The 144,179-nt window shown below is 42.7% G+C and overlaps 3 protein-coding genes, 2 non-coding genes and 1 pseudogene across 10 annotated transcripts; 2 read left to right on the forward strand and 4 right to left on the reverse strand.

Annotated features, from left to right (window-relative positions):
- Window positions 1-1,376: 1,376 nt before the first annotated feature.
- Calcoco2 (calcium binding and coiled-coil domain 2) lies at window positions 1,377-38,340 on the reverse strand. 6 transcript variants are annotated; one of them, XM_077801162.1, is made up of 13 exons: window positions 38,128-38,225; window positions 35,512-35,590; window positions 23,352-23,454; window positions 22,886-23,019; window positions 20,719-20,844; window positions 18,417-18,505; window positions 18,122-18,191; window positions 16,322-16,444; window positions 15,956-16,042; window positions 12,350-12,445; window positions 10,351-10,486; window positions 8,427-8,455; window positions 1,377-7,537 (listed from the first exon to the last, which is right to left on the reverse strand). In XM_077801162.1, the coding sequence occupies exons 3-13, from the start codon at window positions 23,416-23,418 to the stop codon at window positions 7,361-7,363; spliced, it is 1,134 nt and encodes a 377-aa protein (XP_077657288.1). In that variant the 5' UTR covers window positions 23,419-23,454; window positions 35,512-35,590; window positions 38,128-38,225; the 3' UTR covers window positions 1,377-7,360. The 6 variants fall into 6 exon arrangements, with proteins under 6 accessions (XP_077657288.1, XP_026242716.2, XP_026242717.2 ...); XM_026386930.2 differs by lacking the exons at window positions 35,512-35,590; window positions 38,128-38,225 and adding exons at window positions 28,511-28,700; window positions 38,258-38,340 and having other exon boundaries at window positions 1,378-7,537; XM_026386929.2 differs by lacking the exon at window positions 35,512-35,590 and adding an exon at window positions 28,511-28,700 and having other exon boundaries at window positions 1,378-7,537; window positions 38,128-38,311.
- A 15,813-nt stretch (window positions 38,341-54,153) lies between these two features.
- On the forward strand, window positions 54,154-86,308 carry Ttll6 (tubulin tyrosine ligase like 6). Its single transcript, XM_026387121.2, is given in 14 exon segments — window positions 54,154-54,356; window positions 55,262-55,302; window positions 56,539-56,657; window positions 56,887-57,017; window positions 58,521-58,677; window positions 59,469-59,612; window positions 60,232-60,317; window positions 64,667-64,892; window positions 66,192-66,367; window positions 68,454-68,642; window positions 69,544-69,721; window positions 70,661-70,939; window positions 84,889-85,258; window positions 86,040-86,308. Coding segments are annotated over 14 exon segments (2,538 nt in total). The 5' UTR covers window positions 54,154-54,183.
- A 4,144-nt stretch (window positions 86,309-90,452) lies between these two features.
- LOC144255872 (dolichyl-diphosphooligosaccharide--protein glycosyltransferase subunit STT3A pseudogene) lies at window positions 90,453-92,639 on the reverse strand (annotated as a pseudogene).
- A 1,765-nt stretch (window positions 92,640-94,404) lies between these two features.
- Window positions 94,405-94,477, reverse strand: Trnav-cac (transfer RNA valine (anticodon CAC)). The gene has a single exon. It is a non-coding gene; the product is annotated as a tRNA-Val (tRNA).
- A 24,592-nt stretch (window positions 94,478-119,069) lies between these two features.
- On the reverse strand, window positions 119,070-119,172 carry LOC113181559 (U6 spliceosomal RNA). Its single transcript, XR_003300600.2, has one exon. It is a non-coding gene; the product is annotated as a U6 spliceosomal RNA (small nuclear RNA).
- Window positions 119,173-121,206: 2,034 nt separating this feature from the next.
- Hoxb13 (homeobox B13) lies at window positions 121,207-123,005 on the forward strand. Its single transcript, XM_026387094.2, has 2 exons — window positions 121,207-121,807; window positions 122,752-123,005. The coding sequence occupies exons 1-2, from the start codon at window positions 121,207-121,209 to the stop codon at window positions 123,003-123,005; spliced, it is 855 nt and encodes a 284-aa protein (XP_026242879.1).
- The last annotated feature ends 21,174 nt before the right edge of the window (window positions 123,006-144,179 follow it).

Genomic DNA, 144,179 nt, shown 5'->3' on the forward strand with positions numbered 1-144,179 from the left:
GTAACAGATGTGATACAGCAATCTTTATACGGGGTAAAATTGGGAGTTCATAACCCACTTGAATCAAACTGTGAAATATGATGTATTAAGAACTATGTAATGTTTTGAACGACCAACAATAAAAAAAAAAAAAGTGGTATCCCAGTCTTAATCTTCAGAACCTGTAATCATTACCTTATGTGGCTAAAGGGTATTATCTAAGAGTACATGTCAAGCCAGGCATGGTGGTACAAGCCTGTAATCTCAGCAACTGGAAAGGCTGAGACAGGAGGATCACAAATTAGAAGACATCCTGGGCAACCTAGTGAGACTCCGTCTCAAAAAATAAAAAGGGCTGGGGATATACTTCAGTGGTAGAGTGCTTCTGGGTTCAATCCCCACTACTGGGGGTGACAGGGAAGAGTATACATCAAAAGATGTGATGAGGTTAAGGATCCCCCCCCCCCCCGCCCCACCATTCCCATACTGGAATTGAGCCCAAGGGGCACTCTACCACTGAGCTACATCCCTAACCCTTTTTATTTTTTATTTTGAAACTGGTTCTTGCTAAAGCTGGTCTCAAACTTGCCATCCTTCTTCCTCAGGTTTCCAAGTAGCTGGGTTTACAGGCATGCACCACCACACTCAGGATCTTGAAGAAAAGCACTAATCCTGGATTACCCACATGATTATTACAGTCAGTGACAAGTGTCCTTTTAAGAGAGACCCAAGTAGGTATCTTTGGTTGTAGCTCAGTGGCAGAGTGCTTGCCTGCCATGTGTGAGGCACTGGGTTTGATCCTCAGCACCATATAAAAATAAAGGTTTTAAAAAAACCACAAAACAATTTCTTAAAAGAGACACACACAAAAAGAAAGCACACACCAAGAGGAGGTGGTGACATTCTGACCACAGAAGTAAATTTTGTAGTGATGTCACAAATTAGGGAATACCAAAGCCACCAAAAGAACAGGTTGTCCTGAATAGGAAGCCTTTCTTTCACTGTCCCCCACTAGGAATACCATACTCTGATCTCACAGTCACAACTCCCTCATCTCAATATGCTCTTTGAAGCAGTTTGAAGAGCATGCTTTTTTTTTAAAGATTTTTTTAAAGATGGACATAATATCTTTATTTATTTTACTTATTTATATGTGGTGCTAAGGATCGCACCCAATGTCTCACATGTGAGGCAAGTGCTCTACCACTGAGCTATAACCCCAGTCCCTGAATAGCATATTTTTAAATTAAATTTTTAAAATTTCAATTTTGAGATAATAGTAGATTCACATGAAATTGTAAAAAATAGTATACAGATCTCATGTACCCTTTACAGTTTTCCCCAATGGTAACATCTTCAAAAACTTGCCTATGATATCAAAACCAAGAGGTCAACATGGATACAATTAATAACTCTTACTCAGATTTCTCCAGTTTTACTTGTTCTTATTCATGTGTTTAGTTCTGTGCAATTTAATCACACACATAGGTTTGTGTAATGCAGATACAGAACAGTGACACTTCCACAAGGATCCCTTGCACAGGCCTCCTATAACCTCTCTTCTTGGCTCATACTTACTGTTGGAAATAAAAAATGCTTACTTTATTTCTAGAGTCCTGAAATTTCAAAAGTATTACATAAATGGAATATGTGGTATGCAATTCTTAATGCTTGTTAAAGCATAATTCTCTGGAAATTTCAACCAAGCTCTAGCATGTATCAATAGTTCCTTTTTTTTTTTTTTCCTGGTACTGGGGATTGAATCCAGGGCACTTAACCACAAAGCTACATCCCAGCCTCTTTTTATTTTGATACAGGGTCTCCCTAAATTGCTTAGGGCCTCACTAAGTTGCTGAGTCTGGCTTTGAGCTCCTGATTCTCCTGCTTCAACCTCCGAAGTCACTGGAATTACAGGTGTGCACCACCATGCCTGGCTCGGTTTCTTTTTATTGCTGAGTAGTATTCCATCCTGTACCTTTTTACACTGTTCTCTTCAATTTTCTTGACCTAAGAGGGGGCCAGTGTATACCTTCTGGCCACAGCTGACTGAATCACTGAGCATTGGTCCACTCTAGTTGGGCCAATGAGTCCCTTCCTCAGGGAATCTGGAATTGGATTGAGAGATTATCATTCTTTCAAAATCTGGCAGTTTGGACAACACATAGGGTTAACTTAAAAATCCAGAAACTGGCAGCAATCATTTTACTTTATGTGGTCCAGGAGAAAGAGAAAGTTGGCCTACAGTAAAACAAAAGGAATCAAGAGGCCGAGGGGCAGGATAAGAGATGAAAAGGTGTGTTACCTAGTGCTCCAGCCCCCTAAAGCTGGGAATCTTGCAGGCTGGGATTCTGTACATTCCTTTATATCACCACCACCACCCTCCCCCAATCTGTCCCTTGTTCACCTGAGCTTCTTAGATATGACTCACTTAGACAAAGAGTCTCATTTAGGACAGAAATGGAGTATTTAAAATATTTTAGCCGTTAAAAGTCCTTTGTATTCTGGGTCTGCTTCCTTTTTTCCCCTCTCCCTTTGCAGAGACCATCAGAGTATTCTTACCCTGTCTGCCACCTCTGTCCCTGCACTTCTTCCAAAGCATACTTCCAAAAGAAGGTATTATTAACTTAGGGTAAACCTATATAAAATTGAGGTCCCACAGCCTTTGTGTCCCCAGTTGGAGAATGACTTCCCTTATTTTTAGATTCTTAAATTACTTCAATGGTGATTATCTCCTTTTCCCATTAGATTAGGAGACCCCTGAAACCTCAGATTCCCTCAGCAGTTTCAGAGTTCCCTAAGGGCAGAAAGAATGTCTTCATTAATCTTATAGATCTCTCAAGCGAAGAACTTTTTTTTTTTTTTAAATCCTGGTCTGATACTAGCTCTGCACACTGTGGTGCTCAATAAATGTTGATTGACTGAGTAAACAATAAACTTAGCCCCATGCATTGTCATATTCTGTCTTTCCACAGGGAGAAAATAATAACATTAGGCAGAGCAGGCTGGATCTCTTAATGTGATTACCTGGGATTTGTGGCTGATGATTCCTTCCCCTAACTTTATTGGGTACATCCATCTCCACAGAACAGATATTCCTAAACAGAAACCACTAATGCTGCTGGCCAAATGGTAGGCTATCACTGATTGCCCTGGTCCTGTTAATCTTGATTCCACTGCAATTGAAACTGCAGCCTGCTGCCAGCCCAAAATAGGGGAGAACCCAAGATGGTTGTGGCAGTGGTTATCCTGGTTATCCAAGTTCAACAGTGTTGCTGTGCATGTATAACCTTAGGTTTTTTTTCAGGGGGGTACCAGGGATTGAACTCAGAACACTCAACCACTGAGCCACATTCCCCAGCCCTATTTTGTATTTTATTTAGAGATAGGGTCTCACTGAATTGTTTAGTGCCTAGATTTTGATGAGGCTGGCTTTGAACTCACAATCCTCTTGCCTCAGGCTTCTGAGCTGCTGGGATTACAGGCGCATGCCAGCTCTTAGTAAATTATTATTTATTTAAAAAAAATTCTTTAGTTGTTGATAGACCTTATTTATACATGGTGCCAAGAATTGAACCCAGTGCCTCACACACGCCAGGCAAATGCGCTACCACTGAGCCCCAGCCCCAGCCAGTTAAGCAGGAAGCATTGTTGTGTATATGTATTTGCAGTGCTAGGGATCGAACCCAGGGCTTCATGCATGCTAGGCAGACACTCTACCACAGAGCCATATCCCCAGCCCAGTAAGTTATTTTTTAAACTTTAGAAATATAACAACTTGATGGGCTGGAGATGTTGCCAGTGGTAAAGTACTTGCCTGGCATGCATGAGGCTCTGGGTTTGACCCCCACCACTCCACACACACACCAACAACTTGAGATATAACCCACATAAAATACATCTATTTAAAATGTACAATTCAATGTTTTTTGGTACTCTCAGAGTTGTCAATTTTACATTTTCTTTATTCCCAAAGAAAACTCCATACTCATTAGTAGTAATCACTCCCCATATTTCCCCCTAACCCCAAGATACCATTAATCTATTTTGTTTCTATAGATTTGCCTATTCTGGACATTTCATATAAATTATACAATATGAAATCTTACATGACTGGCATTTTTTGCTTAGCTTGTTTTCAAGTTTCATTCATGTTGTAGTGTATATCTGTATTTCATTTCTTTTTATTGCTAAAGAATATTTCATTGTTTAAATACACCATATTCTATTCATCATTTTATCTGCCAATGGATATTTGAGTTTATCTTTTGGTACTGGGAACTAAACCTAGGGGTGCTCTACCACTGAAGTACATCCCCGGGCCTTTCTGAGATAGGGTCTTACTAAACTGCTGAGGGCCTTGCTAGGTTCACCTTCAACTTGTTATCCTCTTGCCTCAGCCTCCACTGTCATTGGGATTGTAGGTATGCACCACTACGCCTGGCTTGTTTCCAATTTTGGCAAATTATTTCTCCATATTTCAATTTATTAATCAATAAAAGTGAAAATTAATAGCTGCATGGCTAGGAAGATTATGAGAGGTACACAGGGAATATATGAAATACACTGTCAACTATAAATTATATGAATGTAAAGACATGTGAATAGTTATAAAATCAGCTGAGGAGGGTATGGGGGTCAGCATAACTTTCCTGAGTTTGTGGGATATTATTGGTTTACTTAGGGCAACTAGGTGAGTATCTCTTTGGGTTTCATCTCCAATAGGGTCCACTTTGCTATTTTCCTAGGAAATGAGGTGCACCTCTTTGCCCTGACCTATTTCATCTATACTTGTGGTAGGAGACCAGGTTAGATAATGCTTAGCTTAGTGTAACTCACTGCCATGGCAAAAAAATCATTCAAATCATATTTGAAATGTGACATTGTGGCAGTCACATTTCATCCCAGTTTTAGCAAGACCAGAGAAAAGGGGTTAAATGCTGTAGGTGTTCTTTAGGCCTAGGTCTACTAAATATGTTGCCAACTCTTTCTGATGTAGGCTAGCTTTCTTTTACCACTCTTTCACACTCACATGTGCCAGGGTGACTTTCCACTGTTCATCAAGTAAGTATGATAAGGGAATGCAAAGATACAATAGACTGGGGAACAATGAATTTGGAAGGAAAACCTGTTGCCATAATAACTAGAAAGATTTTTTTTAATCAAGTTTAGGTATAAATACTATTTGCTCCCATACCCTCTTGCTGTTTTTGCAGGTATTCCACAACTATAAAACGTGGGGGGAAGGGAGGACAGCAGAGGAAAGCGGGAAGGCCAGGATGGGCAGTGGATTATGTAAAAATGATTGTTTCCTTTACCACTAGTAGCTGCCTGGAGCATAATTTCCCTTCACAGCCTTAGTAAGAGCAGCTGGGGATAATGAACAGTGGTTAAAGATGCTTTGTTTTACACCCAGCAAAAAGGATCATTATCACCTCAACCGTTTTTTTTTTTTTTTTTTTTTTCACCAAGCCTGTGGAAGGGCTCCTGCTGCTATTGATAATCATGGTAACCCTCGGGGTAGCAGGGGCAAAGGGTGGGTAATTCACCAGAAAATGATAATTCACTGATTTGGATTATGTGCACCACTGCTCCTCTCCATTCATGTGCTTAATTAAGAGCTGACTAGTACAAAATAAATGAAACTGCAATTCTTCACAGAAACTATCTGGGGAGCATCAGAAATTTTGCAGGGAAGAAGGGTATGCTCCAGTAAAACTCCTTAATTTCCATCTCCCCATTATATTTTTATTGTGGACCTGGGGCTGGGTTCATATCACATCTAATTCTTAAGGAGACAAAAGGCTTATGAGTGCAATAGACTTCTTGCTGAAATGATGATACAAGGGAAGTGGCATAGCTTCACTTCCATTTTATCAAGGAGAAATAAAAGCAAGTAGCTGTGATTAGGACAATAGTTTGTCTAGGGCACAACTCCAATCATATCAGGAAAACCCCAGTAGGAATGCAGAGGTAGAGTTGGCTCAACCTTATGCATTACATCATGTTTCACATCATTCAAAAGTTTTTGTAAAAGTCTCTATGGTGACCAGCTGGTTGACTGCCTGGGAGTCATTTCCATTTGTTCAGTTCCCGAGGGGAGAGAAAATGGAATTGCTTTCTTATAGTTCAATTAGGCAAATCTGGATGGAAGGCATTGAGCTTAGTCCACAAAGGGTGCCAAAATCCACAATGCTTTTCAAAAAACACATGGAAAGTTACAGCAAAAAGGCAGAGCCCCAGATTTCTCAAACTGATGCTTATCACATCCCTTCCCACCTCAACATAACTGCCAGGACACTCTCACTGAACAGTTAAAACAGGTGAAGAGAAATCATTTGTGGGGTTTTCCATTATCCTTTTGTTTAACTCAAAAACTTAAAAATAAGACTGTAAACTAAAGGTTTATTTTAAATTACCTAAATCCCTGAAAGAAATTTATTTTTAGTATTGAGGAGATTAACAATAGTAGTCTCATTATGTTGACATTCATATTCAAACTCAACTGTTCAGAAAGTTGTAAACCTACAGTTTCTAACAACTCCTAACTAAAGAAAGACAATAATAAAGCAGGTATGGTGGCGCATGCCTGTAATTCCAGTGACTCAGGAGAATGAGGCAGAAGAATTCAAGTTCAAGGCCAGCCTGGGCAACTCAGCAAGAAACTGTTTCAAAATAAAAAGGGCTGGGGGCTTAGCTCAGTGGTAGAGCACCCCTGCATTCAATTCCAGTACCTAAAAGAAAGAGAAAAAAGGGCAACAATAAAAGTTATGTGCATAGGAAGATTAAAGAGCAGGAATGTCAATCAGTTATATAGATAGAAGTCTTTCTGAGACTGAAGTAGTATTTCCTGTCCATGTTTCAGGAACAAAATGTTTCTTTTGGGAGTTAAAAAATCTCTAGCATTCAATTGGACATCTGAATTTTGGGCTAGTTTAATGCAATCAGTTGGAGAAAGAGGCCTGAGGAGGAAGCCCTCAGAGTTAGAACTAAAGACTGAGTACAAATACACTCGAGGCCTAACCTTGAATGGCAATGGGAAAACTTGGAAGACAATCACTTAGTATCAACTCAGGCAGATCAACTCAGGCAGGTCAACTCTATCCTGGCGCCCTTGTACTGAGGTCCCAAGGAAGAATAGGCACCTAAGTGAGAGGCTGATACAGCTAGAGCTATGTGACTTAGGTAGTCACTCACAAGAATGGAGGCAGAAGCTCTTATCATCTTGTAGATAATGGACATGGCTCCACCTTTACAGGCAGTAGAGCTAAGTAAATCCCTAATGATTTCAGGTTAGGAAGGATCTTGACTCATTTAACTCATAGTAGAAGTTGTATGTTCTACTCTAAACTATGTACAGCATAGCTCCAAAAGGCTTGGATGCTTAAAGAGAGTGGCAGAACACATGATCTTCAAAGATCTGCTTCTCTCTTGCTGGGAAGGTCTTGTCACAAATTGGACAATTCAAACAAGGGGTCTGCATTTGCTGCTGCTCCAAGGTGTGATCACAGATTTCATCAGCAAAGTCTGATTTGCAGGTGAAGCATTTCTTGATGGAGAGCTGGGAGGAAGTACAAAGAGGTTAGCAAAAATGTTGGGTTCTGTGTGGCAGAGACAGTTCCATCTTGTTTTCCATGTATCCTCAGTGCCTTGCATAATGATTAGTAAATGATAGGGGCTCAAGAAATAGTGAATTCGTGAAAAGATTCAAATTTGGAGTTACTCCCTGGGGCTTTCTCTAATCCTAGAATTTAAAAGACCTAATACAGAGCTGGGGCTGGGGCTCAGTGGTAGAGCGCTTGCCTAGCATGTGTGAGGCTCTGGGTTCAATCTTTAGCACCACATAAAAAGATAAAGTAAAATAAAGGTATTGTGTTCATCAAGGAAGGAAGGAAGGAAGGAAGGAAGGAAGGAAGGAAGGAAGGAAGGAAGGAAGGGACATAGCTCCAGACAAGAAGGTGCACTATATGTGCCTTATTTGGCTAGCTGCTAAATTCACATCTTCCTAGTCACACTATCAAATTTAACTCACAGGAAGAGATCATGAACAGAATACTGATGGATGAAATGTGCTTTCTTTTCCCTGCCTCCACAGGCTGCCTTAGAACATACTGATCCTACTGACCTTTGGAGTTTGACCTCTGGAATTATCAAAATGAACCACTCTCCCAGTGGTTCTTCCATGAATTGGAGCAGGAAGGGACATTTTCTTTTCTTTTTTTTTTTTTTGAGAGAGAGAGAAGTTTTTAAAAAATATTTAGCTTTTTTTAGTTTTCGGCGGATACAACATCTTTTGTTTGTATGTGGTGCCTGAGAATCGAACCTGGGCTGCACGCATGCCAGGTGAGTGCGCCACCGCTTGAGCCACATCCCCAGCCCAGGAAGGGACATTTTCTTAAGGATTTGATATGGACATTTCATGTATGCACATGGTCATCTCAAATACTTACCAGGCTAGGGGCAGAACTTTCTTGAATACCTGAGGAGAATAAAAAAATTTCCTTCAATAAAATAAAAATCATCCCTTGATTCTCAGCTGTGTCCTACTAGTCATTTTCTGTAAAAACCCTGTTTCTTTTCTCCTCACTGCCTCTGATTCTTTCTTCCTCATATATACCATTTACTTCTGAAAGAGGGGATCTATATGAGGAAAAATAATAAAAGAATGGCATTTTCAATAACTATTTTTAATAATATGTTCATAAGTTATGTTTATAACTCTGTTATATAACTTATGTTATATAATCAGAAAAACACAAAAATGACAGAGAAAAATGACATCTTTTTTTTTGGTATTGGGGATTCACCTTTCTTTCCTCTATTTGCTAATGTGATCATCCATAGAGCACACAAGAAACTAATTTCATAGGCTATTATCACCTCTTATAAGCAAGTATTCATTAAAAACTTGTTGTGGCAAGATGGAACCATCAATCTCTGTTTTGTCAGAATCCTGATTTCTACCTCAGCCAATAGAATGATGCCCCATCTTTATTCTGTGCTTGACAGCAACACCCACTTGAATTCTCTTGCTTTACCTAGAGACTTTTCATTGAGATTCAAGGCACTGAGCAGAGAATCCAGGGCCTCAAATCCAACATAACCAAAACCTTTAACCTCTCTGGATTGCTGGGTTCATGGAGTAAACAAACTGCATGGATATTTAATCCTCTAAAGCTTCCTTTAAGGGGCAGGACATAGTAGTGCACACTTATAATCCGAGCAACTCAGCAGGCTAAGGTGGGAGGAGCTCAAGTTCCAGGCCAGTCTCTGCAACTTAGTGAAACCCTGTCTCAGAATTAAAAATAAAAAGGGTTGGGGATATAGCTCAGTGGTATACAACCCTTGAGGGTTCAATCCCCAGCACTGAAAAAACAAAAAGATTCCTTGATGGAATCTTCTATCACATCATAGTGTTAGGTGCTGATTTAGGAAGACAGCTCTAGTAGATATTGGATTCCCAAGCAGCCAATGGAACAATGGGAAGGATGGAGCACTCAACTTAAGGGGCCTTATACACATCATCATCACTACTATGCCAACCAGTGGAAACATCTCTTGCCAAGCCATCTGTCTCATTAGCCCAGCTGACTGACTGGTTTGGAGATACAGGTGCTTCCTTTACTAGTCCCCTCATCCCCAGCCATAAAGTCTATTAGGGAAATAGTCTTTCATTTCTTTTTTATTCTTTTTTGCTGAGGTTGCCATATTGGGGGAAGGAGAGATAATGCAAAGATGCTTAAAAATATCTTCAAACAAAAAGTAACCCGTTCTCTGTCTATTGCAAAGATTTGGTTGTGACTCTTAAGATAACATTACTGCTTTAAACTGTACAACAAAGTCTTGCATTGCTTTTGGAAACAAAGAAGAAAAGCTCCCTGTTTGGCAGGAGTATGTTACCCTAAGTTCTTGAATAACTACTGGTTTTCACCCCTATTTCCTGTCCTACCATTCAGGAGTCTCAGTGGAGCATACTCCTGCTTCCCTTGGTTGGAACATCAGTGAGCTGTCATAACTGCCAGTTTCTGGGCAGCATAACCTGCTTTTCCAAACCTTAATTAGCATCCTCTACTTTGTATGTGTATATCTTCTACACAAAGACATTTCTCTGATTTATACATTTGGAATATAGCCGCGGGACTCAATTTGTGTCTGCTGCCTCTAGGCGAATGATCTGATTTGCGTCTTCTCAATTCAGATTTATTTCTCAATTAACACTTCTTGTCTGGCAATCTTTCTATTGGGTTCTCAGTTTCTGCCCAGCAAGTCTTAACAATGAGATTGGTCTTAATTAGCATCTCAGGCGAAAAAAAAAAAATTAGTGATGGGGATGCAGGCAAGGATTTTCCAGTTAGAATGGCAAAACTGTCTTACCAGAATATGGGTTTCCATAGACAAGACCTGGATTTTGTCCAGCACCTCCTTGATCTGAAGTAGGCACTTGACATGGCAAAGAGTCAAAATCCAGACCCATGTAACTCAGCAATCTGCTGTTCTCTTTCTTTAAGAGCTAATAATAGAGGATTTAAAACATATTGAAAGACAACAATAAAGAATGGTTAGCAGGAACCAGCTAGGATACATCCATTAAAGTAGTTCTCAATTAATAATGTGGAATTATGAAGCCAAATAACTAATACTCCAAAATTTTTCAGAAAGGGAACAAATAGCCTCAACAGTCCAAAGATCTAAACTTTTTATATATGAATTTAAATATATTTACTAACTTTCATTTATATTAATACCAAAAGAATTTTAAATCTCTAACGTATCCCAAAACTAAAAGAGAAGGTGCAAAAAAAGTCTTTAGACATATGAGGGTAGCAAGAGCTATATATTAAGATTGAAACTGTTATATTTTATTGGGAGCAGAATGTTTCTTTCAATTTACTTTTTAGAAAAATTTATTTACAAAATGTAAAATTCATCTGATATAATTTTCCCTTCTTCATATTTTATCCCGTCATATGGATGGACCACCAGGGAGAATGAAAGGAAAGAAGGGAAGGTGGGAGAAAGGTAATGAGAAAGACCAAGAATGAGACAGGAGAGAACAAGATACAAGTGGTACAGACAGCATGTAGTTTTTAGAAAAAAGAAAATTAATAAATTTCCCTTAAAATCTTAAGAGGGTTTTACTACAGTTCTGTACAAAGCTTCCAAATACCAGATCTCCCTCTTCTTCTGGATTGAGTATATAATCTGACCCCTAACCATCAGACAAACCACAAAAACAGGATTTCAAATTCAAAGAATAATTATCTAAATCAAGAGAATGAAAATGACAAGACCAAAAATAGACCCCCCAAAGCTCATCTACTATCATTAAACACATTGGCATAAGTCATATAATCAAAAGTTGAAATTATCAAGGGGGAATTAGTGTTTATGGAGTTTCAGCGTTACAAGATGAAAAGTTCTAGAGATCTGTTATACAGTATGAATATACTTAAAATAGTACACCGAAATTATTACAACAGTACATTTTATGTTATATAGTTTTTTAGCCACAATTTTAAAAAGAAAAAAAAAAGTAGAAGTAGTCACTTTGAGGCATAGCTCGAAAGGGTTACAAAAGTATAGAGATGTAGGAGGTAGACTTGGGGGCACATGCCTGTAATCCCAGGGACTCAGAGGATAGCGAGTTCAAGGTTAGCCTCAGCAATCTAGTAAGACCCTCTCTCAAAATAAACCTGGGGGTGTGGCTCAGTGGCACAGGGCTTCTTGGTTCAATCTCCTTCCCCTCAAAAAGATATAGGACTGCTGGAACTGTGGATCTAATAATAACAGTGAGAACACACAGGTCTTTGATATTGGGCATGGGAATGATTTCATGTATCATCACTGTATTTGCTGTCACTGCAATAAGTGAATCAAATCAATCAATAATATTAACAACAGTGTTTAACACACAGAAGATAATCAATATTGGTTGGATCAGTTTATGAACTGATAAGTACATAAATGCACAGCATCTGTAGGGGCCTACCATGGGTCCTGCACTGGCACAGACAACCACTTCTCCTGGTTTGGTAGCAGAGAAAAAGGAAAAAGTCATGCTTAAGGAAAAGGGTCCCCTCACTAACATAAATTTGATGTAGGATATCACACCCTCCCCACCAAAGACAATACTTATAACAGTTATGAAGTTAAAAGCAGTAAGTTAGGTCTTCAACACTGCTGCTTCTTTCAAGATGACTACTGTCATACCAGACAAGTTTCACCTTTAGAACAAAGAGATGTTTTCTGGTAGATAAGAAATCTAGATCTGGGACAGTTTCACCCACTGTTTATTCAACTTTCTGCATCTTTCAGCCACTGTTTTCCTTCCCCTTAAAACTCTGGATTTTCCTACCTTTTTCCAAATACTTACATCATTTTCTCTTTCCATTCTCTCTCTCTCTCTCTGCAGAACATCACATATAATCTTGTTCTCACTCAGTCTTCTTGACAGGTCAAAATTCTCATCCTGCCAATAATTTAAAAATTAGAGTTAGGATCACATATTGCAACCTGGGTCCCTGGTGGGAGACTGTAGAGGATCTGACCTTCCAAAGGGCATGGGACTGAGGTGGAGAAGAAGGGACTGCAGAGAAAGGTGTGGTACTATGGACAGGGTATTGACTTACAGAAGTCACTTAACCAAATGCTGGAAGGCCTAAACTGGCATTAGGATTGCCAGGGTTTATTTGATATAGTTGTAAGTAAGCAACTAAAGAGGAAAAAGTAAGCTTGGGGAAAAACCTCAAGACTGACATATCAGAATTAGGGTTAAAATGGAGCTTGTTTAATCCCACCCAACCATGAAACAATCCTGTTTATTTTGAATAAGTATCTCACTCCATGAAACCTGTAGCACTCAGGTTTAGGTTGGTGTGATTCCCCTCCCAGGGTGAGGAAAGGTATCTGGGCTCAAGTTCCACTGAGAAGGAGGAATACTGGAAGGCACTTGTCCCAGGTTACAAGGAACCCAGACTGGGGTCTTGAGCTTCCCAGAATGACTGGTTGACCTAACTAGGTTCATACTTCAGTATTTTCCATCTCCTACTTGTATATACACACATGCGCGTACCTCACAAACACACTTAAGCTAATCCTACTAGTTGTGGTTTTTGTTCCAAGATTTTTTATTTGAATGCTGGTGCCCAAACTGCTGTGCGCTTCTAGCCGACCCTGAGGTAGTAATGCGAGAGGGGGCTACCCGATGACAGTGCTGACTGCAGGCTCCTTGCTCCCCATCCCCACTGGCTCCTGCTGGCTCTTCTGGTCCTGCTTCACTTCCTCAAAAGGCAGAAATAAGAAAGGACTGAGTCTGCACAAAACCGGCTCAATGGTTAAAAAATTTCCCTGAAACCCATGGCTAAGCTAAGGCCTATATTTCCAGGGATACCCCAGCTGGCTTCTGGTCTCACACTCCATCCCTCCCTATCTAGTAGGAAAATTTTCTCCTTATCAAGGGTGTACATTTTGGGGACTTGGTCTAAGAATCACAAACCTTCAGACCCCTTGCTTTCCTGGGCCCCTTATCTCTGTCACCTACCAGTGCAGCAGCCCTGAGTTGCCTGATCTGTTTGTGGAGTCGTTGGCACTCTTTGTACTTCTCTAAGAAACAGGCTTTCCCGGCCTCTACCTTTGCCTTTAGGCGTTCCACCTCTTGTACTAACTGCTCCTCCACTGTTGTTTTCTTGTTTCTAGGCTCCTGAAGTATAAGACACATAGTCCTCACAGTTAGAGGCCTTTCTGGATGCATAAGAAATAAAGAATTGCAAATGAACAGGTGGAGAATACTTGGGTCTTGAAAAATATTCCATAAAAATCAAGGAAGGGGCTTGGGGTTGTGGCTTGGGGTACAGTGCTTGCTTAGCATGTGTGAGGCACTGGGTTAGATTCTCAGCACTGCATATAAATAAATAAAATAAAGGTCCAGTGACAACCAAAAAATATTAAACAAACAAACAAACACCACAAAGATACCCAGACCTGTCATAGGGAGCTTCTAACTTTTGAATGACTATTGATTAAAACTAATTTCTTTAGAGACTATTAGGAACTGGGGAAGGGGATCTGGAGGAAGTAAGAGAGAGGGAGAATCAGAGGGTAGAAGGTAAGATAAACATAATATATGCATGTGTAGAAACAACACAGTGATACTCATTAATTTGTACAATTAATAAGTACTAACAACATAAAAAAAATAATAACTTCTTTGCCAAATCAGACATCACTAACTCAAATGTGCTTAAGGGACCAGGCAAGTGGGGAAATGAATGAAATAACTGAAAGCAACCTATTAGTGAAGACTGAGCTGGGGTGTATCTCAGTGGTAAAACACATGCTTAGCATACACAAGATACTGGGTTCAATACCCAGCACCAAACAAGCAAACAAATAAAAAACAGTGAAGCTGGGTGTGTTATTCCAGCTACTAGGATGGGTGAAGCAGGACAATCACAAGTTTGAGGCCAGCCTCTCCAACTTACTGAGACCCTGTCTCAAAATTTAAAAAGGGCTGAGCATGTAGCTCAGTGGTGGAACACTTGCTTAGCATGTGCCAGGCCATGGGTTCAATTTCCAGTATTGTAAAAACAAACAAACAACAACAACAACAAAAAACCCAGTGAAGACTATAGTCAAATGGAGTACACACAACCTATCTAAAGTGAGTGTAGCTCCTCAGTACCAGATGTTGCTGCTGTAAAGGAACATGGACTCAGTTTTGATACTCTAAATTTTTCAAAAGAAGCTAGAAACTTTTTTTTTTTTTTTTTTTTGGCGAGGGGATACTGGGGATTGAACTCAGGAGTTTAACCACTGAGCCATATCCTTAGCCCTTTTTAATATTTTTTAGTTATAGGTGGACACAATACCTTTAATATTTTATGTGGTGCTAAGGATCAAACCCAGTGTTTCACGCATGTCAGGCAAGCACTCTACCTCTGAGGCACAACCCCAGCCCCCTGCCAGTCCTTTTTATTTTTATTTTATTTTTTTAAATTTTAAGTTGTTTAGGGCCTTACTAAATTGCTGAGGCTAGCTTTGACTTGCAATCCTCCTGCCTCAGCCTTCCAAGTTGCTGGAATTATAGACATTCACCTGGTAAAATGTAATTTTTTATGAGAAAAATTCTCAGATTATCTTCAAATTCTGGTAACTAATTCAATTTCTAAAAAGGTACCACCTAAGCCAAATAAAACATTTTACTTTCTTTTTACTTTTTCTGTTTTTTAAGATAGGATCTTGCTTGTTGCTGAGGCTGGTCTTGAACTTCTGGGCTCAAGTGATCCTCTCACCTCAGCCTACTGTATCTTATGTATAGTAGGTACTCAGAAACTGACTGAATATACTTGACTTATAAATGATGTATATATGATGTGGGTTACATTGTAATAGTTGTACCCTCAAGTACGACTTCTCACTACCTTATAGCAATTCATAAAATACAGTTTCCAGGTACCTGTCGGCATCATGAGGCTTCTTTTCCAACAATATATTACAGGAAATTATTAGTTAGTTATAAGAAATTATTAATCAGTCAGATTTTCACTATTATATTGCTATAACCCAGAATGACTTATAATTATAATAATTGCTATATATTAATTATAACAAAATTCACTTTTAATTGTTGGAGTTACCTGTTATAGAACTATTTATAACCATTAATTTGTCTGCCCCACAATAACCCTACAGGAGGGAATAGGAGTTATTTTGTATGATTCCTAGCCCCAGGATCTATCTATAGTAGTAACTTGTTAGGATGTCTAATTCTCAATATCCTTTATCATTCATCACATGTTATACATGCCCACCTCTCCTAAACATTTTGTAAATGTCAGATTCTCTATCCTTTTGGTAGCAAGTAACCAAAAGTGAATGCCATTCTAATCTGTCTTATTTATCCTCTTCAATATATGAAAATAGACCCTCATTCTTCTTTCTTCAGACTCCCTCCCACATAGTCATGCAAAGACAGACATGCCATTAACTCCTGTTGTTTCTTCGCTGCAGTAGTTTCTTTCTGCTTCATATCCTCCACTATCTGCTGGAGCTTCTTCTGCTGCTCCCTCTGCACAAAAAAAATAGATTTTGATATCACTGACAGGAAAAAAAACACATACACATACACACACACACTGGGGAAGGGCCTGCTGAACTCATGAACAAGCAGAATACAGAGGGAAAGCTATCTCTTAGTTGTCTAGTAAAGTCATGAGATAAGCTTGCATAAGATGGCTTCCTCTGAGACATTTCTCATAATCAGAGATATTTAGGTATGTGATAAAGAAAGAACAATGTATATTTTCTTATAAATGCCTAAAAATGCTATTTTCTTCCATGATTCTACCTGTTCAGTCAAACTGAGAAAGAGTTGGTCATTTTCATTTTTCAGATGTTCCAACTGTTCTGCTTTATCTTGATCTCCCTGAACAAGCTTTTCCATTTCCTTCTCTTGAGTTGACAGCTGGGCCTAAAGCAAAAACAGTGAATACAACACCAAGATATAAAAGGAAAACTAACCAGGGACAATGCCAAAACTTTAATATGTAAAAACAAAGGAATGTGTTTCCCAAGTAACTCTCAACTGCCAAAAATCCCTTAGAACTCTTATTTTTCAGCTCTATCTTAATTCCTAAGAATCTAAGACTCACCTAAGTGAAATAAAATGAACCACTCTTTACATTAAAGCCCTTCTTTAAGGCACAGATTCCTAAAAATGACAGCAGTTCTGCTATCTGTTTTACATTACAAGCTTTTGAGTAAGATTTTGCCTGAAAAGATTTTATAGCATGGATGGTGGAAAGAGACCCCCATCATTATATAATATACATGTATGAAAATGTGAATTTGGTGTCAACATATCTTATATACAAACAGAGATATGATAAATGGTGGTATAAAGGCGTATTAAGAATTGTATGTATGTATGAGAGAGAATTTTTTTTTTTTTTTAAAGAATTTTTAATATTTATTTTTTAGTTCTCGGTGGACACAACATCTTTGTTGGTATGTGGTGCTGAGGATCGAACCCGGGTCGCACGCATACCAGGCGAGCGCGCTACCGCTTGAGCCACATCCCCAGCCCTGAGAGAGAATTTTTAATATTTATTTTTTAGTTCTCGGCAGACACAACATCTTTATTGGTATGTGGTGCTGAGGATCGAACCAGGGCTGCACGCATGTCAGGCGAGCGTGCTACCGCTTGAGCCACATCCCCAGCCCCTCTCACTCTCTCTTTAAAAAAAAAAAAAAGAATTGTATGCGGGCTGGGGATGTGGTTTCAAGCAGTGACTCACTCGCCTGGCATGCGTGTGGCCCAGGTTCCATCCTAAGCACCCCATACAAAGATGTTGTGTCCACCGAAAACTAAAAAATAGATAATGAAATTCTCTCTCTTTCTCTCTTTAAAAAAAAAAAAAAAGAAGAATTGTATGCAAAAAAATAATAAGAGAGCTCATGTATAATAGCATAATTTAGCGTGAACATACTTTATATACAGAGTTACAAAAATTGTGCTGTGAATGGATAATTATGAATGTAATGCACTCCACTATTGTCATGTATGCAAGAAATAAATTTTAAAAAAGAAAGAAAAAAGATTTTATAGCTAAAATAAAAGGGTTTGAAAACCATGGTATAGATGACCATCATCCATCTTAAGAGTTTATGATACAAAAAATTGAATGAGCTACTCAATTACTTGTGGGCTATAACTATTTTAAAAGTGTGTGTGTGTGTGTGTGTGTGTGTGTGTCACCTGGTTCAAGAATGGAAAATACAGGGACTGGGGATGTGGCTCAAACGGTAGTGCGCTTGCCTGGCATGAGTGCGGCCCGGGTTTGATCCTCAGCACCACATATAAACAAAGATGTTATGTCTGCCGAAAACTAAAAAATAAATATTAAAAAATTCTCTCTCTCTCTTTAAAAAAAAAAAAAAAAGGTATGAAGAGAAGAAAAACGGTCAAAACTAGATTATTTAAAAAAAAAAAAGAATGGAAAATACATAACTTGAAACTTTAGTCTGATGCTTTGAAAGGTACGCCATTTGGCACTTACTATGATGAAATGCATCTTCCCAGGCCTCCAGATTGGGGTGGTGGCAAAGCTAAGGAAACATCCTTTGGCAAAATTGTGACATTACCTACCTGAAGCTGATCCACTCTGATTCCCATCTTCTCATTTTCTGAGGACACCTTCAGGTTATGTTCTTTCAGTCTGTGGAGATGAAGATAAAAAATTAAAATATTCACTGATTCTAGGTTGGCTCCTTCTGGGTTTAAATGATTTAAACCTGACTTGGCTCTAAGCCTGCAGTTGATCACATCTATCATTGTCAATAGACATGTTCTATAATAAATTCTTGAAATCTGATCTGACTCTGCATAAGGGTGCCTATTACACAGTAGTTCCTCCTATCCAAGAATTGTAAGACACACTCACTGAAGCAGCTCAGTTTCCCAACAGGTTTTCTGCTCTTTCACTTTCTGTTCCAATTTCTTATTGATACTCTGTAGAGTCTCCAGCTCCTCCTATAAATTGAAACATCATCAAAGGAACAGATAATTTCTAATACACTTCATTATCTTAGGCAGCCAACAAATATTTATTGAGAACTTACTTATATTAAGCATAGCATGATACAGCAGTAAAGAAATATCCAGTAAAGACATTTCCATATGTGGGGTTGGGGTTGTGGCTCAGTGGTAGAGTGTTCGCCTGGCATACATGAGGCACTGGGATCAATCCTCAGCACCACATTAAAAAAAAAAAAAAACCTAAATAATGTGTCCACCTAAAAAAAACTAAAGATACATAAATATTTTTTTTAAAAAAAAGACATTTCCATATGAAAAAAAAAAATTTTTTTTTTTTTTTTGTTACTGGGATTGAACCCAGGGGCGCTTAACCACTGAGTCACCTCCTCAGCCTTTATTTTTTATTTATTTATTTTTTTTAGAGACAGGCTTTTGTTGAGTTGCTTTTGAATTCATGAACTTCCTACCTCAGCCTCCCAAGCTGCTGGGATTATAGGAGTGTGCTACTGCACCCATGATGAAAATATTTTTAATTATGTTTTTTCTATCTCTCCCTATAATTATGTATGTGTGTGTATATGTAGATTTGTACATCTTAATTTTTTTGTGTGTGTGGTGCTGAAGATCAAACTCAGGGCCTCACACATGTTAAGCAAGTGATCTACCACTGAGCTACATCCCCAGTTCTGTTCTTTCCAGCTTAAAAATGCATCTAGCTGGATGTGATGGCACATGCCTGTAATCCCAGCTACTGAGGAGGCTGAGGCAGGAGGATTATAAATTCTAGGCCTGCTTGGGCAACTTAGCCAGAACTTGCTCTAAAAAATAAAAAGGGTTGTGGGTACAGCTCAGTGATAAAGTGTCCTGGGTTTAATCTAGGTACTAAAACAAAACAAAACAAAAACAAAAACCACCTTAAGGGCTGGGATTGTAGCTCAGTGGTAGAGTGCTCGCCTAGCATGTGTGAGGCCTTGGGTTTGATCCTCAGAACCACATAAAAATAAATAAATAAAATAAAGGTATTGTGTCCCAACTACAACTAAAAAAAAAAAAATTAATTTTACATCCACTGGAGCTTATATTTATCCATTAATTCATTAGACAAATATTTATTAAGTGTCAGTTACACACTATAAACTGTTCTGCAGTGGGCAAAATAGATAAAGTTGCTTTTCTTCTAAAATGGTGCTATCCTATAAATTAATGAGAGCCACATATATAATTAATAAATTTTAATGGTCACTAAAAAAATTAAAAAGAGGGCTGGAGTTGTAGCTCAGCGGTACAGCGCTTGCCTTGTACATCTGAGGCACTGTGTTCGATTCCCAGCACCACATATAAATAAGCAAATAAAATAAAGGTACATCAACAATTTAAAAAATTAAAAAGAAATAGATGAAACTAATTTTAAAAATATATTAAGTCCAACATAATAAAATTTTGTTGACAATAAAAAGGAGATATTTTCTATTTTTTCATACAAAATCTTTTCAATTTGGTGTATATTTTATGATCATAACACTTCTCAATGCAGCTGAATTTCAAGTGTTTAATGGTCAAATGTGGCTAGCTGCCACCATACTGGTCCTAAACATTTGTTTTTTCTTTCCTAGTTTCCTTTTGCACTGAAGTCAATCCCATACATCAACATTAACTTCCTACTTTTAGCTCCAAGCTTCTCAAAGTTATTGCTTATAGCCTTTAGAGAAAATTTTCTTTTGCTTAGCTTCTAGCATTATCAACTGTCATCCCTTGCCTGCTGATTTGGAGGATGATTCAGAGGAGGAGAAATAGCAAAGAGTTTAAACAATCTATAACCTCACCTGTATACTAACTCTTCTCCCTCTTGATTTTTACATTCTAGTCAATCAAAGAAAACATTTCAAATTATAAAAATGCAAAAGGCAGAAAAAGACTGAGTTTGAATCTGGGTTCCATCACTGATTATTTACCCCTCCTAAATCTCAGATTATGCATCTATAAAATTGGGATAATAGTGCCACAATTCCATAATGAGTAATCCTCAGGTTGAGGAAAGTTAATTTTTATTATAAACAAAATAATCCATATAAAGCTTTTAACACTATGCCTATTCCAAGATATTCGAATAAGGGATTCACAAGCAAGACAGAAAACAGTGCTGGGCAAGAGATACTATCCAATTCTGATCTCCATGTTCCAAGTTCACCTTTAACTAGCAGCCACACCTGCTTCCTTTGGAGCTCAGCTTGCATGCTTGAGTTCTGCTTCTGGAGGCTCGCACAGCTGTCCTTCAGTTCCTGGTTTTCTTTGCAAAGCTCCTCGTTGTGCTGCTCAATCTCTTCTACCTTTCCCTACAAAAGAACATTCCACAAACTATATTCTAGTAAAAAAATCCCCATATGTTGGGATGGTGAAGGTATGATTCCCACTCACTAGAATGACATTTATGTGCCCCAATGGCAGCAGCTCCTCAGTATGTATGCAAGCAAAGGTATATGCAAATTCTTCTTGTAGATACATAGTATTATTTGTCTTTCTCAAAGGACTTGAGGCCAGGTACAGTATTTTTTTTTTTGTGTGTGTGTGTGAAGGATTGAACTCAAGGGTGCTTAACCACTGAGCCACATCCTTCCCTACCCCTTTCTATTTTTTATTTTGAAACAAGGTCTCACTAGGTTGCTTAGGATCTTGAGCTGAAGCTGGCTTCAAACCTGCCATCCTCCTGCCTCAGTCTCCTTAACCACTGGGATTACATATGTGAGTCACAATGCCCAGCTGGTATAGTTTTTTTTTTTGGGGGGGAGGCAGGGAGTACCAGATATTGAATTCAGGGGCACGTGGCCACTGAGCCACATGCCCAGCCCTATGTTTTGTATTTTATTTAGAGACAGGGTCTCACTGAGTTGTTTAGGGCCTCACCATTGCTGAGGCTGGCCGAACTATCGATCTTCCTGTCTTAGCCTCCCGAGCTGCTGGGATTACAGGTGTGTGCCACCACGCCCGACCCAGCTAGTCTTTTTTTTTTTTTTGTCCTTTTCTACTAGGTATTGAACTCATGGGCACTTAACCACTGAGCCACATCCCCAGCACTTTTTTATATTTTATTTTGATATAGAATCTCGTTAAGTTGCTTTTGGCTTTGTTAAATTGTTGAGTCTAGTTTTGAACTTGAGATCCTCCAGTTTCAGCCTCCCGAGCCACTGGGATTACAGGTGTGCTCCACAGCACCCAGCACAGTTAGTATTTTAACTGGTTTTTCATAGCCTCCCTACTGTCTACCATAGTGCTAGATGAAAAATAAGTGTCCTGACAGGTGAATAAGTTAATGAATCTAATAATCATGTATGATAGGCACTGGGTCAGAATTGAGAGATACAAAGAAGACTACTTGGTGCTTCTCTCCTCAGTGGAGCTTGTACATTTACAGTTGTCTTAGTACGCTCAGATGGCAAAAATTAAGTACCTAGAAAAGTTAAGGGAATAACTGAATGCCAACTAAGTTACAAAAACTTCTAGAGATGGGAGAATTCACTTATTATTATGATTCTTTTTAATATTCCTTGGTGGGTTAAAGTGGGTACTATATAGGTTTTTCCCAACAGTATCTGTTAAATATCCTATAAAGCCTTTCAGGGTGCAGTGGTGCATGCCTATAATCCCACCAGTGTTGGGAGGCTGAGGCAGGAGGATCACAAATTCAAAGCCAGCCTAGCAACACAGGAAGATCCTGTCTCTAAACAAAATATTAAAAAAGGGCTGATGAGGCCGTAGCTCTGTGGCAAAGCGCTTGCCTAGCATGCATGAGGCAATGGGTTTGATCCTCAGCATCACAGAAAAACTAACAAATAAAGGCACTCAGCCCATCCACAACTACAAAATATAAAAAAAATAAAAAAGGGCTGGGTATGTGGCTTAGTGGTTAAGCTTCCCTGGGTTCAATGCCCCATACCCGCCGCCCCCCATAATTCTATAAAGCCTTATTGATTTGCGGGGTGTAGTGGCATATACCTATACTCCCAGTGGCACAGGAGGCTAAGGCCGGGGGATCACAAATTCAAAGGCAGCCTCAGTAACTTAGCGGAGCTCTAAGCAACTTAGAAAGCTCCTTTCTCAAAATAAAAAAGGGCTGGGTGGTGGCTCAATTGTAGAGGGCTTGCCTCGCACATGTGAGGCACTGGGTTTGATCCTCAGCACCACATAAATATAAGGAAATAAAATAAAGGCATTGTGTCCATCTACAAAAAAAAAAAAAAGGCGGCTAGGGATGTGGTTAAGCACCCTTAGGTTCAATCCCTGGTCTGGATAAAAAAAAAGATAAGGCGTTCCTGACTCAAATTCTACCCTATTTCAACTATTACTCTATATCAGAAAGGGTTTGAGATGATTACAGACCTTAGTAGTAACTACCAGGATGTCCTCCTCACTTTCTGGACGGAACTGGAAAGGGATACTTGCTCCCCGGACCACACCATCCTGATCCACATAGCAGAACTGGTAATACTCATCATCCTTAGGCAGGTAATAAGCTGAAAACATAGCAATCCAAAATAAGGTCTATTCCAAATGTTTAAATCTAGAAATAATTTTATTTGCCCTGCCAAGCTCAATTCAAGGGAATTAATTAGTCTTGGCTCCTGTTTTCAACACTTTGTTTTTTTTTTTAAGAGAGAGTGAGAGAGGAGAGAGAGAGAGAATCTTCAATATCTATTTTTTGGTTCTCGGCAGACACAACATCCTTGCTGGCATGTGGTGCTGGGGATTGAACCCGGGCCGCATGCACGCCAGGCGAGCGCGCTACCGCTCAAGCCACATCCCCAGCCCCCCTGTTTTCAACACTTTGATCTAGTATTTTTCTCACCTTTAAATTGGACTTCCTGCTGTTTGGCTGATTTGTTGTTTATGTCACTAGGCAAAGCAACCCACATGAAGGTATAATATTCACGGGTTGTCTTCCATCCCACCTGCAATGACAAAGAGAGTCTCATTTGACACCTGACAGGGCTTGGAGAAAAAGTCTTACCTGGGCTATGTCATCTTAAAATGCACTTATATTTTACTTGTATATGTTAAAAATAAAATAGAATAAGCTTGTTATGACAAGATTCACTTTTTTTTTGACTATGACAACTTTATATGGAATAATGTTTAATAAAACTAAAAATTGAGATGCATACACAGAGTTCAAAATACCAGTTTAGAAGGATAAAAACTGGCTTGTCAATGAACACCCAGGACATGAGCTCCAAATTCTATCTCCAAGTTAGACACAAAGCTGAGAATGATGGGGTAAAAAGGTTCTGGGTCTATGAACCTAGATCCCACTATCTTCTTGCAAAGGTGCTCTTAGAACTTCTAAATCAGGGGCTGGGGACATAGCTCAGTTGGTAGAGTGCTTGCCTAACATGCACAAGAACCTGGGTTCAATCCCCAGCACCACATAAACAAACACACACAAAACAAACAAACAAACAAACAAGCAACAACAACAACAAAAAAAACACTTCTAAATCAGAAAGCATTTCTAACTTGCTAACTTGCCCTCTCCATTTGTTTGTCCTCTACTGTGTTCAATTCAGCCTCTTCACATACCAACCTGTTATTTTTAAATGCATGCTAAAAAAATATGTGTGTTGGGGTAGAGGGGCAAGAGTAAGAATGTTCTTAGATTATGAGACACCAGATAAGACAGTCTAGATCTATAAAGCTTTGTCTTCAGTGTTTTTCTTAATGCATACTCAGTGAAAGCTTTTTGGTGATAAAGATAATAAAAATTTGGCAGTAATAATGGCTTCTGCTAGGTACTGAATACAATAAATTGTATGACATAAAGATATAGCAAAAGATGGGCTGGGGATGTGGCTCAAGCGGTATCGCGCTCGCCTGGCATGAGTGCGGCCCGGGTTTGATCCTCAGCACCACATACAAATAAAGATGTTGTGTCCACCGAAAAAAGTCCAGTTCTTTCTCTTCCTCTCTAGAGTTTGGAATAAACAACTTGTGACTTGAAAATGATGATTAAAAAAAAAAAAATATAGCAAAAGATGCCTTAGAGCAGAAAGCTGGCTAAATATAAAATACTCTTACTAAATGTGAAGAGGTGTAAAAGATGGCTCAAAACTTATCTGGAAGATAAAAGGACACTAGAGAATAGAAAGAGAGCAATTGTATTTTTAAAGGGAGAACACTTAGCAAATGAGAAGCAAAATCATTTTTATTGTCATATTTTGACCCTGCCGGTGCCCAATGGGAAAAGAAATAACTAAAAATAAACTCCATTTTAATATATCAAGGAACTGGAACAAGGTTGAAAAGGCTATACCCAAAGCTCACCAGAAAATACTAGGGCATATTTTGGAGTCTTGCTAATATACCCCGTTGCTGTAAACATCTCAGAGCCACTACAGCCTGTGGTGGTTCAGGAAGCAGGAATTTTATAGAATCCTCATTCACATCCTGGAGTTTCTTAATGCACTGTGACCGAAATATCATCAGGCAGGCCTAAGAATTATGGCTGCCTTGGAACAAGGAAACAATTTCTATCTACCTACAATTCCTATCTTTGGCTCTGCTACTTGAATAGTCGTAGTCCCAGCCTGCCCCTCATGATATGCTAGTTCCCTTCTCTGGAACCTTGGAAATATTTAAATCTTATGGTCAAGAAGAGTATAAAGCACAGGATGATTATATCCCCTCTGCCATTGTTTCTTAAAGGAAGGAGAGCTAACTCCTACCTCCTTCAGGCTCTATCACTGGTGGTAGCTGTGACTATAATTAGAAGAAGTAACACACTGCATGCATCAAAAAAAAAATTTATTGCGTGCCTACTTGGTGCCAAGAACTACCAATATTAGGGATGACAATCTGATTAAAGCTACAGTGAAGGAACACTAGGGAGAGCTTTAGAAGTGAGATATCAGGGTCAAAAATTAACATGAAACTCTTTGATTCTTTAATTCATCGCCTGTTATTCAAAGGAATTTAGTAGAATAAAGGAGAAAAAGCAGAGGCTTGAGAGTCAAAATACCTTGCTTTACCACTTTGTTACTTTGAGACCTGAGAAAGTCACCATCTCTCAAGGATATTCATTTTACTCATCTGTGCATTAAACACCACTCACCTCAAGAGGCTCCTGTGTTGTAAGGATCAAATTAAAGCATACACAAAGGTCTAGCTCATAAGTGTGTCCCCAGGGTGGTGCTCAAGTCAATAGCTTTATGGACAATAAATATTGAATCCCTTCTTTGGATTAACCATTACTACTGTTTTTCTTTTGGTACTAGGGACTGAATCCAGAGGCACTTTACCACTGTACTAAGTCCCTAGTCCTTTTTATTTATTTTGAGACAGGGTCTTAATAAGCGGCCCAGGTTGGCCTTGAAATTGTGATCCTTCTACCTCAGCCTCCTAGCTGGGATTACAAACCTACACAACCTTGCCTGGCAACCATTACTTCTTTATTGAGGTAGGGTAACACATCTGAAGTGCACAAAGCATCCCAAATATAGATGTGATTTTTAAAAATGCTTTTAAACATCTGGTTTTAAAAAGCATAAGAAGGGCTGGGGAGGTGGCTCAATGATAAAAGTACTTTCCTAGCATGCACAAGGCCCTGGGTTCAATTCAAATCACCAGGAAAAAAAAAAAAAAAAACCCACAACCTGTGAATTATTTAGACCTGGCCTGCCTTAAGGAGAACCAGAGAGCTGGGCATGGTGCACACCTGTATTCCCATTGAGGCTGAGGCAGAAGGACTGCAAGTTTAAAGCCAGCCTCAGGAACTTAGCAAGGCTCTAGGTAACTTAGAGAGATCCTGCTTCAAAATAAAATAAAAAGGGCTAGGGATGTGGCTCAGTAGTAGTGTGCCCTTGGGTTCAATCCCCAACACTGAAAATAAATAATAAATAAACAGCGTAAGATTTTCATTTGGTTTATTATAAAATCCTCATTGGCAGTTGCTGAATGCTTGGGGAATGAAATCAGCCTAAGAAATATAACCATATTGCAACAACAACAACAAAAAAGAACTTGTATGTTACATTATCAAGCCTAATCATTAAATCATTCTTTTTTAAAAATTATCTATACCTGGGTTGGGGATGTGGCTCAAGCAGTAGCGCGCTCGCCTGGCGTGCGTGCGGCCCGGGTTCAATCCTCAGCACCACATACCAACAAAGATGTTGTGTCCGCCGAGAACTAAAAAATAAATATTAAAAATTCTCTCTCTCTCTCTCTCCTCTCTCCTCTCTCACTCTCTCTTTAAAAAAAAAATTATCTATACCTGCACCATCCTATAACAACTACTAATGACAAAAGGATGTTTAAATTTAATTAATTTACATTAATTAAAATTTTAAAAGTTAAAATCCAATTAGTTACACTAGCCACATTTTAAATGCTTAATAGCCACATGTGGCTAGCAGCTACTGTAATGAATAACAAAGATACTACAGAAAGTTCTATTAGATAACACTGCTCTGTATGCTTTGTTATATATGGAAAAGAAAAACAATAGCTACTATCTTCTTTCCAAGACAAAAAACACTATAGAGTGTCCATTTTCTGTGTTGGAATATCTCTTAGTCTGATGACAATGTCCTGTTGGTTGTTTACTATCTCTATCTCCAAACATCAGTCTTGTCTTGGTCTTTCAAACAATTAAGAAAAAGGAACTCACTGAGGGATGTAAATAAGCCGTAGTTCCTTCACACTACAGTAAAAAATGGTGTTTGATTTCAAGATGAACAGCATCGGCAAACAGGCACATGACATAGTAAAACGTCAAATCAAAAGTCACTGATGTTGGGAGTTAGTAATGTAAATTGGAAGGTTTATTATTATGGGGAATATACATATATATGTATGTGTACATGTGTATGAGAGACACACACATACAGACATAAGAGATAAAGAAAGCAGGGGAAGGTGATAAAGACTAAGTTTATTAAAATCTTTAAAATTTCTATACTTGAACTGACAGGATGATTAGACACTGGAAGAGGTCACTGAAGGAGCTCATAAATTTTTGTCCTTGGAAGAAATAAGACACATTAATTCAGAAATAATTTTTTTTAAATATTCATTTTTAGTTTTAGGTGGACACAATATCTTTTTTAATTTTTACATGATGCTGAGAATCAAACCCAGTGCCTTACGCATACTGGGCGAGCATGCTACCATTTGAGCCACATCCCCAGCCCCAGGAACAAACTTTTTGGATGCAGGATTTCAAATCAGGTAATTTCTCAACCTTTTCAGACTTTTAACATTCATATTAAAACAAATTAAACACTGTACCAAATAAGGGATGGATAAAGTAATATTTAAAGTCACAAAAAATTATATAAGGGGTTACCCAAATCAGTCAAATCTAGATGAGTATTTCAAAATTGGATCATCTAAAAAGCATTTATATTTGGTCTTTGAAAGCATAATAAAACTTAAGGATTGTCGGGTTTCCTGTTATTTTTATTTTTTTGGTACCAGGGATTGAACCCAGGGGTGTTTTAACCACTGAGCCACATTCCCAGGTCTTTTTATTTTTTATTTTAAGACAGGTCTCACTGAGTGGCTTAGGGCCTCACTAAGTTGCTGAGGATGGCTTTGAACTTGCAATCCTCTTGCCTTAACCTCCTGAGTTGCTGGGATTACAGGCATGCACCATCACGCCTGACTCCCATGTTATTTTTATTTTATTTATATTTATTTTTTAGTTATAGGTGGACACACAATCTTTATTTAATTTTTATGTAGTACTGAGGATCAAACCCAGTGCCCCATGTGTGCTTAAGCAAGCATGCTACCATTGAGCTACAACCCCAGCCCAGCTCCTATGTTATTTTAATTTGAAATTAAAGTTTGAGTTCCACAGCACACATTGGTATGTGATAAGGGAAATGATAAGGAATTTAATTTAGGATTTTAAAATTAGCCAGACATGATACATACAAGAGTCACACCCTCAGGTAACAAAGATTCACCTCTAGTTCCCAATTACTTGGTACTAAATTAAACACTTACTCTAAAGATGCCAATCCAGTCCTTTCGACGGGGGATGAAATGCTCGGCGAAGGTATAATAGCATGTGATGTCCCCTCCAGGGACATAGAACTTCTCCACACTATTAAAGATGACCTGAGAGAAATGACAACGATCGAGCAAGACAGCTGATGTGGGGGGATCTTCTATTGTTTTTTCCATGATGGGTGTCCTGTTATGAGATACGGAATAGAGTAAGGCTCAGAAAGGTTTTCTGAAATGCCAGAGATCTCTGGGCTCTCATCCAAGAACATTCTGTTCAAGGCAATCAGAAAAAGCAAAATTCTGACAAGTAGTGAGATCACACAATTCGCTTTCTGTTTCACTTTGTACCATTGCTCATCCATAACTTCCCATACTTTTAAGAATTTTCAGGGCTGGGGATGTGGCTCAAGCGGTAGCGCTCGCCTGGTATGCATGCGGCCCGGGTTCGATCCTCCAGCACCACATACAAACAAGGATGTTGTGTCCACCAATAACTAATAAATAAATAAATATTAAAAAAAAAAAAAAGAATTTTCAGAGAATACATCTTTGACCTCTTCACCATAAGCATCACCACACTCACATTCTCTCTCTTTTGATGTCTGGGATAGATCCCAGAGACACATTTTACAACCAAGCTACACCTCCAGCCCTTTTTATGATTTGATGCCGGGTCTTGCTTAAAGTGGCCTTCAACTTCTGATCTTCCTGCCTCAGCTTCTAGAGTAGCTGAGATTTCAGGTATACACAACCCAAGCCCTCGCATACTTTTTTTTTTTAATTTTGAAAAAGGGTCTCATAAAGTTGCTTAGGCCCTCACTAAACTGCTGAGGCTGGCCTCAAACATGGGATCCTCTTGTCTCAGCCTTCCAAGTCACTGAGATTACAGGTGTATTCTACTTCTCTGCTTACAGGTAGTTGTTGGTAGTTGTTTCCTTTCCTCTTCCTTTTTTTTTTTGGTACTGGGGATTCAACTCAGGGGTACTCTACCACTGAGCTACATCCCTCTCTCCTTTCATTTTTTTATTCTGAGACAGGGTTTCGCTAAGTTGCTTAGGACCTCACTAAATTACTGAGGCTGAATTGGAATTTATGATCCTCCTGCTTCAGCCTCCTGAGTCACTAGGATTACAGGGTTGTGCCACAGTATCCTGCTGTTTCTATTTCCCTTTAATAAACAAGACAACCTAGAGAAAACAGCCTAGGGAATATGGAAGACCTAGATTTTAGATTTTTCATCCTAATAAGCCCTATGACTTTCCTAAGTTAATCTCTCTAGAGTTCAGTGTCTTCATTAAATTCCATTTATAATTATTGGGCCCTTCCATATAAGACAGTATGTTTTGGGAGGTTAAGGCAGGAGGATCACAAGTTTGAGGTCAGACTGGGCAACTTTGTGAGAATTTGTCACAAAATAAAAAAATAAAAAAAGGGTTGGGGTGTAGCTCAGTTGTATAAGGCCCCTGAGTTCAATTTGCAGTACCACATACACAAAAGACCCTAAGCTAGGCTGAGGATGAGATTAGAACAAAGATAGAAATAAGAGACTATGTGACATGAGGTGGTGGAAAACATGGGTTTTGAAGTCAGAATAGTAATATTCAAATCACACTTTCCCCTTCTTGTAAAGGGATAACATTTGGGCAATTTACTTAATCAGTTAGGCTCTGTTGATTGTTTCTTCATCTGTAAAATGGGGCCTATAACAACATCTACCCCAACTGCTGTTGTTTTGTGAGGCTTAAGTGTAATAATAAAAAGTGTCCAGCCATTAAATCAGCCTGCCACTAAGCAAGACACTTCAAGGTAGACTCATGCTGACTGACAGAATAAAGAATTTGACAGTCTGCAAAAAGAAAGGGTTTAACAGATGCTAGTGATTACTAGTATGTTTGTGGAGGGATTTTTATTTTTTCCTGGCATTAGCCTTGCCCTCAAAAGGGTCCTAGTCCCATAGAGAGGCTAAAAGAGTATATAAGTAACGCCAAATGAATGAAAAAGAAGTGCAAAATACTCTGGTATTCAAAAGAAGGGATGCAATTCCTTACAAAAACAAAGAAAAGTTTCAGGAAGTTACTAGAATCTTACATAACCCCTCAAGGAAGATTTGGATTTGTCAAGTGGGTGTGTCATGAATGGCATTCCAAGGGAAGGAAACAGCAAAGAAATCTTTGTAACAGCAAAGAAGCAGGAAAATGCAGTCCAGGTCTAGAAGAAGCAAGGGACTTTGAACCCTTTTCTATAAAATAGATTTTCACCATTTTAGATGACAGTATACAGATAAAATGTGATCAAAGACTGGAAAATTTTGAAGATAAAAACACTACTAAAAGAAGCCAGTACTCTGAATTGTTGACACCTCATACTTCCTATTCCTCAAACAAGTCATATGCACTGTCTTTTAAATGATTCTAACATTAGTGAGTCTATGATTCTCAACCTACTGTTTTACTAGGAAATGGAAAAAAATATTGCAGCTGTTATATGCAAATACTAAATGATACCTTACAAGCACAGTTGTTGGAACATGTTGGAAAATAATACACACATACAGGCACACACACAATTCAAATAAGTAAGGACAATAACTAAAAACAAATCACTAGGACTGGGGATATAGCTCAGTAGTAGAGTGCTTGCCTGGTATGCACAGGGTTCTCAGTTCCATCCCCAGTACCAAGAAAACAAAAACAAAAAGCCACTATTGGGAGCAGGGGCTGGGGCTAGGGCTAGGGCTAGGGCTCAACGGTAGTGTGCTCACCTAGCACATGCTGGGTTCGATCCTCAGCAACATATAAAAATAAACAAAATAAAGATATTATGCCCAACTACAACTAAAAATATATTAAAACAAAACAAAACACTATTGCTCTTTCAACTCTGCCCTACCTTACCTATTTCCTGGTTTTATTTTGAAATATATGCAACCAGACCTCTTCTTCCAAATTCCCAGAAGTTTTTTTTTTTTTTTGGCAGTGCTAGGGATTGAACCCAGGGCTTTGGGCATGTAAGGCAAGCACTCTGCCAACTGAGCTATATCCCTAGTACTCTAGTTCTCTGCTTTCAGATAGTTGTTGGTAGAATTTAACAGTCTGCAAAAAGAAAGGGTTTAACAGATGCTAGTGATTACTAGTATGTTTGTGGAGGGATTTTTATTTTCTCCTGGCATTAACTTTGCCCTCAAAAGGGTCCTAGTCCCATATAGAGGCTAAATGAGTATATAAGTAACTGCCAAATGAATGAAAAAGAAGTGCAAAATACTCTGGTATTCAAAAGAAGGGATGCAATTCCTTATGAAAACAAAGTCCCCTTGTCTCTCTCTCTTTTTTTTGTTTTTCAGAGAGAAGGCAAGGGGACTGTGGGGGCACTGAACTATTCTTGAGATAAAGCTAAAGAACTTAGAAATCACTGGCTTTCTGGTTTTTGACATAGTCTAGCCACATCCTCAACCTCAAACCTCAGAACATTTTTTCAAAGTGGAGGGGGTGGGGTCCCATTCTGGTCTATTATTTCCCCCATAATAAGCTATTGTCTGTGATGAGGGTTTCTTTTGGATGGTATGGGAAGATAGGCAGGGAGGTTTATCAGCTTGCAGACTCTTTCTCCCTAGGAGTCTCCAATCATTCTGAGGTCAGCAAATTTCCTTCTCTCTGTCCTAAGCCAGAAGCACCAATTTATCTGAGAATACAAAATGACTTAATTTGTCCTTTGCCTATGGATCATGAAAAACATTCAGGTAAGAGTGATTTCCAGGGCCTGCCCCTCAAATAACCTAAGTATCTCACTTCTAGTTCTTTTCCTATGACTAGCATCACTGTATATACAACACAATGCCTAATGCAAAATAATCAATAACTGGGTATTTGTTGAATAAATGAATGAACAAGATATGCATATCAAACAGTAAAAAGAGAAGGAATTTTGCAGGTAAATAATGTTAAGGGTAGACGGGGGATAGACATAGCTCTAGTAGAAAGCATTTGCAAGGTCATGGGTTCCATCCCTAGCATTGCAAAAAACATAATAATTAATTAATAATGATGATGATGATGATGATGATATGGAGGTGATGGTGGGGCTAAGTCTTTTTTTTTTTTAAACTCTTAATTTGTGGAATACCCATGGGGAAGTTGATATTTTTCAGCTTTCTATAATCGGGTGAGGATATAATATCCAGATGCAATGTCAATTCTTGCTGTGGCTGGTTCAGCTGGCACGGCTGGTTCAAGTAGCATGGTGCCAAAAAAGGCACTGATATGATTTCCTTAAGAACCCATTCAAGAGGCTGGGGTTGTTGCTTAATAATAAAGTGCTTGCCTAGCATGCATGAGGCACTTAGTTTGATCCCTGGCATTACATAAATTAAATAAATAAAATAATTAAAGGTATTTACAACTACAACTAAAAAATATTAAAAAAGAAAAGAACCCATCCAATTCACACTCCATTACCCACCTTCCACACACTCAAATTCTTGCAAGCTGTTATACAAATGGATGCTACTCTAAAAAGTAAAACCAGGTTGGGGTGGCTTTTTACAGCCTGTCTTCTTACCAAAAAAACCACCAAAGTAACTCATGAACCAGGCATGGTGGTGCATGTCTGTAATCCCAGTGGCTTAGGAGGCTGAGCAGAGGATCACAAGTTCAAAGCCAGTCTCAGTAACTTAGTGAGGCCTTAAGCAACACAGCAAGACCCTATCTCAAAATAAAAAGGGCTGGCGATGTAGCTCAGTGGTTATGCACCCCTGGGTTCAATCCCTGGGACATCCCCCCTCCCCCCAAAAAAACGTAGCTCATGAGCAGAACTCTGAAGAAAGGACAGGGCATGCACACAGGTATACACACAAAATACCTTACAGAGCTCATGTTTTGAGGTTTGAGTGCACATTTGGAGGAAAAACTGTCTCGTTCATTTTAAAACCTAATCAATCTGTCTGGAAAAGTCTACAGCTTTGGTTCTGTGCTTATCAAAAATGGGGTTGTACAAATGGGCCAAAGACCTGAACAGACACTTCTCAGAAGAGGACATACAATTAATCAACAAGTACATGAAAAAATGCTCACCAGCTCTAGCAGTCAGAGAAATGCAAATCAAAACCACCTTAAGATACCATCTCACTCCAGTAAGATTGGCAGCCATTATGAAGTCAAACAACAACAAGTGCTGGCGAGGATGTGGGGAAAAGGGTACTCTTGTACATTGCTGGTAGGACTGCCAATTGGTACGGCCAATATGGAAAGCAGTATGGAGATTCCTGGGAAAGCTGGGAATGGAACCACCATTTGACCCAGCTATTGCCCTTCTCGGACTATTCCCTGAAGACCTTAAAAGAGCGTACTACAGGGATACTGCCACATTGATGTTCATAGCAGCACAATTCACAATAGCTAGACTGTGGAACCAACCCCGATGCCCCTCAATAGATGAATGGATAAAAAAATGTGGCATTTATACACAATGGAGTACTATGCAGCACTAAAAAATGACAAAATCATAGAATTTGCAGGGAAATGGATGGCATTAGAGCAGATTATGCCAAGTGAAGCTAGCCAATCCCTAAAAAACAAATGCCAAATGTCTTCTTTGATATAATGAGAGCAACCAAGAACAGAGCAGGGAGGAAGAGCAGGAGGAAAAGATTAACATTAAATAGAGTCATGAGGTGGGAGGGAAAGGGAGAGAAAAGGGAAATTGCATGGAAATGGAAGGAGACCCTCATTGTTATACAAAATTACATATAAGAGGATGTGAGGGGAATGGGAAAAAAAATAAGGAGAGAAATGAATTACAGTAGATGGGGTAGAGAGAGAAGATGGGAGGGGAGGGGAGGGGAGATAGTAGAGGATAGGAAAGGTAGCAGAATACAACAGTTACTATTATGGCATTATGTAAAAATGTGGATGTGTAACCGATGCGATTCTGCAATCTTTGTAATGTTTTGAATAACCAATAAAAACAAAAAAAAACCCAAAAAAACAAACAAACAAAAAAATGGGGTTGTGGCTCAACAGTAGAGCACTCGCCTAGCATGTACAAGGCCCTGTGTTCGATCCTCAGCACCACATAAAAAAATAAAGGTATTGTATTCAACTATAACTAAAAAATATTTTTTTAAAAAATGTAAGACTCCATGAAGTTTCTCATTTCAGGATCTCATAATATTCCCAGCAGGACTTGGGGTATTCAGAAGTCAATGATTCTTTTAACATTTTAAATTTTTATTTTGAGAAAGGGTCTTGCTAAGTTGCTCAGGTTGGCCTTTAACTTGTAATGCTCTCCACCTGCCCAGTAGCTGAGATTACAGGCACAAACCACCATACCCAGTTTAGATTTCAACCATTCTTGGAATAAAGATTAAAACTCTCCTCTCCTTTACCAAAGTTTAGGACAGCACCAAGCAAACCTCAAGCATAACTATACCAATCTGAATTATGTCAGTGAGGAAGGACTCCTACTTTTCCTGGAAGGAAGGCATCTGCTGATTTTTAAGATCAGTGATCCGTAAAATCTTTCCTTCCTACCAGTGATAAAATCCCTTGGGACAAATGGGCTCCAACAATGGCTTGGGAAATTACCTTTCTGACAAAGCAGTTTAGAGATGAGTGTTTGTGGAGAAGGTACTAAAGAAAGGATATGGGGGGCTGGGAATGTGGCTCAGGCGGTAGCGCGCTCGTCTGGCATGCCTGCGGCCCGGGTTCGATCCCCAGCACCACATACCAACAAAGATGTTGTGTCCGCCGAGAACTAAGAAATAAATATTAAAAAAAAATTTCTCTCTCTCTCTCCTCTCTCACTCTCTCTTTAGAAAAAAAAAAAAAAAAAGAAAGGATATGGAAGGGAAATTTGAATGATTTACACATTAACTTCCCCTCCTTTAACCATTCTTCTCACTGTAGGACCTTTCTACCATCCATTCTAATTCTGGCAATAAATCATAGAGGCAAAGAAGAAGAAACATAAGAGCAAAAGTTAAATTTAGAAGCCCTGAGAGTTACCGAAACATGAAAAAGCAGTAGAAGAACGTTCGTGTAGAGTGCCGGTGAGAGTTCGGGAATAAAGAGTTGCTGTTTGAATCTAAAAAAAAAAAAAAAGAAAAAGCAGTAGATATTTTAGGCCCCCTAGAAATTGTGGAATGGTATTCTACCTAATTCCTTAATTTCTACCCCCAAATTAGGCTGGCCTCATAAGAAATGACCAAAAAAAAACAAATAAGGATTTTTAAAAAACAAAACCATCAAGCATAATACAGAGATGCCACAAACTACCATAGGCACTTTACTTGACCTTCCTTCCCCACCCCTCCTCTCCAGCTTGGTTTCCAAAAGGATTAGGGCCCTCAGGGGAGCTGGCAATAATAGGAGTGTATTTTAAAACAAATCTCCTGAACTGACTCCTAAGAAAACATGACATATTTTCACCTAATGAGCTTTTTAAGCTTAATATACTACTCCCAGGACTGTTCCATGAAGGGCACAGATCCTTTTATCCTGAAAGGCAACAATAGCCAGTTCTACCTCTGTTTTGAGTGAATCTGCAAACTACATTGATATGCTTTTTAGCAGAAAAATAATTTTAAATGCCCAACACTTTTTTTTTTCTTTTTTGTGTGTTACTGAGATTGAACCCAAGGGCACCATATCTCCAGCCCTTTATATTTTTTGAGACAGGATTTCACTAAATTGCCAAGGGTGGCTTCAAACTTGCCATCCTCCTTCCTCAGCCTCCTGAGTCGATGGGATTACAGGCGTGCACCATGGCACCCAGCCCAACATTAATTATTCTTTTATATGAGTGGGGGCATGTTTCAAGAGACATAGCTACACAGGTAGCTTCTCTGGATTAATTCACAAAAGGATATCAACATTTATATAGCCAACACACGCAAATCTATTCTTCATTTGGGAATAGTAAAAACAAACATTAGTAAAAGTCAAATCTACATTAAATCTAATTGCTTCATACTTATGCTTACTTTCTAAAGCTAATAGCAATTAGCAAAATGAATGAACTGATTTGAATCCCATTTCTCCCTCACCCTGGTAGATGTATACATATAACTAACCTTAGTGAACACTGGTAGTATGTGTCCCTGAGACAGGTAGGAAAATCAAAACCAGAAATCATGGCTGCTCAGATTACTGAGCCACTTGCTCTAGTCCAAATTTCCCAAGTTCATTCAAGTTCTTTCCTAAAATGTTTTAGAGTGCCTTAGAAGACTTTTATAATCCCAAAGGCTTTAAGACTACTCATTGACAACTATTCGAATTGGCTGCTCAGCTTATTCTAAGCAAGCCCTTATTCCATGTATCACATCAACCATAGTGCCAGCAGTACTAGGGAAAGCACAGGAAAACAGTTCTGTGATGCAAGCAACCAGAAAGTCTGTGAAAATCTTGGTCTACCCACACTTTTTTCTTGAAATGGATGCCTTTGCTATGTCATGTCATAGTGATATGCGCAGATGCAGTGTTTGAAGAGTATTGGAAAGGGGAGTAAACACCAGTCAAGGGACATGGGTTTCTGTCTTAGCTCTTATACAAACTAGCCTGAGATCTTGGCCAAGTCACACTACCTACATTTAGGCTTCTGTTACCTCATCAGTAAAATGCATGGATCATGTTAGAAAATCTCTAAGGACATTTACGGCTACAATGATAATCCTAAGTGAAAGAAAGTGAAAGTGTTCATTTTAACTTTCTTTTCTAAGAAAATCAGGAGCATGACACTGTGTCAGCAAGTACAGGCACAGTTTTCAAAGAGCCTAGATGTACAATGTGATTTGAACCATACAACTTGTTAGTTCCAATTAACTCAGGATTACTGACTACCCTTTTAAAGGTTCTTTCCACTCCACAGCTATCAAGTCTGCCAAAGGGTAGAGTTTCAAAAACCCCTGAAATTATCTGGGCAAATGAGCCATCCAGTTATTCCTAAATCATGTGTTCCACACAAGCGACAAAGACCTACTGCATCTCGTTCCATTGTTTCATATGGATTGGGCAAACCCTAAGAGATGAGTTATAATGTATCTTCCATATTATTCTACTCGGCTCCAACCATGGCCACTTGTTGGCCGGCATCTGCAGCAAAGAATCCAAGCGACAGGAAAAAAGTTAACAGGAAAAGTTAACATGTCCGGGTGGGGCTGAAATCAAATGTGAATGGGAACATTAGCCCCCAAACTAAATCGGGCTAATGCCAGTGGGGAGGGGCAAGGGAAAAGCAACGGTGAAGTAGGTCGGCACTAAGCCTTTTTTCTTCTAGGCTGCCCTGAATAAAATGGGAGGGGGCTTCAGGTATGAAGTCTTCTCGCAGAGGGGGAAACTGAGGCCTAAGGAAAAGTAACTTCTCTCGGGTGACGCGGCCCCGCCCGCGCCGGGCAGCAGTCCGCGCGACGTCCAGGCGAGGCGGATTACGAACCCCCAGGTGGCGGTGGGAGGGGGCATGACGCCAAGGACACGTAGGGAGGCTGCTGCGTCACGACCCTCTCTCCGGTCAGCGACCAAAAGCACTGCGCCCCTGCCCTCCTCAGGAGAAAACTGTCCCTGAACCCTCCAAGGCCTCGGAAGGAGCGCCAGGGCCTCCGGGGTCTAACTCCCACTGAAGATCACCTTAGGAGGTGGCGTGAGGTGAAAGCTGAAATCGGCCGCACCTCTACCGTCCAAGTCCTTTCTCGGTGCTGGAAGTCTGAGTCTGGGGAATCCGAGGGCCCAGCGGCCCCCTTTCACTTCAGGGACTCACCAGGGGCAGCAGCCGGCAGCCGCGCAACAGCAACAGGGCAGGGAAAGGGGCAGGGGTGGGACTAAAAGCCCCAGGGATCGCCGATCTAGCCCGGCCCCGCCCGCGGCGTCATAACGGTCAGCAAGCCCCGCCCCGCCGCAGGGCTGGCTGGGAGTTGTAGTTGTTAGGAATGTCCCTCAGGTTTTCCTGGTCCCGAGCAGTGAGAAGGGATCTATTTCATCCCCTCGAACGAACTATTTTACATATATGTTTTTTATATATGTATTTTTTAACTATTTTTTTTCAATTTTGACTGAGAAATCTCCATGCCTTTGGAGGTTCATTGAGAGGTCGTTTTCATTTTCCTTTTTCCTCTTGCCACAGAATACTAAGAGTCCTATAGATGAGACTCTGGCGTTTATCATGCAATATTCCCGAGTCTCTTTGTGTTTTTTTTGTTTTTGTTTTAATTATGTGGTGCTGGGGATTGAACCCAGGGCCTTGTGCATGCAAAGCAAGTACTCTACCAACTGAGTTACAAGCCCAGCCCCTCTTGTGTTTTATCATTCCTTTCTATGAACAAATTATTCTTTAGAGATAATTCTTTAAGGTAGTGCTCTTTCTTTAATTAAGAACAAACTTAGCAGGACTGAGGATGTAGCTCAGTGGTAGCCCCCTTGCTTAGTATGCATGAGGCCCTGTGTTCAGTTCCCCAGTAGCAGCAATAAGCTCCTTATGTGAGCATGAATATCATCCTTTTTTTTTTTTTTTTTTTTTTTTTTAGGGAGGGAGGGAGGGAGGGAGAGAGAGAGAGAGAGAGAGAGAGAAGTTTTTTAATATTTATTTTTTAGCTTTCGGCAGACACAACATCTTTGTATGTGGTGCTGAGGATCGAACCTGGGCCGCAAACATGCCAGGCAAGCGCGCTACTGCTTGAGCCACATCCCCAGCCCTGAATATCATCCTTGACATGTGATCTCCCTGGCCTTTCTTCAACTGGAATCTTATTAACTTGGGTTTAGCAAGAATCTCCCTACCAGGATGTTGCCTCTTAGAAATTTTGCACGCATTGCCCTCTCACTCTGCTTGTTGACTATAAATTCCCACTTATCCTTATTGTATTCAATCCCCAGTTGGGGAAAAAAAAAAAAAAGGAAAACTTTATTTAGGAGTATTGCAATAGGAACAAAGTGATGATAGGAGTCAGTGTACAGAAAAATACTAAAGAGGTTGGGAGTGTAGATCAGTGACCAACACTAGCCTAGAATATGTGGGGCCCTGGGTTCCATCCCAGCACACACACACACACACACACACACACACACACACACACACAAAATTACCAAGGTGAGACATCAAGAGTAGGGAAGCTGTGGTGTGCACTCTGTAATCCCAGCAATTTGAGAAGCTGAAGCAAGAGGATTGCAAGTTCAAGGCCAGCTTTAGCAATTTAGCCAAACCTTGTCTCAAAATAAAAAAATGAAAAGGGCTGGGGATGTAGCTTGGTGGTAAAGCACCCCTGGGTTCAATCCCCAATATCAACAAACAAACAAACAGAAAGAATAGGGAAATTCTTACTAAATTAACAATAGGATTCTTGCTGAAAGGAGGCCAGGCCAGAGAATGATATTGAGAGGAGAAGAGGAAGAATTTGATTACATATTGAGAATAATCAGATATCAAGCGTAAGATATCTTTATATCTTACCTAAGATTAACTACCTTAAGATTCCTGCTAAAACTGAACTCCCAAGAAGACAAGGAGGAGGGGCTGGGATTGTGGCTCAGAGGTAGAGCACTCCCCTAGCATGGGGTTCGATCCTCAGCACCACATAAAAATAAAGGCATTGTGTTGTGTCCATCTAGACCTAAAAAATATTAAAAAAAAAAAAAAGTCAAGGAAAACAGTCAAGGCCCAATTGCGAAGAGGGCTTAGAGGAGCCTAGCTAAAACTTGATGGAAAAGAGAGTCTTCCTTAGAAGATTTGACAATGGATTTACTTGAAGAAGAAGCTTGGCAAGCAGAAAAAGGGATGGATGGGAGAAAATTAAAGACAGAGGGAATGAGTGGTTATGCACAGCAGTGCTGTCTGGGAGAATTCTCTGCTTCAATGGAAATGTTTGATATCTGCACTACCAGATCCAGTAGCCACTATTCATATGTGGCTATTGAGCATTTGAAATGTGGCTAATGAATATTCATAGAACAAATTGCAATAGCTGTGGACGAGTGTCCTCTGCAGTATCTGGTGACAGAGGCATGGATCCTGGGAAGGAGAAAGAGCAGGAAGCAAATGGAGAAGAAAGTGCCCAAGCAGCAACTTCTACTTGCACCTTTACTTGTAGCATGAGCCCTGCCCAGCCCTGTCGAGGGGCAATGACATTGGCATATGAACTTTCAATCGAATGTAAAAAAAGGGTGAAAGGGATTTCCTCCTTGAATCTTGTTGTCTCTGTAACCACCTAATCCTTCCAAAGTGCAGATTGTTTCAGTGCCTAAATTTGAGAAAGAAGAGGACTACTAGGCTGAGATATGACAGAACTTTTACTATATGCAGGTCAAGTATAGTGTTTTATAAACTTCAGGAAAAACAGGGTCCAGGTGTACCTCACATTAACCAAAATGTGTGGGCAACTCAAATCACCTATTAAACATTTCAGAAATTGCTAATATGTACTGACTTTTCCCAGCCCAAAGTGCTAACATTTAAAGGCACTTTGCAATGGTCCCTTTTAAAATTTGGCATTGTTTTGTTTTCTCAAAAATTATACCAAATAATAAACTGATATAAAAATACTCCATAATCCCACCAAAATTTTAAGTCCCTTGACTTTATTAGTCAAGATTCCTGCTAAAACCGAGAAAATTAGTCTATATGACAGCCTTCCTTGAATTAGTTGATTCCAGTTGATTCTATGAGGGTTATTTTATAACTCTGTAAATTGGAGATAATTAATAGAGAAGTAAATTCTGTCTGGTCTGATAGAAACTTAATTGTTTTCTTTCCCTTCTGGGGAAAAAAGAAACAAAAATTTTTGCCTCCATTTGCAATTCCTTTCAATATTCTTTTTCTCAAATTTTGTGCTTCTTGACTTCTTTTTGGAACCATCTGACCATCTGAATGCTTTCCTCATTTGAATGAGTCAGATAAAATATCTAACACACATTCATTTTTAAAAATCTGTATGAGAGAATTGTGGTTCTCGCTTTCTCTCTCTCCCCATCCACCCCCCTTTTTGGAAAATTCTCTCTTAGCATTTCTTCTATTTTTTTCTTTTTTTGCATATAAGTCTGTGTTTGACATAATCGTAACCTTTTTTCACATTATTAGCTAAAAAACTTTTTCACATAAAACCTCATTTTTACTGGTTTCTATTTTGTTACAAGTGACTCTATCATGATTTACTTCACCATTCTCTAACCATTACATATTAAATTGTTCATTAAACAACAATAAAATAATAATAAAATAATAATAGCTATTATTATTATTGATGATGCTGGTGATTAAACCCAGGATCATTAAACAGTAAAGATTCTGAAGGTACTTAACCGCTTTGTAAGTCTGGATTTGACTACATATTACTGGTATTATCAGATGAAATGTTATCAGTGTATAAATAAGAGAACTTCATGCTACATATTACATACCCATGACATGCATGTGCATTGTGTGGCCACCAAAAATAAGTGTTAGTGGGAAATGGGTGTCCCAAGCCCTCTGAAGAAAAATGAAAGGACGGTTTTGCAGAGGGCCCTTTTGTTTTGTTTTTTTTTAAAGAGAGAGAGAAGAGAGAGAATTTTTTAATATTTATTTTTCATTTTTCGGTGGACACAACATCTTTTTTTTAATTTTTAATATTTATTTTTCAGTTTTGGGCGGACACAGCATCTTTGTTTGTATGTGGTACTGAGGATAGAACCTGGCCACACGCATGCCAGGTGAGCAAGCTACCACTTGAGCCACATCCCCAGCCCCTGGACACAACATCTTTATTCCATTTCTATGTGGTGCTGAGGATCAAACCCAGTACCCTGCGCATGCCTGGCGAGCGCATTACCGTTTGAGCCACATCACCAGCCCTGTTTTGCTTATTTTTAAAAATTATTTATTTGGGGATTGTGGCTCAGTGGTAGAGCACTTGCCTAGCATGGGTTCAATTCTAAGCACCACATAAAAATAAAGGTCCACCAACAACTAATAAAATATATTTTTTAATTATTATTTTTGTGGTACTGAGAATTGAACCCAGGAGAATTGTATGCTGAGCTACATCCCCAGTCCTTTTTATTTTTTGAGACCTGGTCTCACTAATTTGCCAAGGTTAACCTTAAACTTTTGATCCTCCTGCCTCAGCCTCCTGAGTCCCTGGGATTACAGGTGTGTGCCACTGCACCACTTCCTTTTCTTCCATGTAGTGTGTTAGTACTGAGTTTGTGTGTCCCCCTTAGCATATAGGACGGTCTTAAGGAATGTGCTTGCTATTTCCCTTGCAGTGGAGGCACTTCTCTGGCATTTGTTCCTAGGTGCCACCATACCAAGAAAAGGGTGCATTAAAATAGCCATAAACAGCTACTCTTGGGAAAAGCTGTTTCCCTGGAAGGTGAAGGAGGAAGAAGAAGACAGGCAAGAGAAAGACCGAAATCTGAAATTTCCATGCTTATGGCTGAACAGCCCTATTTCCAGAGATAGTCCTATTTCTAGCCCTATTTCCTATCAGACACAGCTATGCATCAAAGTGTGGAGAGCTCAAAAGCAGTGTTGGGCACCAATTTCTATTTCTCTTCTTTTTTTCTTTTTCTTCTTTTGGTACTGGGGGTTAACCCCAGGGGCGGGGGCACTACCACTGAGCTACATTACAGCCTTTTTTTTTTTTTTTTTTAAAGAGAGAGAGAATTTTTAATATTTATTTTTTAGTTTTCGGCAGACACAACATCTTTGTTTGTATGGTGCTGAGGATCGAACCCGGGCCGCACGCATGCCAGGTGAGCACGCTATTGCCTGTTCCATGTGCCCATTATATATATATATATACATACTGGGAATTGAATATAGTGATATAGTGGCACTCTAATATTGACCTACATCCCTAGTCCCCTTTTCATTTTTTTTGAAACAGGATCTCACGAAGTTGCCCAAGCTGGTCTTTGTTTGTATGTGGTGCTGAGGATCGAACCCAGGCCGCACGCATGCCAGGTGAGCTTGCTACCGCTTGAGCCACATCCCCAGCCCATCCCAAGCTGGTCTTGAACTTGCAACTCTCCTGCCTTTGTCTCTGGAGTAGCTGGGATTACAGATGTGTCATATGTGACTAGCTTGCAATTTCTATTTCTATTTCAGTAATATCACTAGTAAGAGTGTAGAGAAGGGAACAGTGGGCTCCATGAACCCACTACGAGGCCTTGGACAGGCCATCTCACTTCTCTAGGCCTTGGTTTCCTTATCCTAAAGCAAGAGAAATGCTGGAGGTGAGCAGGGGGTCTGTAAGTGTTGTGTACATATTTCTACCCATTCCCTTATGCACTGCAGGCTTGAAGAAAAAAAAAAAATCTGGGGTATGCAAAAGTTCACCTTACTGACCTTGCTTCATTCCCACTCCCTATCTTTAGCCCATCCCTGGAACATATATCTAGACTTTCCTTCTGCAGGACTGGCACTGGAAGAAAAGGCTTTCAGGAAGGACCTGGGTTCAGGAAGCGGAGGCAGGATCTCTCTGTAATTAATTTCATGAAAGAAGAATCCCATGCTGAGAAAATTCTGTGTGTCAACTATAGAGCAAACAATCTTCTGAGGGTTTCATTATTGTTTTACCCTTTATTTATCAAGTCACTTGGGTGCTTTAGGGACAAAACAATGAAAATAACATCTCAGGCTTGTTTTACTCCCCCTACCCCCCAACCCCACCTTGCTTTTCTGAGTTGGAATTCAGAGAAAGGGATGCAGTCAACACTTTTGTTTAAAAAAAATATATTTTTTAGTTGTAGATGGACACACAATATCTTTGTTTATTATTTTTTATGTGGTGCTGAGGCTCAAGCCCAGTGCCTTACACCTTCGAGGCAAACGCTCTACCACGGAGCCACAACCCTGCAGTCAACACTGTTTGACATCTGGAAAGACCCTCCAACACTCTGCTTCCACCTTTCATGCCCAGTCCAGAAAGTCCCTCAGTGTTTGCCACGTGGGGTTTTCTGATTTGATTCTGCCTGGTACAAATCATTGATGTTCTTTGATTTCCTGGCTTCACTCTGGCCCTGGAGAGTGTGCCTGACCGTGGAAGCTGCTTTGGCCTACATATTGGGGCCGCTCTACCGTTTACCCTGGTGGCTCCTGTCATCACCCCTGAAAGGACAGCGGTGCCAGGATCCGGCCTATTAGCTCCCGCTGCAGCCAACCCTCTCTCATAAATAACCAGTTGTCAGGGATTTTAATGGAAACCCTCTGGAAGCTGTAAATCTTTGCTTTCTCTTCTGCATCCTCTCCCTCATTTCCATCACAATATCACTCCTGAGGGACAAGAAACCGAAGCGTGAGCCTGGTGGAGCAGATTGGTAGGACACTGGGGAGAGAAAAAGGTGGGGTGGGGGAGGGGAACAGAGTTAGGACTGTTTGTCTTAGGGAAGCATCTGCTGGGGGACCAGTTGATGGTGGTCACCTGGGCCCTTAGGGCTCTGGAGAGGGGGAGGGGCAGTACAGCTTGGGCCACCTGCAGGGTAGAGGGAAGAGGACTATGTGGCAGAGAGGTTTCTGGGAGCAGCAGATGGGCTGCTGATTCCACCTTGGGCTTCTCTGTTCACTCCACTTCTCTGTTCACTTTTCTGTTCATTACACTCCATGTAAGCTTCATGTCACAGACTTCTGGTATCCATGGGGCTAAGCTACACCTTTGCCTATAGCCTCCTGCTCTTGCAGATAAGCAGGTAAAGGGGCAGTTTCTTGGGTTCAGAAGAGCTTAGGTTACCAACCTAGGTTCAAATGCTGACAACATCATATGCATATAGATGGTAGTAAGTAACTCCCCAAACAGCTGGAGATAAAGGCTTACATATCAGTTTTATAGGGAAGGGGGTGTTTTAGGGCTTCAAAGGATGGGAGGTTCTTATGAGGCTGTTGACAGAATTTTTAAAGAATGTACAAGGAGAAAAACTCCTTGAGAGAGACCCTCCTTCCATAGAGGGTTAGTGACAGGTGCTTTATTTAGATAAGGGAAATTAACATAGGATTTCTTTCTGCATGTGCTGCAGATCAAATGTTTTCACTTTCAAATAATATTTAGACAACCCTTAATTTTACTAGTTTAATTTTGCAGTACTGGAGATTGAACCTAAGGGTGTTCTAACCCTAGAGCTACACCCCAGCATCCCAGTCCTTTTTTTTTTTTTTTTTTTTTCATTTCCCAGCTTGGTTCAAGCTTTTGATTCTCCTGCCTCAGCCGCGAGTAGCTGGGATTACAGGCATGCATTTCCATGCTATGCAAGTTTTTTGTTTTTGATTTTTGAAGTCCCTTCACTGCCATTTCCTCCATATTTTATCACAGCACAGCATGAAGTGCTGGGCACACCCATGGGCACAATGCTCCCAATGAGTTCGCTCAAATCCTCCAGGAAGCTTCCCTGGATTAATCCCCAAAGGGTCCCCATCAGAAATGTGGCTTCTGCCCCTTCTCTTAGAATTTTGGACTGTAGCTTTCCTGAGAAGGTACAGTTTTTCTTCCTCCTTATGTTGCCCCTCAAGTGACAGCAAAGGCTCTATTCTCAGCAGAGAGGATGATCCTAGAGACTAAACCTTTCCCATAGAAGTGACCACATTTCAGTGGCATTGCATCAAACCCCTGAAAATTTCTCATGACTGAAGAAGTAAGGACATTGACAACAAGAAAGCATTGTCTAAAAACACTATAGTTGCCAGGCGCGGTGTGGCAGGAGGACCGCGAGCTCAAAGCCAGTCTCAACAATGCCAAGGCACTAAGCAACTCAGTGAGACCCTGTCTCTAAATAAAATACAAAATAGGCCTGGAAATGTGGCTCAGTGGTCGAGTGCCCCCGAGTTCAACCCCTAGCCGTCCCCCAATACATAAGAAAGATAAAAACACTACAGTGTATGCACTTAAAATCGACCCTTTGATCTTTCACCAAATCCTGAATTAATCCAGGCAGAAAGACCTCCTCTGTGCCTGCCAGTCCTTTGCAGGCTGCAGTCTGGGCCAGGTATGAGGAACGGCGAGAAAAGTACCAATTTTCGAATCCAGTCACTACCCACTCTGAGGACAGTCAAATGTTGTGGTGAGAAACCGAGACCCCTGACCCCTTAAGCCTCATTGACTTTTCAGTCGGTCTGGGTGGCACTCTTACTAGTCAGGTCGATGTCCTGATTCAGAAAGTCTGAGCGGTACATGACTGATTTGCAACACCCATTTTACTGTGAAAGAAGCTAAGTCTCAGATAGGTAATGTGGACTGTCCAAGGTCACACAGGCAAAATAGGCCTGCGACTGCGATCCTGATTTGAGTCTCAATCCAATGCTCTCCAGCTTCTGGTTTCGGCAATTGACCGTCGTCGGAGGGCTTAAGTTCAAGTCCTTCCCTCCCCGCGGCGGGTGCAGCCGGAGCTCGGGAGCTAGTCGGTGCACTGCGTTCCACAGGCGCCGGCCAGGGTGAACCTCCGCGGGAACTCCGATCGCTGGGTGAGGGCTTGGGGAGGAGCCCCGCGGAGGGCGAGGGGTAGTCGCGCCCCTTAGCTGTAGGGAGCCGGTGCGTCCCCAGCGTCTCCCGGGACAACCTCAGCGCTTCCCTCTACCAGCTCTGGGACGGTTGATTAGATTCAGAGGGAGGGGCCATGGCCCGCTAATGCAGGGGCCAATCGAAGTCCCGAGACGTCCTGTATGTAAATATGAGAGACGGGCGGACGCGGAGTTAGGAGGAGAGCAGGCTGGATTTGGGGTTGTCTGGCAGCCAATGGGAGCGTCTCTCTTTACTCCTCCCGGGGAGCCTGCAGGTGTGGCCGTGAGCGGTGCCGGCCGTAGAGCTCGGGCGAGACCGCGTAGAAGGATTCGCGGGTAAGAGCGCTCCCGAAGTCCGGTGCTGGCCCCAAACCGCGGCCTCTTAATGCCTCTCCCCGCCACCGCAAACCTGACTCGACACATCCCCTTACCCCATCTGAGACCCAGTTCCCAGGGCTGCCCTCTGCCAGCTACTCACTCTCACAGCCCCTCAGCTCCGCAGCTCGTCTCTTCTCACCCCCTCCTGTTAACGCTCGCTTCCAGCTTCCCCCGATTTCCTAAACTCGGTGCCACCAGTGAAATGTCCCTTAGTTACAAGCGATCCCTGGGACTCCAACAGCCCTTCACCGCCTTCTTCACCATCGTGGGTCCTTCTTCCTTGGTTTTCTTCCTTGGCCTTCGCATTTTTCCTGCCTCCTTTCCTCCCTCTTTCCCTTCCACTTGTTATTTCTCACCCCTTCTGAGGGAATATTCTTCCAGGTTTGAGGAAATTTATTTCTGCGATTTAAATTCTAGGGAAAAAAATATCACATTTGGGGTTGAAATGGGAAGGAGGCTAACGTTTATTAAGCACTGATATGCGCCAGGTGCTCCAGAAAGTTATTTAATATTTACACCAATCCTGCCATTACTTTTTTTTTTAAATTTATGATATGGCACATATTTTGAATGAAGCTCTGCTTTAAGAGCAGTAGAAATGTTAACACATTTAGAGTGGCCTCATGATTTGACTGTTATTATCCTCATTTTATTTATGAGGAAACTGAGGTACAGAGCTGGAATCTGTTTTTTGCTAATATTGTCTTGAATATTATGAAGAAAATGACTAGACATGAACCTAATCTGAAAATTACATCTTCCAATCTTGCAGAATTCCTAAATTTCTAGCAGAATAAAAGAGGGCATCTGAGTTTGCAAGATTCTTTTCTTTCCCAGTGAATGTGGCCTGTGGTTTTCAGGACTTCTCATTGGCAGAGCCATTGAGCAATTTGATTCCCCATCCCTTTGTTGTTAGTTTATATTTTGCTAAAATTCCAAAGGTGGCTAAAAGGAAAAGCAAAGAGGCTGCAAAAGGCATCTTCTTTTATCCTGTCTGGATCAAAGCTCAAATACTCTGAATGAGAAGTTTTTAATCTCTTGTGGGTCCTATAAGCACAAAAAAGATAAGGAATGAAGAAAGGAAATAATAACTTGGCTCCCATGCCATATTGAGTCAGAAGGGCTAAGCTGAAAGCTAGATCCAGAGGTATCGCCTCTACATTCTTTTGTCCCCACTCCATTCAGCATTTTCCAAGAGCTGGTCACTGGAGGCTTCAGAGGGACCCTTCTAGTAGGGAAACAAGAGCCAAAACATGAAAGAAGGTGTGTGAAGGAAAACCTATTATTTGGGAAAAGAGGAGGAAGTTTCAGGCAGACAAAAGAGGAAAGTCCTTCAGTGCTATGCATATTCCTACAGACTGGAAGAAAAAGTCCAGACTATAAATGGAAGGAATGAAAGAATTTGGATAACCTTTAAAACAAGTTCCTCTATCATTTTTTCCTACCCCCATCCCTACCCCGTCTCTCTCCCAGGGCTGGGGATTGAACCCAGGGACATCCTACCACTGAGCTACATCTCCAGCTCTTTTTAATTTTTATTTTGAGACAAGGTCTTACTAAGTTGCTTAAGGTCTCCCTAAACTGCTGAGACTGGCCTTGAACTTGTGACCTGTCTTAGCATCCCAAGACACTGGAATTACAGGCATGCACTACTATCATGCTTCCTATCATTCTTATTTTAATCACCCCCAAAATTATTCTTTCCTCCCACTAATGGACATCTGTATTCATTCAATCTTGACAAAAGAAAGCACTAAACATTTTCCCAATGAAAAGAAGAGTAGTCAACATGTATAGTCCTTCAGAAGTGGAAACCAGACCTGGATTCCAAGTTTTTTCCAAATAACCTATAGCGAGTTTGCCTCCAGCCGTCCCAGTGCTCAATTCCTCCCCCTGGTGGCCAATAAAGAGTATTTTCATGCTCCCTAACTAGGAATGAAGTTGACAGCCTCTGGTTTGGAAGATCTCAAGATTAAATCCATACTTAGATGGAAGGAAACAACAGTATTTTTTCACCATCTTAACTATCCTATTTGGAAAGGTGAACTGAATGTCTCTTGCATCATTAAGAAAAATTGGGCCACCCTGGGGAATTTAGCAAGACCCTGCCACAAAATAAAAAATAAGAAGAGATGGTTGATATAGGCTAGGGGTAGAGCACCCCTAGGGTTCAATTCCCAGTACCAAAGGGACACAGTGGGGAAAGAAAGTAAAACAAAAGAGAACAACTGAACATGCTATTTACTGTGTTTTGTTTGTTGCATTGGTAGCAAAGCTCTTAGTCTTCTTTTTCAAACTCTCCAAACTACTTAGTCCACTTTGCCTGCTGTCCTTGCGCAATTTTTTTTTAAACCAGGGATTAAACCCAGGGTTGCTTAACCACTGAGCCACATCCCCAGTCCCTGGCCCTCCTTATTTTTTTTGAGACAGGTTCTGGCTAAATTGCTTAGGATCTCATTAAGTTGCTAAGGCTGGCTTTGCGCTCACAGTCCTCCTGCCTCAGCCTCCTGAACCACTGGAATTACAGGAATGTGCCATCATACCCAGAAGTGTTCTGGCACAATGCAAGATAATTAGGCAGGGCAGGAAGCAGAGGTTTTGGTCTTGGCTCCAATGACTTGCCCTCGAGCTCTATGCACAACCCTTTCCTAGAGTCCAGACCAGTGGCAGTACTGGGGGGGGGTGGTGGTGGGAGAAATTTCAAAACCTCCTCTAAAAAGTAAATAGACATTCTTCAAAGTCCCTCCAAAAGCTAATATTCAGGAATTCCATAATATCTGAAAATTGTTCTAATTACACCTCTAATAAGAGTCCTGGTATAATGTGCATATTGGTGAAAAGAAGGGAAAGAGTGAAAACGAATACAAAGCAGAAACAACAGAGCTATTCCCAGGTTATAAAGAATCCAGGGAGGTATGAACCTCTCATTGGAAATTTAGGAGCAGTTGGCTTTAAGGGATGTGGGGACACTTTATTTATTCATTTATTTTTGGTAATGCTGGGGATTGAACTCAGGCACATTAGATAAGTGTTCTACTGCAAAGCTCTACCACCGGACTGAAATAATTAATTTTTTTAAAAGATAGAGTGAGAGAGGAGAGAGGGAGAGAGAGAGAGAATTTTTTAATATTTATTATTTTTAGTTCTCGGCGGACACAACATCTTTGTTGGTATGTGGTGCTGAGGATCGAACCCGGGCCGCACGCATGCCAGGCAAGCGCGCTACCGCTTGAGCCACATCCCCAGCCCATGAAATAATTAATTTTAAGAAACTAACGTCATCAAGGCTGCATCTGGGTGCAGTTTCTGATTTCCTTTCTGCAGCTAGGAAATCAATTACTTTATAATTACACCATTTATGGGTGATCGGAGGAGAAGAAAAAACAGCAGAGTGTAGAGGAGAGAGAGGCTGTGGGGTCAGACAGACATGTGTTCTAAGTCCCAGATATGCCCCTTACCTTCCTCTGTGTCTCAGTCTGCCATCAGAAGTCCAGGGTCATACAGCTGATAGTGACAGACAGCATTTCATGAGTACCAACTATGAGCCAGGCACTGTTCTAGGAACTTTATATTGTATTAAATCAAATGTGAGTTAACTTGTTTATTTTCCATAGTTGGGGTAAGCCATTTTACAGATGAGGTTAAGTAACTGCAGAAGGAGGATAAGTAAACCGCCTAAAAGTTAGGCAGTTGGGAAATGATAGAGCTAGGATTTATTTAATTTTTAATTTTTATTTTGTGGTGTTGGGGATTGAACCCAGGGGCACTCAGGGACACCCTACCACTGAGCTATATAGCCCAAGCACTTTTTTTTTTTTTTTTTTTGAGACAGGGTCTCACTGAGTTGCTTAGGCTGGCCTCAAACTTGTAACCCTCTGCTTCAGCTTCCAGCATCACTAGGATTGCAGGCACAGCTTGGCAACTACATCTATCAACTATAGCAATAACAACACATTACTGGGCCAAGTGAATGCATCTACAGGCTGAGTTCAGGATGGAAGTCTCCAGCAGGCAACCTTTGAATGAGATATTCTCTTTCAGGAGCCTTTAGAGAGAAGCCAGCAGGTTTCTGCCTTATAAATTAAATAGGGAGGTTGGGAGAGAGGAAGACAAAGCAAAAAATAATCACGTGTGGCAAGGACTATTGTCTGCCATCTCCCACCTGTCTCTGGTGCCACCCAGGTACTTGTGTCATAGGCAGCCTAGAATACAGGGGAATGTAGGCAAGAATGCCATGGTGAACCCATTCCTCCTAAAGTTCATGGGCTTAGCTCCTTGCACTATGGGCCTGAGCCCTTCTCAAGAAAGGACAAGCCATTTGACCTTTTTGTTTGGTTGGTTAGTCTCTTTGAGGCAGACACATATAAGCAGCCATGATTTGTTCTGACCACTTGGGTAAGGATTTGAAAAAGGGCAAAGATAACTTCTGACTCCAGAGGTCAAATTCAGAGTCAGTTTCTCCCCAAGTTAACATTAACCTTTAGGTAAACGAGCCACTCCTCCTTGAGGGCTTGGTAAACAGGAGCCGTTGTGGAAGGCTAGGGGAGTGGAGCTGGCCGTTTACCTGCAAGGAAGGGAGCAGCCCAAGGTCAAGATTCAAGTTCCTTAGTTCTCTTGAACTTTGCCAAGAATATGCCCTGTCAATGAGAAAAACTGACTTACAAAGCTCAGGTTTTATCTGTCAGTTGCATGGACAACTCTTTCTCCTCTTGCTCCGCTGTCACCAAAAAGGGACTTGAGTACAAATGATAATGAGAGACAGAGGATAAGTGGCAATCTTTAGTCCATGTAATAATTCTGCCTGTCTTTCTCCCAGGGGTGATTATAAGCATTCAATGAGAGTGTGCATATGAAAATTGTTTGCAAAGCCCAAAGAACTATCCCACATTAGGGTTTATTGTTAAATTATTCAAGGATAGCCTTCCTAGTGAGAGCTCCCACCCTGACACCAAATTAGCTTTGGGAAAAGGGCAGAGAGAGGTAGAAGGGTATAATGTTAAGACACGGCTGTAGGGTATAAGAGTTGGCTAGAATTAGCAAGTTTAAATGAAGAGGGGAGGTGATTCCTGAGAGATTGTGTACCTCTGGTGAGCCTGCTATAATTGCACGTTGCTAGTAGTAGTTAGTAAAAATTGTTGAAACCCCCCTGGGAAACAACAAGGTAAAAAAGAAAAAAAATATGTATACTAAAAGCTACCCAATTTTCCTATAATTAGGACTATAATCTCCAGTTATTAATTTAAGAAAATAATCCCAAAAAAGTAAAAGACCCTCTCTAAAAGTATGAGGGGGTTGTTGGTATTATTTTTCCTCTGGCATCTTACTATTTTGCCCAGGCTGGTCTTAAACTCCTGAGCTCAAGCAATCCTCCTCCCTTATTATCCCCAATAGTTGGGACTACAGATTCGTACCACCAAGCCCATTTTGAAAATGTGTATTTTAGAGTTATTTTCATAAGATTAAAAATTGGAAGCAACTTAACATTTCCAACAACAAGACAATGGTTAGTTAAATATGGGCACATTCCTTCTGTGGAATATTGCACAGCCATTAAAAACTAGGAACCTGCAAACTTTGCCACCACTTAAAGGATGTTTACAGTATGATTTTATGTGAGCAAAAAGCAGATACAAAATTGACTACAATAATTGTGCTTGAAAATTAAGAATAAAAGAAGGCACAGATGAGTCAAAGCTGCTCTGCCCCATTTCTAAGAAGTTTGTTTGCAGTGAACCCAGGGCCTTCAGCATGCTAAGCAAGCCCTCTACTACTGAACTACATCCCAGCCTACCCTTCCCCATTTTTAAAGTATCCTGAAATGTATTTTCAATAATAATAAGAGTGTGTAAGAGGAAAAGATAGTAAATAGCAAAAAAACTATGGGTATCAAAGGAGAGGAACTAAAATGGTGAGGAGCTTGGTAGGATTTTAGCAGGTAAAGAGAGGAAGGGAGAGCACTAGAAAAGGAGGCTTATGGCCACAGGAGCCTTGGATGTAAGAGAATTTGCATTAATTGGGCCTGGCATATCTGGGTTACCCAAAAGTGAACTAAGCACATTCCTAAAGAGTATTGAAGCAGGAACATTAAAGTTCACTTTTAAATTTTTGATATTTAAAAATTCAAGCAAACATCGAAGATGTCTCATGGGGATCAAGAGGATGAGAACTTTGCTGTACTTCCTTGTATGTGTTTTTTGATTTGGTGTTATTTTTAATTTGGAGTGGATTGTAAGGCAGATGTTATAGACTTTTCTGTGGTGGGCATACTTGAAGGTCTGCATTTGACCCTGGACTTGAATCTTACAGTCTGCTACAAATCAGCACTGTACTCCATGAATGATCACTGCATTTATTTTCAGGCCTGAAGATTACTATGTGGGGAGTTGGATGTAATACTGAAAGAGTTAAAAGGCTTAAATGCACCTCCACTGCACCCTAGGGGACAAGCTCCCTCAGCTAGGAAGGCTTCAGGCTTGGTTCTGAAGCTGTCTCCAGACACTTACTCACCTTAATAATAAGATTGTTTACCAAGTAGTGTCATGCACAGCATCTCAGCCTGCTCTGGAAATCCCTAGGAGGCAAAAACCAAGGCCAGGGTTGGCTGGGTTAAGTCCGCAAGGACATAGTCAATGGCAAAAGGTGAAATCGGCTCCTTCCCAGAGCTTGCACTAACTGGGGAGGTGGGTTGGCATTTTATACAACCTGTTGCCTTGTCTTGGAACTCCAGTTCACTACCCACATGCGCAGGTGAGGGGGTCCCCCTGCAGGTGGGTCTGTGTAAGTACCATTCCTTCTGCTCTTTCTCCAGGGGTAGCTGGTATTTCCCCAGAGCCTCCTTCCAAGTCAGGAAGATGCCACAGTGCCTGACTTCTGAAGGTAAAAAAAGAGCAGACTCCAAAGAGAGGGAGAATTGTTCCATAGAAGATCTAAAAGAAATCATCACCCTGGCTTTTGTGAGAGAGAACACACAAAAGGGGTTTCAGGAGGCCTGTCAGCAAAGCAAGAAGAAGAGGAAGAAAAAGAGGTTAGGATTGGAAATTGGGAATGGGGCTCCATGTTGGTAAGAACAGGAAGGACCTGGAGGGAAGGAGGCTTGATAGAGTAAAGGAAAATTGTGGGCTAAAGCTGTCAAACCCACTCTGCTTTTCAGTTCGCATAAAAAGAAGGCTCTTTTGATGGTCTGTTTTATAGAATCAAATAATCATGTGTAAAACTGCACCTTGTCCTAATTTTCATTCTATTTAAGTTTAGAGTGCCTTTCAAAAAATGAGTGAAGAGAGAGAATTTCCTTGCATAAGAAAGGGCTTAGTTAGGGCTGGGGTTGTGGCTCAGTGGTAGAATGCTTGCCTTGCACATGTGAGCTTTGATCCTCAGCCCCACATAAAATAAAAATTAAAAAAAGGTATTTTTTAAAAGTGTGTATTTGTTCTGAGGATTTAATACACTTTAAATATAGAACCATACTATTGTATTAGGATCTGACTTTACCTTGTGGGTTCCAGTTCTTGTTTAATATTTTGCCAGGTCTTGCTCCATTCAGACTGATTAGTGTCTGAAAGCTTGTCTGCTTTCTCACTGACAGCTTCCCTTACTGTGCAGAAGAAGAGAGAAGCAAGTATTTTGGCCAAAAATATTTTAAATTCCTGTTCCCGATGGACTACTGGAGTAAAAGGACTAAGAAAATGATGTTAATATGAAGCTGTATGCTAAATTAGCTATAATTGCAATATAGACTCTATACCCCATGGACAGGGTAACAGTACTGATTCCATGCTTTCTGCCAGTCTGTACCCATTCATGTCCTCAGTGATGGGAATGGTTGAATCAGGCTTAGTGTGATAGCTTAGGCTTCATGCAGCTCCACCTGGGACAGGATGTTTCTGGGTGCAGTCTGTCTCTGTCTTGTGCTTTCCTTTTTCTTTTTTCCAGATGATTGGTGATTAATCTATCCAGCTGCCGGTATGAGAGCGGTGAGCATTTCAATGCAACGGATCGGGGACAAGGACCTACCACTTCCCCCTGTGTCATTGGGAAGAGTCACTCTTGATGTTGAGAGAATTCTTGAGGAGAAAAAGGGGTGTCTTCAAACCTCTTCCTTGGTTCCTCTGGCTCCACCGACTATTTGAGAGAGTTGGGAATCTCATTCCAAGAATCATGGGTTTTGATCCCAGTGGCATGTCCTTCAGCTATCTGTAATGCTTACAGTGACTGGGGCTGGATGCTGTGGTGCACGCCTGTATTCCCATTGGCTCAGGAGGCTGAGGCAGGAGGATCACAAGTTCAAAGCCAGCCTCAGGAAAATCAAGGCACTAAACAACTCAGTGAGACCCTGTCTACAAAATAGGGCTGGAGATGTGGCTCAGTGGTCAAGTGCCCCTGAGCCCCTGAGTTCAATCCCTGGTGCAAATATATATATATATATATATATATATATATATATATATATATATATATATTTATATATTGTGACGGAGGATCTCATTGTAGAAGAGGCAGTTGTTGCTGCAGTTGATGGCCCTGTTTTAGAACATATGTCAGAATCCAGCAGTCTGAGGCTAACCCTGGTCTACAGACTTGCTTTGTACTACAGAGCACAGTGTTGTTGCCTTTGTGTTTGAGTTCAAATTCTAATGTCCTGGGCTGCTCTTGTCCTCTCCTGGTTACTGCAGGTCCTCCTTCCTTCTTAGGCCTAGGAAGGAAGGCATCTGGCCTGTGTTGAAATCAGCTTTTAGCTATTAATACTAACAGAGGCAGGAAAGAAAGATGTGATAGTGGTATATATGGTTTTGAAATACATTGTCTAAATTTTTTTTCCTGCCAATTTACCTCACTAGTTAAGCTTAGCTCTGCTTAGTGTTAAGGATCAGTTTGTATTCTCTGAACATTCAGGGCTTGGTGTTTAGGAGAAAGCCAGAGGCTTGCTTCCTGGCAAGGGGAAGCCAAGGCGGGTCAAACATTCACCCCAGATAACCTTCTGTGGCAATCACTGCATACTGGCTGTGTTCTTCAACAGCTTCTAACTCTCCATGTTCCTTTCTTGGTAGTGGTACATCCAGACAGGGAAAGATGGCTTACAGTCCTAAGGAGCTGGGTCTCTTGTTCCAGTACTTGGGTCTGGAACTACCTAGAAAAGGAACCTCCCCATCCTTTGCTCCTTCTTTGCTTCCTGGGCGAACAGGACATTTCTTTCTTCAATTCCATTGCAGTGCGTAGGGTGGCCCAACAGTATGGCCTTCGAGAGGGAGGTGACAACGATGACTGGACTCTGTACTGGACAGACTACTCGGTATCACTGGAGAGGGTGATGGACATGAAGAGCTACCAGGTATTTTCCTCAATTTAAGTGTGACATCTGCCCAGAACTCCCCCCCCCCAACCCCCTTTTTGTGGTGCTGGGGATTGAACCCAGGGCCTTGTGCATTCGAGAAGCAGGCACTCTACCAACTGAGCTATATCCCCATCCAGGGCCCCTATTTTTAATCACTGACTCTTGAGGGGATCTCAAAGTGCTCCCATGTCCCCCCATTGATCATGAATTACTGCTTCCCTCATAGAAGATCAATCACTTCCCTGGGATGAGTGAAATCTGCCGCAAGGACTTGCTGGCCAGGAATATGAGCCGCATGTTAAAGATGTTCCCTAAAGATTTCCACTTTTTCCCTAGGACCTGGTGTCTTCCTGCTGAGTAAGTGAGCCCAGATTTCCTTCTCTTCCCCACCCCTATTTACATTTCCCTTCTGCCCTGATTCCCTGGTTGCTACTTTCCCTTCCCATAAGATCTCCCATCTCTCTATATACTGTCCAGGAAGAGAAAGGATAAAGGGTGTGTCCAAGGTTGAGAACACACAGGGCTCTGCCTATAAAATGAGATGACAATTAAGGGCCGGTGCCTTGGAGCCTGTACCTGTAGTTGGATGAGAGTTTGTTCTGACCCTGAAGGATGTTGATCTTGAACTCCTTCCAACCATTTAACTGTTCTGTTTCTGAATTTTTTAGGACCAGGAGCTCCTCTGGAGATAGTGGGGTTGTGGTTGATTAGCACCCAGGGTAGGAGCAGGGAGGACTGCCTGGCCTCTGTCTCATGTAGTACCCGGCTGGGCGGGCAGCCCTTTCCCTTTTTGCTCTCATTTTATCCATTTCAAAGCTGGACCTCCATTACTGATAGGCAAAATGCTCTGGAGAAACTTGAGATGGCATGAGCACAAGCAGGGGTATAATCTGGTGGTTGAGACAAGGCAGGGGTAGTGTGACAGGCCACCGTCTGTTTTTACACTCACATGGCAAGGGCAGAAGAGGAATCCCACTCTCCCCTCTCCTCCCAAGACTTCCTTAAACCAGGAGCTCCCAGCCTTTCCTTAGTCTGGAACAATTTCCAAGGCTAAGCAGCAACTTAGGAGGAAATGTGTGCACCATCCAGTTAACAGGAGCCTCCAGACTTCATGGCCACTGAGGAACATTGTGGCTAAGTGATTTTCCCAAGAATCCACAAGGTTCTTTTGAGTTAAGATGCAAAACAAGAAATATAGCAAGACTGATATATATAATCCATTAATTTAGTTTCTTTCTTCTGCATAAACTGTCTTAAAAGCATATTTAAAGGTTTTATTTGCCCTCCCATCCTCTGGCTGGGGTGGCGGCATCATAGATGAAACACTGAAGCCCAGAGAGGGTAAAAGACCTATTGATTCAATGTCACATCACTTGTCAGGGCTTGAGCCAGACCAAGAACTCCAAATCTCCTATCTGTAAATCCAGAATGCCAAACTGCCTGGGTCATGGCCACCTTTGTGGGGTGGGTAGCACAGATCATCACTTTGCTGCATTATGTCATCTTAACTAACCACTGCATGAGATGGGTTTCATTATCCACATTTCCTAGATGATGAAATGTAGACTCCGAGAGGTCATGTCCTTGCACAGGGTACACAGCTGGTAGGTGGTGTTGCTTGGGCTTGAATCTAGGCCTGAATTCCCTCCGAAGCCCATACACACTCTCCACTTCATCAGTTCTATTATCTCTCTCGTTGCTGGCCTCTGGGCCTCTGTCTATCAATGCCAGGACTTTGTACTTCAGATACCTTTACTCTTCTGTTTTTTTTTTTGTTGGTTTGTTTTTTCATATGGAACTGGTCTTCCTTTTCATTGCTCTCCAGCTAATGGTGTATCTTGTTCCTTCCCTGTCTGGTAGCTGGGGAGATTTGCAGACCTATAGCAGGTCAAGAAAAAATAAGACATACATTTGTAAGCCGGACTCGGGTTGCCAAGGGAGAGGTATATTCATCACCCGCACTGTGAAAGAAATCAAACCAGAGGAGGATATGATCTGTCAGCTCTATATTTCAAAGGTACTTCTTTACTGTGATTATTTATTTATTGCCCATAGCAGCCTCGGGATCTAGCTGCACTGGATACAATGTGAAATGAGTCAATGAGGGGTGGAAGTAGGGATGCAGCTGAGACTGTCTTCTGCCTTGGCCTTTGTCAGACCAAATTTCCTGAGCAGAGGTGCTGCCATGTACACTTGCCTGTTGATCTGACCTCACCAGGCTAGCCCCTTTGCTCAAATAGATGAGAGCTGGGAGAACACCTTAGTTTGTGGATACCCTACCTTATTTGGGAGAAGGGAATCATCCTGGGGGATTCATGGTAAACAGATTCCCTCCCTGAGTGCCACAAGTCACTGCTGCAGGGAGGGAACCTTCTAGAAGTGTGAGAAGAAGGAGAAGCACTGCACCTCCCACCCAAGGCAAAATGACCAGGATTACTGATTGCAGGCAATCTCTTACAGAACCACAAGTATAACGCAGCCCTGGATGAGGACCATATGTCCTTTCATCAAAGGACTTTTACTGTTACTTTATTTAGTTGCCAAGATATCTCTTGGTGGTAGTTGTTTGTGCCAATGAAGAGATCAGGAAATCAAGGCACAGTGTGGTTTGGTGACCTCTTCAAGGTCACAAGTCAAGTCACAGAACCCAAGTTCTCCTTATCCTGCTCCCCAGGCCTGGCCAAGCCTTCACTTGGCAACACTAGACAGTGTTGGACTGATTCCATCCATGAAAACAAGATGGGGGCTGGCGATTTTTGTATGAGCTTCTCCTCTGCTGCTTGTTTGACTTCTCTCTTCTCCTCCCAGCCCTTTATTATTGATGGGTTCAAGTTTGACCTACGGATTTATGTGCTGGTGACATCATGTGACCCTCTCAGGATTTTTGTGTACAAAGAAGGACTGGTCCGCTTTGCTACCACTTCTTACTCTTACCCCTGCACAGACAACCTGGTGAGCTGAGGGGACATGATGCCTCCCCCTCCTCCTTAGCATGATAAAAAGTCCTGCTTAATACCCTTCCTCGAGACATCATGGATCTGGCTGTCATTTGTTGAGCACTACCTATGTGCCAGGTTGCATATATTCTTTAGTCTGAGCCCTCCCGGGAACCCTCAGACATAGGAGTTATTATTCCCTTTTACAGAGAGGGAGATTAAAACCCAGAGAGTAGAAGGGACTTGTCCAAGGTCACACAGCTAGCAAGAGGTGAGTCTGGAACTTGTGGCCAAGTCTGCCTGACTCCAACACCAGGTCCACAGTGCTCAGGAGTGAGCTATCCTGCCATCCCCCGACTCTAAGTCCCCTAGGACTCCTGAAGTTTCCCTCAGGCAAGGCAGCGCTCACTCTCAGGAGGAGCTGGAGTTTCTTATACTCCAGCTTATACAGGGTTAAGTTGTCCAGGCTCTAAGATTCCCCTTTTTATTGCCTTAATTTTGCCAGTTTAAGTACATCTTAAGACTTCCCTTTCTTTTCCATGCAGTTAATCCCCAGGGGCCATGGGAGGGCACAGAGAGAATGCAGGAGGCCTTCATGTCAGCCTGACCCCACATCTTATGTTCTCTTTTCCCAGGATGATATTTGCATGCACCTGACTAATTATTCCATTAATAAGCACAGTTCCAACTTCATTCAAGATGCTTACTGTGGCAGCAAGAGGTAAAAGAGCAGTTTTTACTCTTCTTTCCAGGATTCTACCCAAACCCTGTCAGTCTCCGTCAGTGTTTCCATCTTGGGTCACGTGGCCTCAGAAGAGACTTTGCCTCTCAATCCAGAACTCATCTCAGCTCTCTGGACTGTTAATCATTAAAAGGAGGCCACATCGTAAACCCTAGGAGGCTGGGAGGAGGAGAGATAAACACGAACCGTTTCCCCAGCAGAATACATACACACACCAAAACATAGCCTTGTTATAGTTGCCCTTCTGACATTTCCAAATCAACAGACATTTATTGATCGCAAGTCTGCCATTTGAGAAGGACTTGCCAGGCTGTGGTTTCTTGGTCTGTGGTTCCCTGGGGTGTTGCTCCATTAGAGATTCTCAAGCTATATGTCATGAGGATGCCCTGGTGCCACATGACGTGTGGCTAGCTGGCCCTTAAGATTCCCCAGAAGGGGGGACACGAAAGGAATTTATGAGTCTCATCATGAGCAGCTTTTCCATTTGTGTTTGAGTTTGAGTCCAAATAGCTCTCACTTGAGTTTTAAGAAAAAGGAAGACTGAGGAACCTAGCCTAGTTTGGCCAGACAGAGGGCCAGGCAGTCTCATAGGCCCCCTGTGAGACTCAAATGATTTATTGGCAGTACAGTGTTCTGGTACTTCTGGTGGCCTCAGAGGTGCTGTGCCTGGCACCTATGTGCATTTTTCGTTCTTGAATTTTCACCACAATGCAATGGCAAAGCCATTATCATCTGCTTTTTGTAGGTAGAGAGCCATGAATTAGGTGCCATCTCCATTTTATAGATGAGGAAACTGAATCTCTGCAGGGTTAAGTTGCCCAAGGTCACCCAGCTCTGACTGCTAGCATGGGCCAAGAAGCTGGGCCAGTCATGCTCTGAGGCTCACCCTCATCCTACTGAACCAGGTCTCAAGGGACTGAGGAAAAGGGAATCCATTTGGTGTCAGAGCAGCAGAGAAATGTGTGGCATCTCAGCACACAGAAAATCTCTAGGTTATGCCTGCTGGAGGGGATGTGTCAGGCTGGGAGGAGGTAGCCTTCCGCTTTTCAGAGGACGTCAGCCCCTCTGTATTGCCTGTGTCCCCACCCAAACTTTGGGCGCCAGTGGTGCATGTGGAACGTCAACGCTCAGGAGGGCCTGGCTTCTCATCCCTGCTCTGCTGCTTGCCAGCTGAGAAAGCTTGGACAAGGTCCTTCATCTCTCTGAGCCTCCATTTCTGTAAGATGTCCTCTCCTGCCCACCTGGTGGGGCCTCTGTGAGACTCAGATGACTTGTTGGCAGTACAGTGCTCCGGTTACTATTGTTTTCCCTTGGTCTCAGGGCCCTCATTTCCCTTTTATGAGAATTGATATCCCAATAACAGGCCTCAGGCCCTCAGGCCATGATGGAGGTGGTGTTGTTGGGCACAAAACTAAAGCAAGGGTGTAAAGATTTCCAGTATTATTCTCTTTTTTCCTTTCTTCCATTTATTTACTGGTGCTGGGATGGAACCCAGGACCTCATGCACACTCGGCAAGTGCTCTACCCACTGAGCTATACCTGCAACCCTCAAATATTCTTCTGCTGCCCTAGCTTCCCCCCCTCTCCCTCCTCTTCCTTCTCTTCACCTCTCTCTCACTCCGCTCTTCTCTGTGTGCCCTCTCTGTGGAGCAGTCTTCTGCCCCCATGGCCTGGGGGCTGTGCCCTCTCTTGGCTCAGCCTCTGTCTGCTGGCAGCCCATCTCCTCAACAAGTGTGCCAGAGAGAGCTTGTTTCATAACAGAGCCACTCCCGTAATAATTAATGGATTAATCCATTCTCGAGGACAGAACCCTCATGATCCAATCACCTCTCAAGGCCCTGCTTCTCAAACTGCTGCACTGGAGGCAAATTTACGGCACGTGAACTTTTGGGGGACACAAACCACAGCATGTCCTGGTCTTTGGTGTGCTTTCCATTTGGCCAGGTAGAGGAGTTCTTTCTTTCTCCCCTATTTTTTTTTTTGCTTTTTTTCCTTCCTGTTCCTCCTTCCCATCTTCCATCCATCTATCTTCCTTCCTTCCTTCCTTCCTTCCTTCCTTCCTTCCTTCCTTCCTTTTTTCCATTTCTTTCTTTCCTTCTTTCATCTTGTCTTTCTCTCTTCCTCCCTCCCTCCCTTCCTGCCTCCCTCCCTCCCTCCCTTCCTGCCTCCCTTCCTCCTTCCCTTCCTTTCCTTTCCTCCTCCTCTGTCTCTCTTTCCTTCCTTCCTTCCTTCCTTCCTTCCTTCCTTCCTTCCTTCCTTCCTTCCTTCCCTTTCCTTTCCTTTCCTTTCCTTTCCTTTCCTTTCCTTTCCTTTCTCTTTCTTTCTTTCTTTCTTTCTTTCTTTCTTTCTTTCTTTCTTTCTTTCTTTCCTTTTCTTTTCTTTTCTTTTCTTTTCTTTCTACTGGGGAACCCAGGGGTCTCTACCACTGACCCACATCCCAGCTCTTTTTATTTGTATTTTGAGACAGGCTTCAAACTTGCAATCCTCTTGCCTCAGCCTCCCAAGTTGCTGGAACTACAGGCGTGCACCACTGCACCCAGTTCCTCCCCATCTTCTGGGAAAACCTACTCCTCATGCTGTTTCCCCTGCCCCAAAATTGGCAGCTAAGGCCAATTGTTAAACCCTTTGGTTAGTCCCTCCAAGTGGGTTGCAAACTCAGCGAGAAAAGTGCTCCTCAGAGTGAAAGAGAAGACAGAACTGCAAACCTGGCAGCACTCTGGGGCAGACACCAGTTCTCTTCCTCTTCTGTGTGCTTGGCATATAGCTGTTGTTAAAGTGAGTTCACTAATTGCTGGCCCCCAAGAAATTGTACAATATTGTATATTGTGATGGGGCCTGAGTCATCAAAAGAAGACTTTGTTATGTTCTGTAACGTCTGTTATAAGAAGTCAGGGAAGTACATGATCTATTTCAGGAAAATTTACATCCCATTTAGGCAAATTAAACACACTTTTTCTTTTTCCACTTGAAATGATTGACTTCAAATGATCTGGAAAATCCACTTATGTGCACCCTGACAATGGCAGGTAGAGGAGGTGGTCTCTGTGTTGAGTGACCTTTCCTTTTCTGTCTTTATATAAATGCATCCTTAGTTGTTTCGTATGTGTGTTGATTTCCCAAATGGTGCCCAGGCCTCCCATGGCAGAGGTGGTGGTTCCTCTGTGTCTCTTCATTTCACCAAGCTTTGCATGCACAGCAGGCCCTTAGCAGGTGCTCCTTGGCTGGTAGACCTGCTTCCTCCTTTTCTGACCACTTTAGTTGGGCTCCAGCGAGCTTTTTGAACTGTCTGGGAGCCTTGTCTCTTGTCTTCGTTGTTCTCTTCTCAGATCACCATTCTCTTACATCTTCTCCTTCTGTATTTCCACTTCCACTTTGACTCTCTGGGGGACATGCAGGTACATATGTATGAGAGGTTGAGTGTCCACCCCCACCACTGCCTCTATGGTCTCTTAGATTCATCCTTTCTCTGTGCTGCCCAGCTTAGAGTTAATGGAGCATCCGTCCACTCAGATATTTCCTCATGGACGTCTCTGGTAGAGAGATTCTTGATTTCCTCAGCAATTGGCTCAACAGAGCAGATCAACTGATCTGCCTCTGACTGAGGTTTCCTGGAATGCAGGGCTCTCTGTTCAAAAGTAGGAACAGTTCAGTTTGCCTGAGACTACTGGAACCTTGTCTGTGGAAATGTTCTGGGATTGTCTTCCCTGTGGACAACCCTGAAACAAGATTTCTGTGTTTTCATTGTCCCCTCGGATGATTGAGGCAGAACCAAGGTACCAGTATTCTTAAAAGACTCCCCAAGTAGATAACACCAGAGGTAGAGAAACCATTGCTACGCAAGCACAACCATGATGTAGGGTGTTTTTTTTTTTTTCTTCTTCTTTTCTCATCCATTAACCATTTTCCTCCCATACTGGAGATTGAACCCAGGGGCCATTAACCACTGATCCACATCACTAGCCATTTTAACTTTTTATTTTGAGATAGGGTCTCATTAAGTGGCTTAGAGCCTTGCTAAGTTGCTGAGGCTGGCCTCACACTGGCCTCAGCACCTCTGGAGGTGCTGGTATTATAGGCATGTGCCATGACACCTGGTTGCCATCCATTAATCTTTCCACCCAGATATCCCATCCCTTCCCCAGCTCACAGGTGTCTTCTAGGCTCCCTCCCTAGCTGACCCAGCCTTGTGGTCATGCTAGGTCCTGGGTATTCATCCACACCAGCTCTAGAGCTTTATCTTCTCTAGAAGTTTCTGGTTTTCAGCATGCCATGGCCTTGAATGGTCAGAGGCCAGCTGCCCTGCCTGGTGGCCTGTGGTTCCCTTCCAGGAAGCTCTCTACCTTCAACACGTACATGGAGAACCACGGCTTCAACGTGGGACAGATATGGAGGGCTATTGAGGATGTCATCATCAAGACAATCATCTCGGCTTACCCAGTCATCAAACATAACTACCACACCTGCTTCCCCGGCCACACACTTAACAGTGCCTGCTTTGAAATCCTGGGCTTTGACATCTTGTTGGACCACAAACTCAAACCCTGGCTGCTGGAGGTAGGGAAGTTCAGGCGAGGGGTGAGAACTGTGCCCTGTTACTAGAGTCAGCCAGTTGCAGGGACCCTGCCCTCCTGGCTCACCTGGATTGTTCTAATCAACTTCCCCTGCCACTTCCTCTCACGGTGCTTGCTGCCTGTGGGGCTTCCCTCTTAGCTGAAAAGTGGCCACCAGAGGGGGGTAGACGGCTGGGAATTAGAGAATTCCTTGTGTCTTCTTGAGGTCCAGCCAGACTTGCAAACAGACTTGCTGTTAATCTCAGACACAGAGTGACTCTAAAGATAATTCTACCTTTTGTAACAGAGTTCTCTTCCAGAAAGGCAGTGTTCTTCATCAAAGCTGGGTGGGTGAGGCTAAGTATCAGATGGGAGCTGACTCCCTTTGGCTTCTGGCAGATCTGCATGACTCAGATCTAAGCACCAACAGAGCAAACTGGTGTCTGCTGCCCTAGGAACGGGTGGCAGAGACACTCAGTGAGTTTCCTGCCTCCATGGGGGCCGGTAGGAGGAGGAAGAGAATCTTTCCAAGTTGCTATCTCTCTTCCTGGTTGGAGTGATGCTCGGGAACCTTCTCAAGTGTCCATTCCGCATGAATGATGAGGAGCAAAGTGTATTCGTGAGGTGACATCCGAGGTGCTAGTGCCAGGTACTGATGCCAGAGTCACACTTTAGCGTGGAGAATTCAGAACTGCAGATTGGATTCCTGGGGATTTGCCTTCCTTCACCTTTGTTCTCAGATGTGAGGGAAATAGAGAGATGGCCACTTAGAGCTCTTACCCCACGAACAGAATGAGCCAGCATGAGCAAGCCTTCAAAAACTGCTGGAAATTTACCCATGTCACCCAGCGCTTCTGAACAGGATGGACTTTGCTGTGGGCAGGAATAAGTTCTCCTTCTCCTCCCACCTGTTCTCCCCCTCAGCCTGATGAGGCTCCAGAAAGTGTCCCTCCTTTCTTTTTCCTACCTCCAAGCCAATCCTTCAGACCCCTCCTCTATTCTGCTCTGTGTAACACACACGCTGCATGTAAGAGAACACACACCAGATGGGGGGAAACCAAAGAGGGGCACACCTCACGCTTCCAGAGGAGAGAGGACCAAGATGAAACAGACTAGCCTAGAGGGAGTTCTGCTTTCTGCTTTCTTTACTGTGTCTCAGGGACAGACTGTTTGTCACCTCTGGGTGGTCTGGGCAGCCGGGGCCCTGAGGTGGATGTTGGCAGCATCTGGAGGTAGCATCTGCTTTACCCCCTCACTTTTACCCTGGACGGTCCTGTCCCCAGCTGTCATCTTGCCCTCACAGGTCAACCACTCTCCAAGCTTCTCTACTGACTCCCGGTTGGATAAAGATGTGAAAGACAGTCTGCTGTATGACACCCTGGTACTGATCAACCTGGAAAGTTGTGACAAAAAGAAAGTCTTGGAGGAGGAGAGAAAGCGGGGACAGTTCCTGCAGCAGTGTCCCTCCCGGGAGGTCAGGTACAGCAGCACCCTCTGGCCCCAGGGCCCTCATTCTCTCACTTCCCTGCTCTCAGGGAGACTAGTTGTCTTGGTCAAAGTTACGACTCAACATCCTGCTAGTTATGTGGCCTTTCATCACTTCTGTGAGCCTCAGTGATCTTTCTGTGAAATGGAGCTAGTGACACATAATTACTTTTTTCCAGTACTAGGAATTTAACCCAGGGGTACTCTACCATTGAGCCACATCCCCAGCCCTTTTTATTTTGAGACAGAGTCTCACTTTCTCAGGTTGGCCTCAAACTTGCAATCCTCCTGCCTCAGCTTCCTCACTAACTGGGATTACAGGTGGGCACCACCACACTCAGCCTGTTAGGAGAATTAAATAAGATCATTCATATAGAGTCTTAGTATAGTGCCCAGCACCATAACTTTTTAGAGGCTATCAAAAATTTTGCCTGTGAGGTGGAGTGAGGATCAATGGTTGCAAGTAACAAAGAAAAAAGACAGAAAAGAAAAATTTAAAAAGAGAAGAATCTTGCCTGGAGTTGGTAGGGAAAGGGGTGGATTATTTCTAGCAAACTATGATCCTATTTAGAAAGTGATATATATATATATATATATTTTTGGTACCAGGGTTTGAACCCAGGGGTACTTAACCACTGAGTCACATCCCCAGCACTTTTTCACATTTTTTTTTTTTTGAGACAGAATCTCACTAAGTTACTTAGGGCCTTGCTAAAATGCTGAGGCTGGCTTTGAACTTGTGATCTTCCTGCCTCAGCCTTCTGTGCTGTTGGAATTACAGGTGTGCACCACCATGCCTGGCTGGAATGTGAGTTTTTAGTTGCAGAATGTAGTAATTCAAACAGTTGGATTATGGATAATTTTTGTTCTTAGAAATAGGAGATTAAGTTATACACATGTAACTATATATAACGGATATGAATTGATTAATATGTGAAGATTTAGGAATTACCAATATAAAAAAATAAAATCAATATTTTATTTTTACTAAAATGAAAAGCTTGTCAGTCCTTTCCCATGTTACTATGTTGGCAGGAGCTAATGTCTGAAGGGTGTCATTTGCATTGTCACTGGGGCCTTCATTCTGCATAGTGGTTCTAGTATCTTAAGATTCTGGGCCTGGTCAAGGAGGTGCCCTGATTGCTTTTCAGATTCCACTAAGGACCCTCCCCCACCTCTGCCTATTTTCCTTTCCAGAAAAAGAGCCAATCGAATCCTTTGGGACCGAGCTTCTGGAACAGGGGCAATGTGTTGTACTGGTGTCCAGATGGCACTGTGTTTCTCTGGCACTTTCATGTGTATTGTCTCCCCTGCAGGGAGGGAGGTAGAAGGAGTGTGGTGTGGTGCTGTTCTTGAAGCAGAGGAAACCAAGACTCCAGAAGGGGAACTGACTTTCATGAGATCACCTTACTGGTGACGGCTCTGGACCCAGAGCCCAGTGGGTGTGCCAGCTTGGGTGCCAGGATACCTTTCCACTGTACTGCTGTCTCAACTCTTTGAGGAGGAGACCACATCACTCCATCACACCCATCACACCGAGGGTCTCCTCTGCATCTGTCTCCCTTCATTACTTTGTCCTGGATCTCTCAGTGTCTCTTGGTTCCCCTTCTGTAGAGGGGGCTTATCATGCCTCCCTACCTGACCTCCATTTCCCCAAGGGGCTATGAGGAAGAATGAGATCATTACAGCTCATAAAGCTCATTAAGCTCATCCAAGAAGCCCTCAAATTTAGCAAAACACAAGCTGCCATTCTCCAGAGAAGAGTAATAAGGGTAATGAATGGGAAGGTGGCGACAGTCTGCCTGGTCAGACTAAGCCAAGGGGGAAATGGGTTTTACTCGTAAGGGGAGAGAATTTGGTGAGCTGTCAGAAAGGCTCTTCCAACCAGCTCTTAGTGCATTGTGACACTGGTTGTCCCAGGAGGGCTAGAATCTCCTTTCCAGGAAACATTTTTGCTTTTATTTAACAAATACTGATTAACCACTATTATGTGCAAGGCCTCCCTCTGGCCCTAGATGACATCCAGCTTGGATATGTCCCTTCCAAAAAAACTGTATCCCTGTGTTCTGCATCCCAATAGGATTGAGGAAGCCAAGGGTTTCCAAGCAGTTCGGTTACAGAAAACAGAGAAATATGAGAAGGAAAATTGTGGCGGGTTCCGGCTGATTTATCCCACTCTGAATTTGGAGAAGTACGACAAGTTTTTCCAGCACAATTGCTCCCTCTTCCAGGATACTGCTGCTTCCAGGGCTCGGGAGTTGTATGCCCGGTAGGAAGGCTCCCAGGATGAGGTGGGCGGTGTGTTCTGGGGATTGTGCTTGACCTGCTGGGCAGCTGTCCTGGGGTGGCAGGGAAAGTCCCTGAGCTTCAATTCCCAACCTTGAAGTTGCTTGGGGAACATTTGCTGTGATCTCACAAGGGCCATAAATTGGAAGATTTCCTAATGTGAGGTATTAAGTAGATAAGTAGATAGGTGACTGACCATAGAGAAACTGACCATAGAGACAGACACCCCCACCCCATTCCAGGATGAACACCTCCTCAGAGCTGCTTCATCGATTCATGCAGGTATAAAATCTAAGGGCTGGAAGGGAATTGTCCCATTGAGTCTAGTTCCCACCAACTATCTCTTATGGAAGGCGAAACTGGATCAGAGAGGAGATCATATAACAAGATAATATCAGGAGAAGGATTAGAACTCCCAGTCGAATGACTCACGAGACCATATTATTTCCACTATATTGTGTCACCTTTAGAGCACTCTTCCTGATCCATTGGCCAAAGAGCTCATCACATGAAATGGTCCCAAATGGGAGCCCCTGGCTGTAGTCTCCCACCCAGATCCTCTTCCCAGCACCTGCCATGCATGCAGATGGTCTATTGGGAAGTAGGGAAGAGATGGGGTTGCGGTGGAAAGAAACATAGCTCTTTTTACTGCACATTTCTATTTGAAATGATGCCATTCCCCACACTGGATAATTAAAGGGATGACTTCTTTCTTACCACCTTGATTTCTGACCTTCAATCACTTGTGCAGACTGGATACACTGGGGGAGGGAAGTGGGGGCACTCTGCCTCTCCATTTTAACTTGTCTATCGCCCAAGGAGGATGCCCACCTTCACCACCTGTCCCTAACCTCTGTGACAATCATTTGTTCCTCAATGGGCAGGCAACTGATCCAGGAGCTGAGACTGAAACAGGAGAAGCAATCCTTCCAAATGAAAGAGAAGAAGGTGGAGATGCAGGGAGAGTCAGAGATAGCCGGCGAGAAAGCAAGGGGCAAGAGCGCCAAGAACCAGCAGAAAAAACAACAGAAACGCAAGACCACCGCCCACAGCCCCAAACAAGTAAACCCAGATGGGAGGGGAATGTGCATACCTGGCACCCTTCCCAGGCTGGGGCCAGTCTGTCGGGGGTTGCCACGGAGACCACTCCTCCGAGCCCAGACATACTGACAGGCTACTTGGAGGGCTGGGCCACAGGAAGGGAACTGTGGCAGCCACAGAGAGCTGAGTGTCCATCAGAGCATCACTTCATTCAGGCAGCAGAGGGTTCTCACTCATCTGTCCTTTTTGTCTCATTAGAAGTAAGAGCAGGCAGGCTGTGCTGGGAGACTGGGCATGATATCATATGGAGAGCAGGTTCCAGGACCCACATCCTCAACTCCAGCTGGGGTGGGAATGCCCTAATTCAGTGGGCCACTGGGAGAGCTTCTGGAAGGCAGAATCCTCAGAACATTAACAGGGATGACTGGTCATGGCGGGGTCCTTCCTGCTGTCTGCATGGGGTGGCCCAACCTCCAGGCTGTGGGTAGCTGCCCTCTTGTCCTGTGATCTAAGTTTCTAGCTTCTGCTTTCTCTGCCTAGTGCTTTCTTCTAGCTCACTGGATAGATGACTTTTCAGTCCACCTCAGTTGACTGTCAGCCCATCTGCTTCATCTTAAAGACTTACTTGGAAGGACAGAATTAGAGCAGAGTTTTTTTTTTTTTTTTTAACTTTTAAGGTTCCAGACCTGTTGAGAATCTGATAAAAGCTCTGGAATCTCTTGTGGTAAAATATACAATGCACTATTTTAAAACTGGTTTCAAGTGGCTCAAAGATACCCTAAAGTCATCCATGGGCCCTCCCAGAACCCCAGGTCTAAGATCCTCATATTAGAGAGACTTCGATACCAACTGCTTTTCCTTCTCCTTATCTCCTTTGCACCTACCCTTGGGTGCAGACGAATCTGGAAGTGGCCAGAGCTGAGTTCCCACTGGCTGTGTGTTTGGTTTCCTCCTTCCCAGTACTTCCGGCCATTGGCATTAGTGTCCTGCACACCTGAGTTGCTCTTAAGTGTCAAAGATGTAAAGAAGAATGAAACAGGCCGTAGCCTTGACCAGGAGGCTGCAAAGAAGAAGACTGATTCTGCTCCCTACAAGCCTATCTCTGCAAGACACTGCAGATCTGTACCTGACATGAGGCGGTTAAGACTCAGTTCCTCTGGGTTACAGTGCTGTGAAACCAATTCCAGAATCAAGATGGCCAAGTCAGTCAATGAAGCGAACATATTTTCTAGTACCATGGTAAGTAGAGGGCCAAGTTCTAGGAGGAAACTCTTAAAGTTTTGCTTTCTGGTCCTTTCTTTCCCCTGACATGTTATGGCCCTTTGAGTAAGCCATTGGCTCTCTCTGGGCCTCAGTTTTCCCAACTTATGAAGACCATATTGTGGCATGGCACATTTGCTGGGAGGATGGGCCTGGGATGGCTTTTAAGGAGGGTCATTCTGTGTACTCCTGTTCTTAGCAGGTTACCACCTGTACTAGTTTTCTTGGGTGCCATGGCAAATTGCTACAAACCTGGTGGCTTAAAACTGCATGATTTCTTCTCATAGAAGAAAAACCTCTCTCTATTCCTGCAGAAACCAAGGTGTCTGAAGGATAGGTTTCATCTGAAGGCTCAAGAGAGAGAGGTTGCTTCTTTGTTAGATTCTGTTGGTATACTAAATTGCCTCAAACTTCCAAGTCACTGGGATTATGGACATTCACCATCATACATGGACCTTTTGAAAAAAATAAATACTCTTATACTCCCATTGTAGGCTTAAATTATTTTTACACATGAGGTGTGGCATGCACCTATAGTCCTAGCTACTTGCTGGAAATTGTTGGTTTGTGGTAGTATAACTCTCTGCTGTTGTCACATGTCTTTTTCCTATATATCTAAACATGGCCTTCTTTATTTTTTTTTCTTTTGGACTGGGAATTGAACCCAGGCATGCTTTACAACTGAACTACATCCCCAGCCCTTTCTAGTTTTTAGAAACAGGGTCTCGCCAAGTTGCTGAGGCTGGTCTCAAACTTGGAATTCTCCTGCCTCAGCCTCCTTAGTCTCTGGGGTTATAGGGATGCCTCACCATACCTGGCTCTACTTGATCTTCTTTAAGGACACCAGTCACTGGATTTAGGGCTCCCCTAAATCCAGTATGACCTCATTTTAACTTAACTATATCTGTAACAATTCTATTTTCAAATAAGATCACATTCTGAGGTTCTAGGTGAAATGAAGTTTGGTGGACACTTTTCAATTTAGTATACCACCTAAACAGTGTTTCTCAAATTCCATCAATGTATGGACACTTGTGTGTGTGTGGTGCTGATGAGCTACATCTCTGGTCCTTTTAGTTTTTAGGACAGGGTCTCACTGAATGGCTCAAGCTGGCCTCAAACTTGCAATCCTGCCTCAAACTTCCAAGTCACTGGGATTACGGACATTTACCACCATACCTGGCTACATGGACCTTTTGAAAAAAATAAATACTCTTATACCCCATTGTAGTCTTAAATTATTTTTACACATGAGGCATGGCATGCACCTATAGTCCTAGCTACTCAGGAGGTTAAGGCAAGAGGATTGATTGGGCTTAGGAGTTCAGGGTCAGCTTGATCCATCCAAAAAAAGTTATTTTTATAAACATAGGCAAGCAAAAAACTATGAATAAAATTTTTATACAATCATCTTTCTGTATTCACATGTTTTGCTTCCATAGATTGAACCAACTGCAAATCAAAAGAAAAAAATTTAATTGCATCTGTACTCAACATGCAGATTTTTTCTTGTCATTATTTCTTTTTTTAATATTTATTTTTTATTTGTTGTCGGACATGATACCTTTATTTTATTTATTTATTTTTATGTGGTGCTGAGGTTTGAACCCAGGGGCTGAGCCACAACCTTAGCTCCTTGTCATTATTTCTTAAACAGTACAGTGTAATAATTATTTATGTAGCATTTCCATTGTATTAGGTATTATAAGTAATCTTGAGATGATTTAAAGTATATGGGAGGATGCATGTAAGTTATATACAAATTCAACTTCTATTTATTTATTGCTATTCTGGGATTGAACCCAGGGGCACTCTACTACTGAGCTACATCCTGACTCTGTTTATATATTTATTTGCAGTACTGGGGATTAAACTCAAGGGCACTTTACCATTGGGCTACATCCCCAGCCCTTTTTATTTTACTTTGAGAAAAGTTCTCACTAAGTTTTCCAGGCTCGTCTCAAACTTGCAATCCTCCTTCCTCAGTCTTCTGAGTAGCTGGGGCTACAGGCATGTGCTACTGTGCCCAACTATTTCATTTTATGTAAGAGACTTAAGGATATGTGGATTTTTTGTATCCATAGGGGGTCCTAGAACCAATTCTTCTAGGATTAGAAAGGATGAGTGCACTTACAGATCTTTTGCAATAACAGAAGGAAGCTGAAATAATAGCATCAATATAATTCAAATAAAAATATGAATTTAAGGGCTGGGGATATGGCTCAAGCGGTAACGTGCTCCCCTGGCATGCGCGGGGCGCTGGGTTCGATCCTGAGCACCACATAAAATAAAATAAAGATGTTGTGTCCACCAAAAACTGAAAATTAAATATTAAAAAATTCTCTCTCTCTCTCTCTTTAAAAAAATATTAATTTAATGTAGCAATTGCTTTTCTATTTTTGCAGAAACAAAGTTGACACATGATGTGGTCCCTGCCACTCTAGTACAGGTCCCTTTGTATTTATTACACTGAGTACCACTGAGGGCCATGTAATGGCTTGACTGTGACTACTAGAATATAGACAGATAGCAGTGTTGGGACTTTGTTTGGTCCAAGTGCTGTAGAAAGTAGTTCAATATTTTTCAAAATTTTAAACCATAACCCACAGTAAGAAATCTATTTTATTTTACAACCCATCACATATACACACACTGGGGGAAAAAAAACTTTCCAAAACAATGTTTAGCCATACTACATATGGTGTAACACATTAAATATTTTCTATTCTGTTGTATTCTATTCTTTTAAAACATACCAATTGTAATTCACTAAATTAATTTCATGATCTACAAATTGGTTTATAACCCATAGTTTGAAAAGCATGTTTAAGAGAATATGCTTCGGAGCATTACAACTCTGAATTTGGCAATGATTTCTTGGGTACAACAACAAAAGCCCAAAGAAACAAAAGCAAAATTAGACAAGACTACATCGAACTTAAACCTTCTGCACAGCAAAGGCAACAGTCAACAGAAAGAAAAGGTAGCCTATTAAATGGGAGAAAATATTTGCAAACCACATATCTGATAAGGAGTTTGTCTTAGTCTGTTTGGGCTACTGGAACAAAACGCATCAGACTGAGTAGCTTATAAACAAAGAAATTTATTTCTCAGAGTTCTGGAAACTGAGAAACCCAAAGCTCAAGGTGCAGGCAGATTTGATGTCTTTCAATGGCCTTTTTTTTTTTTTTTTAACAGAAGGCATGTTTCCATTGTGTCCTTCTGTGGTTGAAAGAGCTAGCTAGTTCTCTTGGCCTCATTTATAAGGCTCATGAAGGCTCTGATATGAATTTGGGGATATGCATACAGTCAGACTATAAAACTCAACAACAAAAACAGCTGAATTGAAAAATGGGCATGAGCTAGGGGTGCAAGTCAGTGGTAGAGCGCTTGACGAGCATGTGCTAGGCCCTGGGTTCTATCCCCAGAACCCCCACCCCTAAAAAAAGCAAAGGGCTTGAATGAACATTTCTGTAAAGAAGATGGCCAATAAACATATTCAACATCACTAATCATCAGGGAAATGCATATCAAACCCACAAAATATCTCTTCATCGCTTCATATATGTTTGTTAAGCTGGTCACTATAAAATAAAAAAGAGGAGTCTAGTTCTTTGGTGGTGTTTTAAAAAATTATTCATTCTAATTTGTTATATGTGACAGCAGAATACATTTCAATTCGTAGTACACATATAGAGCATAATTTTTCATGTCTCTGGTTGTACACAAAGTAAAGTCATACCATTCATGTCTTCATACGTGTACTTAGGATAATGATGTCCATCTCATTCCACCATCTTTCTCACCCCCATGCCCCCTCTCTTTCCCTCACTCCCCTTTGCCCTATCCAAAGTTCCTCTGTTTCTTCCATGCTCCCTCCACCATCCCCATTATGGATCAGCATCTACATATCAGAGAAAACATTTGGCATTTGTTTTTTTGGGGGGATTGGCTTACTTCACTAAGCATATTCTCCAACTCCATCCATTTACCTGTAAATGCCATGATTTTATTATCTTTTAATGCGGAGTAGTATTCCATTGAGTACATATACCACATTTTCTTTATCCATTCATCCCAAAGGGCATCTAGGTTGGCTCCACAATTTAGCTATTGTGAATTTTGCTGCTATAAACATTGCTGTAGCTGCGTCATTGTAGTATGCTGATTTTAAGTCCTTTGGGTATAGACTGAGGAATGAGATAGCTGGGTCAAATGGTGGTTCCATTCCAAGTTTTCCAAGGAATCTCCATTTCTAGATTGGCTGCACCAATTTGCAGTCCCACCAGTAATGTGTGCCTTTCCCCCACATCCTCCCCAACACTTAATTGTCATTTGTATTCTTGATAGCTGCCATTCTGAAATTGGAGTGAGATGAAATTTTAGAGTAGGTTTTTTTAATATTTATTTTTTGTAATTGTAGTTGGACACACTACATTTATTTATTTATTTGTTTGTTTGTTTGTTTATTTATTTATTTATTTTTATGTGGTGCTGAGGATCGAACCCAGGGCCTTGCATGTGCGAGGCGAGCGCTCTACTGCTGAGCCAGCCCCTTAGAGTAGTTTTGATTTGCATTTCTCTAATTGCTAGAGATGTTGAACATTTTTTCATATGCTTGTTGATTGATTGTATATCATCTTCTGAGAAGTGTCTGTTCAGTTCCTTGGCCCATTTATTTATTGGGTTATTTGTGTTTTTGGTATTAAGATTTTTGAGTTCTGTATATATCCTAGAGATTAGTGCTCTGTGCATGTGGTAAAAATTTGCTCTCATTCTGAAGGCTTTCTATTCACCTCACTGGTTGTTTATCTTATTTTATTTTTTTGGTGGTGCTGGTGATTGAACCCAGGGCCTTTTGCATGCAAAGCAAACACTCTATCAACTGAGCTATATCCCCAGCCCAGGTTGTTTATTTTGCTGAGAAGAAGCTTTTTAGTTTGAATCCATCCATTTATTGATTCTTGATTTTATTTCTTGTGCTACAGGAGTCTTATTAAGGAAGTCAGGGCCTAATCTGACATGATGAAGATTTGGGCCTACTTTTTCTTCTTTTAGGCACAGGGTCTCTGGTTTAATTCCTAGGTCCTTGATTCACTTTGAGTTGAGTTTTGTGTATGTTGAGAGATAGGTGATTATTTTCATTTTGCTGCATATGGATTTCCAGTTTTCCCAGCATCATTTGTTGAAGAGGCTATCTTTTCTCCAATATATGTTTTTGGCACCTTTGTCTGATATGAGATAACTGTATTTATGTGGGTTTGTCTCTGTGTCCTCTGTTCTGTACTATTGGTTTATAAGTCTGTTTTGGTGCCAATACCATGTTGGTTTTGTTACTATTGCTCTGTAGTATAGTTTAAGGTCTTGTATAATGATGCCACCTGCTTCATTCTTCTTGCTAAGAATTGCTTAAGCTATTCTGGGTCTCTTATTTTTCCAGATGAATTTCATGACTGCTTTTTCTATTTCTATGAGGAATGTCATTGGGATTTTGATTGGAATTTCATTAAATCTGTATAGTGCTTTTGGTAGTATGGTCATTTTGACAATATTAATTCTGCCTATCCTAGAACAAGGGAGATATTTCCATCTCCTAAGGTCTTTAATTTCTTTCTTTAGTGTGTTGTAGTTTTCATTGTAGAGGTCTTGAGAAAGTATTTTATTTTTTTGAGGCTATCATAATTGGGGTAGTTTTCCTAGTTTCTCTTTCAGAGGATTTGTCACTGAAATACAGAAATACCTTTGATTTATGGGTGTTGATTTTTATATCCTGCTACTTTGCTGAATTTATTTATTAGTTTTAGAAGTTTTTCTGGTTGAATTTTTTTTATTTTCTAGGTATAGAATCATATTGTTGTTGGCAAATAGTGATACTTTGAGTTTTTCTTTTCCTATTCTTATCCCTTTAATTTCTTTCGTCTAATTGCTGTTGTTAGAGTTTCAAGAACTATATTAAATAGAAGTGATGAAAGAGGACATCCCTGTCTTGTTCTAGTTTTTAGACGGAATGCTTTCAATTTTTCTCCATTTAGAATGATGTTGGCCTGGGGCTTAACATAGATAGCTTTTACAATGTTGGGATATGTTCCTGTTATCCCTAGTTTTTCTAGTATTTTGAACGTGAAGCGGTGCTTTTTCTGCATCTATTGAGATGATCATATGATTCTTTAAGTCTATTGATGTGATGAATTACATTTATTGATTTTCATATGTTGAAGCAACCTTGCATCCCTGGGATGAACCCCACTTGGTCATGGTGCACTATCTTTTTGATATGTTTTTGTATTCAGTTTGCCAGAATTTTATTGAGAAATTTTGCATCTATGTTCATTAGAGATATTGTTCTGAAGTTTTCTTTCTTTGATGTGTATTTTTCTGGTTTTGGAATGAGGGTGATATGGGCCTCATAGAATGAGTTTGGAAGTTTTCTATTTGTCTATTTCATGAAATAATTTGAGGAATAATGGTATTAGTTCTTCTTTGAAGGTCTTGTAGAGCTTAGCTGTGTATCCATCTGATCCTGGGCTTTTCTTGGTTGGTAGGCTACTGATGGCATCTTTCTATTGCTTGAAATTGATCTGTTTAACTTATGTATATCATCCTGATTCAGTTTGGGCAAATCATATGACTCTAGAAATTTGTCAATGCCTTCAATATTTTCTATTTTATTGAAGTACAAATTTTCATAATAATTTCTAATTATCTTATGCATTTCTGTAGTGTCCATCATGATATTTCTTTTTTCATTATGGATGTTAGTAATTTGAGTTTTCTCTCTCCCTCTCTTCGTTAGCATGGCTAATGGGTTTATCAATTTTACGTATTTTTTTCAAAGAACCAACCTTTTGTTTTGTCAACTTTTTTCAATTGTTTCTTTTGTTTCAATTTCACTGATTTCAGCTCTGATTTTAATTATTTCCTGTTTTCTACTGCTTTTGGTATTGATTTGATCTTCTTTTTCTAGGGCTTTGAGATATAACGTTTGGTCATTTATTTGTTCACTTTTTCTTCTTTGAAGGAATGAATTCCATGCAATAAACTTTTGTCCTAGTACTGCCTTCATAGTGTCTCAGAGATTTTGATATGTTGTGTCAGTGTGCACATTTACCTCTAAGAATTTTTAAATCTCCTTTTTGATGTCTTTTGTAACTCATTGTTCATTTAATAGCATATTATTTAGTCTCTAGTTGTTAGAATAGCTTCTATTTTTTATTTTATCATTGATTTCTAATTTCATTCCATTATGATCTAATAGAATGCAGGGCAGTATCTCTACTTTTTTGTATTTGCTAAGAGTTATTTTGTGGTACAATATATGGTCTGTTTTAGAGAAGGATCCATGTACTGCTGAGAAGAAAGTGTATTCATTCATTGATGGATGAAATATTCTATGTATGTCTGTTAAATCTAAGTTATTGATTGTATTATTGAGTTTTATAGTTTCTTTGCTTAGCTTTTATTTAGAAGATCTATCCAGTGGTGAAAGAGGTGTGTTAAAGTCACCCAGGATTATTGTGTTGTGGTCTATTTGATTCTTGAACTTGAGAAGAGTTTGTTTGATGAACGTAATGCTCCATTGTTTGGGGCATATATATTTATAAATTTTATGTCTTGTTGATGTATGGTTTACTTAAACAGTACGAAATGTTCTTCTTTATCCCTTTTGATTAACTTTGGCTTAAATTCTACTTTATTTGATATGAGAATGGAAACCCCTGCTTGTTTCCACAGTTCATGTGAGTAGTATGTTTTTTCCCAACCTTTTACCTTCAGTCTGTGGATGTCTTTTCCTAAGAGATGAGTCTCTTGAAGGCAGCATATTGTTGGGTTTTTTTGTTTTGTTTTTGTTTTTTTGTTTTTGTTTTGGCACCAGGGACTGAACTCAGAGGCACTGGACCCCTGAGCCCCAGCCCCAGCCTTTTATTTAAATACAGGGTCGCACCTTGCTTTTACTTAGCACCTCACTTTTGTGGAGGCTATTTGAACTCGTGATCCTTCTGTCTCAGCCTCCCAAGCCACTGGGATTACAGGTGTGAACCACTATGCCTGGCAGGTCTTTGTTTTAATCCAATCTACCAGTCTGTCTTTTGATTGGCGCATTTAGGCCATTAACATTCAGGGTTATTATTGAGACATGATTTTTTTCCCCCGGTCATTTTTGTTTACTTTTGGTATTTAACTTATTTGATTTCTCCTTTGATTGTTTTTCCCTTTGGTGTAATATCTCCCTTTTCTGATTTTCATTGTTGTTTTTCATTTCCTCCTCATGGAATATTTTGCTGAGGATGTTCTGTAGTGCAGGCTTTCTAGTTGAAAATTCTTTCAACTTTTGTTTATCATCGAAGGTTTTAATTTTGTTATCAGATCTAAAGCTTAATTTTGCTGGATATGAGATTCTTCGTTGGCATCCATTTTCTTTCAGAGCTTGGTATATATTGTACCAGGATCTTCTAGCTTTCAGGATATTGGTTGAAAAAATCTGCAGATATCCTAATTGGTATCACCCTATATGTAATCTGATTCGTTTCTCCTGTGGCTTTTAAAATTCTCTCCTTATTCTGTATGCTAGACATTTTCATTATAATGTGCCTTGGTGTGGATCTGTTGTGATTTTGAACATTTGGTGTCCTATAAGCCTCTTGTATTTGATTTTCCAATTCATTCTTCATGTATAGAAAATTTTCTGATAGGTTTGGAACTTTATGCTTTCCTCTATACCAATAATTCTTAAATTTGTTTTTTTTATGTTATTTCATAATTCTTGAATGTTCTGCTCATGGTTTCTTACCATTTTTACTGTGTGGTCAACATTCTTTTCAAGATTTTATATTTTTGTCTTCATTGTCTGAGGTCCTGTCTTCCAAGTGATCTAATCTGTTGGTGGTGATCTTCAGTGAGTTTTTAATTTGGTTTATTGTTTCTTTCATTTAAAGGATTTCTGTTTGTTTTTTTCAGAACCTCTATCTCCTTATTGAAGTAATCTTCTGCTTGCTGTATTTGTATGTAGCTCTTTATCAAAAAGATATTTTGCTGCCTGTATTTGCTCTCTTATACAATCCTTTAATTCACAGAGAATTTTAATTATGTACATCCTGAGCTTCTTCTTTGCCATTTCTTCTGTTGTGCTGGCCATGGATTCTAATAACATTGTATCTTGGTTTGTTTGGGGCACCTTCTTCCCTTGTTTTTTCATGTTGTTCATATGTCTTCCCTTCTAGCACTGTGGATTCAAGGCATTACAGTTTTTGCCCTCTAGGCTTGTAGTGTCCCTGCAGGGTTCTAATATCTCTCCTTGATATTGCTTCTAAGCCCCAGCTAGTGTTCCAAGCTGGAGGTTGCCCCAACTAAAGATGGTGACGAAGATGTCCCAGAATGGAGGCAGCTGCTTTTAGCTTTGGGGTGTCGGGTTGGGTGGGGCTAAGTGGTGGCAGTAGGCGGCATGTTCAGAGATGTAGCTCTGTGGCTTGCAATGTTGTGGCTGGTGGCTGTCTCCAGACCCTGTGTGTTGTCCCCAGGTGCAGGCTAGAGTGTGTAGAGGACTATGGTGGTGGTTGTAGTGTCCCAAGATGGAGGCAACTGAGGGAAGCTCCACTTTGGTAGATGGGAGTCCACATGAGAGCAGTGGCTGGAGTTCCTGTGCAGCATTGCAGCCGTGGTTCCTGCATGGGAGCAGCTGTTGGGGTTTCTCTAATAACTCACAGAGAAACGATATTCCCACTACTTGAATCCCAGGTCACAGAGTGACACAGAATGCAGCCTCCCTCTTGCCGGCCATCTTGAAACCCCTCCGGTGGTGTTTTTGTTTTGTTTTTTGTTTTTAAATGTGGTGCTGGGATTGAACCCAGGGCCTCAGACATGGTAGGTAAGCACTGTACCACTGAACTCCATCCCAAGGCCAAATTTTGGAAAGAAAAATATAGGGCTTAGAGTGTAGCTCAATAGTAGAGCACTTGCTTAGCATATGTGAGGCCTGAGTCTTATCCCTAGCATCTCACACACACACACACACACACATGCCTCGATTTATGGTCCAGCATTTTTTTTTTAAGAGAGAGAGAGAGAGACAGAGAGAGAATTTTTTAATATTTATTTATTTATTTTTTTTTAGTTTTCTGTGGGCACAACATCTTTGTTTGTATGTGGTGCTGAGGATCAAACCTGGGCTGCATGCATGCCAGGGGAGTGCGCTACCGCTTGAGCCACATCCCCAGCCCCAGCAATTTGTTTTAGTGAATGTTCTATGTGAACTAAAAAAAAAAAAAAAAAAAAAAAAAAAAGTGTATTCTGCAGTTACTGAGTATTTAAAGGCTCTCTCTTTAGACAGGTATAAGTAAGTCTTGCTTTCTGTGTAACAAGCTCTATCTTTTATTTTTATATCTTTATTTTATTTATTTATTTTTCTTATGTGGTGCTGGGGATCAAACCCAGGGCCTTGCTCATGCTGGGTGAACTCTCTACCGCTGAGCCACAACTCCAGACCCATGCTCTACCTTTTAATTAGAATTTTAATTCCATTTTCATTTAATATCATTAATATGATTATGGTTAGGGCTGAAATTTTGTTATTGGTTTTCTATTAATTTCTTTTTTGTTTTTGTTTTTCCCCTGCATCCTTTCTTTTCTACCTTCTTTTGGGTTAAATTGAAATTAGATATTTATAAATCTCAACTCTAGATTGCCCTTTTAGCTATAACTTTTTGCCTTTTTTCAGTGGTTGTTCTAGGGATTTTAATAAGCATCTTTGGCTTATCAAAATGTGTATCTAATGTTGTACTTAATTTTAAATATAGAAAACTATATTTGGTTATCATACATTATAAATCCCACAGTACAGTGTTAAAATTCTTGCTTTAAAAGGTTGTAATATTTAAAAGGATGTATATTTTAAAGTTATTTTTTAGCCTGCAAAATCTCTCTTTATTATTTATTATGGTGCACATTTACCTGCTGATAAAGTTTTATATTTCTGTTTATCTGAAAATGTCTTTATTTAGACTTCATTTTGAAGGATTTGTGGGGTGGGGGGACCTAGAATTGAATTCTTGGTTCATTTTTTTTTCCTTTCAGCACTTGAAAGATGTTGTTTCATTATCTTCTGGTTTATTTAAACATGAGAACTCAGCTGGACCTGGTGTCAAGTTCAAGATCAGCCTGGGCAAGACCCCTGTCTCAAAATTAAAAATGAAAAGGGTTGGGGATGGGGCTGGGGTTGTGGCTCAGTGGTAGAGTGCTTGCCTAGCATGTGTGAGGCACTGGATTTGATTCTCAGCACCACATAAAAATAAATAAAGGTCCAACAACAACTAATAAAATATATATATTTTTTTAAAATGGGGTGGGGATGTAGCTCAGTGGTAAAATATACCTGGGTTCAGTCCTCAGTAGCAAAAACATTAAAATAAACATAAAATGAAATGAGAAATCAACTGTATTCATAGCAATGCCTTGTATATAATATGTCATTATCTGTGAATTTTAACAATTTGTCTTTGATGTGTCTAGGCATGTTTTTTATTTGTAGCTATTCTATTTGGGATTCTTGAGCTTGTTGGTTTTGTAAGTTCAGGTATTTTACCAAATTTGAAAAGTTTATGGTTATTATTCAAATATTTTTCTACCTTATTTTGTTTCTCTTCTCCTTTAGGAACATGTATATTTTAAAAAAGAACATGTATATTTTAAAAAAGAACATGTATATTAAATCATATAATATTCTCTCATAGACTTCTTAGGTTCTATTTATTTTTTCTTCAGTCTTGCTTCTATTTATTTCTTCAGATTGGAGATATACATATATATTTCCCCTCAGTACTGAGGATTTAAACCCAGGGATACATTGAACTATACCCCCAGTCCTTTTTAATTTTAGATAGGGTCTCCCTAAATTGCCCAAGCTGGTCTTGAACTTGTGATTCTCCTGCCCCAGCCTCCCAAGTAACTGAGATTACAGATGTGCACCACCACTCTAAATTATTTTTTTAATTGGAACATTATAATTATACATAATACAAATAATTTTTATAGTTTTGGTTTCTATGCTTGTATTCACAAATTTTTTTTTAAATTCTCATGCATATGTTCCTTTAACTCCTTGACAATATTTATCATGCCTCCTTTCAAGTCTTTATATATTAATGAACCACTGAATTTGGGTCATTTCAGAGTCAATTTCTATTAACTACTTTTTCTCTTGAGAGTGGGTTATATTTTTCTGTTTCTCTGCATTTCTGGCAGTTTCATTTGGATGCTGGACATTATAAATTATATGTGATGCTGTGACTCATTGTAGAGTCTCTGGATTCTATTTGTTCCTCTAAAGAGTGATTTTTATTTGGATAGTACATTAATCCCAATTCTGAATCTACTGTGATCAGCAGCAACTGAAATCTCTTTGATTAGTTCAGTCTCCAGTGCTGCTTATTTGTTGAGTCCCCTGGAGGCCTTTCCTCTTCATCACCTGCCCCCCTGCTTTCGGTATGTGTAGCTAATAAACTACAGTGCAGTCATATTGCACATGAAAGATGTCCCCTTTTCACAATTTACCCCATTCCTCTGGCTTCTCTATATTGTAAGGCTGTGGCTTTCTGTTGTCCAAGCCATGTGGATTAAGGGTGTCCCTGGACAAAAGGCTGCAAAGCTGAAAATAAGTGCAGTTCTTTTCCCCCCAAGAATAATTTCCAACCATCCATTTCATCATATCAATTTTCCAAAGTAAGGACATGGAGGTTGCCTTCGGTTCTGTCCCACTACAAATAACACTAAAGTGAATATCCTTCTGTTTAAAAAATTCTGATAAAAAATATATAACATAAAATTTACTACTTTAAGCCAGATACAGTGGTGTATGCTTATAATTCAGCTCCTTGGGAGACAGAAGCAGGAGGATCAAAAGTTTGAGGCCAGTCTTAGCAACTTAGTAAGACCCTGTCTTAAAATAAAACATAATAAGAGCTGGTGTTATACCTCAGTGATAAAATTCCCCTGGGTTCAATCCCTAGCATGCCCTAAACAAAACAAAACAAAATTACCACTTTAAGCACTATAAATGTATAATTCCATGACATTAAGGTTAGTCATTAATTTGTGCAACTGTAACTATTGTCCATTTCTAGAACTTTTTCATCACCCTAAACAGAAATTCTGTCCCCAGGAAATATAGCTCTCCATGCTTTCCTTCCCCCCAGCTCCTGATAACCTCTACTTTATTATTCTGTCTCCACGAATATGACTACTCTAGCTACCTTACATAAGTGGAATCATATGATATCTGTACTTTTATGTCTAAATTATTTCACTTTCCATGATATTTTCAAGGTTCATTGAGATTGTGGCATATATCAGAATTCTCTTTAAGACTGAAGAAGATTTTATTCTATGTATATGTTTTATTTATGCACTCACCTGTTGTTGGTAGACATTTTAACTGTTTCCACCTTTTGGTGGAAAATGCTATTGGGAACATTGGTGCACATAATTTTTAAAAATATTTATTTAGTTGTAGATGAATATACAATATCTTATTTATTTATTTTTTTGTGGTGTTGAGGATTGAACCCAGTGCCTCACACATACAAGGCAAACACTTTACCACTGAGCTATAGCCTCAGCCCCATTGTGTACATAATTTTTAAAGAGCTATCTATTAACTTATTTAGTGTATAAGCCTAGCAGCAATCTCTAGTATTTACAATTTCTCATGTTTAAAGACCTCTACAGGAAGCTGTATATTTTCCCCATCATCTTATCTTTTGCCCTAGTGTTTAACCAATTGTGGCAAGGAAACTCTTCTAACCTAAATCTTTCTTGTTGAGGCTGAATCCCGCTCTTAATTTACTATTTTAACCATTACTGTTTGTTTCATTCAAGAATAGCAGAAGAAGGAGGCCTTTGCTTTCTACAATTTCAATTTAGACTGTTTTCTCTTTCAGCCCTTAACCTCAGTAGAAACTACCCCTGAATCTACCACCTGGGACTCAACCTCTCCAGAGTTGCTACCAAGCCTGACACTGACCACCAGCTCTGAATGCAGCAGCCCAGAAATTGTCAGGATAGTATCCTTTAAATATAAGCAGCAGCAGATTCCCCAGAAGCTCATCCAGGAGAACATATCAAAACCTTCTGTGCCTACAAAATCCTGGAGCTTCTCGAACAATTTGAACCCAAGCTGGGCTTTGCTAAAGAATGACACGAAGGAGAAGCATCTGGTGTCAGAGCTATTGGCAAAGCTTCGGTTAAGAGGGAAGCTCTCCTTGTTCCCAGCTTACTGCAGCCCGAAGCAGGTGCTGAGTGACATGTCACGTGAGTGCCAATGTATGCAGGGGTATGTCAGGAGCTTAGGCATGTTAATCAGCTTTCCTTTACTATAACAAAATACCTGAAATCACTGACTTATAAAGAGAAAAGTTTTATTTTTAAAGGTTCCAGTCCATGATGGGGGACACATTACTTTTAGACTTCTGGGTATGGGCATTGGATGACAATGGTGGGGGGCATGTGGTGGAGCAAAACTGGTCACCTTGTGGCTAGAATGCAAAAAGAGGAAGAAGAAGGGGTTAAAGTTGTACAGTTCCCTTCAAGGGCACGCTCTCAGTGACTAAGGTTCTTCCACTAGTCCCTACCTCCTATAGACTCTACCACCTCCCAATAGCACCCTGGGGACCAAGCCTTTAACACATGGGCCTTTGGGGACGCTCAACATCCAAACTGTAGCCTTAGGGGAGAAAGAAACAAACGGAACCAAGTCTAATTTGGGGGGATCCCCAGCCATGAGGAAGGGTTCTTAGACTCTGCCCTCAGGGAAATCCATTTGTTGGTACTCTTAGGGAATCTCTCGCCTAAGAAGACAAAGGATCGAATAGAATGTTGAGTCTGAGGACCCTCTTTGACACTTCCTGATTCTTGTTCAGATGAGTTTGTACCAATTATAGGGAAGAGGAACAATTTGGAGGAGAGGAGCAACAAGTGACTCTGGTTCAGTCAGTTTGGGGCCACAAGACCCTAGTTGGAGGTGCATTTTGCCAGGAATTAGTGCCAAATACAGCAGCACAGACTGATGATGCCAATGACTTTGCCTTTCCAGAAAAATCCTTCCTGCCAAGGAAGGGCTTCTCCTTTAGCCACAGCCCTGGTGAGAAGATGCAGATGGATGTGCCCTCCCTCCTCCTCTTGCAGAACCCTCACAGCTCTGACTATTCTCTGAAGGACCTTCTGGTGGTTGCCACTCCAGCCCGACTAGATCCAAGGCCTTGCAGGAGCCATACAGGTGCTATGAGGAACCCCCATATACAGGAACAAGAAGCATACAGCCACTGCCTGATCTCTGGCCCAAAAGGATGTGAAAGGAACTAGGTAGGCTATTCATATTTCCAGAATATGTTGGTATCTTAGCAGGTATATTCTCACTCTTTCTGAAATGTTGAGTAGGTAGGAGGGCAGATGGATTGATACAGACATACAGGCAAATAAACCATCAAGACTTGCCTCTGTCAAAATGTGAGCTCCTTGTGTCGTGTATTTCTGTTAAGAATGAACTGTCCTCACCACAAAGTGCACTTTGCTTTGCCTTTCACTTATGACTAACATCGAGAAAGTCATAAACTCAGGTCCCAGAAAGAGAAAGAATCAGACTGACTTTGAGGAGTTGATTTTCACATCCTTCGAGAGCTGTGCCAGTCTGGCTCCAGCCTACATCACTTGCTCTAAAAGCTAACCTTGTAATGGCAGGAGACAGAAAAACAGGCCCATGGAACCGGCTTGATTCCATTGTGTAAAAAGACTGAGAAGGTAGTAAGAGGTTCCTTGTCAGAACTTTAGGGATTCTGAAGGCAGGTCCTATATACACAGGAGAACTCTACTAAATAGTGTTGCCTGGAGAAGAGGGATGTGCTGCTTTTGGCTGTCTATAGAAGAAGGCCATGCATTTGAGTCACCTCCCTCTGTAGCCTAAACCACAATGTCACCTAACTCGGACTTGGCCCCCTGGTGACCAGTAGCTCACACTGCAGGGGGAGCCTGTGAGTAAATAGTAGCCCACAGGCATCACCTTCAGTATTTGTAAAATTGCATAACACTGGGCCTTCCTCGAAATTCTGAATATGTAGGTCCTGAGTAACAGGCCCAGGAATCTGTATTTGAATAAAGCTCCTCTGATAATCCTTTTACCATGCCAAAAGAACTGGGTCTGTTCTTTTCCAAACATCCCACAGGACCAGAATCATGTGGGGAACTTTGTTATACCTAGAGTTTCCAAGCCAGACCCCTGAAAATTCTGACCAGAGGTCTGGAACGTGACCCTAGGAATTTGTCCTTTGAACAGGTATCTTGGGTTTGCATTGATTTATAAATGGATCAGGATGAAGCTTGAGAAAGGGGCTTTTGCATAGTAAATGATGGTTGAATGAAAGAAGGAAAGGGCGGTAGAGAGTCCATTAGGGGTTTTCTTGAGTGTAGTAATAATAGGCCTTCCGCGTAACAAGTTTACATACCACAGCTCAGGAATCCTCTGTTCAGTGCTGTGAGGTTGACAAAGCAGCAGTTGTTACCTGATCCCCAATTTGCAGATGAAGAAAATCAAGGTGGAGAATATTACATGATTTGCCCAACCTCATGTGAGTGACAGACTCTGAACAAATTGCCCAGTGTTTCCTCCTCTTTATCACCCTGCCACAAACTTAAAGTCTGTCCTTCCTGAAAAATTCTTCCATTGTTCTGCCAAAGTCACTATAATCTCATTATCCTTCCTTTGGATGTACTTTTACAATGGGTTGGTCACTGAGCCCCAGGGTGCAGATCTTTATAAGAGTTGAACTCTAGAGCTTAAATAACCAATTTTGTAAGATTTTGAGGATAACTAAGTCTTGGTAGAGAGGGTAGCTTCAATGATGGTGGTGGTGACAATGATGATGATGATGATGATGATGATGATGATGATATTGTGTTGCTACTGCTGCTGAGCCTGGCATGGATTGAACCAAGACACACTTACTTTTGGTGTCCTAAAAACTTTGCACAATTACCTCAGTCCTCAAGGCATTGTTATTCCTTTTTTTTCAAATAAGGGAAAGCAAAACTTAGAGAGGTTAAGTAATTTATCCAAGGGCACATAGCTTCTTTTTTTTTTATTGAACCCAGGAGTGCTTAACCACGGAGCCACATCCCCAGCCCTTTTTATTTTTATTTTTTTTAATTTTGAGACAGGGTCTTGCTAAGTTATTTAGAGTCTTTGCTCAGTTGCTGAGGCTGGCTTTGAACTTGCAACCCTCCCACCTCAGCCTCCCAGTTGCTAGGATTCCAAGTGCACTGCTGTGCCCTGCTGCACACAGTTTCTTTAACCACTATCCCATACTGTCTCCAACCAGCCATCTTGGCTGCTCTTAAATGACCCATATCAAATATATGAGTTGGTAAGGCTGAAGGAAGACAAATGTTATACAGGTAAAAGGAATGTCTGGTGATTGTGGATGTGAATCATCTAAGCACCTCCTGACCCATTAGGTAGGAATGGTGATGATGAGTTAATTAATTTTAACATTATGGAGGCCATTATAAAAGAAAATCTAAGAGACATCTTCTTTTTTTTCTTCCAGAATCAGATTGGATCTCTCTACCATTTTTTTTTTTCCTTTCTCACCTCTTACTACCAGGAAATTATTTGTCCTTCCCACAATGTATATAATGTCACAGAACTAACCCAAAGTTTCATTTCCTCATATAGAAATCCTGGTCTGATAAATACCTCCTATTAGCACCACCAAGGCCTCCCCAAATACAGGACCATGACTTCTAGATGTCATTGGTGCTGCCCCAGTTCACATCCCAATTGCCTCAGCAGTGGCACTCCTCTGCATTCTCATCCAGAACACTCCCCCAAGCAGAGCAACTTGGGGGGTGAGTGTTTTAGAGGGCTCATGATCTCCAGGAGTCCAAAGCCCTCAGTCCTCCAACAGGCCTGTGCCGGTTGGTCTTCATCTCCAAAGATAAAAATCAGGAATAGGACTGAACATGATGGATAATTCCTGAGTGGCAGAACTGGAGCAGCTGCTACCAGTGAAAGATCAGACCTCCTCCCACTCCAGCCAGCCCAAATCCCCACCACCTCAGTGCCCAGACATCATCTTGCTACTTCCCGTTCCAACCCAGCTCAATCTTGCTGGCAAAGACAGAGGTGAGATGAAAGTGCCCGTAGAGGTTTCTTCCACTGACTTGCAGAAATTATATGCCTTCCCCTCATGTATACATTAATAAAATAAATTGTTGTGTTCAATGCCAGCACAAAGAGCCTGATCCAGAGAGAGGATGGGAATGGGAAGTGGGAAGATAGTTCTTCTGATCACTCCTTACTAAGGAAGCTCCAAATCTATTGAAAATATGTCAGGAGTCTGAGAAATTCTTGGGCTGGGAGCTCAGAGCCCAAGACAGCCTACTTTGGAGTACAATGGCACCTCCATCTCTGCCCAGCTATATTAGTTAGGATTCACTAGAGGGACAGAACCAACAAGATATATATATATTTGTGTGTGTCTAGTTATAATATGGTATTTATTAGCTTGACTTAAACATTCAGAAGCTGGACAGTCCCGTCTGCAGGCTGGAGAGCCAGATAAACCAAGAAGCTAGAAGCCTCAGAGCAAAAGGGACCAACAATGGAGCCCTATTTTGAGGATGAAGGCCTGGAAGTTCCCTGGAGAGTTACTGGTGAGAATCTATGTTGGAAGCCTGAAGGAGATGTAGTCTGATGTCCACAGGTGATGGTAGCAGCAATAGAAACCCACCCAAGAACAATTGGGCTTCTCAAGAAGAATTAAGCTTGCATCTGCTGCAGATTCTTCTTTCTAGTTTTGTTGTTGTTGTTCCATCCGGGTACCCAGCCTATTTGACAATGCTTCCTATATTCAGGGTGGGTCTGCCCCTTCAATTTGCTGTTCCTCATGTCAGTCATCTTTGGAAACACCCTCACAGATACAGGTGGAAGTCTCTCTTTTTTTTTTCATTTGATAAAAATTTATTGAGCACCTACTATGTGCAAGGCTTCACACTAAGTGCTACAATACAGACAGTATGACAAAACTGTTCATATAATGTAGAATCAGAGCTAGTCCTTAATAGTTTTCCTGATATCAGAGAAAAAGAATGCTCCTCCTACCTGGTTCAGGGAACTAAGAGCATTGGTAAAGTCTGCTATATGTCCTTTGAGCAACCCAGCAGGAATTTTTGTCTTCAAATCAGCCATTAAGTCAAAACAAATAAGGCACATTTTAAAAAAAAATTCCCCCCTTTAATTGACCAAAGTAAATCCATGACATTTCATTTGGTAACCTGCTCAGAATTATAAAAATCATTCCATTTTGGCCCAGCCCATACTGTCCAGGGCAAAACTTCCAGACGATTCTACTGCCATCCGGCTCAGTTCTTATAAACTGCATATAAAAAAAAATCTTCAACATTCTAAATATGAGGCGCTCAGTGCAAAGCGTATCATAGCTGGATGTGACATTTACGTCCTTGACAAGCCTTGATTATCCAGGTCCTTTACCTTGTATATCCTGACCAGCCAATGTTCTGTGGTATATGCTTCCTCCAGGACATCAAGCTCAAAATCTTTATTACCAATCTCAGCATTTCAGACACCGTCAAAGCCTGGTGGGCGTTTGGCTTCTGTGTAGACCTGCCCAAAGCGGTAGTAACACATCTTGTACATAAGGCAGTTGAGCAGCACTGGAGAACCCTCACGGTCCACACGGAATTCCCCAGTTGGAGTATAATAGTCATTCTTCTTGATATGTTTGCCTGTGTCTGTGCTCCCTCCGATCCGAACCATCCAAAGAAACTTGTTGATATCATCAGAGGAATACCCAGTAAGGCCTCCAAAAATGACAAGCACATAGCTGACATCAAGCTCCTTCATGATCTCATAGGCTTTTTCTTCAGAGGATGCCATTGCCTGCCCTACTCGAGAAATATGGGTATTATTCCATGTATTATTGTCCACTAAAATTGTCCTGTTTGCCATAGCTGTAATCTGGTAGCCATAATCCCACCATGACATGACCTTTGCATCTTCTGGAGTATTGTGACGAAGCCAATAATATGCTTCTCGGAAGTCATCAAAAATGATCCTACTGCCATCCCCACCACGGGCAGACAATACAATGGAAGGAGAAGAATAGGCCTCGCTGGTCACCCAGGTTGAATGAAAGGTGTAGGTGATGAGAAAAAAAGCCATGACCAATATCATCCCACTTGCCACTTCATTCTTAATAGGGTAAGTAGAATCCTGTTGCTTCTTGCTTTTCTTGTCTGGACGACTTATGTCCAGATTCTTCATATATGTGGACAGCACCTGAGAGACTCCAATGCCAGAAAGAATGCACATAACAGGTGCTAACACCAACATTAGACGTACCATTACAGCTGAAAAGTACATGCTGGTCACACCATACATGATGATAAAAATCCAGGCATCAGACAGGTTGTTAAAGCAGTAATAGAGACCAACTGGAAACATGAAAACGAGGAGCTGCAGATCAAAATAGTAGGAAGACCAGGTTGTGGGCTGATGCTCGGACACAGAAGCAATGATGGGGATGTTGTTCTTAGCATAAGAAGGATCCAGCAGTGAGTAGAAATGCCCCGTCCATGGAGATATTTTTCCTGTCAGCATGAGGAGAGCTCCCACAGTGAGTAGGACAAAGCCTACCAGGGATATGACACTACGGAAAAGAACTTCAAATTGCTGTGGATTTAATTTGCTGCGCAGGTAATCCACAAAGGCATGGATTTGGCAAAGACCAAAGACTCCAAAGGCTGCCATGTGCTCTGATGAAAGGACAGGCTGGAAACCCACAAAGGAGATCTGCATGGAAAGAATGGTGCCCAGGTAGTAAACTGTGCAATAGGCCACATAAATCCGGTGGGAGAAACGGCCTGTGAGCATCAGCACCAGAACATGAAGAGGAATCAAGTTGATCAGGAACACATAACCTCCCCATGAGGAAACCATGTAGAAATAAGCAAGAGCACACTTGGCTGCCCAATAGATAGAACCAGTCTTCACTGCCTTGATCCACATGTAGTAGGTGAGGAGCATGCAAAAGATGGCAATCCCTTCATTATCATAGGAACCAGCCACAGATCGGGAGATATATCCAGGAACTACAGCAATCATGGCAGCAGCAAGAAGTCCAGCCCCTGCATCCTTGAGCTCTTTGGTAAGGTGGTACGTGACGATGGTGGTGAAGGAAGAGAAGAGTGGGGCCAGGAACACACAGACATTCCGAATGTCGATGGTGATGTGGAAAAAATGGAGAACATGGTAGATTGCAGCAGAGGTGATCATTAAGCCTGGATAATTTGTTCCTCCAATGATTCGTCCCAAAGGGTACCAGGCCCGGTCATCAAACCAGTTATGGAATTTATAAAATCCCTCCTCAGCCAGGAACCGGGTAGTCCGATAATTAAAATACGGATTGAACTCATGGATAACACTTTCAAATCTCAGGACAGCAAAGAGATGAGTGGAGAAAGATAACACAGCAGCCATTAATAGAATGAGAAGCTTCAGAAGAGTGTCCTGCTTCTCATAGGACAATCGCAAAAACCCAAGCTTAGTCATCTTGACATCGATGGGTCACAACAGAAGACACTCAAATAGCTAGCCGGTGTTCCTCAAGAACCCGCTTGGTTCCTTCTGCCATCCCTTCAGCGGTGCACCCAACCCTGGCAACGGCGGAAGTCTCTTAATCTTAGGTGTTTCCTAGGCATCTCTAAACCCACTAAAGTTGACAGTCCAGATTAATCATCAGAAGGGCATAGGTATAATATCTCACCTTACCTGACAATTAACTTTCTGACTCTCCAGGAGTATGATTCAAGATTTTTGCCTCATTGCTCTTTCTGAGTTGGTCGCACATGAGAGCTTTGCAGGGGGAATAAGGGGAGGGTAGAAGTGAGATCTGAAGACCAGCACTCGCTTCACAGTGGTGATCCAGGTTTGCCGATGGATTCCCAATGAAATGAATGTCTGGTATCAAGGATGTTGGGAAAGTCTGGGATACTTGAACTCCACTGAACCCCTCAAGCAAAAGACCTTAATTATCCAAGGTATTTAATACTATAAAGTTGTCATAGAGCACAGCTTAACCTAAACAAATGATATAAGACTTGCAGGAAGTACTACATCTCTCCCCTTTCTTCCCTCATCACTAGTTTTAGCCAGCCAGGCATCCTGAACTGATGAAAAGGAACTCACTTAATAAGGTAAAATCACAATTTTTTTGGTTTTCTAAGGGACATTTTGGTGCCAGTACCTTTGCTCCTAGAGACAGGGCCAGCTTCATGGACAGGCAATCTGTGCAGTCACTTAGGGGCTCACACATAAAAGGGTCTTGTACTTGGTTTAATGTTCTATTTAATTCTTGAAATTATGAATAATTTATGAACAAGAAGTCCTGCACTTTCATTTTTCCCTGGGCCTGCCAAATTATGTAGCAGGTCCTACCTGGAGATTCTTAACAGCTCTGGTTACCCAATGAGAAGGCAAAATGTCTGGCTACCTTCCTAGCCCTACCTACCTGCTGTCTGCTGACCCAAAGGGCTATGTAGAGCAATTGTCTGTTTTTCCTGATGGAAGACAAAGGATACTTGCAGCAGTTCTTGCTTCTGTGGAATGTACAGGTCCTCATATAACTAGCTTAAGCTAAGTGGCACTAACAGAGTGTCGGTACAGGAAAAGGAAACACTGTCCTACGCAGCTGATGACTGAAGTTCACTTCATCAGAGGAGGTGATCTTCAAGGTCGCAGGAGATTTTTAAAAGTGAGATTTAAATGGGATTTTAAAAAGTGGATATGAAGTGTGGACTGGTATATGGACCTAAAATAAAATAAAAACTGCCATCAATGTGCTAAAGACCTAAGATCTAGTCCAACTTAGCCAAATTAGAAAGGAAAATTGGGAGATGAAGATGGAAAGATGGTTTAAGAGACCCAGGGACCCTCTCTTTCAATCACCATTATTGCTCCATATGATAATTACTTGTTTGTGTGTGTGTGTGTGTGTGTGTGTCTCTACTAGAATGTATCATGTTTTTATGTTTTATTCCTCTTACCTAGTAACTGGGACATTATTCAGTAAATGCTTGCTGCATGAGTTAATATTGTGGAGATCTAAAATGTTACCCTGGGAAGTGACTGCCTAATTCAGTAGGAAATAGGAAACCACTGAAGGATTTTGAATGGAGAGACTTTATTTTGTGTTAAGAAGACGAGTCTATATAGATGGTGGAATGGCTGATTGGCAAGGGGAAGAGATCCAGGGTCAAAGAGCTGTTGGGAAGTTCATAAGGTGATCCTGCCTTTGAGCGCTTGCAGCACCAAACAGGATGACTGACTAGAAAGGAAAGAAGGCAGAAGTGTTTCAATAAATCAACTTTTTTTTTTTTTTTTGTGGTGGTGGTGCTGGGGATTGAACCCAGGGCCTTGTGCATGTGAGGCAAACACTCTACCAACTGAGCTGTATCCCCAGCCCAATAAATCAGAAGAATAAAAAGAAAATGACAAAGAAGCAGATGACAAAAACATCAGAGAGCTGGGACATGGCAGCTGAGTAGAAGGATGGAGGGAAAGGAAGGGCTCCAAAAGAATGGAGCCCCCTGAAAGAAAACAAGAACTTTGGGAGAAGGAACTTTTGAGGGATAGAGATCAGGGTTATTTGTTTCATAAAGCAGTTGAACGAGTTCCAATCCCCAGATGGATTTAAAAGAGCACCACTGATGGAAAAGTTTCCAAGAACAAAAGTGATGTTCCTGAAGACCAAGTTATTAAAACTATCTATTTTGGACTGGACAGGTTTTCCTGATCTCTAGACTCAGAACTAGCTGGGCAGCTCTCAAGACATGTGGTTCTCCCTAATCAGATGAACCAATTTGGAGGAGAGGAAGTTACTTGGACTGGGAGTATAGACCCATGGTAGAGGAGGTGCTTAGCTTGAGTGGGTCCTTTGGTTCAATCCACAACACCTAAATAAATATAAATAAATCTTCCCCAGGGGATTCTGATGCATGGCTCACCCCACACAGGATAACCCTAACCCACTTCAAACAGGCCGGGTAACTTCTGTTAGCCTTAAAAGGGTGATTGCAGATCCCAGTTTTCCTTCTACCCTGGCAGGGAGTATAAGTCTGGCAGATTGGCAGCTGTTCCAAATGTCCTCCCCCACCCACACTGGATGATTACATGAGCTGAATGTAATCATTCACAGCCCTTGTCTTTACAGCTGGCATGTCACTTAGCTTAATTACAGCACACAGTGGTATTTCAACTTGAGGAATCTAAAAATGCAATAAAATGGGTTTTGCAAATTGTTAGGAAGGCAATGAAGACCTTGAAACTGCAATTGACTAAGCATTACTTTCAATTATTTCGCTCTCTCCAGCCATGATTCTAAGTTATTAACTAGCAGCCTGGGAAAGCCAAACAGGCAATGTGTCATGTGGAGGGTATTTCACGTCTCTTGGATGCACACTGTGTGCTGGGGAGGGACTGGTGGCTCCAGGAGTTGCCTCAGGGTGGGAGGGGATGATCTCAGCACATATTCTTCTTGCCAATCATGCTCCCACCACAGCTCTTCCCCATGAGAATTCTGACTGGTCTGAGGTGACCTTCAGTAAGAACCTCCCTTCCCCTTTGCTCCCATATCTATCATTGACCCCAGAAAACATGAGAAAAGAAATGTGGGAAAGCAAAGCAAATCCTTTTAAGATCATGGATCAGTGCCTGGTTTCTCTATCTCATTTCTTTTCTTGGCTTACTTCCTGATTCCTCTTAGTGCTTGGTTCTGTACTCCTTGGGCAGCCATTTTAAAGGGGGAAAGGCTGTAGTTGGGGATGTAGCTCAGTGGTAGAATATTTGCCTGGCATGCATGAGGCCCTGGGTTCAATTTCTAATACTGCAGAAAACAAACAAAAAAACAAGGAAAGACTGAGGGTACCCCTCCTCTGCCCTACTTACACAAGCCTAGGAGTCATTACAATAATGAAATGGGACCTGTTCATCTGAGAAAGGGGCAGAAGTAGCAGGATGTTGGAGGAAGCAGGCAGCACTGAGATGTTCTTCTTGCCTGGAGCAACACCAGCTTGGAGCCAGCCTGGTGTTCTGGTTCTAGTAATCAGGACCAGAATCCTGGTAATCAGGAGCAGAATGCCAGCTGCCTCAGCAGTCATGCCAAGCGGGAGAGCAAACACCAAAATCCTGTTTGCAAAGCCAGCAAGACCAGCAAGGCCATCACAATGTGGCCAAAGCAAACAGGGACTGAGACAGCCCTGCTGCGGTGGACTCTCACTTCCCCTTGGATGTTGCCAAGAGTTAGAATGAGCCAGCTAAACTCACTCGTCAAGAAATCCAGTGGCCATGGGGATTCTCATACCCATTCTAGGGCTGGACTCCAAGCCGGGCCCCTGCCCTCCTTACTGAGGTCTCCTTTCAGTTTGGCCCAGGCCAAAGAAAAGCTAATAATGATAAACCATTTCCACATGCTATTTATTCTTCCAAGCAGTTCTGTGAGATCAATATTATCCCATTTTACAGAAGCAGAAACTGAGGCTTGGGAACATAAGGATACAGAAGCAGACCTTGGTCTTGGGCCTCTAACTCGGTATCTGCTCCATTTCTCAGTCCCTCCATCCTTTCACCTCTCCACCCCAAACTCTGTCAATTCCCACAGTCCCTTCACAGGCAGAGGTCCTCCAGTCTGAGTGGGACTTGAGTTCTTTTTTTCTATTTCATAGCTGAGAAGCAGAAACTTAAGGAGGGGCAGTTATTTTTGTTTTTAAACCAGGAAACAGCTAGTTGAGATCCCTAATTTTGTCTACCACACCTCCAATACAAATAGAGCCCCAGAGAGAAGAATGTTTACAATTAAAAAAAAATTCTTTGGATATTTCAATAGTACGTCTCCCTGTTTATTTAAACATGAAAGATCTGAATCAATACCTCCAGTTTTCATGTCATAACTTGACTGTTTTGACATAGCTTGAACAGGCCCCCTTTATGACCTGCAGCCCCTCGCTGTCTCTAGGGTGCAATGTGCCTATGAAAAGTCAATCTCCTTGCCACCTGGTTAGGAACTTTAATGAGGAGATGCACAGTAGCTATATTCATATCTAGTGGAAGGCCTGGGCTTCTGCTAAGCGAAGATGATTATTTGAGATTCGGATTGAAGAGAGGGAAGAACAGGAAAGAAAAATCATTCACTGGATTCAGTGTCAATTAATTAGTCCCTCTCCGCCCCCAGGGTTTTCATTTGCTCTGCTTCTAGGGAAAATGCCATTCCTTAATAGTGGGAAAATGTAGATGGGGAAGACTTAGGTGACTTGTGGGTCGTCGGGGCTTCCCAAAAAACAGCTCAGAGGTCTATGTGGGGTTGCCTCAGAGGCTCTGTTAGAGAAGGCATGCTTCCGAAAAACTCAGCCTGACTATTTTCTCAGAATTGGAGATCAGGACGCACAGAGGGAAAAAAGGCTTCATGGAGGGGGTCGTGGGGGTACGTCTCCCCGCGTCCACATTGCTGTTCCAAGCTACTTGAAGGAATACGGCTGACCCGGGATGCTGTGCCTCCGCGCTCCAGTTAGAGAAAGACTCCGTGTGGGCAGCTACTTTCTGAGAACGTACAGGACGCTGTGCCTTGCAGGCAGAGGGTCCGGTCCAGGCAGGGTCCCCGTGGCCGTCTGCTGGAGTTTTCCAGCTAAAACCTACTGTCTGGCACCGCAAGGTGGCTGCAGGCATCGCGGGGCCAAAGGGCGTCCCTAGGGAGCTCCGCTTTCGCCCCAGCCGGGTCAGCCAGACTAGAAGAAGTAGGACAGTAGTCCCAGTAGAAATGCTCAGGGAAGGGTCAGACAATGGGTTACCAAGCGAAGCTTCACCTCTGACCACTCGTCCCCAGAATTATCGCACTGGAATGCCCAAAGCCGCAAAGGGCATAAAATGGGCTTAGGAACCCGCGCCCCTGCTGCTTACGTGGCGCGTATTATGTGCTAAGCACTGGAGCAAAGCGCTTAAGCGAGTCTTGTTATCCTCCAAACACCTTATAAGGGATACACCAGCCCCATTTACAGATGAAAAAACTGCCCCCAAGAGATGGTGTAAGCCAGAATGTGTTTGAAGCGAGAGGGAACACGGCAGTGATTTCGCCACCCGCCCTTCCCTGACCACAGTTGTTTGAAGTTGACCTGAAGACACAGAATTCATTTCTAATATGTACATCAGTGTAGCCATGCAGGGGAGCAGAGCTGCACATTCCAGCGTGGTCATCCCCATTCTGTCGCTGCTCCCATTAGGACTTCCAGCGATCACTTTTCAGTATAGGAAACGGTGGCTCGGTGAAGTCCAGCTCATAGCTAATACAGAAGCCAGCTCCAAAGATTTGCAACTTCTGAGTCGCAAATCCAGGGACATCTGAGTTTTCTGCTCTTCCTCTGAAATTCCATCTGCAGAGGAAATGGAATGTTGAAACGGGGCTGTTAGGAGCATGGCGGCCCACACAAGGAGACTTCACTCCAATCTACCTCTACTCAGAGCAGTTTAATCTCTTCGTGTGGAGAGCTATTTGCTGTAAAAGGGCACTGAGCTCTTTCCCTTTCTCCGGCCTTCTCTCCCTCCCTCCCTTCCTTGCTTCCTCCTACCTACCCCCATTCTTCCCACTCAGGGGTTTGTGAAGAAGAGCTGGTTGGGTGTGATTCTTTCCTTTAATGAACTTCTCAGACTCTAGTCCCTTGGCTAGGACTGGGAATGTGTTAAATGACCATGGTTTTTCTGGGTAACAGACAGTTTAGTCTTGGCAAGATCTAAGAAGAAGCTGAGGCAGGCAGAACTTTTTTTTTTCCCCACTAAGCTAGGCTGTGTTGTGGTAGGCATGCCACTGTATTGATTTGAGTCTGGCATCAACTCCGTAGTTGTTATTATATTCATGGAGATACTATTCTCAGGGAGACAAAGACACTTGCTGGAGCCTGAAACTGGCAGGATGTGGGATCAGAGGGGGTCTATATTCAGTTTACCCAACCTCATAGCTCCTTCTCTCTGCTCTGCTGGCCAGTGACACAAAAACGGTTTGGCAATGGGAGTCAAAACAGTTTCCTCACAATGTCTTCAACATCAAGAAGGATGGCTGCAGCAACCATTCTCTTAAAGTTTAGTAACTAAGTTTCTTATTTGTGGGGGGGGGGTGGATTTACTGGGGATTGAATCCAGGGACATTTTACCACTAAACCACATCTCCAGCCCTTTTTATTATTTTGAGACTGGGTTTTGCTAAATTACTAAGGCTGTTTTGAACTTCCGATCCTCTTGCTTCAGCCTCATGAGTGAGCCTCTGGGATTATAGGCATATGTTTAGGCCCCTTCTTAAAGAGTGCAGATTTCCACTCTTGTCCTAGGGGAAACTCACTGCTCCTACCCTTAACCCTCCAAATATGCCTGGTCTCCCTTCAGAGAAACGTTTTTTTACATGATTCTTTTAAAAATGGGAACCTGCCCTTTTTGCTCCCCTCCTCCTTTCATACTTACTCACCATTTCCATTGTAAGGTTGCCACAAACAACATCCCTTGGGATATTCCTTTTTCCGCCTCAAGTGGGCAGCAAGGCAGCCTAATGGAAGGCCAGTTCTGGTTTCCAGGGGGATGAGGTGGGGGGATTGGATTTCGGGACCTCCCCTCCTTCCAGAATCCCGCCTTTACTCCCTCCCTCTCTTTGTCACCCCCTGGACTTTCTCGTCCCACCAGTTTCCAAAGTGCAGAGGATGTTTACCCTGCGGAGAGAGGCCGGGATGGCGCTGAGGTCAGAAGCCTGATTCACTACCGGGAGACACCCGAGCCCGGCCTCCAGCAGCCCAACCTCTGCGGAGGGTGGAGACGGAGGCTCAGAAACCCTACCCTGCCCGGCCAAGAAATGCCCCCGCCTCCCAGGCATCCCTACTGCGACCCCGCGCTCTCTCTCCCAAAGGCTCCCCTCCAAGTAGAACTCCTCCGAGGGGACACTGGGTGCTCCCGGCACCCAACCCCGCCCTGTCACTGCCACCGTCTGAACCCCGAGGTTCAGGGCTGGGGAGGAGAAGGTGGTTTGCATAATAAGGCTTATAGGAGCCCGTTCTGGAGCATTCCCTGCCCCCGCAGGCCCCCTTTACCCCACTCTTGAGGAGGAAGAAGCAGGAGACAGAGAAAACCAAGATACATGCTGTGTCCCACCAGCCAGGAGTTGGGGTTCAAGGGGCTTGGAAGTGAGCATGGAAGAAAGGGAAGTTCAGTCTCCTCTTTCCATCCGTGTTTTGTAGCGAGGGCCCCCCTACCCTCAGAACCACGACAGGATTAATAATTCAACAGCTACCCCCTTCCCTTTTCTTGCACCTGGGGCTCGGAGCCCAGATGCTTTGAGGTCCCAGGTGGAGTCAGTTGAGCGGATTGGGCAGCCCCTCCCTGCCCGCACCACCCCAACCCTGGCCGACGCCTGTTGCAGCGCGTCGGCTCGGCCCCAGTCTGACCCCGGCGCGCTGATAAGCCCCCAGACGACCAAACATCGTTAACTTCTTTGCCTTTCTAGACTTCTCTGCTTGTCCCTTCCCCGACCCCTGGGCCGGGGGTCGCCTGGGGTGTCTCTGTACTTTCCTAGGCCGCTGGACTTCAGTATACCATAGTGCTCTCTTTCGCCAATACAACTTTCTGCCTTTGGCCCCCTGCTCTCCATTTTACTCCCCCCCTTCAGTTTCTGCCCCGGGAACCAAATTTCTGGGTCACCTAATTGTGCTAAAATAGGGCCCCCTCACCATCTTCTCCACCATAACTCACCTTGCCCATGTGGACACTGCCTCTGAGTAGCTTCAGGAAACAGTAAAAACTAAGAGACAGAAAGGAGAAATTGATGTCAGAGAATGTCAACAAAGGTTTCAGAAACTGAAGCTCAAAATCCCTCTCAATCCAATCCTGACTATGGGGGTGTTGGGGGGAAGGATTGAACTGCCCACTGAGACTGAAGAGCCAAATGATGTTCTCAAGTCATTTTTCTTTACTTCTTCAGGTTTTGTTCACAATCAAATGAGGATCCGACTGATAAGAGAGAGAGTCTACACTTGAAGCAACTGTTGCTAGGCAACAGCAGGATAATCATGGTTTCCCCCTGGCATCATGAAGTGTAGACAGTGCCTGTGTAGGTCAAGGTCCCAGGTTCTAAGATTATCTGCCCAGCGTGGAGGGAACTGTCATTAGAAATCTGGTCTTTCACTACAGCTGCTCGCTTCAGGGGTCCCCACTCTGTCACCCCTGTAACACTCACTGGTTCTACTCTCAGGCAGATTCTTTTTCCACTTACCCCCTGTTGGCCCCACACTTCAGGGATGGGATAAGGGAAGGGTCCTGGAGAGACCCTCTGGAAGACAGACTCTGCCCAGGGTCAGGGCAGGCGCATGGGGAAGGGGCATCCACGGCATACCCAAGGACAGTGGCACCCACAGGGAAGAGAAAAATGGTCCCCAGAGTGGGCCTGCAGACCTTCTCCTTCCACTTCCCTTTCTAGACAAGAGCAGATGCCTTTAGCCCGAGTATGCAGTTTATATGAATTCGAACAATTGTTTAGATAGATTGGAACATTTTCTCACTTGCAGTGACTTGATAACAGGACCAAAAAAAATAAATGTCATTTTTCAGAAATTAGCCCTTCAGGCCATTTCTGGTAGATGTCTTCTGGCAATAATAATGATGATGATTATCATCTGAATAATTTTTAAACAAAAACTTTAGAATTTAATTTACTAAATCCACATTTCCAGGTTGTGGCTCAGTGGTAAAGTGCTTACCTAGCACGTCTGAGGCACTGGGTTCAATTCTCAGCACCACATAAAATAAATAAATAAAGTAAAGGTATTAAAAAAATAAATCCACATTTCACTTCCAACAATTCTAAGGGGTAAAATTTAACAAAATCTTGGGGAAAGTATAAATGTGTTTCAAACTTCAAGCACTGTTGAGGAGATATTTGGTGTAGAGTGTTAGCAAGTTGCTCTACCTGCTCAGAAAATGTTAGCGACTTCCTCTCCTCTCCTCACCTGGAGAAACCCTCTTTGAACCATGGAACACTGTAAGGCTGCAATTCTCCCTTGACCTGCCTTCTAAAAACTTGCCTTCGTGTGTTTTTGCCCTGTTTCTCATGTTGGCCAGGTGGGTAGAATAAACAACACAAAGCATTTTGTCTTTCAAAGAATTTCTGAAAGTGGTGGGAATGTGGGATTGAGGCATAAACCCCCTCAAAGTTCTGGAACAACTCCTTGTTAGTGGAAAATCCAGTGCCTTTAAAAAAGCCTGACTTTGCGGTGGACCCTGGGAACAGGGATCTCTCTCCTGGAATTCTGGGGACGGTTCGCTGAACAGCGGGTCCCAGAAGCTGGCAGAGCCTCTGGGATCCCTGGGATGGCATCCCTCCGACCTTTCAATTTCCTACCTCACAGGCAACTCCAGCCCCGCGGATCCCCCAGACCCAGTCCTTGCTGTCCTTCGAGAATGTAAATAGGTTGGTGATGATCTCTAGGTCCTGGTTCCGCGAGGGGAGGCAGGCTGCTTTCAGTTCACTGGTAACTAGAGGCCAAGGCGATACCCGCCCCCCTTCCCCTGCTGGAAGTGGAATCTGGAAAAGCCCCTCTGCCTGGTTCCTGAGGGGCCATATCTTAGACCTTATCCTCATTTCCTTCCAGCGGGTTAACCTGAGGCTTCTGGGCGAGAATTTAGAGACCTGTGGAGGGGAGTTTGCCCTGGGATGAGGAGGTTTAGAGTACAGGCGCTGAGGGTGGGTGAGGGAGCTAAAGACTGGATTCTGTACAAAGTCTTTTTCATTCACAGTTCAACGTGGGACTTTTCTGTGTCTTTTCATTTAAAGAGAGAGGAGAGGAGAACTGTTAACGAAAAACAAACCTCTCCTAATTTCTCCATAAACCAGAATTCCACCAGGGGGAGAGAATCCAAGTGGGCAGTCGTCTATTCCTTTCATTCTGTCCTTAGCCTCTCTGGAGCAATTGTCGGGAAAGCTCCAATACATGTAACATGGAGAAAATTTTACATCTACAGCAAGTATGAACTTTAGTAACCAAACCACAATTTCACATTTTAGCAAAATATCATAAAACAAGTAGGTAACAATTTGAATGTAAAAAAAAATTTAAAAAAATAGAAGGACACAAATAGCTCTTCAAAAAAGGTCATAAACCTCCCCCATGCACACAATGGGTTTTGAATCCAGGACCTCACACATCAAGGCAAGCATTCTAACCACTGAGTTTGCAGTGGACCCTGGGAACACTGAGCTACATCCCCAGCACACAAATTTATTTTAACACTATGAAAATACTATGTGTTCAACTTCTATGAAAATTAGAAATGTACAACCTTAGCCGGGATCAGTGGACATGCCTATAACCCTACTTATCATGAGCCGAGGCAGAAGGACTGAAAGTTTGAGGCCAGCCTAGCCAGTTTAGTGAGACCCTGTCTCAATTTTTTTTAATTAATTTTTTTTTTTTTTACAAAGGACCAGGGAGATAGCTCAGTGGTAGAGTGCTAGAGCATTTGGCTAATCTGCAGGAGGCCCTGAGCTTAATCCCCAGTACTGCTAGAAAACAAACAAACAAAAAACCCACAATTTAAAAAATATTGCTCATTTAATAAGAATACATCATAGAGAAGTGTACATATACACAGAATAGTGTATATGGTGTGCATCAGCAGAAAAAAAAAAGAGGAAAGGAAAATTGGAAATAATTTAAACATTCTCAATAATTAAATATCTCTCATCTAATTAAATAACGGCACATCTATACAATAAACTGGAGCCATTAAAAAAGAGGAATTAAGTTTTAAGCATGTGAAGTTTTAAAATAAAAGTTCTGAGGCAGGAGGACTGCAAATTCAAGGTTAGCAACTTAGTGAGGCCTGAAGCAACTGGGGGTATAACTCAGTGGCAAAGTGCCTCTGGGTTCAGTCTCCAGTAATAATAATGAAAGTCAAGCCGGTTGTGGTCCAGCACTCCGGTAATCCCAGCAACTCAGGAGGCTGGGGCAAGGAAGATCACAAATTGGAGCAGGAGGCCAATTTGGGAAATAGAGATCTTGTCTCAAAATAAATAAGAATAAGAATGGCTAGCAGCTGGAGTTGTGGCTCAGTGGTAGAGTGCTTGCCTAGCACGTGAGAGGCACTGGGTTTGACTCTCAGCACCACATACAAATAAAATGAATAAAATAAAAGTCCATCAACATCTTAAAAAAAAAAAAAAAGAAAAAAGAATGGCTAGGGATGCAGCCTTGGGTTCAATCCTCAGGATTGTGGTGGTGGTGGTGGGAGTAAAAGTAAAAACACAAAGCTTTGAATATGATATGCTGCCATTCGTGTTAAAACGCTACATTTACACACACCTCTGTGGTGATGATCTGGAAGGGGAACTGAGAGAGGAGATGGGAGGAAGATATATTCCCTGCCCCCACCCAGTACTGGGGATTGAACCCAGTGTTGCTCTATTATTATGTCCCCTGCTTTTCTTTTTTTTTTTCCTTTTTTTTCTTTTCTTTTCTTTTCTTTCTTTCTTTTCTTTCTTTCTTTCTTTCTTTCTTTCTTTCTTTTTTTTTTTTTTTTTTTTTTTTTTTGGAAACAGGGTCTTAATAAATTGCTGAGGCTGATCTGGAACTTCTGCTCCGACCTTAGCCTTCTGAGTTGCTGGGATTACAGGTGAGTGCCCCCTTGCCTAGCTTACTTTCCTTTTAAATGTATGAACCATTGTAACTTTTGAATTTTTTTCTTTAGCATACATTCGTTGCCCATTTTTTAAAGATAAACTAAAATCAAGAAATTACTATTTTAGTAATATTTATGTCCTTAATAGAAAATTATTATGGACAACTTATAAAATATAGAAAAATTATAATTAATTACATTTCTGTTTATAAAGTTCTGATCTACACAATCCTTATAACAATGAAAAAGTAGACTTTTGTCATAGAATTAGAACTAATACAAATCAGGCCGTTTACTTGATAATTCGTTTTAAAAAAAATAACAGCAAAACTTTTTTCTGAGACAACTTTGCTTCAATAAAAAGAATGCTTAAACTGGTAGTTTGGGTAAAATGATTTTATTTGGGTGCCGGGGGAGTAGATACTAATTCCTTTTTACCTCCCAGGCCAGGTATGTACAGCTCAGACCTCTAACTAGACCTCTAACCCTTAAGGGGAGGAAATATTTGTACCATTAAGATTAAAAAAAAAAAAAGACAGATTCTAACAGTTTGTTTTCAAGCTTAAATCTATTTGTTATTTCTGGGCTTCCCCAGTACTCCAGGTCATCTTGACTGTGTAGATCTTCAGTTTTTCACCCGGGGACCCTGGAGCCCATTCAAGGAGATACTATTTTGAGTGGAAGGCAACTCGGTGTGGGAGTCAACCCAGGGAATCTGGGGCTGCCGTTCGAATGGATGCTTCGAGGAATAGAAACGGACCTGGGAATGGAGAATGGGCGGATATGGAGCTCATCGTATATGCATACCCCTGATGGGAAGAAATACTCCTTGAGAGCAATGCCTCCCTCAGCTCCTCTCTGCGACTCCCGGGTCCTAGCAGCCAGAGAGAGGAAACCGGAGCCCCTGCTCTCTCCACCCGCCTGGATCACTGGGGGCCCAGTTTCGGGTCATTTCACCTAGTTGGACTGGCTCCTATTCATTATTCAAAAGACCGCAGGCGGCACAAAGAGCTGCTATCGGAGAATTTGGTGAGGAAGCCAGGCGGCCAGCGGGAGATTCTCAAGCTCCTTGCCCTAGCTTGGAGTCCCGGGAAAAATGTTGCAAATGTTGGAGTCCCGGGAAAAATGTTGAGTAGGGAGGGCTGGAGCATCTGTGGGTCCAGCTTGGGGAAGGCGACTCTTAGAGCTTGTTCTCCCAGGAGCCACCAGAAACCATTCCACCCCGTGCAGGAGAAACGTGGGTGTGGGATCTAATCTTCTCCCCACTTTTGCCCAAATCCTCCCCTTCCCTACCTAGGCAATTGTTTCCGCTGCCTCCTGACTAAAAATAAAGGGAAACTGAAGCATAGCAAGATTCAAAAGATATGCTGAAATCCATTAAGAAACGCACGTTGGGGATGGTTTTGTGGTCACCAGGATCCTCTGCAACCCTGAAGGATGAATTCTGGGAAGGGAAACAGACAGGTAATGATATACCGATTAGGAAGAGTGGGCATCAGGGCCAGGAGGGCATCTGCATGTTGGACATGGGATCCCGCCCTCCCAGAGCCAGGAGGAGCCCTGGGAATAGGGACTGTCACTTGAGAACCAGCCAGCCATCCTCCCAGGTTCCTGATGTCTCCTTCAGAAGCAGCCCCACTGAAACTAAAATGATCCAACAGTTCAGGAATTATAGATTGGCTGAATTTCTCTCCCAAACCAGCAGCTTCCACTCTTTGCTTCTTTCTCCTTTCCTCTGATAGCACTTCTCTACCTCCTCCACTCCCTTTCTGTGGATTCTGCTCCTCGTTGTCAGTCCCCTCCAAAGAAACTGCTAAATGAAGGAAAATCAGAGTCAGCCCATTCAGGACTCTTGGAATCTGTTTCTCTCTTTACCCTACTCCCTGACCCCATTTGACTGATGTGGCTAAATGAAGGTGAAGGAGGGAGCTTGGAATCTAAGTATTTGCCCAAATCCTCCAGTTTTGTCGTAAATGAACCTAGGGCTCTGTTCAAGACAGAGAAGACTAAGAATAAGACTAATAATAAAAATAAGAATTTTTTAGCTTTTTAGGACTTTAAAATTGTGGGCAAGGGGTAGAACACTTGCCTAGCAGGTGTGAAGCCCAGAGTTTCATCCCCAGTGGGACTCACCCTCCCCCTTTTCTGGGCTTCACTCAAGGAAAGGAGACAAGATCAGAGTTGATAAACCTTCGGTATTACTCTAGGTTGTTTTGTTTATAAGCAATAAGTTACAACACTTTCCCTTGAAAACCCGATTAGAAATGAAAGCAAAAGAACCACCCCCCTCCACCTTTACAGGAAGGTTTTTGCTTGGATAGAGAGAAGAGCTAGGTGGGAATCTATCCTAGATAAGGGCATGGGCCCCTGAGCAGCTCCCACTGGAGCTACAACATAGGAAAGGTAAAAATTCCAGGCAACTATTCTCAAGTTGAAGAAAAGCCAAGCAAGGTTTTGGCTGTGCTGATTTCTTCAGGAACTGGCCTGCTGACTGGTTTTTTGGCCAACATAGTGGGTGCTGAGCTGCGTGGGTTTATATCTGCCTCAGATGAGTTCTGGACAATCTTACTCCCCTACTGTCCTTCTGTCCAGCTCCTCAAGACTTTCCCTCCACTCTATGCTCTGTATTTCTCTCTTAGTCCTGGGGATTAGTTGCAGGACCTTGCAATGCTGCGCAAGTATTCGGCTTGCTTAATACTAAACTGCTGTATCCCCAATCCTTTTTATTTTAAGACAGGATCTCCTTAAGTTGCCCAGGTTGGCCTCCCCTTTGAATTTCCATCCTCCTGCTTCAGCCTGCCTCCCAAGTAACAGGAATTACGGGTGGTGCACCGCCACACTTGGCAAATTCCCTGATCTTTTTAACTCCAGTTTTTCTGTCACCCTTCTCTGCGTGCTCCCTTTGGTTCCTCTCACTGTCTGTATGTCACAGATAACATCCATTTCCCTAGGGAACTTCTTTTATATTCAGTACCTTCTCTCTGGTTTTGTGGTCACCAGGTCAGGTGAAGGGATTAACTGGTTACTGGTTAATTGGCTTATTCAAAGCCTGGGTCAGATCATCTGCAGGTGAGGACACGGCAGCTGTGCCACGTTCCATCAGTCTGTCCTTTGAAAGGCCAGTGCTTATTGCCACTGTTGGGGATGCCTTGCAGAGCAGACAAATTTATCTTCCTGGGGAAGGAGACAGTCCACCATGTTCATTTTCAAAATTGCTGCATTCTTTGAAACTACATCACATTTATCTCCTCAAGCTGAACATTCAAATAGTCTAGAGAGAGAAAGAGGATTTTATTTTGTTTCAGTTTGGAATCTCCTTGGCATGGCTGGGAGTGGGGGAAAAAAAATTCCAAGTCAAGACTTCAGCTAGACACAGACTTTACCCAATGTTTGGAAATTCCTACGGGAACCTCTGAGATCAGCCGGGTCAGAGTTCTGGGGTCTAGAGGGAACGGTGGGGTGTTTGGAACTCATCCCTCCCCTTTTTTGTGATGCTGCAGATAGAACCCAGGGTACAGCCTCTATTTTTTACTTCAGAAAAAAAAATCTGGCTTCCTGGTCAAGAAAAGAAATTTAAGGAGGCAAAAGGGAAAAGAAAATCAAGAAAAAGTTGATGGAACTTTCCTCAGCTCAGAATTGGCTCCGTTCAGGGCCCCAGCTCAGGAATCAGACAGAGGCTAAGAGAAAATAAGTCATTCTGCTGTTTTTCCTTTAATTTCTTCTTCTTCTTCCCCCACCCCTACCAATAACCAACCTTCTTCTCTGGGGCCAGACCCCAGGTTCAATGCTAGAGTCCTCCACTCCTTTGGTTGAACTCTGGGTGGGGAGTTCAAAGTTTTCCCTGGACCTTTCCCTTCTCCAACCCTCCCACCCCACCTCGCCCCCACTCACTTGGCATTGTTTGGTCCAGTGGAGCTGGCAAACAGGTGGTACTGCCCAGAATAGTAACCTACCTCTTTATTTCCAGATTCTGTTTAAGTGAACAGCTTCGACTCTCCAACCCTACCATCCCCAAGAGTTTTTAAATTAAAATGTAGACTCCTGAACGTTGGGGACTATAAGGCCCCACAGTGCTAACGGCCCTACAGGGAATTCCACACCCATTCTAGCAGCAACCAGATTTGTAGATGGGATCCTGGAGTAAAGGACTTTTAAAATTAGACAGAAAGGAGTAAAATCTCAGACAAAGCAATTGCATGCTGCACAGTAGAGACCTCCAGATGTGAAGTAAATGTGGATCTTGGGTGATAAAGACTGAATTTCAGAGGCCTCAACAGTAAGAGGAGCTGCAACACACACAAAACCAGATTTTCTAAGAAAATTTGTCAATTCAGGAGTTAAAAAATTAAGACCCAATCTCTTAGTACCCTGAACTGGCTGAGTGAGCTTTCTTTAGGTTAAAGTCTCATTTATATTTCACCCCAAGACCCTCAAAAGGTGAATATTAATTTTGTGTAAGTCTCCAGAGAGGATAGCAAACAACGGTTACTCAGAATGGATTATGTGAGATTCGGTTTACGACTGCAAATTGTGTTTCACACATGAGTCACCTTGAACAACTCAATAATTAATTAAAACCATGTCCTGCAGGGGAGACTTTATTATATTCACTGGCTTTTTATGAGCGAGGTGTAGTTTGGAAATGAAAAATGTAAGGATCCTCCTTATGTCTGCTTTGCATTCTGCACTCCAGGGAACCCTCCCCATCAGTTCCTGGAGAGCAAAGTTGGGGTAAGGAGAGATTTTGGCTTCAAAAGGTAGAATGAATTTACTACAGTGAGTTGGACTTCATTCAGCTTCTGTAATTGTGCCAACCAGTGTTTTTTGAAACAGAAGTTGGGGTTTCAGGGTGGCTTAAGTCCCATAGCTGAGATAGCTGGAAAGAAGAAAAGGGCAGTGCGGGATTTCTCAGCCTTGAGATGTAGGCTGCTTAGCAGATCCTGAGAAAGAGGAGTGGGCATCTTGGCAGTCTTCTCCAAGCTAGCAGGTCACACAGGCTGGGCACTATTAAGCAGAGGTAGTGTGGGGGTGAGGCTTCTCCATAGACATGTGATTAGAACAAGATTTTCTGTAAGCTGGTTCCTCTTCCTCTTGCAGAAATCTATACTTTCTTCTCGACATCAACTATGAGAGAAACAATCCTTTATAGGCTTTGCAGTCTTCACTTCCCTCATCTTGTTTGTCTCCAAACAACCCTGTGAGAAAGGGTAGATGGAGATGATCACTTCCATTTTACAGATGAGAAGACTGAGTGTCAGAGACAAGAGATGACCAGCTCAAGGACACACAGCTGGCAACCAAGCCAGAGCAGACACAGAAGTTATTCCAGTTTTCAACACTCCTTGAAACCTACATAATCCAAAGACTCATCAAAGGATCCCATTTTTGGCTGGGAGAGAGAGAGAGAAGTTCCCCCCAATCTAAAAACAAGATCAAGAGGGAGTCAGCTAGCAGCTTAGTGGGCTGGATAGGACATTGCCTGGCCTAGCACCACTTTTAGGGACAAGCAGGGCAGAAACTTGTAAGAAAAAGTTCTTTGGAGGCTTCCCTGGTTGGATCCCCAGCACATACCTCTCTCTCTCTCTCTCTCTCTCTCTCTCTCTCTCTCTCTCTCTCTCTCTCTCTCTCTGTCACACACACACACATACACACACACACACAGAGAGAGAGATCAAACAAATGTAATATGTGGAACTTGTTTAGATTCTGATTGAACATACCAATGAAAAAACATTTGGGGGCAATTGAGGAAATTCTATCATGAATATTATTAAGGAAGTACTGTTTGTTTTGTTTTGTGTGATAATTACATGGAGGCTATGCAAAAAGAAAGAGCAAGAGAATGAAAGGTGGAAGAGGAGGAGAAGAAAGAATTCCTTATCTGTTAAAGATTCAAAATGAAGTATTTTGAAAGTGAAATGATATCGTAGTATTTGCTTTAAAACACGATTGGAAAAATTTCAAGTTGGTTATGAGTTGATCATTGTTGAAGCAGGACGCTGGCTATAAGAAATTTCATTATACTTCGCTGTGTACTTTTTTGTAAATGTGAAATTTGGCATTAGGAAACAATCACTAAAGCTGTGGACCCATATCCCCGAAAACCACAGGTACATACTAACTTTCTCAGATTTAAGGGGTGGACCTTTGAGAGCATCTGTGGAATCATGTTCAAATCCTTGGTGCCCACCAAATGTCATTTTGCCCCATGGAAAGGAAAAAAATTAAAAGATGTTTTGGCACCAGGTTGACTCAGCCAAGCTTTTTTTTTTTTTTCTCTGTGGTGCTGCAGGCATAGGCAACAGGGCCATTCGAATTTGGGTATCCCACAATTCAACTAGAGGTGAAAATTTCCAGGCAGAGTTCATTAGTTACTCATATGGACTGAGTTTCTGAAGTGAAAGCTTCTGAAGGATGGCAGGAAAGTAGGTTGGGATAAGAGAGCAGAATTTATCACTTACCTTTGTGGTTTTAGAAGTCCTGAGGAGCACTGGGCAAAAATTACTGAATGTTAAAGGGGAGTCAATGTTTTGATATTTTACAAATCATTTTCCCCTTTTCCTTTAGTAATTTCCCCATATAACTTAGGTCTATTTTTTGTATCATTTCAAGATACAAATGAGGTTTTTTTTTTTTTCCTTTTTAAAAATGGTCAAGGACTTGGCATTTGAATAGGGAAGGAGCCAACTGCTGTGATATGCATTTATAATCCCAGATCCTGGGGGAAGCTGGGTAGGAGGATAATTTGAGCACAGGTAACATAGGAACTCTGTCTTAAAAAAAGAAGAAAAAAAGAAAAGAAAAAAGAGGGGTGGGGAAAGAAAAGGAAAGGAAGAAAAGATAGATGAATAGAAGAATATAGAGAAGTGAAATTGCCAGTCGGGAATCGGTGCCATAAAAAACTCTGTTTGGATTCCAGTCTTCATCGGTATCTATCCTCTAGAAATTGGACGAATTAATTTCCTAAACCTCAGTTTTCTAGTTTATAAAAAACAGGAGTAACACTTACCATCCCACTTCTATTGTTATGAGGATTAAATGAAAGATACTTACCGGGCATTTAAGGCACCCCACTGACACAAGGGCATGTGACAATGATGAGGATTCTGAAGAGTCTGTCCCAAGGAGGGCAGTGGGACAGGGACGTAAAGTTCTGTGGGTTTGGGACAAAAAGTTCTGTTGGTTTGAAGTGCTGGTCAAAGTGTCAGGGAATGCCGTGTCTTAATCTTGGGTCAGGCAGGCAGCAATGTGCAACGATCTAAACGCTCTGCTCTTGAACGCTCTAAACGGGGTTTTGCTGGACAGTGTCTTAAGGTAGACCATTGGCATCAGAATGAGTGATCCACAGAGAGCAGGTGCACCTGTGGATAGAGAGAAGGTGTCTCAGTGGATAGAGAGAAGGAACTGGGTAAAGGCTCCCGTCTTCCAGCTGTGCTTTCTCAGTTTAGAGAGTTTACCAGCCAAACAGGCTGCTTTGCCATCCAAGATCAGGCGAGTAAATCTGCTGATGCCTTGACTTCAGTTTCATTACCAAGAAGTCTCCAAGACCAGGGGCTGGGGATATAGCTCAGTTGGTAGAGTGCTTGCCTCACATGCATTAGGCCCTGGGTTCAATCCCCAACACACAGTCTCTAAGACTAGGTTTTTACATACATGGAGGGAAGGCAAATCTGTTTTCAAAAGGGGAACAAATCCTGAGGCTGACCCCTAGTATTGATGGAGAGGTAGCAGTGTTCCCCTTGGTTCCTATGAATTCTCCCACCTGCAAATGAGCCACCTTGCTCATCTGACATGCATGGATATTGGGCCAAGCAGGACCCAGGATGACTGATCTACAGTTTGTCTGTGTCTTCCCAGGTCCAGGGCTTGGCCTGCACTCCTGAAGCAGGCAATTAATTCCTGAGAATGGGGGACAAAGAAGGCAGAAACTTCAGGTAGGCTGATGTGGGGGATTCCAATTCAAGGACAGATAGCACCCCAATGTCTAACTGCATTTGCTCTCCTCATATGCACACACAAGCAGGTAAAGATTAGGGTTGGCTCTGTACCATCCAGGGGTTATTGAGTGGATGCTGAGGATGGAGAGATAGGGGTCTGCTTCCCATTGTTCTTGCCCATACTCCACCCCCAGCCTCATGATTAGGCCAGGTTTCTCTGGAAAGTGTCCAGGATGATGTCAGAGTAAGAAACCAAGAGACCTGACTTTTCCTAATACAGCTGAACTGTACAGAACAACAGTTCTCAACCTGGGAAGAGGTCTCCTTGTGACCAACCTTTGGCTCCTTAGGACCTGGTGGACATAGAGCTGGGACCAGAAAGTGATCCCAAACATGTGGGTTTCTACATAATCACCTACCACTTTTCCTGACTCTTTGGACTTCCCTAGGGCAGGCCTGGAACACAGCCAGGGCATCACTGGAAGCTCCAAAAATTGAATCCAGTTGCAAGAGCTGTCTGCCTTTGTCTGTTGGGTTCCTCATTCTTTCTCTTATTCCTAGTGTGGCAGTTCAGAGCTTCCAGGAACTACAGAACTGACCACTATTTTTTTTTCTCTTCTTTTTTTCAGTATTAGGAATTGAACTCATAGACACTCTACCACTGAGTTACATCCCCAGCCCTGCCCTTGATCATTTTTATTTTGAGACAGGGTCTTCATAAGTGACCCAGATTGGTCTTGAACTTGTGAGCCTCCTGTGTTCAGCCTCCCAAGTAGCTGGGATCTCAGGCATGCACCACTGCACCAGGGTTGGTCACTAGTTTCTGAGGTCAGTTCTCTCTGATACGGGGAAAAGCAGCTTCCTTCTGTAGGTATTTGCTATCCAGCCACTGGAGCAAATAGCTGGATAGAACTGAATAATCCATAAAGATTCTCCCAGCCCCAAATAAATATTAACTGACTACTTTGGGTATCTAAGGAATTTGGAACTTTCTCTTCTTTAAGAAGGGAAAGAGGGGGAGCTCCACTGTCAGAGATAACCCTAAATAATGATTTCCTAAAAGAAACGTCTATGTTTCTGTTATGTTTCTATATCCTTAGCTTCTGGTGTTAGTTTCTGCATAGTAGCTCCCAAGATTGGTCACATAAGCAACTCAAAAGACAGTAAAGATCTGCAGGTTTCTTTAGAAAGATTCCTAGAGTCAGGGGTCCATAGTGGCTATAATCCTCTCTAATCATGGACAAAGCTAGAGACTATTCAGGACCAAATAGAAAAAAAAAAAGTGATTTTACAATTTAAAGTGAAAAGCATTTTACCTGCCCTCTTAGAACTCCTGAAACCACCTGCAGGAGGTATAGGGGAAGAAGGACTGGTTTAAACCCATGTGATCCAGAGACAAAGCAGAATAAGAGTTCTGATCCAACCCTAAATTCCATTTTGATGAAAGGATCCCATGTGTATGGCCTAAGATCAGCTTTGAACTAGTAGGGTCAGTGCACACAGGGTACAATCAGCCTGTCTCCGGTTTCAGAAGGTCAGGGTGTAGGATAAATGGTTGGCTCAGAACCTCAGGGACCTGGTTAAGATGGACTTTCTCCCAGGTCAGAGTCTGCAGGGCAGTAACCAGGAACTACCCAATGTTCATCTCAAGCTAAGGCTGAAATTCAGAAATGCAAGTGGGGGTGGGGAGTATTTCATATTCACACAGACTATTGGAGGCAGGTGTTTATTTTCAAGTCTTTATTGAAGCCCATGGAGTTAGTCCTTTTCAGAACTCAAGGGCAGGGATCCATGAGTAGTACCATGTACAGAACAGACCTTAATAGGGATTGGCTCATGGGTCATTTTTCGTTCTTCCACTGTGTATGTGTGTGAGAGAAAAAATGCCCAGCTTTCTCCTTTCTCAACTTTCTTTTTAAAAAAATATTTACTTTCTGATGGTCAAATTCTGGGCATTTGCAAAGGTACCAGGACTCTCTGCAAAGGAAACATGCAAATCAGAGGAACAAATAGAATCTTTCAAATTGTACTTTCTCTTAAACCTCAAATCTACAACTCCACCTCAAGTTACAGGAGTGGGCTTAGGACTTCAAGGGCCAAGCCGTTCCTCTTGATTTAAGGAGTAAAGATAGCCAGTGCTTTCCTAGAAATTATCACTCATACCCACATTCCCTGAAGGGAAAAACAAGGTGAAAATGGTGGGTGGTGGGTTGTAAGCAACTCAAATTGTTTTCTTGAATTTGCAGGTAGGCTTTTTTTGTTTTGTTTTGTTCTACAGGCAAGTTTTTTGATAATATTCTTCATCCTTGAGTTCCATCTAGAATCCCAGGAATTGAAACAAAGGAATTCCAATCTTCCAGGCCCCTGAAAGTTCTAGCAAACCCTGAAGACACTGATCGTGAGTCCCATTTGTGGCTCCTTGTCCTGTTACTCCACTTCCATCTGTCTCTGGACTTTTCAGGGAATTAGGATAAGCATGGAGGAGATTTTCCCTGCCAATTTGGTGTCATTTAATGAACTATTGCAGAATTTACACCCTGGGACTCATTGTTCCAACTGAGTCAGTCCAAGATGGTTGCTCCACAAGGGCTAGATGACAGAGCTGGGTTCCATTAAGGCCCCAAATAACTGGGTCCTTCCCTAAACCCTCGTGGAAAAATCAGTGGGTTTTTAATGGCTCCCTCTGAAGTTTTCCTCCACATAGATGTCCTCTCCCTCCAGCAAAGCTGCCTTCTCTCTTGCCTGTGTCTGCTATAGGGCCCAAAGTAAACCCTGTTGGGAACTCAAAGGGAAATGAGTCCTGCCCATTTCTTTTTACAGAGTTCAGATAGGAAAAAAGTGAGGCACAGGGAGGGGAAATGACCTCCTATCCTTAATGCAAGTGTCCACACTAGCTAGAATTGAACCCTGCATGAGACTTTCAGTCTGTGGTGAGACCATCTAGGCCCAGAATTTCTAATGGTTTGATCCGGGTCCAGGCTGGATTTCTCTATTTTGGGGATCAAGGATAGGTCACTGGTCTGACCCCAATAAAGCTCAGGGTTGAAGAAGGGGACTGGGGATTCTAGTGAGCCAGTGTGACAGGCAAAGAACGCTGATTGTTAGGTTGGAGCTACAGGACGGGAAAACAGGAGTCTCTTGGTCTCTTTTCAGGGGACCTCAGTTTTGTGTCTCCCTTCCTCCCTCCACCTGCTTGGAACCCCACTCACCGTTCCCAGAGATGGGCTAAGCGCTCCTGTATTTTCAGGCGCCAGCAGAGTGCTCAGCAGCAGCAGCAGCTACTGTGTGATTCCAACCATAGCCTCTTCCCTCAGCAGCCCATGCGTTGATTTCTCCTCCTCAGATCCACTTATTCCATGTTTTGAGGCCATCATTGGCTTTAATTTCATAGCTGGGATCCTCAACCCTGGCCTCAGAAGCACTTATGGTTGTCCTGAGAGGGTCCTAATACCAAGGATGTTTCAGGGATGCCCAGGTTGGGGAGGGAATGGTGCAGATTACAGTGGCTTTCTCCCTTACCCGCCATGCTTCCACCTTCTGGGCTCTCCCGGCTCTCAGACCCTTCCATCAAATTGTCCAAAAGATTTTCCTCACCTCCAGCCAGGCTGTGACAATCTAGCCTAACTCAGCTCTGCAGGCCTGAGAACCGCAACCCTGCTCCAGTCTTCCCTACCAGATTGCCCCCTGTGCAGTGCAGGCTCCCAGCCTCCGAGGGTTGTCGCCCAGCAGGTCCTTTCCAGAATTTGGAGAACAATGGGAAATTATGCAAGAAGGCCAGAAAAGGAAAAACATGTGTGTTGGGGTAAAGTAAAACAGAGTCAAGAGAAGAAGAAAGAAAGAAAGAAAGAAAGAAAAAGAAACAGATGAGAAAGGAAGATCCAAATGGAACGAAGGGAAAAAAGAGAAAACGAACAAAGGGGGAAAAAAAGAGAGAAACAGAAGCAAATAGAGAAAAAGAGTATATGTGACAACAGCCAGAAAGGAAACAAAGGGAAAAAATAAAAATAAGGCAAGGGGCAGGGGCGCCAGAAAGTAAGGGATAAAGAGAAAAAGAAAGAAATCATGAAAGAACATGCAAAAATAAGATTTCTGAAACTGAAGGCTGAAAAACACAATTACAAAAGGAAAATAAAGATACCAAAAGACAGAAAAAATACAGAAGGAAGGTAAGGACCGAAGAGAAAAAAAAAAGGAAAGGGCGCACCCCAGTTAGATGATTTTCATAAAAGCGGGACAAGCTAAGCGACCCCAAGCTGTTCGGCCAGGCCCCGCTCAGTCTGGCGGGACAGTGGAGCCGGGCTCTTTCCAGAGGAGGAAGCGCAAAATAAACCCTGGTTCTTCATCGTGACCGACCTGAGGGCCGCCATCGTCGCCACCACATACATTGCTCCAGTTAGAAGGAAGGCACCGGGCGCTCACTTCACAAAACATAAAACATAATTTAACAAATGCCCCTAAGCGGGGCGGGGGGGGGGGCGACTCTCGATCCCTCCCTCTCCTTGGCGGGTCTCAAGTCCAGGCCGGGGGCGGGGGCTGACACGGAGGTGCCAAGTCCCGGTGGCCGGAACCCCTGGGGGCGCGGCGGCCACGCTCAAAGGCAGGGCTGTAAAGGTCACAGGCGGTCTGCCCGGCTGCACTGAATGGGCTCCCGGAGGTAAACAGACTCTTAACTTTCAACTTGGCCTTGACCTTCCTGGAAGTGTCTGGCGGGTATGTAAAGGAGCATGCTGAGGCTTTCAGCGCGTTTGGATGGGTCAGTAAACGGGGCTGAGAGGTTCTGGGTTCCTCCTGGAGGGTCTGCCTGAAGGCTCCCAGCAGGACACAAAGGCCTCTCTGGGGATGGGGGAAGGGCAGGCTCTGCCCAGGCAGGTTGGGTGACCAGGACACCTGATTTGGGCAGGGATTTGGGTGCTGAACTCATGTAGTCTCAGAGAGGGCTTGGAGGGGCTGAGCCTTAGCTTCTCTATGTGAAAATTCAGGCTTACGTAGCAGTAAGTGACAAGTGACTGGTACTCTCTAGGACAACGGTCCTTTTAAAATAAAAGCAGGTGGCTTCGTCAGAAAAATATATAGGAATACAAGCCGAAGTCATGTTTATTCAGTTTATGAAATGCTTTCAGGTGAAAAATCTCATTAAATTGTCACAACATTCCTGTGAAGTGGGAATTATTATCACAATTTTTACAGATAAGGAGGCATAATCCTACCTTATCTGACTCCAACTGACATATACAATAGGATAGATGCACATATATCCATAGACAAGCACAGGAAATAGGAGCACATAACCAGGTGCTAATAAATATGAGATCCAGAACTGCTCCCCCAAATCTATAGTAGATGCTAAATGAATTATAACCAAGACAAAACACATAGTATTATTTGTATTGAAATGTATCTGTTTTGTGTGAGAGTCTCTAGCACAGCTGGTGAGTGTCTCTGCGACAAAGTTTGTCTTCATCCCACAACAATTCAGAGTTATATGCACTTTAATGCTTATTTCCATGGACATGGGTATAAACATCATATCTCCAAAATAGCTTAGTTGCAGACAATTCTTCTATAATTTTTTTTTCAGCGCTAGGGCTCTAACTCAGGGTCTTATACATACTAGGCATGTGCTTTACCACTGAACTACACCCTAACCCTGCTACTATGAATTTTTATTTTTTTTTGTTCTAATTATTTTTTCTTTTAAAAATGAGGTAAAACTGATATACATAAGTATTAAAATTCCAAGCATACAATTTTCAATTTTTATAAGAATTGTGCAATTTTCACAAAACGGACATACCCATGTAACTCTAGCACATGCAGACTGAGATGGAGAACATTTCCAGCACCCCACAGGCTTGTTTGTGTCCCCTTTATGTTAGCAATCCCACTAGGATAATTTTTACTGTGACCTCTGGTACACACACTAATTTTGTTGGTCCTTCACATGCCCTCCTTACTCCCTCTTCTATAGGGGATTGAATCCAGGGCCTCTCACACTTTACCACCAAGCTGTATTTCCAGCCCTTTTCATTTTTTATTTTTTTAACAAGAACTCACTAAGTTGCCCAGGATGACCTTGAACTTTTCCCATCCTCATGCCTCAGCCTCTAAAGTAGCTGGGATTATGGGAATGTGTCACTGAGGTTGGCTTTCTGGTTGTTCTTGAACTGTGTAAAAATGAAATCATACAAAAAATTATTTTTTTGTGGCTGGCTTCTTTATCCCATATATCTATGAAATGCATTCATGCTGTGTATGGCTGTAGTTTGTTCTGTTTTTAAATTCCTGTATAATACTCTATTGTTTAATTCCAGCTTGATTTCTTTACCTATCCTATTGTTGATGGACATTTGGGTTGTTTCTAGTTTCATGTACCTTCTAATACACACCACCTCTGCTGTTTTGTCTCACTCTTTCTCCTTTTTAAAATATGAAACATTTCACAAATTTGCATGTTATCCTTGCACAGGGACCATCCTAATCTTCTCTGTTTCATTCCAATTTTAGCACATGTGCTGCAGAAGCAGCCTCTAAAACATGCCTTCTGATAGACAATAATTTTCGTTTTTTGTTGGGTTTATGCCCAGAAAGTTTGGGTTTTAGAGTACAAATATGATTTAAATTTAAGAATCTATTTATGCCCGTACTGTATAGCCATGAATAAATTTACACACGGAAGCTTTATCCTCCACATACACGTATGTACATGTATATATGTTTGCTTACTGGATGCTGAAATTGTGGAATCCTCCTATGTATCCCTAAACTATCAAATAAAAATCATTGGACATTTATCAGTCTTTAGGAAAAAATCCTGGTATTCTTTGTCTTTCATAGACAAGTAAAATTCTTTGATGAGAAATTGAAAATCATTGAGGAGACATTTCCCTCCTTTCCTGTTGTATTCAAATGTGGTAAAATCTTGCTAGGATTGCATGTTTGGTGTCCTCAATTATTAGTAATATTCATTGAAAGCAAACTACATTACACTGCAGCCCTACAACTCCCAAGTAACTCCATCTTGCATGGGCCCTTTCCCACCAGGTAGCTAAAGTTCAAGTTCAGGTTGGTGAGAGGTTGTGGCTGAACTCAATCAGAACTCAGGGTAGTAACTGCCAAGACCCTAGTGTAGTCTAGAAAAGTTCCTGTTTTTCTTCAGAAAAACTGGGGGGATGAAGGGGACTCTAGAAAAAGCAGATAAAAGGATTTGATTTGGGAGGGATAGTGAAGGAAAACAGAAAACCTCTAAAGACAGATTTGTAAATGAAACTGAATCTTTTGGAATGAACTGCTCAATAGGCCCCAAGAGAGGGGCCTCAAGCAATACTGCCAGCGGTTGGGGCTCTCCTTCTTCTTCTAAGGAAGTTTAAAGTCTAGAGAAAACAGATGTGGTGCTGGGCTTTTTGGGCACTCAGCTAAAATGGAAGTGTCCTGGCTCTAGGGACAATTTGCTGGCCCTCCTGGATCACAGGGAGAGGACCGCGGGGCAGAGTGGCTGGGCTGGCAATTCCACACAGTCAAGACAGCCTCTCGAATTCTCGGGATCCAGGATCCCTAAACTTGGTTCATGACCAGTTAGTCAAGCTTTGATTTCCCAGAAGCAAAGGGGAAGGAGGGTGAGAAAAAATTCTCTTTTCCAACTGGCACTTCAGGATTTTATAAGATAGCACCCTTCGTGCTGCAATCCCTGAATGTCTCTTTCTCTCTCACACTCTTTCTCCTTCTCCCTCCCTCCCTCTCCCCCCCATCTTTCCTCCCTCCTGTCATATCTTGTGAGTCTGTCTCTCTCCACCCTTAAACGGAAATCCAGACCCCCCTTTCACAGGCAACATGTAGAGGCCCCATTTCCCCTTCAGGCCTGGACGCTGCGTGTCTTGGGTTGAATTCGTGTCTCCCGCCCCCTTGCTCCGCCTCACCCGGGATTGGGGCCACCAGAGCCTTCTGGGCAGGAGTTAGGGTCCCTGGGGAAGGGGTGTCCCAGGCACTTCTCTGGGCATCAGAGGAGCTCATTTCAGAGCATCCAGGACGGGAGGGGCATCTGGAGTGAACTGGAATGGTACCCAGGCCCCAAAGCAAAGGGCTTCCGAAGTACCCTCATTTCCCAGCTTCCTCTTAGGCGCATTCCCGGGTTCTCCTTTGAGGCCGGGAGCGGCCTCCCAGCCCCACCCCCGACTCCCCCCCCCGCCCCCGAGATGGACACTTTATTGGGAGAGCTTTTTATTCTCTCGTTAAACCTGCCAAAGCGCAGGAGACAGAGAGCCAGGGAGAGAGAGGAGTAGACGGAGGTGGGGCTCTGCTCCTCGTCCCCTCTCTCTCCGCAATTTCTGCCATAGCCGGGAGGATTTTATGAGCTTCTCTCCCCCAAGCCGCAGCCAATCAACGCGCGTGCCTGGGTCCCTGCGTCTCCTGCGTCAAGACGGCCGGACAGGGCGAATGCAGGCGCCGTGCGAGCTGGGAGCGATTTAAAACGCTTTGGATTCCCCGGGCCTGGGTGGGGAGAGCGAGCTGGGTACCCTCTACATCCCCCACCCCCAGCGCCCCATGAGCGGACCCTCGGCCCCATGGAGCCTGGCAATTATGCCACCTTGGATGGGGCCAAGGATATCGAAGGCTTGCTGGGAGCAGGAGGGGGTCGGAATCTAGTCGCCCACTCCCCACTGCCCAGCCATCCAGCAGCTCCTACACTGATGCCCGCTGTCAACTATGGCCCTCTGGATCTGCCAGGCTCTGCAGAGCCACCAAAGCAATGCCACCCGTGTCCTGGGGTGCCCCAGGGGGCATCCCCAGCTCCAGTGCCTTATGGCTACTTTGGAGGCGGGTACTACTCCTGCCGGGTGTCCCGGAGCTCGCTGAAACCTTGTGCCCAGGCGGCCACTCTGGCTGCCTACCCCACGGAGACTCCTGCAGCTGGAGAGGAGTACCCTAGTCGCCCCACCGAGTTTGCCTTCTATCCGGGGTATCCGGGACCCTACCAGCCTATGGCCAGTTACCTGGATGTGTCGGTGGTGCAGACCCTCGGTGCCCCTGGGGAGCCTCGCCATGACTCCCTGCTGCCTGTGGACAGTTATCAGCCTTGGGCCCTGGCCAGTGGCTGGAACAGCCAGATGTGTTGCCAGGGTGAACAGAACCCACCGGGTCCCTTTTGGAAGGCGGCATTTGCAGGTAACTTCCACTACCCTGGGTCCCCTTGGCTCTTGAGAGTGGGCTACGCTGGCACTTGCCTGGGAGGAGGAAGGAGAGGAGGGATACTTGGGGCTGATGAGGAGGAGCTTCGTGGCTTATTAGGATTCTAAAGGAGGGTCCTGTTGGAGGGCCTGGATGGAGGCTCCAGAGGGTCAATGTGAGGGACCTGAGCTGGATGTTATCTGAAGCCTGAGGTCAGCCAGCCTCCCTCACTTCCCCCCAGGAAGCCCTGGAACTAGCTCTTCAATATGTCAGAGAGCCTTGGAATCCTTTGCTGGGAGTTGGGGCCAGGGTTTCCTACCCAACACAATCCCAGCCTAATTCTACACAAAGTCTAACAATTCAGTGAGTGTGAGGGTGGTAGAGGAGGAAAGGAGGCATTGAGTATTCTTTAGAGAATATTAACCTCACTTTCTCTTGGGCAAGTTTTCAATTTCCAAAAGAAAATTTACTTTTCCTGCCACCTAAGGTGTGTGCATTGGTGTGTGTGTGTGTGTGTGTGTGTGTGTGTGTGTGTGTGTGCACGCGCGCAGAAACGTGTTTACTCCTGTACAGAATTTGCTTGTAGAATCTATAAGTGACCGAGAGTGAAAATTCTTGTGGGAGTGGATGGATGTGATCGTGGGTAAAAGGCCTGATTGTGTGTGGTGGGTGTGTTTGTAGACTCCTGGGTGGAAGGGCAGTGATGGGTGAGGGTGGCCTGCGGGAGGAGAGGCTGAGAAGTGATCAGAGACCCAGCCATAATCCAGGGAGTGCCCCAGTGTGCTTTGGGGGAGTATGAGCGCACTGCGCCAGTGGGATGATCTGGATGCGCCTGCAAGATGACATAGCCTCGGAGCTTTCAGGGGCCAGGGTCTGCGGTTAGGTTGGCGCTAGGTGGGGGTCTGAGAGTGCTTTTCCTCCCTCCCTTTCCTGACACACAGACTCCAGCGCGCAGCACCCTTCCGAAGGCTGTGCCTTCCGCCGCGGCCGCAAGAAACGCATTCCCTATAGCAAGGGGCAATTGCGCGAGCTGGAGCGCGAGTATGCGGCTAACAAGTTCATCACCAAGGACAAGAGGCGCAAGATCTCAGCAGCCACCAGTCTCTCAGAGCGCCAGATTACCATCTGGTTTCAGAACCGCAGGGTCAAGGAAAAGAAGGTTCTCGCCAAGGTCAAGACCAGCGCTACCCCGTGAGGGATTTTCCTGGCTGAGTGGGGGTAGGGGAAGGTGGGGTGTCCTGAGGAGACCAGAAGACTTGCCAGGGCCTGACTGGGCAAAGGACTCCGTGAGGGGCCCCCAGAGATGACATTCTTTGCAGGCCACCGGCTCCTGGACTATTCCTCAGGTGCAGCCTGGGCATCCTGTATGTGCCAGGAGAGTGAGGTTTAGACTTACAGTTCTCTCTGCCAGGGTTCCTAAAGAATCCATACCAGTCATAATAATTCATTCTAACAGTGGTGATAATCATGATAACCAGTACTAGTTGCCATGATAATTAGTCTCATATTTTCTATCTAGAGCTCTGTAGAGCACTTTAGAAACTGCTTTCATGAGTTGAACTGATTATGAATAAACTTGGAAGGAGATCCCTTTGCAGGGCAGCTTCCTCTCAGATCTACTTCTATTTTCATTCCACCCCTCCCCCATATTCCAGTGACATCAGGAAAGCAGGGGGGAGGAGAAAAGGCAGATTCCTCTGTGAAAGTGGTGCTCATCCAGAATTTTCCTAAGATGACAGCTGGGCAGGATGTCCCTACCTACCCTCTAGGTCGTGCCCATTGGGAAGCTCCATTTCTAACTCTTCAGTTTTTCAGTTGCATGAAAATGAAGCCACAGGCTGCTCTAGTCTGTCCTTCTTCCAGAGAAACAGAGTTTGAAGAAGTGCCTGGGTAATTCAAAGCTTCTCACTTCCTCCCCCAAATTCACCAAGTCTGCCCTCAAAGTCCCTGGTGGTTCTGACCCAAGTAGGCCATGGTTTATTGGGCATTTAGGAGCCACATGAAGTAGATATTTGAGGCATTGTAGAGCGCGCTTATCAGACACAGTAGTTATGGAAGAGAGAGTAGTAATCTATGCTACCCTTAGGCCAGTCCCAAGCATGCTGGGATAGCTCAGCAGGAGCAGAAACCACCCATTTTCTCCTTTGTCTTTCTGAGACACCCAGAGGAACTTTGGAGCCTCAGGCTGGGAAGATGTGCAGGTCTTTGTGGGTGAAAGAATTACTGACTGTAGAGGTGTAAAGACCAGGACTCAGGGTGGAGGAACTCCAGGTGGCCAGTATCCCACTGGCCTCAGACTTCCTTTCCTTTTCACTAGCTCAGTCCACATACTTTGAATCCTGGGTGGGTGGAAGGCAGAGTGGCACCAATGTTTGCACTATGTATCTCAACCTTGTTTTCCAGGTTGGGATACATAGTGCAAAATTCTGGAAACTTGGAGTAGACTTTTTTCTTTTTTTGCAGAGCCGGCACCTTGAGAGAGACATTGGTTTCCACCTCTGTAATGGTTCCCTGATGTCTTGTACATGAGCCCAGTGGCTGACGGGATCACCAACCTGGACCTTCCTGAGTTCTGGTTTGGTGGGGGTCCCTGGATACAGTGCACAGACCCTATAGTAGGGAGAGCCCTCTGGACCTAAATTTCCAATGGTGGGTGGGTGGATGGTGAGCAGTGGCTGGCAGAAGCCACCATTTCAGGGGGCTTTCTCTTTCCAAGCGGGCTCACAGTTCCTGAGGAAACTCCAGGGTGGCTGCCCCAGCCAAGGGATTCAAAAGTGTCTGGCCGTGGTTGGGTAGGATCCCAGCCCTGGCTTGTCTCCTGGGAAAAGAATGAGAAGGGAAGCAGCACTGATTCTTCTACATTAATTTACCAGAAAAGCCAGGAATGAGGGAAAAGACACAAGGCTGGAGGTCAGCCTCCCTCCCTGGGTCTCAGATTTTGTGTGCAGGGGGTATGGATAGGAGGAGAATGAGACCTCCCCTTCCTGACTGAAAAATTCCTTCCAAGCTCTGTGGTCTAGTCTAAGCTCCTTGGTTACACACCCTGGTCAGAGGAGATCACTTTCTGCCTTCCACATTCTCCTTCAAGTGAAGCAACGTGTGGGCAGCTTTTCATGTTACAGGTTCTTATTTCTGTCATTATAAAACCCAAACCTGACCAAAGAGACCAAATGCTAGCAAATCTCTCCCTTGCTAACTTCAGAAGTGGCAAGACTTCAGCGCCGATGGGCACGAGGAAAGGGTGTAAGATCAATGAGGGGAGCATCATGGCGAATGCTCCTCACATGGGGAGGGGTAAAGGCCACAAGATGGACTGCTTCCTCAGTTGATGGAGATGACCCAGGTAGAGGCCTGTGGGCGATGAGGGGCTTCTAGACTTCCAGGACCCTAACTCCTCCATTCTTCTGCCAGGGACTTGAATTTTCGGGGCCCTATTTTTTTTTCTCACAGTAATTTCAGAGCAAACAAAAGATTTGAGGGTTTAAGAGATTTATTCTGCTAACCAGTGTGTTTAGACTATAAAGAAGACAAGGGCGCCCCCTTCCGGCAGATGTTCGAAATTTCAAGGGAACCCGCCGGCCGCCCAGCTTCAGGCTTACAGTCGCTCGGTAGCTTCCAGCCTGCAGGGTTGGAGGGTCCTGCGTTGCGTGTAAAGAGCTCCAGGACCAGGAGTTGCCTGCAATTTAGTCAATCCATCCGCAGATCTGTCGGTTCATGTATAAAGTCAGTCTCTGAGAGGCCCAGGAGGAGAACAAGGAGAGCCAGCACGGAGCAATGCGAATAAAAGAACAGGGTGGTCAGAACTCAGAATAAGGCGGCGGCGCCATCTGCCTTTGGTCCACGTCTTCCTTCCACGGGAATAATATATTCACCTTCCTTCCATAGTAATTCACGTGAGCCCCCCCTTTTTTTTCTGACTGATTTGTATAGAACCTGTGCAAAAAAATATCAATTTCGTTTTTTATTAAACCTTTTTATGGAATCATTTTCCAAACACCCACTTTATTCCCAAAGTGAATTATATCCACCCACCACCGACTGGTGAAACTCTTATTGTGTCCAAATCCCATCAGGGCTCAGTGGCAGAGCGCTTGCTTGCCTAGCATGAAGGAGGCCTTGAATTTAACACCCCCCGCCATACACACACAACGCCAAAGCTACATAAATCACCACAAAACCTACTCATTCACAAAATCTACTCAATCACTCGCCTGCAGCTATTTCCTTTAAATAAGTACGATTTAAGCTACAATCGTGGTTTTATTTAAATTACTTAGACAAACGCGTGAGCACAGCATTCAAAAATAGGTAACTTCAGACGTTCTCACGGACAAGTAGACGCAGAGGCACACACCTGAACTCTGGAAAATACGCCTTTTCACCAACAAGGCATAATTCCTTTTGAGCGCCCCTCCACACTCTTCCCCTCCTTCTGAGTCAAAGGTGCTCCTCCAGGGGAGACTTTCAGCAAGGAACGAAACACCGCATCTACCTGGGCTCCAAGACCAAAATCATTTCTAATTCCAAACCAGGTAGATTTTATTAGGCCTCACAGAGGACGATAAATAGCGGTGGTGGTGAAATGTGTGGTCGCGACCTCCGGGAGCTCTTTTTGAATCTAGATTTCGGTCACGGCCAAGCGGAGAACGATTGCGAGGCTCCGTGGTTGGGGCCTTTCTCTTTCTCCGCTGCAGAGAAACGCTTCCCGCCGTCCACCGCTCAGCCGGGCCACAGCAGCCTGGAATCTGCCCTGAATCCCCTCCACCGGTACCACTACTGGGTGTTGTTCCGGGCTGGAAATCTGCCCTAGCAGCAAGAAATTTAAAAAAAAAAAAAAAAAAAAAAAAAAAAAAAGGCAAACCATTGAGTCCCTTAGTTCTGGGCAGCGACGCCGGCTCCCCTCCCCCAATCCAGAGCAACCCTTTCATTAAAATTTTATTCAAGATCCTAAGTGCTGCACTTTAATTAGGGTTCCTTCAGGGAAAGCTCTGTGCCCCACCTCCGTCCTGTCGAACAGAAACCCCAGAGCTACAATCGCGAATTAAATAAATGAACTCGTTCCCGTAAACGTGCCATAAAGCATGGAGCTGCTGTGGAAGGGGTGAAAGGAGGAGGTTTCGTTGTTTTTGAAAGAAATTTATATGATATTTTCACCCACCTGAACAGTTGCTCTCTGTTTTCACGAGGGGAGAAATTACTGGATCGGCCCTCGGCCTCCTGCCCAAGGGCAGGACACCGGGTACCTCTCCCCAGACGCTGGTCTGGGCCTGGAGAGATTTAAAACATCCAAAGGAGAATCGATGCCAACTTTTCTTTCTATCTCCGATTCCAGTGTGTGTAGAAGTGTATGTAAGTGTGTGTGTGTGTGGGGGGGCGTTGGAGGGGTAGAAGGAGACCTGAAAGAATGCCACGGTTACCCCCTCCCCATCTATAAACTGCCTCCGAAATAGGAGGGGGACAGAGGGGTAGCAAAAGAATTCAGTCACCCCGAGCATGATGAGAAGAGAAAAAAGCAGCAACTGCTGGAACCCAGTCTGGGGGGGAGGGGGAGGGCCTTTGCCATTGAACTTGAGGATCTAGGCTGGTGGTCTCCTCCCCGCCCCCACACTCCTCAACGCTTTACGGCAAGAAAGAGGAAGGTGAGGAGAAGAGGGGACTTCTCTGGTTTCGCGAAGGAGCGAGGAAGCCAAACGGCGGGGGACAGGGAAGGGCGAGAGCTACCGGGAGACCCGCTGGGAGATGCCGCGTTAGGAGAGGAGGCGAGGAGCCTGGGGCGGCTAGAGGCAACATTCCAGTCTTCGCCCCTGACTTGCAGCTATAAGTGGGGAACCACCGGCTGTGGGCAGTCTCGTTGAGCCCCGCCCCAGACTCTGTAGGGAGCCAGCAGTTAGGGCTGCTCTCTGGTAATTCCTCTCCTAAGCTTAGGTGCACCCCTAAGGTGGAGCCTTAGACCACTGGGAGGCTGACATCTTCAAGCCGATGCCTGCTGAGCTCTGGCCTAGAAGCAAGCTGGATTCTGGTCTAGGCCTTGGCAGAATGAGGAGAAATGTTACGCGCCCGTTTTTTCAAACCAAGGACCGATCTGGTTTTTATTATCTCCAAGGGTTTCTCTCTAATAGATAAACTAGCTAATGCCTGGGCCAAGGGCATTACTGATCTTCCAGTCTGGAATTTGCTTCAGGAGGCTGGAAGGGGGTCTTCTAAGAATCTGGGGGATTTTGTAAGTCTTTGTAAGTAAGAGAAGGACCTGGAGCAGACTTTCACAGAGACATAGGGCAGGGACACCTCCTGCTGGTTTCTAGAAAGACCAGCAATCACTTGGGACAAAAAGGGACAAAGAAAATGCTTCCTTGAAGCACCCAGATGTGCACAGCCTTGGCTTGGGAGAGGCTTGCTGGTGGGAGCGAGCACAACCAAGTTTGATGAAATGGAGTCCTGGAACAGAAAAAAGATAATATTATTAGTATTATTTTAATTTAAAACTATAGTATTTTATAAAATAACTTTCAAAAATTGGGCAAAATTTAACTTTGATAACAATTTATTAAATCCCCCTTAAGGGAAAAGCTGTAGTCCTTTAAAAAACAAAAGTGTACTTTAACCTCTGGGCCCCTGCTTCCCCCCCCCCCCCAACCTGTGCCCTCTCAGAAGTTCCTTGGCTTGGTGAGTGCTGGAATCTGAGGAGCAACTGGAAGGGACTCATCCCAGGTTCTTGCAGGTGCAGGGGAACTGAGACTAGCACAGAGACATGGGCCACATGCCCACATCCTCAGCCACTGCCACTACTAACTTGGTCTTAGAATGGACACATGAATCTACAAACACAACCAAGACTCACCTAACTCCCCACCCTCCATCGCACTCCTCCCCTGACACTGCCCCACTCAGAAGACCAGGCCTCTTCCACCCAAGCTTGTATTGCTTTATCAGAGTATCTGATCCTTGCCTTCTAGAACTGAGTGAAGACTTTACAAAATAAATAAATTGAGAATAAGAAAGCCGGTTACCTGAAGCCGGTTACCTGAAGGGTGTCACAAAACCTGGGCCCCAAAGCATTTAAAAATCCTTTTAATCTCTAAGCTCCAGGTCTCCACCAACTGACAGAATGGGATGACCAGCCTCTCTCCCACTTCAGCAAACCTCTCCACCCTAGGTCCCTTCAGACACTGACAAACACCTGTTCCCATCTGGGGCTGCCCAGCTGAGGCCATACTAGTTTACTCAAACCCCTAGACCCAGCTCCAGCTTGTGAGGAGACATCTTTATCTAAGTGTAAACACAGGCGATTAAACACATGCAGAAATTTAGTTCAACCAGCTACTCATTTACTGAATGTACTGAATGCCTGCTGTACACAAAATCTTCCATTGAGGGTGGAAGGCAGGAGGAAATGCCTTGGAAATAGAATCTCTCTTCCTAAGGTCTTGCAGATCCTAGGCCTGCAGCCCTGAAGCATGGGGACTATATTCTATGAGCTCTCGCACTGTGAGGTGGGAAGACACCTTTGCAAATGATTACAAATCATTGGCAGAACAAGGAGTAAGAAAGATTTATGCACACACCCATGGCATCTGGAGGCTACCAAGGAGATGCAATCAGTATAGAAGGATTCGGAAAGATGCTCAGAATATCAAACTCAGGGTGGGGGTGGGGAGAAAAAGGGGAAAGGCAGATCACAATGGGAAAACTGTATGGCTCCCGGCTCCGCTCTGGCTCTGGCTCCGGATGAGCTGGTTAGGAAGACGCTAGGAGCATCTCACACGGTCCTGGATGCCAAGGAAAAGTCTGGGTCCTAATCAGACACCATCTCTAACCATTTATACTCAGAACCGACCAACTCCACTGAGGCCGGAGAGCGCGGTCGCTAGGGGCCTCATTCCACAAGCTGCAGGCAAGGGGCAGAGAGAGGCAGCTCTCTAACAGCAGGGTCCGCACCATCCCTTGGATTCCCAGCTCTCTGACCCTAGGTGGACCGAGCCAGTCAACCCCGCGGTAGACCTGCGCCTAGCCTTTGTCCGGCCACGGTTGAAGTTCAGTGCCCCTCCCCCTCCAGGCAAGGTTTTGTCATTGAACTTGAGTCTGGCTATAAACATTCCTCACCTCTCTGTGAGCCAGACGGGGACTCCAAGCGTGTGTGTGTGTGGGGGGGGGGGGGCGGGGGAAGAAGGCAGAGGGGACTATAGAAGGAGCCAGAATGCGAAAGACCGGGCCTCTTCCACTCAAGCCGGTATTGCTTTTTCAAAGCGTTTCTGATCCTTGCCTCCCGGGAAGACTCTCTGGGCTTACATTTAAAAACCCGGTTATTGTGGCTGGGCATGTAGCTTTGTGTGCAAGCTCTTGTCTAGCACGAACAAGGTTCCATCCCAGCACCGCCAGAAAAACAAACAAACAAACAACAACAACAAAACCCCAAACCAAACAAATAAAAACACCCGAAATAACAAAACAAAGAACTCCCTCTATTATTGAGGCTACATAGCCGTGAGACCAAGGTTAGGATCAAAAAACACTGTAACGTTTTCCTTCGCCCGTAATTCATGCTATCTTACCTTAAATTAGGCAGTAAATCTCTTCATTTCTTTTAACAATCAAGATTTTTAAAAATACATAAGTAATAATAATCGGATGAGAGCTAAGGCCGGTGCATTATTAGAGAACGTTCGCAGGCAGCAGCCGCGGTTTGAAAGAGCTCCTCCTGGGGCGCGGTAATATTGAGCGCTGCGAGTTCCAGGCGGCCACCGGAGCGGTTGCCGAGCCCCCCACCCCCGACCCCCCAATGCAGTTCTCGTTCTCTTTCCCAGGATTTGGAAACTTTTAACTTGGTCTCCCTGAATCCGTGGTCGAAGGAAGCCCCAGCCGGGGCAACCGCGGGACCCGGGAAGCTTGCAGATCTTTCCAGCGATCGGCTGAGTGCGGAGGCCTCAGAGAGGCCTGCGGAGACGGTATCAGTTATTTTGTTCAGGGATCTTGCAGCAAAGGAGAGTCAAAGGTCCATGCCGGAGTCTTTTCCTGGCCGAGTATTATTCAGCAGAGGAAGAGCGCGCGCTCTGGGAGGTCGGGGAGAAGCGGGGTCGTCTGTGTCTTCCGCGGCCTGGCTCCGCGCCTTCCCGGAGCCCCCGGAGCCGCAGCGATCCGCTAAGACCCCAAAGCCCGGGGAACCTACGAAAAGCTCCCAGCCTTCTCTTTTGGGGCTAGAGAAAATGCAACGAGGCAGGTCCTTACAGGCAAGTCGTAAGAGATCTGAGGGAGTCATCCCACTAACGCTGACCATGTCCTCCCCCCGCCCCCCCCCCCAAATTTGGCTTTTACCCGCCACAGACTTCTTTGGACCAAAAGAATTTGTTGTTTTGTCCTCCTCCTCCTCAGCCTTGGATTCTCAGGCCTTCCCGGCCCTGGAAAAAAGTCCAGCCAACCCTTCTCCCTTTGTCTGACCTTTGGGGAAGAGAGGCTTGGGCGTCGCCAGGGTCAAATTCACAGACCTGTCCTGTATCTTTTAAGGCAAGGGAGGCCACTAGTCTCATCGGATTAGGAGAGTCCTAAGCAATGGTGACATTGTGGGACAAACAGGAAAGCTATTTTTCAATTTTAATCTGCTTTTCGATTCGCACATTCGCTTCTCCCCGTCCCCAGCTCTGGAGAAGAGAAACAATTCCATGCGAAACGAAGCCTTCATTTGGAAAAAATAAGTGCGAAGGTCTCCTGTAATGAAATGCCCAGAAATGTCCTGTCTTGGGCACTTGAGTGATTTTGCGGTAGTTCAGTACCAGCGTTAATCAAAGTTAAGGATTTATAGCATTACACACAAGGGTTTCTGCGGAATCTGATTGAGAGCAAAAGAGGCCATATCTACACTGTTTCCCACCAAGTTTCAGACTCTACACATTGAAATAAATTTCCCTAGCATTCTTGCCTCTTAAAAAAAATAAAAGCTCAAAATATAAAAAAGAAAAGAAAAATACAGATCGCAACAAAATGAGCTTAAACACACAGATACTGTGGAAACCTTTTAAAACAATCTTGTTTGAAAAAAAATTTCTATTCGTTTTTCAATGCCTATGTTTTACAATTAGCAACCACTGTCTACTGTTTTCCCCTTTCTGGGTCTTAATTCGTAGTTATATACATTCTAACTTGTTTCAAAATGTTATACAATTATTAGGTAATAAGCAATTCCTCAAGTTATTGTAGTTTTCTAAACGCCTTTAAAAAATTGCATATTATACAATGAAAGGAGTTGTCAGTTATTTAGAAAAGCATTTTCCTAACGTCGGTTATTTAGGCTGCCCCAACACTTAAAAATAAAACATTTTTTTCCAGATTGGAAATGTAGCACATTTTTATTTTTAAGATTTTAAAAAAATATTAAAAACTATAAAGAAGAAAATAAACCCATCCCATATCTTACCACCAAAATTTACCAAAATTTATCTTTTGTTATATTTTCATCAGTTCTTTTTCCTTGAACATGTGTGTAATTTCAAAAGCAAGATTCTGTATGAACATTTTTTGCATCTTGCTTTTTTTTTCAACATCAAATTATGAACATTTCCCAATGTCATTAAATATTCTTAAAAAGCATGACTAATGATTATATACTATTCAATCCACCAGATGCACCATCAAAAGCATTTTTTTTAAATTATTGGTCATTTAGACGGTTTCCATGTTTACTTTTTAAAATAATTCATACGAGAGAAATTGTTATGCTCCCTAAGTGTGTTTGGTAGAAAGATGACAGCTGAATACCCCTGGCATAGAACACTGAAAAGTTATTAAGTTAAAATTTTCCCTATTCAATATTTGTTGGGAGAGAACAAAAGGGAGGCTTTTAGAGTGCTTAAAATATTCCATGTTTTGGTTAAGGAGGTGGTTACCTATATGCGTATGGTAAAAATTAATTTACCTGAACATTTAAAATGTGTGTGCTTTAGTTTTTAGTTTTGAACACTGCTCCCTCTCCCTCGAAAGCCTGTATTTGTTTACACAGAAAGAGGGCCATGCAGGAAATAGGTGGAGGAAGTGAAGAAGTGGGTGGAGACCAACCCAAACTGGATCAGTTCACCCCTTGCTGGGGTATTATCTTTGGTTCATAGAGACCAAAATATTTACCAAAAGCAAACATTTGACAGTTTGTGATGGGGTGAGGGGAGAGAGCAAGCACAAACTGGAGCACTTGTCCCTTCTTTCCCACTTCAGTGCTAACCCTTGTTAGTTACAGGTTTTCCTATTATAGTTGCACTCCTGTGCTTTGAAACCCGAAGTGAGTTGAAGAGGAATAAAAATAGGGTAGAAGAGTTTTAGAAAGAGAATTAAGGGGCTGGGGTTGTAGCACAGAGGAAAAGCACTTACCAAGCATTCGTGAGGCACTGAGTTTGATCCCCAGCACCACATAAAAAAGGCATTGTGTCCACTTACAACTAAAGAATAAATATTTTTTAAAAAGAGAATTAAAATTAACAGACAAGTAGTTGACTAGTGTAATATTGTCAGGCTAAAGAGAACTGTGTGTGTGTGTGTATTTTTTTTTTCTTTTCTTTTCTTTTCTTTTCTTTTCTTTTTTTTTTTTAATTCAGATATGCTGTAGGTCTGGGCTGGGGAATTAGCTCAATGGTAGAGTGCTTGCTTAGGATGCCTGAGGTCCTGTGTTTGATCCCCAGCATTACAACAAACAAACAAAACAAAACACACACACACACACACATTCACACACACACACACACACACACACAAAAAAAACCCTTGTAGATTTATTTTGTAATTTACTTTCCTTTAAAAATATATCAGGCACAAGTTGGAAACTGAAGGATCAATTGTTCTCCAGAATGAAAACAAGGGCTTAGAAGGAGTGGAGCAGAGCCTGGCCCTGACATCTGAGCCTACTTGTGTTGGCACTGGCTTTTGAGGATGCTTGCTGACACATACTTAATCCTGGGATATAGAGAGAGGAAAAAACACTTCTAGTGATTTCACACTCTGATTGTGTTTTGGATAGGAGACTTTACCCATTCATATTTAGGGGTTATTTCTCTTCTTCTCTCCTTTTTCCTCTCTCTTTCGGTACTGGGGATTGAACCCAGAGTGATCTACTACTGAGCCACTTCTCAAACCTTTTTTTTTTTTTTTTTTTTTTTTGTGGTGCTGGGGATTGAACCCAGGGCCTTGAGCATGCAAGGCAAGCATTCTACCAACTGAGCTACATCCCCATTCCTCCCCAGACCTTTTTAAAATTTTTTATTTTGAGGCAGGGTTTTTTCTAAATTGCAGAGACTGACCTGGAACTTTCAACAGATCTGCCTGCTTCAGCCTCCCGAGTAACTGGAATTGCAAGTGTGACCCACCTCTCCTGGATGATTTCTTTCTTTCTCTCTCTCTCTTTCTTTCTTTCCCTTCCTTCCTTCCTTCCTTCCTTTCTGTTTAGAATCAAGACAAGGTTGGATTTTTTAATTTTATTTTTTTGTATTGGGGATTGAACCCCGGGGTGCTCTACCACTGAGTTATATCCCCAGTCGTTTTTGTATTTATTTTTGAGCCAGGGTCTTACTAAGTTACTTAGGGACTTGCTAAGTTGCTAAGGCTGGCTTCAAACTTGCAATCATCCTGCCTCAGCTTCCTAAGTCACTAGGATTTCAGGCATGCACTGCCACACCCAGGAGATTTGTAACATCTTATGAAGAAAGACATCAGAGCCATCTTTCCATGTTGAAAACTAGGTAATAGGTATTTTATAAAAAAGCTTTACCCCCCTTTTCTAAGGTGTAACATATATTTAGCACTATGCATTAATCTTTTCTTTTTATTTTAGTTGTAGATGAACACAATACCTTTATTTTATTTATTTATTTTATGTGGTGCTAAGGATCGAAGCCAGTGCCTCAAACATGCTAGGCAAGTGCTCTACCACTGAGCTACAACCACAGCCCCTTGTGCATTAATCTTAAGAGTGCAACTTGATGAATATTTACCCATGTAACCATAATTCAGAATAAGAAATAGAATATTCCTTCACACTCCCTATACATTTCAGCATAATATTCCAGATTTTCAGATTTTTGAAATCAGATTTTTGGTGATTCTGATTTTCTTTAATATTGATTTGTTTGGCCTGCTTAATAGAATTATATAGCGCAAGCCAGGTGCAATGGCACAAGCCTGTAATCCCAGTGACTCAGGAGGCTGAGGAAGAAGGATCATAAGTTTGAGGCCAGCCTTGTCAACTTAGTAAGACCCTGTCTTAAAATATGAAATAAAGGGAGCTGGGAATGCAGTTCAGTGGTAAAACACACCTGGTTTCAATCACCAGTACTAAGGTGGGGTTGGGGAAACGGGAAGAAAGGAAGAAAGAAAAAAAATATATAGTGTGTACTCTTTGGGGTCTGTTTTTTTCCGTTCAACAAAAAGTCTGTCAGATTCATAAGTTCATCCATGTTGTTGTGTGCATCAATTTTAAATTCTTTTTTTTTTTTTTTTTTTTTTTTTTTTGCGGGGGGTGGGTGAATACCAGGGATTGAACTCAGGGACACTCAACTACTGAGCCACATCCCCAGCCCTATTTCATATTTTATTAGAGACAGGGTCTCACTGAGTTGCTTAGTGTCTCTCCATTGCTGAGGCTGGCTTTGAACTTGTGATCCTCCTGCCTCAGTCTCCAGAGCCAATGGGATTACAGGCATGTGCCACTTAGCCCAACTCAGTTTTTAATTCTTCTAACTGCTTTTAAACAATTAGTTTATCCACTCTACTTGTTAGTGAACATTTGAGTTGTTTCCATTTGGGGCTATTATGAATAAAGCTACTATGGTTATTCTTTTTTTTTTTTTTAAAGAGAGAGTGAGAGAGGAGAGAGAGAGAGAGAGAGAGAGAATTTTTAATATTTATTTTTTTTTAGTTCTCGGCGGACACAACATCTTTGTTGGTATGTGGTGCTGAGGATCGAACCCGGGCTGCACGCATGCCAGGCGAGCGCGCTACCGCTTGAGCCACATCCCCAGCCCTACTATGGTTATTCTTGAACATGTGTTTTGGTGAACAAATTGACTCATTTACTATATAATTTATAGATTATGGAGTAGGTATATGTTTAGCTTTATTAGTAATACGGTGTTTTAAGCATCAAATTATGTGTCAGTCTCCATTCCCCACCACAATGGGTGCAAATGATCAGACTTAAGAAAAATAAAAAACACAATACATCAAAGGATATGATTATATTAGTTTGGATATCTATAATGAGTTTATTTTGAAGACTTGATAACCTTAATGTCCATGGGACCGTGGAGATTTGGGGTTGCTGATGGCAGAGCATCAAGATTCATGGTTCTGGTCCTTCCTGTGGTCTCCCTCCCCTGGGCACTTCACATTTGCCAGTTATGCCTGTGTGGATCTCCCCAAACTCCCCTAAATGCAAGTGCACTGGTATAGGGTTAACTGACTGAGGCAATGGTCAGGGTCAGCAGGGACCACATGCCCAAGGATTAGTGCCTGAGATGGAAGTGATTCTCCCGAGTCCTGATTTGGAAGCTGAGTTATGTCTTGTGAAATTTATTACCTCCTGGTCCTTTAACAAGAATCGATCTATCTTCCCCGGCAGAATTTCCATTACTGGTGACAGGTGCTTGGAGCCAGCTTATTAAAAACCATCATTTCAACCCCCAAAGCAAAGTGCTACAGTGTATTGGAACAGAATACTAATTTCCAGTTTCATATCGCAATCTAGGACATAGAGAGCATTAGGAGGTATTTTAATATTCAGGAGGAAAGAAATGCAGGGCTGTTTCTACAGCTACACCCAGGGCCCAGGGAACATCAGGATCTGCCTTTATTTTTCCAGTCACACTCCCTGCTGGGTCCAACAGGATAACACAGCTCACTGGCTCTTCCCTTAGCCTGGCCCTGTCCTGGCCCAAGACAGAGCTTGCCTCATTGCTTAGTAACTGTGGTAGAATAGAATGAGCTCTGTATTTCTTTCAGGTTGGTGAGACTCTTATGTTTGTATAGTGCTTCTTAATTTTCCAAGTGTTTTCAACATCTCTGCATACACTCGTGTCTTTTATATCATGTGGTATGGCGAGTTACAAGAGGAGGAAAAGAATCTGCCCATTGTATGTAATACCTTGGAGGCAGTTTCTTATTGTCCTTTTGAAGGTGAGAGAAGCCTCCACTCACTGACTTTGGTCTTCAGCTCTTTCCTGTGAAGATTTGAGAGTAGTTCTGAGAAGTCTGGGTTGGAGGAGGGGGAGAAATGGGGGAGACAGTGTATGGAGCTCTTTTAGGGATGAGCCAGATTTGATGCCTCCACAGAGCTTCTCCATCATCTTCAGGTCTCCCAAGGAGAACTTTCTGGCTGAATTATGCAAATTATCAATTAATTTTTTGTGTCACACAAGTCTGGGTGTATCATGTCAAGTAAAAGAGACATATAAGGAAGTAATCTGAATGGCCAGGTCAAGAATTAGACACATGAGTAAACCAGGTATATTTTGCAGTGTGTGCTGTCCAGCTAGTTGGTAGATAGCTCATCTAAAATGCTTGGAGTGGGGACGGGAGGTGTGGCTCAGTAGTAGAGCACTTGCCTAGGCTCTGGGTTTAATCCCAAGCACACAAAAATAAATAAATACATACATAAATAAATAATAAAAATGAAAGTGGGCATATGGGAATTAGAGAAGCTGTTACTTAGATGATGCTAGTGTTGGGAATCTTCCTAAGAGGTGAGGTCAGAGGTTATATACAGCTGTATCATAGCAAAATGTTCATAAATTTCAGATTTTGGTTTATATCTTAATGAACAACATACATTTTATATAGTTACCATGGAATGTCAGACATTTTGCAATATAGTGTGGCTGACTTAATGTACTTTGACAGTTTGTATCAATTACATAAAACTGCCCTAGAATGTTTTTTTTTTTCTTTTCTTTTTCAATGCTAGAGATTGAACCCAGGGCCTTGCACACACCAGGTAATTAGTACTGAACCACACCCTCAGCCCCTAACCAAGAAAATTTTGATCCTCTAGGGATTCGGGGGGTACATGCTATTGTCCTTTCTTACCTTGACACTCTGCCTAAAGATTCAAGGTTATTTCCTTCTGTCTTCTTTCCTTTTTATAAAATATTTGGATAAGCAGCACAAACTCATCCAAATTGTCAATTGTTTAAATTATCTCAGAAAGTATAGTGCCTATGTGCCTAATTGAATTTTTCTTTTTAAACTTGTGTGTGTGTGTGTGTGTGTGTGTGTGTGTGTGTGTGTGTGTATGGTGACACCAGGGATCCAACCCAGGGTCTTTATCTCTAAGCTACACCTCCAGCCCCTAATTGAATATTCCATTTTAATGTTCAGTGCCATGTGGTCTAAGGCTTAGGGGAACCAAAAACATTGTGTCAGGGGTCCTTGTGTGTTAGGGTCTGTAAACAAGTCAAGATGGCGCCTGGCATTTTGCCAGAGGGAGTGGTTTGTGAAGTAATGCCAGTGAGCCATGAAGTGTGGAGATTCCTTATTGGTTGACTGCTGTATCTAGTTTATGTTAATTAAGATAAGCTGTGTGGAATGTATATCTACCCCTCCTGTCCTACAATAAACGGCTCCCACTCCTGCTGTATCAATGTACACAAGTTGTTCGTCACCCCCCGGTTAATTTGCTGCAGCTGGACTGCGGCACTTGTGGGAATGTGTGTACAGGTGACAATTAAAACCAGTGTTGTAGCCAGGCATGGTGGTGCATGCCTATAATCCCAGTGGCTTGGGAGGCTGAGGCAGTAGAATCAGAAGTTCAAGGCCAATCTCAGCAATTTAGAGAGGCTGTAAGCAACTTGGTCAGACCCTGTCTCACACACACACAAAAAAACCAAAAAAGGCTGGAAATGTGACTCAGTGGTAAAGCACCCCTGCATTCAATCTCCCATACCCCAAACGAAAACAAAAACAAAAACAAAACCTCAACCAGTGTTTTTTCCTTCCCAGCTTGGCCCAAGGTAGGGCTCCCTTGACCTTCTCACAGAATGACTTTCTGAGCCTCAGACCTTAGAATTAGCATTTCCTTTCCCAATGCCTCTTCCCTGGCTACAACGGAAATGCTTCCTCATTCATACATTCATACATCAACAAGGGTTTCCCCAGAGAAGAAGATCCTTCAGCCTAGGTGTGAGTAACCAGAGACATTGTTTCATTTCAGAGCTGACTTGAAGGATGGATGCAAGCCCTCTCCCCATAAAAATATTTTATTTGTCCCTGAGAAGGTTTTCTTGGAAGCATCTCAATGTGCCCCACATACTATTTTTACTCTGAATGTTTCCATGGCCCGGGATCATTTTTGGCACAGCTGTTGGGTGAAAGTGTGACTCTGGGCTGAGATGTCTGCCTCCCACTTGGCAGGAGTCTTCCAGAGGCTGGGCTGGGCGCCTTCTCCACTGCTTCAGTTCACTAACAAGGCTGAGGTTTGCCTCTCAGCTCATGCCATATCTCCATTCATACCCTTTAATTTCTATGAGCAGGAAACTATCAGGCTACAGGAGAATCTAGGGAGAAAGGTAAGTGGGAATGAGGCATTGACAGCCAGTCTTAAAGGGAGAACTAAACCCAGTAATGACATATCTTCAGTTCTCATTTCCAACTGAGAGTTTTCTGCCTTGGTCTTTTTTTCTCTTCTTTCCTTCTTTTCCCTCCCTCCCTTCCTTCCTTTCTTCCTCTGATCCTGGGGATTGAACTCAGGGCCTTCTGCATGCAAAGCACATGCTCTACCACTGAGTTACACCCCCAGCCTTTGGCTACTGTTGTGATCCACGCTGTTGACATCATAACTCTTCCCTCCCCATCTGACTCTCCTGTCACCCTTGGCCCTGCCAGGGTTGACTCCTTTGACTGCAGGGAGCTGGAAGTGAGAGAAGGATTACTGAATGTATTGTCATGATCTCCTCCTCTTCCTCCTCCTTCTGTACTGGGAATAGAACCAGGGGTACTTTTCCCCCACTAAGTCACATTCCCAAGCCCCTTTTAATTTTACTTATTTGTTTTGAGACAGGGTCTCACTAAGTTGCTTAAGGTCTTGATAAGTCGTTGAGACTGGCCTTGAATTTGCAATCCTCCCGTCTCAGCCTCCCAAATCACTGGGATTACAGGCATGCAACACAGTGCCCAGCCCTCACGATGTTCTAGAGAGGCACTGGGGTACAACAGAGAGGTTATGGAATGCACTGGACCTTCATATTATGGAGTTTAATAATTTCACTTCAAGGCCATAAGTCCAACAAAAGTGAGTAACTCAGTAGGTATTGAATAAATGTTGGCTGAAAGAAAGTGGCTGTATAACTAATGTGATTCTGCAACCTGTACACTTGGAAAAATGAGAAATTATACCCCATTTGATTCAAATGTATGATATGTCAAGATCAATGTATTGTCATGAGCAACTATTTAAAAAAAGAATAAACAGAAGTAAATAAATCAATAGATTCAAAGACATCATCATACAGTTACAGAGTCCCTGAAACTGCATTCTAAAGTAAAACTATAAATCATTTTTATAATCAAGTAAAAGTTTATTTGTGTTACTTTTGATAATCATAAGATTTTAGTGATATATTTTGGCACTTTTTACATTTGGTAAAATGCTATGGTGCTACCTTGTTCCTTCTGGCTCCAGTCATAGAAATCACTTTTGTTTTTATCCCAAATTCTTCAGTGTTCAAGTTCCTATCTACCTTTCTAGCTTTAACAATCCACACTACAAAGTCTGTTTACAGTGTTTTTACTAATGTTGTTTCATTTAATCCTTCTAATAATGTGGGAGATAATTTTCATCCCCATTGTGCAGATTGCTCTTCACCCCCCCCCCCCGTTATTTTGCTGCAGCCGGACTGTGGCAAAACCCCACTTCCCCAACTCTGTGTGTTTGGAATTGCATCTGTTCCTGCCAGGTGCAGTGGCACAAGCCCTTAATCCCAGTGATTTGGAAGGCTGAAGCAGGAAGATCACAAGTTTGAGGCCAGCCTGGGCAACTTAGTGAGACTCTGTCTCAAAATAAATAAATAAATAAAAATAAAAAGGGCTGAGGATGTAGTTCAGTGGTAGAGTGCCCCTGGGTTCAATTCTTAGTACCTCCCCTGCCAAAAAAAAAAAAAAAAAGTCCCATCCATTTTTCAAAGTCTAGCTCAAACACCACTTCTACCTTGAGTCCTTAAGGCTGCACTGATCTCTTCCCTCTTCTGTGATCTCATTGTTCCATGCTTTACGAATTTTAAAGCATTTGGCTCTGTGTATTGTGATTACTCATGGATGAGCTTGTCAGGCTCTGTCACTGGATTGTCAGATCCTTACTCCATGGATCATGTCTTATTCATTTGTATGTTTCAGAGTAGTGCCCAGCTTGGTGTCTGGCACATGATAATTGCTTAATAAACACCTGTAAATGAAATCATGATTTCATTAAGAGAAAAAAAAGATGATAATGGGATTATGATCATCTATCTTTTGTGTAAAAAAGAGGGAAATAAGAGTATGTTATCACAATAAATTTCATTTACATAAAGGCACACTGGAAGGATATATAAGAAACTAATCACGCTGGTTTCCCCTTAAGGGGATGGGACAATAGTGAAAATGGGAGAGATGAAGATAGTTTGGGAGGAGATTGTTTACTTTATACATTTTTACAGTCCATTTTTTCTTTCTGTGTGGTACTGGGGATTGAACCCAGAGCCTTGCACATCTAGGCAAGTGCCGTACCACTGAGATACATTCCCAGCCGCATTTTTACAAGTTTTTTTTTTTTTAACCATGAGAATGTATTTCTTTCCTTCTTTCCTTCCTTCCTTCCTTCCTTCCTTCCTTCCTTCCTTCCTTCCTTCCTTCCTTTCTTTCTTTCTTAAAAAAGGTAACTGAAGTGATTTAGTCATCAGGGACTGTCCCTGATGCTGTCCCTCCATTTATGAAATGACAAATCCATGAACTGTCATCATCCCATCAGCCCTATGGCAGGTGGCAGGGCTGCCTCTGAAGATGGTTGTAAACTCTGCTTGATATATGGAGGGCCAGGCAGCAGCAGAGAGGGGAGGGAGAAAGGGGTGAGAGAATAAAGTGAAAGATGGAGATAAACAAGGAGAAGAGAGATGAAGAAGACAAGAGAGGAAGGAGGAGGATAGCAGACTGAAAAAGACAAAAAAGAAAGAAAGAACGACACAGAATGAGAGGGAGAAGCAGAGGCCTAGGAAAGGCTCAGAGGGAAACTCAAAGTCAGGCCTCCCCCCAAAAGGCTCACATCCCAGATGGGACAAGCCCATCCTACCAGGGACCTGCCAGACAGAGATGAGGAAGTGCCGCAGGCCAGCTGCAGCAAAATAACCGGGGGGTGACGAATAACTTGTGTACGTTGATACAGCAGGAATGGGAGCCCTTTATTGTAGGACAACAGAGCTATTTATACATTTTGCACAGCTTATCTTAATTAGCATAAACTAGATACATCAGTCAACCAATAAGGAATCTCCACACTTAATGGCTCACTTTTGTTACCTTTCAAACCACTCCCTCTGGCATTTTGCCAGGCACCATCCAGACTTGTTTACGAACTCTAACATTTCTCTGGCAAAATACCAGGTGTTATTTTTGACTTATTTACAGACCTTAACAAGGAAGCTCCTCATTCCCAGAACAGAGATCATAATGATTTGGTGTTAGCTGGCCCTTCAAGTGTGGGCACCCCCTCCTCAGTACCAACTCTATAGCAGGAAGCCTCAGAGAAGAGAGTGGTCCTCTGCCTTTTTTGGATTTTCTGAGGCCCAGATGCCCACTGACCTCCAGGAGTCAAATTCCCAATGACAACTGTCCTTGGTATCCGGAAATGTGCAGCGTCAGAGGACCATGTGGTCCAGTGGGAACATGTCCATCTGTCCAGCTCCTGGTAGTGGGTACAGTCCTTAGGAGACAGCCAGTGTCCAGCTTCTGGTTACCTCCTTACCAACTTTGGAGCCATGTAGCTGGTACAGCCTTGGATCCAGGTTCCCCCACCTGGGTGGGGAGAGTTTTGAAAAGGCAGGAAGAGAACTAGGGCAGCAGTTAAAGCAGCTGTCGGGAGGACTTTGGTCTTGAGACAAGGAAGAGGATGGATGTCCAGCTCCAGACAGGAAGGGGCTCTCTGTTCCCACTCTGGACTGCCCACCATTCCATTGGTAGAACATCTACAAACGAGGGGAATTCAACAGCATCTTGTTATAATGGGGAAGAAAGGTGCATTCTGTCTTTTATCAAGTTGTCCTCCCTAATCAAATCCAGCTGGCTGAGGGTGCTCAGTTCTCTGACCCACTACCTGGGAAAGTCGTGCCTCCTCCTGCGCCTGATTTCCATCCTCTCTTTCTCTCATTTAAAGTCCTTTGCTCATGCTTTAGTTATCCTCTATGCTCTCGCCCTTGGTAAGGTTATGGACCTGAAGGTGTCTCTACTCTAGATCTCTAGATGCTGATCTGGTATAGGTCTCCTCTAACCTCCCCCTTGACTTCCTAGCCCTTATTTCCTGAAGCCCCTGGAACCTCCTTCTTCATACCCTGGCCTGATTTTGCTCTCCTCTAAGGTCTGCTGGGGAAAGTAGGGCTTTAAGTGATCAAGATTTTTTCCTTAGAGATATTCCTGATCTGCCTTCATAAACCCACCTGTGGAGGGTAGCATTGTTTCTGGATGTGAACTGTATCATCCCTACTGCAGCATGAAGGGGAGTCATGGGAGAATGTGGGAAGCAGTGTGAAAAGTAATCAGGAAGAGAATAGGAAAGGTGGGGAATGGGCACCCTGGGTGATGTTTCTAGCATCTGGATGTATGTTGAAAAAACATAAAATTTTAAAAAATGAGCTCATAATCCAGACATTTGGTTTGCATGCCACTGAACATCTGGACATTGGAAAAATATCTGGTTTGGGAACTATGATTTTTTTTCTTCTCTTCAAATTTTGGAAGTCTATGATCATAATAGATGGGCTGAAGAGCTTAAACACATCTTTAACTCTTGCATAGTTTGAGGAGATCTCCGTGTATACTATATCACTCTTTAGACAATGTACACTTCTAAGGCTTCACAAAGGGTAAAGGGAAAATATGCATTGAGTCCAAGAAATTCAAATAACAAGTGTGGTTGGGGAAAACATGACCTCTATTTACATCAGAGGACACAGAGAAGTCTCTAGAGAACATTATTCCCATTTTCTCCCCACCCCCACCACTCAGGGTATGTTGTCCATCAGCAAATGGAAGCCCAGACTAACTGGTGCTTGGATACCATGGCAGTGATATAGCCTGAGTGTGTCGATTTTTATAAGCTTTGCTTTATTGGCCATTCAATAAGCAGCTAAGGAGCCAGTTCAGGAAATGAAGCAGGATTCAGGCC

This window comes from Urocitellus parryii, chromosome 7, assembly GCF_045843805.1.
Source record: "Urocitellus parryii isolate mUroPar1 chromosome 7, mUroPar1.hap1, whole genome shotgun sequence".
Classification (NCBI taxonomy): domain Eukaryota; kingdom Metazoa; phylum Chordata; class Mammalia; order Rodentia; family Sciuridae; genus Urocitellus; species Urocitellus parryii.

Excerpts from the sequence above, each read along its gene's own strand:
- Calcoco2 (XM_026386928.2), bottom strand. Across the intron at positions 23,020-23,351 it reads GCAGGAAGTCCAATTTAAAG|CTTATTACCTGCCTAAGGAT; the intron begins GTGAGAAAAATA and ends CTATGTTTTCAG. Across the intron at positions 18,192-18,416 it reads TGGGAAACTGAGCTGCTTCA|ACTGAAAGAACATAACCTGA; the intron begins GTGAGTGTGTCT and ends TCATCTCCACAG.
- Hoxb13 (XM_026387094.2), top strand. The coding sequence starts at position 121,207 with ATGGAGCCTGGCAATTATGCCACCTTGGATGGGGCCAAGGATATCGAA. Across the intron at positions 121,808-122,751 it reads TTGGAAGGCGGCATTTGCAG|ACTCCAGCGCGCAGCACCCT; the intron begins GTAACTTCCACT and ends CCTGACACACAG.